This window comes from Carassius carassius, chromosome 33, assembly GCF_963082965.1.
Source record: "Carassius carassius chromosome 33, fCarCar2.1, whole genome shotgun sequence".
NCBI classification, from domain to species: Eukaryota; Metazoa; Chordata; class Actinopteri; order Cypriniformes; family Cyprinidae; genus Carassius; species Carassius carassius.
The window spans coordinates 7,822,869-7,967,047 of record NC_081787.1 but is presented as its reverse complement, the minus strand read 5'-3'; the positions used below and the strand labels follow the sequence as shown (position 1 = coordinate 7,967,047).

Here is a 144,179-nt window from a genome sequence, read left to right as displayed (position 1 = left end):
CAATACTCTTGGAGTGACTTGAAATTAAATGTTTTGCTCAAGGGTACAATGGGTTTATTGCCCCATGAGGGCCTTTTTGTTGGAAAATTTCTTTACTAGTTCAACTGCATAGTGATACTGGACATACAATAATCAATAATAAAACATTATAATAACTGATAAAAAGAACAATATAAAGGATTTCATTTACAGAAACTTTTAAATGCTTATGTCAAATAGTCCTAAAAATTGTTTCTACAAAATATGAAGCAGCAAAACTATTTTCATCATTGAAACTAAGAAATGTTTCTTATCAGCATATTGGAATGATTTCTGAAGGATCATGTGACACTGAAGAATGGAGTAATGATGCTGAAAATTCAGCTTTGCCATCACAGAAATACATGACTTTTTAAAATACATTAAATAGAAAACAGTTGTTAAATTTCACTATTACTCCGAAACACTGTGCATTAATATTAATAATTATGAATAAATATATTTTCCAAAAAGAGGCACAAAATTACTCTCACAGACATTTTCCTGGACTGTTCCCAGCACCTGACCAATTAATACTAGCACTTACCTATTCTATTCTATTCGGGGGGGGGGGGTCCATTTATTTATTTTTTTATTTATAAATATTATTCTCATTTGTAAGTCTAAAACATAAATGTTAATCCATAAAGTGAGAATAAGACATTTTTTTGCAAAAACCTTTAAAAGATCTTACAGAATTTTTTTTAAGGGCAATGCACATGTATGCAGACTGTGTGTGACAGAGATTCAAACGCTTTTTTTATTTGGTTGAGTTGTATATTGGCACCAAGTTTAGATCGGGATCTCGATTGGGTGCGAGGCTTTAGGTAAGAGCTCAGGGTGCCAGTTGGAGACATTCACTGCATCTGAGCAGAAACACTCGGGCTAACTCTCAGATTGGCACTGAGAGCAATGATCAAGACAGCTTTATTAATCACATCAATCATCCTCTGCACCATGGTGACCGCTGGGAACCCTAATCGCCTTTCACAGTGCCACCCATTTCTCTGCTTCAGCTGTCTCACTCATCCACATTACTGTAGCTGTAAGTGCTGTGAGCCAGTATGTGCTCCGTTCCAGTGAGTAAGGATGGACAAATTGTGCCCAAATAAGATTTGTTGGCCTTAGACCGTGTTAAATATCAAATAGTTTTTTGCAGTTCTAAGTTCTGCAACTTTCAGTGCACTGAAGAGTAAAAACCAGAAGCACTTAATGCAGTTTTTCAGCTAACATCTACACAGCAATTTTTTTTTGTCATGAAGATATAGATAATGTATTTATTCTACATAATTAATACAATTTAAAGATTTTTTGTTTTCACTATGCTTTTGTCTAATCATCATACAGTATTTTGACATTTTGAACTTAACACAACACGTCTGTCACAAACACGCCAGGTTCCTCCTCCACACAATCACGACGCACACCCTCACCTGAGTACTAATCACCACCACCTGATCCGCATAACCTTCATCCACCTCAGCACCACAAAAGCCACACACACACGCACTCAGTCATTGTCCGGTCACGTTCGCGACAAGATCATTCCTGCGCTAACTATTAGGACTAACTCCTCTTTACCTTCTCTCCAAGGATAACCTCCGAAGTCTCTTCTTCCGTCTTCTCTCCAAGGATTACCTCCAAGATCCTCCCAAAGACCCCACGGTGCGTGTGTGTGGTACCCTCCTTCCCGGCACGGATCCCAGCACTCCTTACTTCCCGCTCCTCTGCTTGTGTCCATTTAATAAACTACATCTTTCATCTGTTACTCCTCTGTCTCCGAGTGATCCGTAACAGATGACCGGACCAGCACCGAGAGACACAAGCATGAGCCTCACGGATCCCTTCCAGGAATTAGTAGATGCACTCCGCCGTACACTTATGTCAGCACCTGCATCACCACCACCAGCGAGCACTTCCACGGATCCTATCATCCCTCCTTCACCTGCCGTGCATGCCAGTCCCATGGCACGGCCAGTGCCCTACTCTGGTTCGGCGGAGGAATGCAGCGGATTCTTGCTTCAGTGTTCACTGGTCCTGGAGATGCAACCGCTCTCGTACCCTACGGATCGAGCCAAGGTAGCTTTCATTATCTCCCAGTTACAAGGCAAGGCTTTACAATGGGCAGACTCTCTCTGGACCCAGAATAATCCTGTAACCCAGTCATATTCTAGCTAGCATATTCGGCGGAGGTGAACTACGACATTGGCAACAGGGAGCTACTTGCCATCAAGCTTGCCCTGGAGGAGTGGAGACATTGGCTGGAGGGAGCCAAACACCCCTTTCAAGTTCTCACTGACCATAAAAACCTGGAATACCTTAGGGCAGCCAAGAGACTCAACCCCAGACAAGCCCGCTGGGCGCTATTCTTCACCCGCTTCCAGTTCTCCATCACGTACCGCCCTGGGGCAAAGAATGTCAAGGCCGATGCTCTGTCCAGATGTTACTCACCCGAAGAGAGGTCTGAGAACCCCGAACCCACCCTCCAGACAAAGTTATTGTTGCCCCTATCACTTGGTCTGCCGAAACCCTACCTCCAGCCGAAACTACTGCCAACGCTCCGCCGGGTTGCCCACCAGGGCACCAGTACATCTCCAGGACACGTCGCACTCCTCTCATCCACGCCACCCATACATCACTTGGCACTGGTCACCGGGGGTCAATGAAACCCTCTCGTTGCTACGGGAACGCTTCTGGTGGCCCAACATGGCCTCGGATGTCAGAAGGTACGTGAGTGGATGTAACAGCTGCGCCATGTCCAAGAGTCCTCGCCATCTACCATCTGGCAAACTCCATCCTCTGCCCGTCCCCAACCGCCCGTGGTCACACCTGGGAGTAGATTTCATGACCGACCTTCCTCCCTCTGACAATAACACATGTATTCTGATTGTTGTGGATAGATTTTCTAAAGCATGTCGTCTTCTTCCTCTGAAGGGTCTCCCCACTGCCATGGAAACGGCAGAACTGATGTTTAACCATGTCTTCAGGTACTTCGGCATCCCAGAGGACATAGTGTCGGATCGGGGCCCCCAATTCATCTCCCGGGTATGGAAAGCATTTCACTCCCTCCTAGGTGTGGCCATCAGCCTGTCCTCCGGCTACCACCCGCAGTCCAACGGGCAGACGGAAAGGAAGGTTCAGGAGATCGGACGCTTCCTCCGTACCTTCTGTCACGGCCACCAGAACTCCTGGAACCAATTCCTGGGGTGGGCCGAGTACGCACAGAACTCCCTCCGCCAACCCACCACCGGACTCACACCCTTCCAGTGCGTACTCGGCTACCAGCCACCCCTGTTTCCCTGGTCTGGAGAGCCCTCTGACGTTCCCGCGGTCGACTATTGGTTCCGGGAGAGCGAGAGGGTCTGGGACGCGGCCCATCACCAACTTCTACGGGCGCTCCGTAGACGCAGGACGGCAGCCGACCTTCGCCGTTCTGAGGCCCCCCAGTACCAACCCGGTCAGAAGGTCTGGCTGTCTACCCGGGACATCCGCCTGCGTCTACCCTGCCGCAAGCTTAGTCCCAGATTCATTGGCCCGTTCACTATCACTCAGCAGATCAATCCGGTCACCTACAAACTGCAACTTCCTCCCGAGTACCGGATTCACCCCACATTCCATGTCTCACTCCTGAAACCTCACCATCCTTCTGTTCTTCCCTCCACAGAACCTGGCGAGACGGAAAACCCCCCTCCTCTCCTGCTAGATGATGGCGCAGCCTACTCGGTCAAGGACATCCTGGACTCCCGGCGGCGTGGTGGGCAGCTTGAGTATCTAGTGGACTGGGAAGGCTACGGTCCAGAGGAACGCTCCTGGGTCCCACGCAACGACATCTTGGACCCCTCCTTGCTGGATACCTTCCACTCAAGACACCCCAACCGACCAGCTCCCAGGGGTAGAGGACGCCCACCATGACGTCGGGGTCCCCGGCCCTCAGGAGCGGGCCCTGGGGAGGGGGGTACTTTCACAAACACGCCAGGTTCCTCCTCCACACAATCACGACGCACACCCTCACCTGAGTACTAATCACCACCACCTGATCAGCATCACCTTCATCCACCTCAGCACCACAAAAGCCACACACACGCACTCAGTCATTGTCCGGTCACGTTCGCGACAAGATAATTCCTGCGCTAACTATTAGGACTAACTCCTCTTTACCTTCTCTCCAAGGATAACCTCCGAAGTCTCTTCTTCCGTCTTCTCTCCAAGGATTACCTCCAAGATCCTCCCAAAGACCCCACGGTGCGTGTGTGTGGTACCCTCCTTCCCGGCACGGATCCCAGCACTCCTTACTTCCCGCTCCTCTGCTTGTGTCCATTTAATAAACTACATCTTTCATCTGTTACTCCTCTGTCTCCGAGTGATCCGTAACAACGTCCAAAGTATTTTATTTTTATTGATTAAACTGCAACAAATGTGTAGTTGTGTGAAAAGCCAAGATGTTTTGATCCGTCCTGTTAAAATCATGGTGCAGCATATCATTAGCCTGATATTTGTGGGAAATAAAGCAAATTAATTACACATTACAGAGCAGGGATTTCTTACAGTGCTTTTTTTTCTTTCAAAAAGTTTGGTAGTTCATGCGCATTGACATATGAATATATATTTATAAAAAACATGAATCAAAGGATTTTTATTTATTTATTTTGTCATTATTTGGAAAGAGAGACAGGAAGCAGTGGGAAAGTAGAAAAATATAACTCCTGTTTAGTCCAATAATGTTTGCTAATGAATTTTGATAAGTTAAGAAATTTTATCTTTTGAGGTTGTCATTTTGAAGTTAGCCAGCTTTTCAAGACCCCAATATACTTCAAGTGAAACTGAAGAACAAATGGGTGTGACATCATTGTGAACAATATATGGCCAAAACTTTGTGGGTGTGTAGGTTTTTCTTCTTTTAGTCTGTCACACAAGTACAAATATTTATACACTGGACAGCTGCTTTATGAAACTGAAGTTGTAATTGTAATAGAAATACTGATTTTTGAAGAAAGTAAGAAATACTGAAAAAACTCAGTCTGCATGAGGGTGATTAAATTACGGCAACATTTCATTTTTGGTCACAACGGCTCTTTTCTTACCACTATCATATTTGTTGTCATATTTGGGAGGCATAGTTTGCAGCACATATTTACATATCCATCTAAACACTGCTTCCAGCTGCTTAAGCGCTGCTGTAATGTTCGCAGACAGAATACCTTTGCTCAGCTATTTCAAACGTCTGCTTAACAACGAGGAAAGAATGAGAAAAACTTTGCAGAGAGTATATCAGGGCCTTCAGTCTTAAACTCTCAGTCGACACAGAACTTTTAAAAAGCTCTAAAACTGCATAAAAATCAGCTATAAAGTATGCTTTGATGGATTTATTGCTTTGTCCTGCAGGAACAGCTGTGAAGTAGTGTATAGTGAGTGGAAATGAGAGTCTGAATCACAGAACAGATCTATATGTTTTGGCTGAACGGTAATTACCTCTCAGCATTATGGACTATTATGATAATGCATCTCAAACAGGATGATTTTCTTCTGTGCAGCTGAACAGAAAAATCAATTTGAGAACACCCAACATTTCAGTGCACTTATAATGAAAGAAAAGTTTTAAGAGGCCTAAAAAATGCTTTTATTTCCCAGCAGATCATTGGTCAAGCTCTTATCTTGCCTTTGTGTGTGTGTGTGTGTGTTCAGTGGGACAGTATGGGGTGCACTGGAAACATCTGCCTGTCTCAGGGGATGGACAGAAAACTGTCCCCTGTATCCGAATGTGAATGGTTTGGTGTGAAATGGAGTATAATTAGGGGAAAAAAGATAGTTAGGGAGTTTTGAATGAAACATTTATTCGATTTCTGTCTGAAAAAGCTAAACTTCCCCAAATGTTTCCAGAGACTTTATTAAAACATCGCTTGTTTCAGGCAAACAGCCTCAGTCTCACAATAACAGCGCCTTGCATCAGCCCTGTGGGTTTGCAACAACATCTGGCTAATCTCAGTCCCAAAAACAAACAAACATGTGCAAATCGAAGCCGGTTGTGCAAATTTATTGATGGATGGAATGCTGTGGTCCAAACTGCCTCATCTGGTTGTCTGGATCACAGCATATGTAACACTAGACAGTCAGCGCACAGGAGCATAAACGTCTGTGTAGTGATTTAAATCCAGCTGTGGTGAGCATCCACAGACATGAGGCTCTTTTTCCCTTTTCCCTTAAATTGTTGTTTGGCCATATGTTCATTCTCTGTCTGAGCATGCTTCCTCTTCTGTTAACGGTCCATCTGTGATCATGAAATGTCACTCTAAATAGTGTTATTTGCTGGCTCTGGTCAACATCTCACCCATATGTCACTGTACTCGAATACAAGTATCGTTTTCAGTTTGCTGAAACCCGAAAATCACTATTTCACTACACAAGCTTAATATGTCATCACATAGTAGTCGTCTGACTTCTATAGAAGAAGAAATGCACCATTATGACAGCATTGTATGGAGAGGGGATGTCATGTACTCTTCAGGCTGGTTTTTAATGGGGTGCTCTCTCCTCATTTGTTGGAGATAGGAAGGATTCTAATAACGGCCTTATCTCTTTGTGGCGGCAATTTGTCTTCGTCCCTTTCCCTGCAGGCTCTTGGCCGATATCTGTCGACAAGCTTTGTCCAATTTGACACAGGCAACTGACAGTGGCTAATGAAGGTTAGGGGGCCAGTCTCTCCTTCTCCTCTAGCTAATTCACACAAGACCACAGTTCCCACCAGTCACTCTGTTTAATAGAGGAGCAAACTCTTCTTCTCATTCTTATTTCCTCCTTAATTCTACCAGCGAGTTACTTAAATTTGGCATCTAAGCTGAAAGTAATTGGAGCTGACATGACTTTCCACCTATTGACTCAATTCACTTAAGACACTCTTATTTACCTAAAACAAAGAATAAACATGTTAAAAAAGTTCTGTCTTCAGCATAATTGCTTAAAGAGTCGTTTCAGACAAGAATGAAAATTGTCATTATTTATTCACCATCATATTTTTTGTTTTATTTTCTGTAGAAAACAAATGTAGAATGTTTTCAAGAACAATTTTTTTTTTTTCACACAATGGCAATTATTCATTGACAGACAAGCACATATGACATGATAACTAAAACAGCACCATGAAAAAGGCTTATGACCAGTCCATAATGCTCATGTGACATAAAGCCATACATATAAAATTAACTTATAAAAAAAAGCTAACTTATAAAACTCCTAAACACAACAACTTGTTGCAAAAAAAGAAATAACTGTTTATTTTTAGTAAAATTTAATAACTGTAAATTTTCTTGAGCACTAAATCAGCATAATTCAAATGATTTCTGAACGATCATGTGACACTTAAGACTGCAGTAATGGTTGCTAAAAATGCAGCTTTGCATCACAGGAATAAAGTACATTTCAAAATATATTAGGATGGAAAATAGTGATTTTAAATTGTAATAATATGTAATAGTATTACTGTTTTTACTGTATTTTAATCAAATAAATGCAGTCGTTGACATTTAGAAACATTACAAAATCCTGACCTCAACCTTTGAATAGTGATGTAGCTTAAGGTTTTCCCTTCAACCACAGTTTTTAATTGTCCACCATGTCACAGCATCCATAATGAACATGCTATAAAGATATATACACATAAATGGCATAGCAATGGAAAGGTTTATAAATAATGTGTAGTCAAAGTCAAACCTTAAGTGCCTCCCTCACAGTCCTAACCTTTATAGCAAGACTTCTGGCGTTTTTGTTCATTTCACTTGAGAGCTGGAGGCCAAACCATTAGCTTTTTGGTTACAGCAATGTATTTTCATTTGCAGTGTTTCTGTTGCCCCTTTGTAGGGCAATAGTGGCGGTTAGAGTTGGCTGGCTCAGTGAGCAGGAACTACTAGTTCAGAATCCTCAAGGGCCACTTCTTCTGTGCTTTGAGCAAAACACTTAACCCCAGGCTATGAACCTTCCCTTCAGCAGTTTATCACAAGAATCATGCAAGGATGAGATGTTTTCAGGTATGTAAGGCTGTGCATTATCTTAAACTATTCATTAGTGGTTCTATGTCTGCCAGCTCCAGCGTTTAAAACTCTGACATGCTCTTTTAAAATTCAGTAGCCTGACAAAGCATACACACTCTATTTCCATATATTCATAACTGATTAAGTTTATTTTAGATTTGCTGCAAGGGAGTTATTCAGATTGCTTTTCCATCTCATTAAAGGCTCTCCTTCACAGTGCATTTATAACCACTTTTGCTGGGTTAATGTGATCTGATTGCTAATAATTAATTCTTCACGGTGAAGATGTAGCATAGCCTTCCAGTTCTATTAATTGTTGTAATAAAGATGAAACTGCTGATTAACAATGCTAATTATGCTTTGTTGCGGTAATGACATGTCAAGAGCGCTGCAGAACAGGCTGTTATGTCTACAGGATGTTTTACATTTATCATTTTGATCAAAATCGGATTTCCTATTAACATTTGTTTGACCTTTTCCTTCCATGGTGGATGACAGAGCTTTTTGACAGGAGAAGAAGCCAGAAGGTCTGTATGGTCCAATTGCAGATGTATCTCCAAGTATCATTTTATTTCCAAATATATTTTGAGACAAAGAGAAAAATGTGAGCCAAGCTCTTAGGTGAAAACTCAATGGCTTCGCTGCCCCTGAGATTTGATTACTTTTTCAAAGCAGTTTCCATTTCCCAAAGAATAATAATACAAAATAAAAAACAGATTCTTTTTCAAAAGTCAGGAAAGCTGTTTAAATCCAGAACCCAGTGATTTCAATGCCAGTTTTTTAAGCTTCACACTTAGAATGATACATGCATGGGTCAATATATATGCCTCAATGTGATGCAGCGAAATTATGTTTATTACTTCGCTGTGTCTAAAGAAGAAAGTGAATTTTAGTCCTTTCATAAACACTCTCCTGTGTGAGACATCAAAGACTGACAGTATATGAACCCTCTGCTGTGGAAAGAGAAAAAAATATATTAGCTAAACAAATCAATAGTGCATTAAGGCCCGAGGAAGCTCCCTGAGGAAGAGCAATGCTGAGACCGAGCCTGAAGCGCTGGCCAGCACCAGCCTCCCCTCGCCCTCTCAATCAGATGAAGTCTGGAGGTGATCCATTACAGCACTGATGGGAAATGTTATTACCACAGAGATGAGGAAGATAGGCTACACTCACCTGCTGTATGAGGCTCCACACTGACAGGCTTCTGTACTCACATACAGCAAGAGGGAAAAGATCTCAAATCCACTGAGCCCAGATACTACACAAAACCCTTTGTAAGCAATATTGTACATGAGATGCTATTCGCAGGATGTGTACTTTGAGATGGCTGTCAAAGAAATGGTTCAAACACAAATGTCAGTCATTATTTATTCACCGTCATGTTTCAAACCTGTATACAGTTATATTTTTGTGGAACACAAATGTTGACCTTTTTGAAGAATCTTTGGTAATTTTTTCCACACGATGACAGTGTATTTTGAGATGTGGTTTTTTTTTCGCCTCACTTAGTAGCACTTGAAATACAGAAGTCTCTTCAATTATTTGTACTTGTAGGCCAACTGTAAATGAACAATAACAAGCCTGAGTCATTTTTTAGGAATTTCTCACAAACACATTTGATGCTAAGGCTTTCAAGATTTGTAGGTTGATTCTTTTTTCTTTCTTTCTTTCTACAAAAAAAACAGTTCACCTATAGTCTAAATATGTAATAATAATAAAAATAATACTACTACTAATAATAATAATGCATATACCTTACAATAGCCCTAATAGTTTAAACATATAAACATTTACCATACATTTGTGTATTTCCTGATCAGCAAAAATTTACCATAAATTAAACAAAAAATCTGAAGCTTTTTAAAATCAAAATAATTGATTTACTGATTTACAGAAGTGATTATACATTTTGTCAAATATATTCTTGTATTCTGCTCAGTTCCTTCAAATGACAGCTTATAGCAATATACTGTAATAAAAATAGAAAATACTTTAATATTACTGAATCAAACTATTGTTTGACCAACAAAAGAAACCTCTTTAATGTAACAAGGCAATTTTTTTCATCTACTGTAACTGTAATAAGGCTAGAGCAAGTCCCCTGCCATTTCCTTGACCTCCCATCAGAAGAGATCTCACTCCATTAACTCATGACTCAGATTTAAAAAACTAATAGAAATCATTAGTTAAATAACACAGAGTAAAATAATGTCAATGATGCAAGAAAATAGAGGCGTGTGAATAACCCTGCTGCTGGACTTTCTGAAGTAATCTCTCTTGAAATCAAGAAGAAGGGCTTTAGACAGAGACAAAATCAATCAAGTGAGCTTCACTTTTCAGTGGTTTTAAAGGTTTACCTTTATAAACCGCTTCGGCCGGGGAGTTTGATGGATTTTATCTTTTACTTCTTAGTACAAATGCATGACTGTGGCATATATTAAATGGAATTACATAGTAAATAAATTAAATAAGTAAATTAAATAAGGGTGAATAATTATACCAAGAATTCAGAAAAGATGAAAATAAAAACCTTTTCAGTTCTGCAGTGGTAGGTCATTGAATATACAGTAAATGCACTGCGTGTGTGTGTGTGTGTGTGTGTGTGTGTGTTTGTGTGTGTGTGTGTGTGTGTGTGTGTGTGTGTGTGGCAACACCTCATCTACGTTTTCATTATGATCTCATTTGTCCTCAGTTTTCTAGTTTACTATGAAAAAGTTTTCTAGTTTACTATGGAGAGCACTTTTTCTAGTGTAAAAGGAACAATTAATTTTGGGTCGTTGCTTTGGGGCATAATGAAATTAAAACTGTCTCTCATAGATTATTCCAGTGACAGGTTTTTGAGAGAAAATGGGAAAATTATTATTCCAACTACAATCACAGATAAATAAGTCATTTTCTTGACCTTTTATTATAACTGATACATATATTGTTTAATGCTGTTACCATAAAAGGGAGGATTAAGGCTAGTTGAAATTCTTTATACTTTATTTATTTTTATTATATTTATTTTTGTCTTACTATATATATTTTTCATATATTTATATTGTTATTTACCCTAAAGTAAAATAATAATTATTATTTTATCAAACCGATATTATCAAAAATACAGTAAATTAATATGTTAATCTTTTGCAACAGTTTGCCCCTAAAGCATTTTGTCACACTTTTATTAACATTTTATTAAAGCAATTATGAAGTGAAAAAGATAATGAAACTTGAAGCAAAATGGTAATGTGCAATTGTAAATATTAAATCAGTGTTTTAGACAACTTGACCTTATAATATATATATTAGTGGTGGGCCGTTATCGGCGTTAACGTGCTGCGTTAACGTGAGACTCTTATCGGGCGATAAAATAAATATTGCTGTTAATCTATTCCCAAAATTAGGTTGGGAGCTGGGTCTATACTAAGCAAGCTATGATGACTTTCACCTTGAAATTTTATATAACCGACTGGCTGAGGCCAGCCTAAAAAGATGCTCAGGACAGTTGACCGGCCACTGCTGCCGATCGTCATGAAAGCTTATCTTTTTCACGTGTTTTTAAGTCTTACCGCTTATCGATTTAAACATTAAAGCATCCAAAAACAAGATGCGGAAAAGCTGAACAGAGTAGCTGGTTACTCACACGCTGTGTTCGGTGCTCACGAGAGAGATCGAGAGCCGCGTATCACGGACAGCGACACTGAACCGAGCTCTCTTCTGCGAAGTTCTCCTCGAAGTCCCTCCTGCACTTGAACGAACAAATACAAATCGCAGTTTGAACAAACAAAAAGATGTGAAAGAGCCCATTTCAGTATTCGTGGTGTTCTGGTGTTCAGGCTCACGCGGAGAAAGACGTCTCAAAACACTTGAACACCGAATTTGCTTATTTTTGCTCTTGTGCCGACAAATACATACAAAAAATGTCAAAATATCCACCTTGGAAATTATGCTCGAAAAAACTGTCAGTTATTTCTTAAGTGAAAGTAAACAATTGAGGAAAAAAATGGGATGTGTATTATATTGGATGCGTTCATCGTCTCTTAAAGTGACCGCGCCTAATTTAGCTACTGGCTGCTGTAATTTTAATCTAAGAAAATGAAAATGAAAATCACTCTCTGCTCTTGACTGAATTACTTTGTAGTTTTAACAGTCAAACCAAAAATTATTCAGACACCAGATATCATTTTTTATATATATAGCAAAACTGTAATAATGTGAGAAATGTGGAAGGTGTCTGAATAAATGTAGGTTTGATTGTATATTTCATTTTTACATTGAAGACTATCCAGTGCTATTTTACATTTAATTATTTGGTTTCTGTACCTTGACACCTACAAACTGGAAAAAACTTAAACATTGTGTAAATAGCACAAATAAATAAAAACGAACAAACATACAAATTAAACAATTTCAAACAGGGCCCACTGGTACAACCTTCACCGGGTCCCCGCTGACCCCAGCTACGGCCCTGCTCACGCCTGTTTCACACATACTCCGTCTGCAGTGCGTATGCAGTCCGTGTGCGTTACGTATGTGGTGCAGCACAGACTCGATGTGCTTTCACACAGGACGCGTTTGCAGTTCGCTACTCGGTACGTAAACGATCGCTGCACTGCTGCAGACGCAACGCTCCTGGAACGCAACTGGGATCCGTTAACATGGGTGCGTAAAAAAAATATGCAATGCATAAAGCACTGCAGACGGAGTATGTGTGAAACAGGTGTAAAGTTGTTTGCACCTCGTGCAATGTGGAATTAGTTTACAGCTTTTCAAAGCACTTTGTGATGCATTTTGGAAACAGGAGATGAGCCCCTTTTCTAATGCACCACCTAGCTTGATAAACCCCTTCGCAAAGACTTACTGTTTGTCAATTTTATTTGGGTAACACACATATTCTGAATGCCTTCAGCAGAATTCGAATGAGCCATTTTAATCTAGATCAATCTAGATTAATCTAGATTAATTTCAAGATCACAGTCAGATTAATCTAGATTAAAAAAATTAATCTATGCCCACCACTAATATATATATATAGTACAGACCAAAAGTTTGGACACACCTTCTCATTCAAAGAGTTTTCTTTATTTTCATGACTATGAAAATTGTAGATTTGACCAAGAAGGAGAGTGATGGGGTGCTGCGCCAGATGAACTGGCCTCCACAGTCACCGGACCTGAACCCAATCGAGATGGTTTAGGGGTGAGCTGGACCGCAGACAGAAGGCAAAAGGGCCAACAAGTGCTAAGCATCTCTCGGGGAACTCCTTCAAGACTGTTGGAAGACCATTTCAGGTGACTACCTCTTGAAGCTCATCAAGATATATATATATTAGCTTGTGTCTGTTTCTCTCTCTCTCTCTCTCTCTATCTCTCATTTTGGGAGTGGCCATTGATCTCTGCTGTTATTATAACTTAATCTATAAATCACCCTGTACACAGTCTCATGGGTAGCATGAATTACATGGTTCTCTGTAAGGTCAAGTATGTTTTGACACTTTTATTAATTGAGCACTGACAAGCCTTTATTTCTTTTCCTTTAATGAAACATGGTGTGAACTTAATATAATGTTTTAGCATTCCTTTGCCTCGTTCAGAGGGACAAAAGCTGCAGAACCTTAATGAATTCAGATCTCCAGTGCTGATGGTTTGCTAAGCTGCAGAATATCCCCTGATGTAATTACATTCATGTGAGAAGAACAGCATGCACGGTATTCTATTAGCTTGTGCGAGGCAGGGGAAACCCACTCGACCTTTCATGAAATATTTACCTGTATGATTTACATTCATAGCAGGCTAGATGTATCTAAGAGAGAGTGAAACCAAACACCTCTAAACCAACCCTTAAGTCTGTGTAATATTTTTATCCTTTCATGAATATTATATAAAGACAAAGTGTAAAACCATATATAGCTGTCTCCCTCACCAAACACATGCACACACAGACTGCAAATAAAGGGCAAGCAATAAATAGAATGATAATATATACATATATACTGTATTTGAGCACAAGTTCAAGTTAGTTTTGGCTGTCATGTGCATAAAACACATCTGAGGCATTTTTCTGACTGTAATTTCCTGTAGAGCAACGGAGTAATCATAAATGTAGCTTCTTTTTGTTTTTTAAAATTTATTTATTATTATAATTATTTACTTATTATTATTTTTATTTATTTTTTTGCATTTAGTCACTGCTTTTCTTTTGGACACACATCATATTAAAAATTACTGTGCTAGACTAGTACTACTGTACTAAGTGTTGATGTTGGATGATAATATACTGTACCAATGATAATACAGATGATGAGATGGTATTTAAATAGCACTCCATTGTACTTAAAATAATTTAAAAGTATGATTCATTCAACTGTATGTTTTAAAATATAATTTGTTCCTTGTGATGGCAAAGTCATTACTCCAGTCTTCAGTGACACATGATCCTTCAGAAATCATTTTAATATGCTGAATTGGTGCTCAGGAAACAACGAAAAACAGTTGTGGTGCTTACATTTATTTGTGGCAACCATAATGCATTTTTACAAGATTCTTTGTATAATAGAAAGTTTAAAAAACAGCATTTATTTGACATATATTTTTGTAGTATTAATTATAATTTCAATTTTAAGTATTAATTTAATTGTTTAAAAAAAAATCTGACCGTAAACATTTGAACGGTGGCGTCAATAAATAAAAACATGCATATTGACATTCATTCGTCTTCATATTTTTCTTGTATTCAGTTTAATAGTTAATCAGGTTTGCCACCTCCCAATGATTCATCTTGATTTTATGTGCGAAATGAAATATCAAACTTGTTTATTTTAGTATTAGAGATCTTATTATGCAGAACACAGTATTTTTACTCATGTTTAGTATGTCTCTGTTCTTAGTTTTCCCCCCTGAATCTTAACGATTTTCTGGGGAAGTGGAAACCTGGGATGATCAAAAGGATGCTAATTTCTGTCTGTTACCAATTTCTGCTTACCAGTGTATCTGATTAACTTGCCTCCTGCTTAATGGGGATGGTGGAGTACATAATTACGCCAACAGGCTCCAATAAGAGGCCTATGTTAATGATGAGTTGTTTGAATGAAGACCAGGTCTCTGGTCTCACAGATCAACACCTGTGCAGGTACCTCTCTCCGTAATTGAAAGGAATTAAAATAATGTGGAGCGTTTTAATGAGCAAACTGTCCATCTCTCCCTGTTCTCCCACCCCTCTGGAGTGCATGGAGATGCAGACTTTCATCCCAAATCAATACACCTGCCAAGACTTGCGAAAATATTCGAGCATCTGTTTGTAGCCATAAAACCGTGCTTGTATTACAGCTGATTTAACATTATCAAATTTTGATCCTTTGATTAATTTAAAATATGCTTTAAGGTTTCTACTAATAATATGTATTCTTTTGTCATTCAAAAAATAGAGTTGTGTATGCTGGGATCTGTATTTTGGGGAATGGCCATTTGTTCTTGCTCCTGAATAATGAATTAATCAGGGAATAGATGCTTAAAGGGTCTTTAAATCGCTGTTGTTGGAAGTTATTAGATGTTGTATTTACAGTTCTGTTTTGAGCTTATGCTGTTGTATTTGATGTCACTATCGTGCTCTTTATAACTACTGTATGATAAAACTTATTGACACTGAGACATTGTCTCTGTTATTAAGCAAATGTGCTGGAGCACATTTATTAGCTCTGCCATTTACTCTGAGGAGGCAGCTCAACAAAGACTATTTTTGCATCTAATCAGTCTTCTACATCCTATTATTAAGTACAAGAACATTAAATATGAAAAATCAGAAATGTTCAATTGCTGCCTCATTTCACCTATGTAGAATGAATATGATTAGATGGCTGAATCTGCTTATTATAACTGAGCTGATTTAATTAGAAATAATTAATATGTTATGTAATATATAAATGTGAAATGTAGATGAATCATAGTTAAAATGTTTAGCAGACATTTTATTTTATAATTGTATTTTATAATTTTATAATTATTTTGCTTGATTTAATTCAGTGTGGTTTAGTATTGAATAATTCAAATCTGGGTTTTTGCATATGGCAAATGTTGAATCAAGAAATATCGCTGTACTTCTCGGCTTTGATGTTTAGCTATGTCTTTGTTTACTGCCTTGTTATTTCAGTTTGCTATGCACAAATAGCTTTCTCCATTATTTCGACTTGAAGCGGGCAAGTTTCAGTGGTCAGAGACCATAAAGCCCTGACCCCTATAAAACATTCACACACATCGAGCACAAGACTGTATATTTCATTAATGCTTCTGCATCTGTGCACTATACAATTGTACTGCTTGGCATCTGACCTGGTATTTCCACCAGCTGCTGACTGGGTTAAAGAGGTTATGATGTTCACTACACAGAGCTATGATTCACGTTGTTGTGGACACATGTCCGAAGCTTGTACTTCATTTCATTGGTGCTTCTGTGGTTTGTTACTGATGTCAGGCTGTGGTCTATTCAGTGGTTCAGAACCAACTTTAGACCACTGCAAACACACTTTAAAACAGCTTTAATTTGTGAGGACATTTCAGACAAGTCGATTAGCTGACCAGATTTCATAGGTCTCATTGAATGCTTAGGATAATAGCACAATGATAATCACCATAAGCCCTGGCTTAATTAAGAGGGTGCCCTAATTAAAAAGGTGTTCATGGGAAAAATTCTATTTATATTGGCTGTTCAATGAATATCAGTGACAAATAAGGAGGAAAGAAATGTGCCCATTCATTTTGAGTGGCTTTAAATATATATTATTTATTATATTATATATACTGTATTAGCCACTATTTTTTATTTTCTTTGGAAGTGCTAATCAGACGTTCAATCTCATTACCAGAATGTGTGGACAAAATCAAGGTAGACAGAACAATTCCCCAGGCTTCTCAGAGCTGCTGAATATCTGACAGCTCAGGATAGTTTGTGAAATGATCTAGTAAAGCAGCGAATCGCAGATAGCAGTCAGTCCCACATAAATCAAGGGTCTAGTGTCGATATTTTTAATCCGGAGAGGGTTTCAACTCTTTTGACTTTATTTGATGCTCATCTTTCTTTACAAGTCTTTAGGCAAACAATTGCTTTCATCTGTTCACACAAACCTGTTTAATATATATATATATATATATATATATATATATATATATATATATATATATATATATATATATATATAAACACACTTGCTTGCCTCATATACGTTGATAACAGAGCAGAAGATGGAGTGATTGCAATGGTCAGAGGTCAGAGGTCATTTTTTTACTGACATTATGAGTTGAAATATGAGAAAATAACTCATTATAGAGGGTTATAGAGGAAGAGGAAGACTAGGGGACAGAAATGGAAAATGAGAAATAGACATCATTTTCGAATACTTAAACAGCCAGGCTGGACAGAGGATTATATGACTCATCCCTCACTCTAGAAATAAAAAAGACACAGCTCAAAACATACACAAACAATATCTGACTGTTTGACTGTCTATTCATGGTTATGGAGTGTAGAAAAAGCTATAGAACAACAACAAAAAATCCTGAAAAACATTGTCTTCTACAGTTCAAAATGTTGAGGTTGGTAGAAAGTCTGTTATGTTCATCAAGGCTGCATTTATTTAATCATAATTAAAGTAAAAAGAGTAACAGTATGAAATACTGTTACAGTTTAACATACAGTAACTGCTTTCCATTTTAATATGCATTTTATCTCCAGTCTTCAGTGTCACGTGATCCTTCAGAAATAATTCTAATATGCTGATTTAAAACATTTTTTATAATTATGTTGTTGTTATTGTTGTTGTTGTTTTCTTTTTTGTGGAAACCATGAAACATTTTCAGCATTCTTCGACAAATAGGAAGGTCAATAAAACAGTATAAACTTGAAATAAAATGTAAATGTCTTAACTGTAACTTTTAATCAATTTAATGTATCAGTGCTGAATTTTTTTTTTCTAACCAGAGTTACACCCCTGCTCTTTTCCAGGCATACCCTGCCATTTTAATGCCTCAGTATAAGGTCAGATTAATTTAATCCTAAATACAGTGCATTTTATAGTAACACCTTTTCCAACTGCAGCCCAAGTAAGAGGTATCGCATCCAGGAGGTGATCTGAGCAGTCCTGCTTAATTTCAGTAAGCAGTGGGATTGATAGACCACTGGCTATTTTAGAACAGAATTGTCTATTCCTCAACTAAAGCTTGTGTTGGGTAAAATGTTTGATATTCTGGCTAAAACAAACAAGAGGGACCATCTTATTTCCATAATTCCACTGAGGAGGATTTTGCTAAAAGGCCTCAAGTTCAAGCTGAAAAAAATAGTGGTTCGGTTATCATGGTCTTCAGTATGTAGGACAAGAGTCCCGAGAGTTTTTCCTTGTTGACACATACGCTGAGCTAAGGGTTTTGCATATGGCATGGGGTTTTGCAGAGCTGCTGACCCATGGCAGACACCCCTGGAACAAACAGCAATGGTTACCAGATGCAGCGCCCCAGGCAGCTGATGGGACCAGACCCCTGCTCGTCGTTCCCAGCCAAAACCAGGGGAACATGATCCATCATGCTTATGTGATTATCATAACAAATACTCTAATTCCCTCTACGTTCTCTAGTAGTGTCTCTCACTCTCCTTCACACTTTGTTGGCTCCTCACAGCAAGCTAGAGCTTAAAATGTAAAGAAAATAAAAGAGTGGGACACAATGAGACATTCCAGGCAAAGTGGCTCTCCAGAGGGTTAAATATGAGATATTAGTAGTTTTGATTGCTGTTGAAAACTAATCTTTCAGGAAAATACAAAACGAGTTTCTGCAGCTATTGGGACTCACATATGGGATTTGGATTTGAATTTACATAAATCCAACTTTAGGGTAAATGTGATGTCATCAAACCTGACAAACTTGACGTGACAAATTGTGACACAATGTTCTTCAGTCAGATGTAGTGTGTCTGGGTGATTAGACTGTCATTGCTGTGAGGTTAGCTTGAGTTCATGTCAGCCATGTTGGTCGAACTGAAGATGATTGTGATGATTTGGTGGTTTGAAAAAGTGCTTTTTCAAAACTTTTATTATTATTTTAGGCCATATTCCAGTTTGTCAATAAACAGTTTTGTGTGAGAAAAAGACCAAACGTTTTGGTCGTTATTTACTGATGAGCTTCCCTTTCAGTGAGTTGACTCAAGAATTGAGACAGTCTGATTATTGAACAAATAATTTAGGTTCTGTGAATTAATCAAATGATTCATTGACAAGCTTCTGACACTTTAAAAGAATGATTGCTTGTTGCTACTTCTGATTGCATTCTCAGTGCATATTTATGCTTCAAGGAGGATGTCAAGATTTTTAGTAAGTAATTTGGATCTGTTATTATCACAAAGCTGCTGTATAACAAGTGTATTATTATAATACATTTCAGTCCTCGTTCAGGGTGGACATTGTTACATTCATGGATTTCTGTTCCCTTATTTGGTCACCTTCCTTTTCTTGTTTTGGTTAATTGATTATTCCCCACCTCTCTCCAGTTCCCTCATTACCTCCTGTGTGTTTAAATACCCGGTCTGTTCAGTTCCTCCTCGTCCGTGATTGTCAAAGTTATGTCTATGTTAAAGCTGTTATTAGTATATTAACGAGATATTGTATTGTGAGTGTAGTATATTGTCTGTATTCTCCTTCTATCGTCAGTAAACTCCTCGTTTGATCCCGATCCTCTCTCCAGTTCCCTCATTACCTCCTGTGTGTTTAAATACCCGGTCTGTTCAGTTCCTCCTCGTCCGTGATTGTCAAAGTTATGTCTATGTTAAAGCTGTTATTAGTATATTAACGAGATATTGTATTGTGAGTGTAGTATATTGTCTGTATTCTCCTTCTATCGTCAGTAAACTCCTCGTTTGATCCCGATCCTCTCTCCAGTTCCCTCATTACCTCCTGTGTGTTTAAATACCCGGTCTGTTCAGTTCCTCCTCGTCTGTGATTGTCAAAGTTATGTCTATGTTAATCGTCAGTCTATGTTATCGTCAGTAAACTCCTCGTTTGATCCCGATCCTACCATACACCCCTTATTTGTAACAGAATCACGGACCAAAACAAAATAGTTTATTTAGCGGCATTTTTTCTTTCTTTTGATTTTTTTTTCCTCCCTCTCCCGTAATGGCCATTCCAGCAGTCCGTCTCCTGTGCCTGGAGCAACTGGACCGTTCGCTGGAGGACCATACCAGGGACTTTCTAGATCTGGCGTGCCTTACCCACTTCCCCGACCGCTCGCTCTCAAATTTCTTCTACACCGGCCTGAGCGAGCGGTGTAAGGCACGCCTACCAGCGAACGGTCCCTGAGAGGATTTCGCTGCTTTCTAGGAGTGGGTGCTGGAGAAAAATGGATCTTCATGGACCATCTGCACCGCCGAAGAGGATATCTCCAGCCCCACTCCCGACCCAGAGACCAGCCAGCCGCCATCATGCCGCACGGAGCCAGAGCCCATCGCAGCAGCAGAGCCCGAGCCTATCACCGACAGGGAGCAGGACCTCGAGAGCGCGACTGACCAGGTGTGTGCCCACTCTTCTGCGACTGAGGGTGAGCTGTTTTCGGTCTTATGGACTGGTCTATGGAGGTAATCCCTGAATCTTCTGTTACTCCGCTGGTTCCGTCCAGCCCTGTTCCCCCTGTATGCCCTCTCTGTCTCCCACTCCCACCTCCTCCAGTCAGTTCCTCTGCTCCATTTCCGCTGGTTCTGCTCAGCCCTGAATTTTCTGTTTCTCCGCTGGTTCCGCCCAGCTCTGAATTTTCTGTTTCTCCGCTGGTTCCACCCAGCCCTGAAATTTCTGTGTCTCCGCTGGTTCCGCCCAGCTCTGAATTTTCTTTTTCTCCGCTGGTTCCGCCCAGCCCTGAATTTTCTGTTTCTCCGCTGGTTCCGCCCAGCCCTAAACTTTCTGTTTCAACGCTGGTTCTGTCCAGCCCTGAATTTTCTGTTTCTCCGCTGGTTCTGTCCAGCCCTGAATTTTCTTTTTCTCCGCTGGTTCCGCCCAGCCCTGAACTTTCTGTTTCTCCGCTGGTTCTGTCCAGCCCTAAATTTTCGGTTTCTCCGCTGGTTCCGCCCAGCCCTGAACTTTCTGTTTCTCCGCTGGTTCCGCCCAGCCCTGACCTTTCTGTTTCTCCGCTGGTTCTGTCCAGCCCTAAATTTTCTGTTTCTCCGCTGGTTCCGCCCAGCCCTGAATTTTTTAGTTTCTTCGCTGGTTCCGCCCAGCCCTGAACTTTCTTTTTCTCCGCTGGTTCCGCCCAGCCCTGAATTTTCTGTTTCTCCGCTGGTTCTGTCCAGCCCTGAATTTTCTGTTTCTCCGCTGGTTCCGCCCAGCCCTGAATTTTCTGTTTCTCCGCTGGTTCTGCCCAGCCCTGAACTTTCTGTTTCTCCGCTGGTTCCGCCCAGCCCTGAATTTTCTGTTTCTCCGCTGGTTCCGCCCCGGGCCTGAACTTTCTGTTTCTCCGCTGGTTCTGTCCAGCCCTGAATTTTCTTTTTCTCCGCTGGTTCCGCCCAGCCCTGATTTTTCTGTGTCTCCGCTGGTTCCGCCCAGCCCTGAATTTTCTTTTTCTCCGCTGGTTCCGCCCAGCCCTGAATTTTCTTTTTCTCCGCTGGTTCCGCCCAGCCCTGAATTTTCTGTTTCTCCGCTGGTTCCGCCCAGCCCTGAACTTTCTGTTTCTCCGCTGGTTCTGTCCAGCCCTGAATTTTCTTTTTCTCCGCTGGTTCCGTCCAGCCCTGAACTTTCTGTTTCTCCGCTGGTTCTGTCCAGCCCTAAATTTTCTGTTTCTCCGCTGGTTCCGCCCAGCCCTGAACTTTCTGTTTCTCTGCTGGTTCCGCCCAGCCCTGAATCTTCTTTTTCTCCGCTGGTTCCGCCCAGCCTTGAATTTTCTTTTTCTCCGCTGGTTCCGCCCAGCCCTGAACTTTCTGTTTCTCCGCTGGTTCCGCCCAGCCCTGAACTTTCTGTTTCAACGCTGGTTCTGTCCAGCCCTGAATTTTCTGTTTCTCCGCTGGTTCCGCCCAGCCCTGAATTTTCTGTGTCTCCGCTGGTTCCGCCCAGCCCTGAACTTTCTGTTCCTCCGCTGGTTCCGCCCAGCCCTGACCTTTCTGTTTCTCCGCTGGTTCCGCCCAGCCCTGAACTTTCTGTTTCAACGCTGGTTCTGTCCAGCCCTGAATTTTCTGTTTCTCCGCTGGTTCTGTCCAGCCCTGAATTTTCTTTTTCTCCGCTGGTTCCGCCCAGCCCTGAACTTTCTGTTTCTCCGCTGGTTCTGTCCAGCCCTAAATTTTCTGTTTCTCCGCTGGTTCCGCCCAGCCCTGAACTTTCTGTTTCTCCGCTGGTTCCGCCCAGCCCTGAACTTTCTGTTTCTCCGCTGGTTCTGTCCAGCCCTGAACTTTCTGTTTCTCCGCTGGTTCCGCCCAGCCCAGAACTTTCTGTTTCTCCACTGGTTCCGCCCAGCCCTGAATATTCTTTTTCTCCGCTGGTTCTGCCCAGCCTTGAATTTTCTGTTTCTCTGCTGGTTCCGCCCAGCCCTGAACTTTCTTTTTCTCCGCTGGTTCTGTCCAGCCCTGAATTTTCTGTTTCTCCGCTGGTTCCGCCCAGCCCTGAATTTTCTGTGTCTCCACTGGTTCCGCCCAGCCCTGAACTTTCTGTTCCTCCGCTGGTTCCATCCAGCCCTGAATTTTCTGTTTCTCCGCTGGTTCCACCCAGCCCTGAATTTTCCGTGTCTCCGCTGGTTCCGCCCAGCTATAAATTTTTCGTGTCTCCGCTGGTTCCGCCCAGCCCTGAATTTCCTGTGTCTCTGCTGGTTCCGCCCAGCCCTGAATTTCCTGTGTCTCTGCTGGTTCCGCCCAGCCTTGAATTTCCTGTGTCTCCTGTATTCCCTCCCAGCCTCCCTCTCCCACCTCCTCCTAGACCTGCTAGTTCATCTGCTCCACTTCCGCTGGTTCCGTCCAGCCCTGATCCTCCTGTGTTTCCTCCCATCCTCCCTCTCTCTTCTCCTCCTAGACCAGCCAGTTTCTTGACGTCATCGCTGCTGGTGCCAGTCTGTCCCGCAGCTCACCCTCAGTCCGCGCCATCTGGGCGCGATGGTTTGCCGCTGGACTGCCAGTCTCCAGCTCCGCCTTGGCGTGTTAAGGCCCTGTCTCCGCCTCCAGCCTCCGAGCCCAGGACTCCTCCTCGGTCCTTCGACCCAGCGGCTCCGCCTTGGCTCTTAGCTCCCTCGTCTCCACCGTGGCCTGGCATCCCACCTGCTCCACCGGGCTCCTTCGTCCCTCCGGCTCCACCTTGGTCAGTCATCGACCATCCGCCGCCTCGGGACTCCATTCCTCTGGCTTCACCTCATCACTCCATCCCCTCCGGCTCTGTCAGGCTCCTCCTTCCCTCTGGTTCCACCTCCATCCTCAGTCACTCCGGCTCCACAGCGGTCTTCCAGGACCCCGCCTCCGCCTTGGTCGCCTGAGCCTTCTGCTCCACCTAAGCCCTCCGGATCCTCGACGTCACCCTGGCTCTGCGGCTGCGCTGCTCCATCTTGGGCTCCTCACCCACCGGTGCAGTCTCCGCCTGTCGGCCCCCTGGTGTCGTCGGCTCATGCTCCACCATGGCTCGTCCCGCCGTAGAGTCCACCGTGGATCTCCGTCCTGGCTGGTCTCTGGAGGACCATCTGGCTCCTCCTGCTCCGGGCTCCTCCCTGGCTCCTCCCTCCATCCACTCCGCCCTGGTTTCATCCTCATTGCTCCCTCTTCGCCTGCTCCTTGCCTGCTCCTCGCCCACTTCCAGAACCCCCACCCTCCCTCCGCTGGTCTTCCTCTTGCGGTGCGAGGACGCACCTTTCCGGGAGGGGGCGAACTGTTACGTTCATGGATTTCTGTTCCCTTATTTGGTCACCTTCCTTTTCTTGTTTTGGTTAATTGATTATTCCCCACCTGTCTCCAGTTCCCTCATTACCTCCTGTGTGTTTAAATACCCGGTCTGTTCAGTTCCTCCTCGTCCGTGATTGTCAAAGTTATGTCTATGTTAATGCTGTTATTAGTATGTTAACGAGATATTGTATTGTGAGTGTAGTATATTGTCTGTATTCTCCTTCTATCGTCAGTAAACTCCTCGTTTGATCCTGATCCTCCTCAAGCTCTTTGTCTTTCGTTTAGCATACACCCCTTATTTGTAACAGACAATCTTAATAATTTTTTTTTTTTTTTTTGCTTTCAAATAATAATAATAAAAACCAGTACTACGCTACACTGAATGTGATGGTAAGAGAGGGAGGCTTGTCAGGGGTTTGTAGAGATTTTCTAAACCAGCTGGCTCAGGCTTTTAATGTGCTCACTGTTGGAGCCTTTCTCTGCTATTATTTTTCCTGCCGATTTAAGGAGATGGAGTAGTCTCATCTTGGACCATTTGATTTTTATACCATGCTGTGATTCTGCTATGGATGATACTTTGGTGGTAAAGAAAAGGCAAGACTACAATATGTGACATCTGACTTCAGTAATTTCCAATAGTGTGGTAAATTACATGAAATTGCTCATTTCATTGGTTTGATTTTTTTTATCAACAATAAACCGTAGACCCATCTCAGCAGATAGGATCAGATTTTGTGTAGTTCTACCTACACTCTGAGCTCTACTGCAAAGTGAGTTCCTGCTTTACTCCACTGGCCTCATTGCTTCTCTTGACGCTGATTCACTTGCTCACATTCTCACACTCTCTCACACCCTATCAGTCAGAGAAAAGATACATCAGATCTGTTCCAAAACATAGTGAGCTGCATCAGTGCCTACATAAAGAGCTATTTATACCTGATCGACGCAATGATGATAATTCATATTTTTTACAAGAAAACAGAAGTTGATTTAAATGTCACTGTATTTTTATTTTATTTTTTATATTTATATTTATTTTATTTTTTATATTTATTTTTATATAAACAACTGCACGGAACACAAATATTTGTTGTAATAATACATTTTAATGAGATTTAACTAGTTTATTAGTTGTTGTTTTTTTTATAAAATGTAGCTTTATTAATTGAACATTCTCTCACCTTGTCTGCCACTTTGGATATATTTCTCTGAGCTTGTCACAAGGTTTGCCTTCTTTGTGAAGAATATTTGCTGCTTCATTTGGCTAAAATGTGTTATCTTATGAAGTAACATAACTTCCTTTTGGAAAGGCTTTGTATCAATCTTCAATGCCTGAACATTCTGCCTCCATAGGCAGCTCAATTGGTTTATGAACAGAGCAATTGTGCCTATCAGTGCATAAGAGATAAAAAGAGATAATCTAGTTCCTCAGATGATGAAAAAGAAATCTGTGCTAGGGAATCTTTGCTGTATAGAGTGTTTATATAAAATGAGATACAGTATCTTAATTTTCTTACTGTGTAATGTTAACCTTTGTTAAATTATCTTAATGCAGATCATCAGTATTAATTTTTAGAAAAAACTAATCTGGTGAAAGAGCTGATTTGCAGGTAGGAAGCTCATTGCCATGCACAGTGTAACATCAAGCTAGATGAAGCTATTTAGGCGGACAGAGTGAAGACATTCCATCCTTTCTAGATTGCATTTATATTCGTCTGTTTTTTGTGGGTTGGACTGCAAATATGGAGTTTGAGGCTCTGCATGTCCATGATAAAATGTGTAAACATCAAGGCTTTGATAAAATTGATGAATAGAGATGTTTTCATTCAACATCTGGCAGGAAAAAAAAATATAACTGGTTTCCTAAGTTCATTAAAAATATATATATTTTCCTTCCCTTGCCTCATTATTTTTATGTTTTCTCTTTTTTATGTTTTTTCCACGTTCCACATCAAGATGAATCTGATATAATTTGCAGAGAACAGCTTAAATCAGTCAATGAAAGAGACTATTGGTGCCCCACTTGATGGTCTGCATCATTGGTGGCAGCGCATGGACAGTGTCTCTGTGAATCAATGTTCTCTAATGTCTCACTTACTACATGTCTGGGATATCAATTTGTCAATGCTGACAATCTCCAGCGGCCTCATAAATCTAGCCTTTATCCTGACCAGTCTTATAGTCTTACACCCTTTGGTAGCACTAGTCAAACCTGAGTAGTTAAGGTGATTTGCTGTGTTTTTTATGCATTTCTCTACTCTTTTTGTGTTTACTGAGAACAACAACTTCATGTATATATTTGTGTATTGCACATCTTGTAGCATGTTTTATTGTACACGAAGAAAAGAAAAGTGCAAAATAAAAAAAATTACCTTTAGGTGTACAACAGTTGTCACTGGGCAGTAACTGTAAAGGGACATCTTTGTACCTTATTCAGCCCTAAAAAGTTTATAGTAATACCTTAAAGGTGCCATCTGTCATATCTGGCAAATAAATCAAGTCATACTCCACATTCCATACCAGATGGGGGCAGTATGCCTCAATAAAGTGAATTGGTCTACTCTAGAGTAACAAACGAGAAACGGCATAGTCTCTATGCTCCGCCCCTACCTTCACAACAACCCTAGAGCATAGCCGAAGCCTATAAGACAGCGGTTCTCAATTGCAGTCCTCGCGCCCCACTGCTCTGCACATTTTGAACGTTTCTCTTAGCGCTTTAGACATTTGTTCTATTCGAACATAAGTGCCCTGCGAAGTGGACATCACAGGATATTCAGCCATGATTCCAGTTCGAAGTGAACGTAGCTATATGTTCCAATCAAAGTGCATTGAAGTGTGCAAGACGTGAATTTAAATTGTATTGATTTACAGAGGTATATGATGTCACAGTTGTCCATGTTTAAAGACGCTGCACAGCACAAATCAGTGAATGAATGTTTCGATGTGAGGTAAACTTCAACAGATTTCCCCTGCTCAGAGAGTAGGAAGCAATGAACATTTGAAAAACAGTTCATGCACGGAGTTCATTTCTAACGAGCTGATTATCTGAATCAGGTGTGTTAACAAAGAGAAACATGCAAAATATGCAGAGCAGTGGGGCGCGAGGACTGGAATTGAGAACCGCTGCTATAAGAGGACGTTTTGCCTCCAGAGGAACGTTGGGTGATGTCAAGTGATTTTGAAACATGACATCTTCAAGCTACTCCCCTTCACCTTTACCAGTGAATATGTTCATATTAGTTTTGTTCATATTACATTGAGTTGTATATACACATTATTTGAATTAAATTAATTTGACAGACAGCATTCTGTCAACATCATTGGTCAACATCAGACAGCTGATGTTGACCAAGCTAGCGCCAACCAACGTAACCAGAGCTGCCAACTCTCAAGCATTCACCGTGAGACCACGCAATTGACTCTTTTCACACGCTTTCACGCCACACATCAATTTTCTCACGTACAGAAAAACCACGAAGCAAAGAGGACACGGAGACCAACAGACTAGTTAGAGCAGGTTACTTATGATATAAAAAAATGGGTAATTTATAGCTAGCTAATTATCAAATGCAGCTACGGTTAGCCATCGCTAACATTAGCACGTTTATAGAACAGCCTTCGATACATTTCTATGTTATAACTTCCCGAAAAATAAATACACAAACATATAAAACAAACTTCTAGCGAAATACTAACAGCATCTAACTTACCAATCCAAAAGAAATGTTGCAAGTTCGGTGTCGAACCTAATTTCTTTCAGGTCCATCAGTTGTCTCCAGCGATTGAAAGCAGTGCCGATGTTTACTCTGGTTCGGCTCCTTTTCTTATCGGATTTGATTTGTGATTCCGAGCGCGGTTGTTTCCCTGTAACGTTAGCGGGTGGTGGTCTCTTGCCAAGGGCTTAAGTCATCCTTCCGCTCTCTTCCCTGAACTGAAATGAAGTAGTGGGCTGTACTTTCCACATGATTGACATCAGGTTAGATTACGCCCACAAGCGGTGCGAGTTATTTGTGTATTGCAGGTTGGCTGGTGGTTATGTTGCCCGCATACCGCCTCCCATGGCCGAAACTGGTATTACGACACCTGTCGGGCCGGGGCTAGTAATGCTAATGCTAATTAAGGTTGATATCTCTGCAGCACTATAACTTGACATTTTTTTAATGACATCATCGCCCTTATTTCTTCTCATACTTTTAATGCGTGTAGGTCATTTTTTTTATATTTTTACCTCAATTTTTGCACATGGCACCTTTAAAGGTATAATTCACCCAACATGAAAATGTACTCTCCTTCGGGTCAAAAAGGATATAGATGAGTTTGTTTCTGATTTTGAGTCATTTAGCGATACATCATTTGCACACCAGTGGATTCTCTGCAATGATTGGGTGCCATCAGAATGTGAGTCCAAACTGACGATAAAAGCATTACAATAATCCAAAAGTAAACCTCATGACCCCAGTTCATCAATTAATGTCTTGTGAAATGTAAAGCTTGCATGTTTGTAGGAAACTTCCCATTCAATGCAGATGATCCTCTGGTGAGCAAGTGATGTAATGCTACATTTCTCCAAATCTGTTCCAATGAAGAAACAATCTCATTTACATATTTAATGACCTGAGGGTGAGTAATCTTTCAGAAAAGGAATAAGTGAAGTATCCCTTTAACGTTACATAATTCTAGTGTGTTAATATGCCACTTTCAGGGATTGATAAAGTACAAAGTTGTCTCTTTAAGGATACTTTGATAAGCTGTTGTACATTTAAAAGTGCATTTTTTGCAAAAAATAAATTAAAAAAAAATTCTGACAGTGTCCAACATGTTAGATTTAGTAAATCACAATTGTTTTAAGCCAGACAGTCAGGAAGAAAGGCAAACTTTAGCTGTATATTTAACTGAATTCACTACAATTTCCTTGCTAGATATACAGAAATATATATATATATATATATATATATATATATATATATATATATATATAACCACAAACAGACACATTATTCACTGCACAGAAACATTACACAAGCTGAAAACTGAAAAATGAGCAGGATGACCCACTTCTGTGATAGCACATCAAGAGCTTTTCACAAGGTCAGGCTGTTAGAGAAATACTTCCTAATTTCCATTGCTCCTCCCTTTTAGCAGCCTTTTAGCATGAAACTGCTGATTTATGCTGGTCTGTCTGGAGTAGTTTTGTTTGTTAACCTAGAGAAGAAGCCGGGTGATGACACCAGAATCCTAAAAACAACGTTTACAGACATGAGGTGCACTGGGAAGAGCAGAGCAGGAATGCCTCCATTCGGCTGAGAGGAAGCCCTAAGAGCTTAGAAGTAAGGTGATCATGTCTGTCTGACAACGAGTAAAGCTTTGGCCTGTTCCCTGATAGAGCACTGCAGGGGAATCCAGCTTTAATAATCACACAGCAAACAGGAATCAGACGGAAAGCTGTTCTGTCCTGCAATGACTGTTAAGCCAGACCACCATGTGTTAGTACAAGACAAGCACATCCAGGTCCATCTATCTTATTTAAACACATATGGACACATTTTAGTCATGAGTTCGGTTTTCAAACATTTATGGGGCAGTTTGCTTAGATGGTATTGAGGAGACTGATAGTGTTTTGTGCATTGTTTTAACATAACATATATGTAATGTCTTCAGGGGCGCTGGACTGGGGGTAAAACCAGAACTGATTACCAGGGCCCCAAAGGAAGAGAGGGCCCTTGAAAAGTCTGGAACGTTGGGAATATATATTTTCAAGGGGAGGGGGGCCCATTAGGACAATATCTAGGGCCCGGGATCTTGTGCAGCGCCCCTGAATGTCTTTACTGTCGGCATATGGTAGAGAAGTTATGAACTTGAGAAAGAGTCATCTTAGCTGTGTTATTAGCATTTAAATACACACTAGGCATGTAGTACTATGAAGAGAAATCAATGCAAAATGGTAAATTGGTTCATTGAAAGTTGGGATTAGAGAGAATGATTTATTGTGATGAAAATTAAAGGATGCCATTTGGCCGGTAAAATGGCAGGGGAAAGGTTGGTTTTGTGGGTATTTGGTTTTTTATTTTTTTTTTTATTTTTTTTTTTTTACTCTGCTTTCTGCCCCAATGAAGAAAAACTTTTGTGAAGTGCCAAAGTTGGATTGTGAGCATTAGAGCAGTAGATATGCAGCTCTTCTGAGCTGTCAGATGTCATTTGAATTACATTTGATTACTGAATCTCATTTATTAGTTTGTCTCAGAGCTCTGCCTCTCTTTTGATGCCACTACTTCACAACGTTTTGGTTATAAAATATTGATTTTGGAAATTCAAAGGAGCGCTAGGGGTGGAGGTGTTGTTTGCACTTCATAACTCAACATGATGGACAAATGATTGAATTTTTTATCTCCTCTCCCATGAGTAGGGTGAAAAATGTCTCTTCAACGGGTGAGTTTCATTCCATACTGTAGTGTGATTTAGTTCCACTGTGCCTGAACTGTCAAAAATGGCACCTAACTATGCAAAGAGTGCCAGGCGCTGTAAATGAATGAAGGTCTCCATCAGGACAAAACTTCAGTGATATTTACAGCAGCACAGTAAGAAAGATAACTTACAGGATGACCCTTATGCATAAGTGAACTTATGGTCCTACTTGCTAAGTACTGTTAAAAAAGAAATCCTGTCATTCTGTTCATGTGACTCAAGGGTGAATTTAAATGATGAGGAATCAACTGTTAGTCTACCAAAAACATACCTATAAAATCTATACCTATAAAATTTAATCGTTTTTCTCATCTTGTCTGTCATCTTTATTTTTATATGTTTATTTTTTGCAGATCCAGTCCACAATATCTCAACCACTAGCTGTGAAGGATGTGGATAAAATGTAGCTGAAATCAGAAGAAACACAATCATACTCTCGTTGACTCTAAAGTAAGAATGCTCAACCTGGTAACACACACTGTGCAAAATATCAACACACTCTGGCATGTAATGTGTTTGCATAGTGAACTAGCAATGTGCTGTCAAATCCATCTCATGATTTTTTCAAAGTAAAGTAGCAGTAAAGTAGTGATTCAGAAAAGTGACACCCATAAATCATGCCATGTATATGCAGCAAAGTGGATCTTACATCTGCATCTGCAGTGAGCCTCAATTTAGATGGTGAACTACAGTGAACAAACAGATGTGTACTTTAGTTCAGATGGAGGAGAGCTGAAAGGGTTCATAGGAATGAAGGTTGTCTCAGTGCTTTTAAGAGTTTGGCTATCAGAGAATTTTAGATGCTATACTTCCCTGCAGTAAAGTAAAGCAGACAGATATAAAGACCCTGTCTGGCACAAGATGTGCAATTATGGTCTGTATACAAAGAGGTTTTTTACATTTTTTTTATTTTTTTTTGTTTGGTGGAATGTTTTGTAAATGGAGTCCTGCTTCTATTGCTGAAATATTACCAGTTCTGAACAATAGTTCTGAATTCTGATCTGCAGCGGGGGATGTTGTAATTTTATATAATGTTTTAATTGCAGTTGTAATTGTTTCATGAATAGTCTTGAACTTCATAATTGCTTTGTTTTTCTCTGTAAATTTTTCTAAAAATGCCTATAATAGGAATAAAAGAACAGATTTTTAATTGAGCGAGTATGTAAAAAAGTCAGCCACAGATGGCGATAGGGAGGCCAACATTCTGTATTGCAGTGTAGAGAACCGTACATCTGTTTCCGTCACATGTCCTTTCCACTCATCTGCTATTTTTATGACTATCAGCAAAGTAATGGCAGTGAATACAAAAACACATCTCTGAGACCAAGAAATGCTGTTGATTATTGAATTTGATTTGAGAAAACATTTTTACAGATCTTTAGTTAGCATAGAAACTAAAGTATCGGGCCATCTTACAATTACAGCAACAGGGCCTTTAATGACATCACATTCTAAATACATAGACATTAATATGGAATTGGTCCCACTCTTCTGGGAAGGCGTTCCACAAGATTTTGGAGTGTTTTTTTGGGAATTTTTTGCCTATTCACCCAGCATAGTATTTGTTTCTGGCTCACAGTCCTAGTTCCAGTTCATCCTAAAGGTGTTCGATGGGGTTGAGGTCAGGGCTCTGTGTGGGCCAGTCAGGTTCTTCCTCACCAAACTCATCCTACCATGTCTTTAAGGACTTTGATTTGTGAACTGGGGCATGGTCATGCTGGAATAGAAAACTTTTACCACAAGGTTGGTAGCATAGCATTGTCCAAAATGTCTGGGTATACTGATTGAGTTTTCCCTTCACTGGAAATAGATTTTTGTGCTGATATCAACGCCAGTGGAAGTTTTGAACTCTTCAGATTTGGAATCAGCAGAGCAGTGCTGACTTTTACATACCATTCGCCTCAGCAGTCTGTGACCCCACTCTTTGACTTTATGTGGCCTTCCACTTCATGGCCAAATTTCTTTTAGAATTTAGAATTTTAGTTGCTAAAATCTGTAAAAATCCAATCATCAGTGGTATTTCTTGTTGTCTTTGTTCAGTTGTGGTATTAACCTCCATTACTTTGGCAGCAGATTAGACTGTGAATGTGAGTGAAACAAATGAATTAGGGCATGTTGTCCTAAATAGTCAATTTGTGTTCAATTAAATGTACCTTTTTTCCTTGGTGGAAATTTTCAGTATCTTTTTTTGTAGCCAAGTCTTAAGGTGCCTGTAGACATTGACGCTGAAAAATATTCTGAGTGAAGGGTTCTATTGCTTTGAAAATTAGCCCTGCAGTCTCTGCTATAAAGACTTGACTCACATAGAGGCATGTATAAGTATGCACGTTCTTCTAACTGTGAAACTCAAATCATACAAGAAACACTTACTATAGTTCTACACATGCCAAAAGACCAAACTACACATTGAATTATGTAACAGTCTGCACCCCATCACACCCACTCCTCCACGCAAATATACAAAGTCAACCATCTTTGAGAAAAATGGTTGCTGCATGCAAGCCAGGATGGCTAAAGGATGACGTGTGTCATAAAACTGTCCAAAATAGTGTCTTTATTTCACCCAGTACATGTCTTCAATCAATATTTATAGCTTTGACAGTCTCCTGCAGAACATCAATAACATGTACCAGTATATTCACTCCCATTTATTTCTCCTCAGTGTGTGTTTGGATTCACTCTTATCCATATGTGCACATATCAGGATCAATCTATCTCTTTGATGCACAATGGCACGACGTCCTTGTTCTTTTCATTGGACATCAGTGAGTCCAGTAAGAGCAAGTTTTCCTCATTAGTCCTGGTAAGAGTGTTTTGTTTTGTTTGTTTCTTTGCATCTTTCATAGCTGTTTCTATCATTTTACCAGTGTGTTCTTTATCGGCATGTGTCACTGTGCTCTTATAGGTTAAGCCCAAGTGGCTTTTACACATGTAGGCACATAAAGAAATATTTTCTTTTTGTAAACAACATAACCTTCTCAGTCCTTTAGAATTTGAAGCACTGTTCATTCTGAGAACATTATGGAGTGTGTTAATCTAAGTCTTAATGTATTATTGTTGTGGTATTTCATGATAAAAACTGCTCATGCAGACTCCAGAGCCCACTGATCTTACTCTTTGAAAAGCTCATTATAATAAACCATCCAGTTTAACAGCCACATTGCAAGTAGAAAAAGTGAATGTTCCTTCATCATTTTTAAAGCCAGACTGTGTGATACTAAGGATAGAGAGAACATTTTCTCTTAACAGTAGAGTCGATAGTTGCTAGAGGGAAGTAAGAAATAAGCCATTAGCACATTGTTTTACTCATGTTTTTATTTTATTTTATTTTTATTAATTGCACTTGCATTTATTTTATTGATTATCATTCCGTTTCACAAAAGAAATGATGCAAATCTTGTATCAGCGCAAACATGTTACACTGTGAAAACAACTCATTTTTTTTGCATGATTTAACTCATCAAAATAAGTTGAGCAATTTAATCTTTTCTTTGCAAGTTATATAAAATTCAAAGTGATTTTTTTTACCTGGTTTAATGTAATTTAAGTTGAAATGACTTGTAGAACCAAGATCATTTTTGAATGAAATTTGTGCTGTACAATTCCCATTTATTTGGTTGGTTCAGAATACTAGGTCGTATATATGCCTAGTGATTCTGCAGCATTTATTATATTATATTATATTATATTATATTATATTATATTATATTATATTATATTATATTATATTATATTATATTATATTATATTATATTATATTATATTATATTATTCATATTTATAATATCTTATGTCTGTCATGTATATAACCAATGCTTGATAATTAATATGGAATATTTCCCATGCCTATTGCTTGTACTAAAAACAGAGTATTATTGGTAAAACAGAAAGGCCCATAGAATAGAGGTATGTTAAAGTTCAAGTCTATTATGCTGTTCCAAAAGCATGCTCTAATATGATGCGGAAATGCTTTACAGTCTGTCTGCTCGGTGTCTGTCTCTCTAAGTTGGATTCATGTATGAATTTGATGGAGCTTGCCGCAGAGCATGAAATTACATTAGGCATTGCACTGGCTGTGGTTTCCCACACCTGTCAGCCCAGTCAAATGATGGAAGGCTTTTAGATATAGTAATGGTAATGTTAGGGTAGACTTGTCCAGACCTACCCTTTTCAGTATTAAATGCAGAGCTGAACATTTCATGTTCAATGGGTTGAGTATTGCCTGTACCCAGGAGATCCTTCTACACTCTGCCTCTTTGAAATGGAGTAAACTGAACTTCAGATTAGTTCATCTATTTTCAGTTTATCTGTCTGAAACAAAGTAAAGTTTTTGTGGGTTTTAATTTAGATTCCTTTGGAATTTTGTTAAACATCGTCATGGAAAATTAAACAAGGAAGTGTCAATTTGCGAATTCTTTGAAAAGTTTCTACAATGCAGCTTCAATCCAAATGTAGGTGTTTGATTAATAACTAATCACTTCACTCCACTTTTTAGTTTTTTTTTTTTTCAGAAAGTCACTGAACTGCAAATAAATGACTTAGTCATTACTGAAATTGTCTCCAAGCATCATATAATAGTGGTAGAAAGCTTTTGTTGATTCATTCATAACCTGTTATATCATCTAAAGTTTATGCTGATTTTATAAGCAAACTTTAATCATTTTTAATCGCTTGTTCAAATAGAAACTGTGAATACAAAAAGAGCAGACAGGAGATGACTTATGATTAATGTAGGTGCTGTCTCAGAGTCTCTATAGACAAATTCTTAGAGGAGAAAGTCATTGATGGTCTAATTGGTCCTTCCCCCAAATTATTCAATACATTAGAAGCATTCTGGTTTTTAGATTGCACCATAGCACCGAGATTAGATTCTATCTGATATATAAAGTATAAGGATTGATTTGAAGCAACCTATATTTCATATGCCTGCTCAGGCACAGGTTTGTAAACAAGCCGCAGCTTTGACCTGCTCCATATTACATGAATGTGTCACGGTTGGTAAACCGTGATCTCTGGGTTTTGCACTTTGTGGGTGAAGTCTGTGTGTTACGCGTCAGCACTGATTAGTTTGTGGGCGTCTCCGTAAATTGTCATCAGCAACATCTGTCACATTACTTATCCCTATATATTATCTTGTCTAGCGTCTTGTGTTCGTGAGTGCGTTGTTTCATGTTTGTAACCTATGCCTTGCTTTCTTGTGTGTTTCTGCGTTGGATGTCCGTGTCTCCCCGGAACCCCGTCCACTTAGCAACCCACCACCAAGCAACACCACTTACCTTCGGCTCACTTCCCCGCTGTTCCTGTGTCACCTTCTCCTGCTGCCAACTCACCTCCGCCTTCCGGATTCGTCATTCCTCACCACCATCTTGGACTGTGCATTCCTCCCAGCGTTATTTGTGTCTCAGTTTTGTGTTGTCTCATTGTCTTCATTAAATCTCATTAATCTCGCACTTGCTTCCTGCCACTCATTCACCCAGTCGTTACAGAATGGAGCTGGGAAATGCTTTTCAAAGTGTGTGGGCTGCAGATATGAAACAGATTTTGCACTTAGCTGTTAACTCTTTGCACTGAAGTTATCAGCTTTTTAAACCCTGGGCTGAGGTCACTTTTAATGTGGTAAAAGCAATGTTTTGCACTTTCGCTAGGCTGTGTATACTTAAACAGAGATAGAAAGTTAGTTGTTGAGGTGAAATGTTTAGCAACTGATAAAAAATCATAAACTACACAGTGCTTAATATTCCATTAAATATCCATTAAAAAGGAAACTTTGATATCGCTTGTTAACTGTTGTGAAGAAGAGACTGTAATATTTGTTTTTGCTTTAGCGTGATTTAGGTCTGCGTGCCTTGAAACAACAGAAAGTACTTCTATTTTTGGAAGGTCTCTGATTTGTATAATTGAAATCATTGACCTCATTAATATGCAAATAAGAATACTAACCATGGTTTACAAATATAAAGTGTACACGGAATACAAGTATGAACAGAAACATGAAACAAGTTAACAAATCCAGATGTGATTAACCCAAATGATAATCACATATGAGATAATGTATATCCAGCTGCATTTTTTAACGCTAAATAAACCTGACAGGGTGATCGGGACGCTCATGTGTGGTCTTGTATTATACTGAAGGGGTTTATATTGAGAATGATAACAACCGACTAGATATACATTATCCTGCTTATTGTCAGACACAAGACGGGAACACAGAGGTAGGTGAATGTGTAGCAGTATTTATTGTGACAGAGGTTTCAGACACAGGTGAAGTAACAGGAATAGTCTTGACACGAAGAAGGTTGGAACTTAGCTCTGGTTGTGATGGAAGTAGATGACAGAATCGGAAGGCGGCACAGAGGAACTGACGATGAAGGAACAACGGGTATCCAGGGGAGCAACAATGATAGCGAGGGTTCAGGTAAGTACATGTGGGTCAATGCTAGATCAGACGAGGAGTGAGGGGAAGTGATGGTCCTTATATGAGAGCCTGGTGATGATGGACAGGTGTTCAGAATTCTGGTGATTGTGAACGAGTAGGCGTGGCATATGGAGAGGGTGTAGGCTGTGACTCCGTGACAGTACCCCCTCCTCCACGGGCGGCTCCCGACGGCTGGACGGGATGTTGACGACGGGGCCTGCCACGACCGCGAGGAGCTGGACGATCTGGGTGTTCCTGATGAAATTGGGTAAGTAGGGTAGGGTCCAGGATGTCGTTGCGGTTCACCCAGCATCGTTCCTCGGGGCCGTAGTCTTCCCAGTCCATGAGGTATTCCAGCTGTGGACCCCGTCGTCTGGAGTCGAGGATGGCCCGTACCCGGTAGATGTTTTGAGTCTCATCGATGGCAGGAGGAGGAGGTACCACATCATCACCAGACTCTGTGGAGGGAGGAGACAAAGGGTCAGTGTGAGGTTTTAGTAACGAGACATGGAATGAAGGTGAGATACGGTAGTGAGCAGGGAGGTTGAGTCTGTAGGTTACTTCATTCAGCTGCCTCTCGATGGTAAATGGACCAATATACCAGGGACTCAGCTTACGGCAAGGCAGCTGGAGATGGATGTCCCGAGTGGATGGCCAAACCTTCTGGCCAGGTTGGTATTGCGGAGTGGGACCCCTTCGGGCGTCGGCTTGTTCCTTGTGTCTCCGGACTGCCTGTTGGAGATGCACGTGAGCCGAGTCCCAGAGCCTCTCGCTTTGCTGGAACCAGTGGTTGACAGCTGGAACCTCGGAGGGCTCACCTGACCAGGGGAAGTCAGGTGGCTGATAGCCAAGGACACATTGAAACGGGGTGAGCCCAGTGGTAGTTTGACGGAGTGAATTTTGTGCGTATTCAGCCCAGGGTAGGTATTGGCTCCAGCTGTCCTGGTTCTGGTGGCAATACAGTCTCAGGAATCTCCCGACTTCCTGGATCTTACGCTCAGTCTGGCCATTGGTTTGAGCAGGGGCGTCGCACCCGTGGGGGATGTGAGTGTTTTAACACCCACACTTTTCCCGGTGAGAGGGTTCAACACCCGCACGTTTTCTGCAGTTTTTCCGCAGTTTTGCACAAACGCCTTACTACAGTCGTTTCTCTGGCCGCTCTGTGTCTGCGCTCGCTGCGGCTGCCTTCTCTCCCCCTCCCTCTCAAACATGACACCGGCTTTGAGTGTGACCGGCTGATGATTGGCTGTTCTGCCTTAAGTCCCGCCTCTCTTGGGGTGTTATCGGTCAGCTCGTGCTGAGGAGGCGGGAACTTATGGTTATGGTTATTTACATCTCCCTTTTCCAGGTACTTTGAATGAGTGTTTATGCTTTTGAGGTTTTTAAATAAGCTTGATATGTGTTTGGGAAGATGTTCTGTTATCGTTTTGTTGACATGTCGAGTGTTTTCGGTATTATATTTCGTTTTTTAGACTAATGCTAATTGCTATTATTGGGATATTGTTCAGCAGCTAGCTAAATTCAGTTATGTAACGTTATGTGGCATGCAATGTATAACAACTGTGTTGAAGAAGGCAGGGAATTGACGAGGAGGGGGACAAACTGCCATTGTTAAGCAGTGTATTTATGGGTTCATTGCCAGTGCAACTGATTTTGATATTTTGAGCATTGTTTGTTGATTAGCTGAATACTTTTGTGTATACTCACCTGTTGTGTTTGATTGTAACGTTACCTGTTGAGGAGAAAAAAGTGAGAAATGATGACATTGCATTCCTGTTGAAGAAATATGAAAGAAAAGTGTATATTATTTGAATGTTTAAAAACAGTAAATTGTTACATTATTTATATCATCAGAGAAAAAGCTTTGTGTGGGCGTTTTTTTTCTCCCCTTTTCTGATTTTTTTTTTTTTTAATGTAGGCCAAGCCAAATGCTGCAAGCCGGAAATCCGGCACAGTGCCGGAGAACTTTAAGCCCTGCATTTCGTACCCCTCTGTCACTGTATTCATCATTTTTATTGTTTATAAACAAACCACATCCATCCCCCGCACTTTTGAAAAGCTTGCTACACCCCCCCCTGGGTTTGAGGATGGTATCCGGAGGAGAGACTGATGGACACCCCTAGGAGATGGAAGAAGGCGTTCCAGACGCGTGAGATGAATTGGGGACCTCTATCCGAGACAATGTCCTCTGGGAGTCCGAAGTGGCGGAAAACTTGATGGAAGAGTGCTTCTGCCATCTGTAGAGCAGTAGGTAGACCCTTGAGGGGAATGAGTTTGCAAGATTTAGAGAATCGATCAACCACGACCAGGACGCTAGTGTAACCTTGGGATGGAGGAAGATCGGTCATAAAGTCTACTCCAATGTGCGTCCAGGGTCGCTCGGGGATGGGCAGAGGCATGAGTTTCCCTTCTGGTAGCTTCCTAGGGGTGTCAGCAATGGCACAGACTGAGCACCCTTGCACATATCGAGAGACGTCCCGAGCCATGGAGGGCCACCAGTAGCGTTGTTTCTGGAGCGAGAGGGTCCTTCTCCGTCCTGGGTGTCCTGAGCCCGGGGATGTATGAGTTAAGTCCAAGAGGGGCTGGAGATGGGTTGGGGGAACGTAGAGACGCCCCTCTGGACCTCCCGGCGGAGCTGGATTTTGTAGATTCTCATTAGTAATCTGTTGGTTGATAGTCCACTGAATCGGGTTAACAAGCACGGCTGGAGGGAGAATGGGTTCAGGAACGGATGGTTCAGGATCGGCTGGTAAAGGCGAGAAAGGGCATCTGCTCTACTGTTCTTGTCACTTGATCTATAGGTGACCTGGAAATTAAATCGGGTGAAGAACTTTTTTTAATAGAAGGCACATGGATGGAGCTGTGGGAGGTCACCCTGCCGCTGAGAGAGGACCGCTCCGCTCTGAGGCATCTACCTCCACTATGATGGGTAGATCTGGATTGGGGTGAACCAGGACCGGAGCCGATAGGAAGGCCTGTTGCAGTAGGGAGAAGGCTTCTCAGGCAGGTGTTGTCCATGAGAGTGACTTGGGCCGATTCTTTAGCATAGAAGTGAGAGGAGCACTAAGCATACTGTACTGGTTAATGAAGCGTCGGTAGAAATTGGCAAATCCCAAGAAGCGTTGAAGTTCTTTCACGGTGTTGGGTAATGGCCACTGCTGGATGGTTTCCACCTTCCTCTGGTCCATCTTGATACCATGTTGGTTGATGATGTAGCCTAAGAATTGGACGGTGGAGGCATGGAACTCAAACTTCTCTAATTTTAGAAACAGTTGATGTTCTCGTAGTTTTTGAAGGATTTGGAGTACATGCTTCTCATGTTCTTTCATGTTACTGGAGTATATCAGGATATCGTCTATATAGATGATGACAAAGCGATTCAGGTACTCACGGAAGATCTCATTCATATAGTTCTGGAAGACGGATGGAGAGTTGGACAGGCCATACGGCATAACCCGATATTCGTAGTGTCCTGACGGGGTTATGAAGGCAGTCTTCCATTCATTGCCTCTTCTAATGCGGATGAGATTGTAGGCGCTTCGGAGATCGAGCTTAATGGCGGACACAACCTCTACCCAGCGGCTTTCCTTGGATGGTGAGTATTCTCAGGTCGACTGGGCATTTCTTCTGACGAACATTTAATTCTTGGAGGATTTGGGTGCTAATGAAGTTCCCAGCTGACCCAGAGTCGATGAGGGCTTGCGCTGAAACACAGGAATGAAAATTACCGACATGGACCAGAGTCTTAATGAGTTGAGCGATTTGAGGTGGAAATTGGAGGGTACTCATCGCTGGGTGCATCATAAAGACACAGGCGATTATTCATCCATCGAAGACGCTCCGCGTTGGTCAGATGGTTTGAATTAACCTGCATTGGTTCAGGTACTGGGGCGGCGACAGATGTTGAAGCAGGCAGAGGATTGACAGTGGGAGTATTCATGTGGGAGGCGTATAAACGTTGTGACACTCTGATAGTCTTCTGAATAAGATTCTCAAGTCCCATGGTATCGTCATAGACGACTATTAGCTGCTGAACCTCCCTTCACAGACCATGACGAAAAGCAGTTATCAAAGCAGTTTCGTTCCAACCACTCGTTGAAGCCAGAGTGCGAAATCGGAGAGCATACATGCTGACGGACTCCTCTCTAGATGAAAATGATATAACTGATCATGGACGGACAGTTCAGCGGTATGATGACCAAAAAACATCTTTCATGTGAGCAAAGAAGGTGGAGAGTGAAGTTGTTACCGGAGCATTTGTTTCCCAGAGGGGTTGAGCCCATTGTAGTGCTCGTCCAGAGAGAAGCGAGATGACGAATGCAACGCGACCGCGTTCATTCTGGAACAGGTGAGTGTTGGCCTTGATGTAGAGCGAGCACTGAAGCAAAAACCCGCTGCAATCCTCCGCCGCGCTGCTGTATGTCGCTGGTCGGGCCATGGGACTGGCAGAGGCAGCTGACAAAGTAGTCGTTGATGCAGGTGGCTGCTGGAGTGCTTGCTGTACGGCCGTGATGATCTCGGGAGAAACATGGGTTAGGTTCGTCGTGGGTTCTGGTAGTGAAGACCGTACAGCGTGAACCAGTGCAGCAAATGGATCCGCGGTGCGGTCCCCGCCTGTGTCCGGAGAGCTCTGCATATGGTCTGATCTTCTGTCAGACACAAGACGGGAACACAGAGGCAGGTGAACATGTAGCAGTATTTATTGTGACAGAGGTTTCAGACACAGGTGAAGTAACAGGAATAGTCATGACACAAAGAAGGTTGGAACTTAGCTCTGGTTGTGATGGAAGTAGATGACAGAATCGGAAGGCGGCACGGACGATGAAGGAACAACGGGTATCCAGGGGAGCAACAATGATAGCGAGGGTTCAGGTAAGTACATGTGGGTCAATGCTAGATCAGACGAGGAGTGAGGGGAAGTGATGGTTCCTTATATGAGAGCCTGGTGATGATGGACAGGTATTCAGAATTCTGGTGATTGTGAACGAGTAGGCGTGGCATGTGGAGAGGGTGTAGGCTGTGACTCCGTGACACTTATTACACGACTACTTGGTGCATAAGTAAATATTGAGACACAAAATATTGATTCGATTTGAATTTTTTTTTTTTTTTTTTTTAGTTCATTAAACACAAAACTTCTGCAAAGAAAAAACTGTTCCTAACAAGAAGCTTTGAGCCCATACAAACAAACTTATAAGGCATATCACTTATTAAATGTCTTTACACCACATAAATGATGACAGGGACATAAAATATTGATTTTAGAAGAAACCGTTTTAAACTCATACCCTTATTATCTTATAATCCATTACAGAGTTCAGTTGTTCTAGCAACAAGACGAATACTTCATCAGTGTTGCCGTCGGGCTGCAAATAATACTAAAGTCCTTCATTTTCATTTTATAGCTAATACAGTCGATTACTGAGGCACCAGCTGGGTTTAAATTAAATGATACCGTGTGTCTGTGGTGTGATGCGAGAGACATGAAAAAAGCTCCGTTCTCAAATACCTGGATAAACAGTGGAGCCAGAGTGGGTTACTGACGATGGTCATTATCAGGGTGTCATGACTGACCAATTAGAATTAAGCATTTCAGAGAACTGTCTCAAGAAAATGCACTCTATTGTAAAAAAAAATATATATACATAAAAGAACTCAGACTCACTCCAAAGACAAAGACTGCAAGGGGTTAATGAGCGGAGGACGGTGACAGGAGAGAGCCTATTATCACATAGCTGAGATGGATATTAAATTGAGTCATTTCTTTCTGGTCCAGCTGGCAGGCTGCGATAAGACCCATTCCACTGAACCTGTGAACCCTCCAGAATCCATCAAACTACAGAGCACAGGCCTTTAAACACCGCACGCCTTTGTGTCTGAGCCTCGTTTACACTCCACAGAGTGCTGAATGATTGTGATGCCAGGCTAAATGATTATTATTTGGTGAGTATAAGATATCTATTAAAATGAAAGTTTGTGCTGACTTGCGTGGTTTTCAATAGCATTTCCGCCTAACACACATAGAGTTGTCATCCATTAAAAATTTATTTTAACAATAACAACAACAACAAAAGATTTTTACATTGAAATTCATTTCCTGCATTTAAATTTAATTTGAACTAGTGTAGCAAACAGCTAACTGCATTTTGGATGGATGGATGGATGGATGGATGTTTCAAATGTCATCTATAAATTTTAACTACAAAAAAACTTTGTTTGAAAGTAAAAAATGAAAGCATAAAAGGTTATAGAGAGGTGTTATGTTTATTTATTAATTAATTTGTTATTTGCAGTTTGATAAATTTCCTCTTCTAGTAATTTAAATTCAACTTCCTGTGAAGTGTAGCCAATTAAATTTTGCACAACTCTGTATGCTTTGCTGTGTTTTCCAGTCATGATTTGAAGCAGTTTATTCTATCAGAACAAATCTGCTGGAAAAGATCTCATCTTTATCACCTCAGCAGCATCGAGAACTAAGTGTTTAGCTGCTCGGGGACAGCAGCATAATCAGTACAACATCGTAAAAAGCAATTTAGAGTCTAATTAAAAGAAACATCCCAAATCATCACTGGCCTCTGCTCATTACTGCATCACTGTGCTGGGTCAACAGTCTAAACATTTGGTTAATCATAACACAGTGAAAGCTGCCACGCAAGTCCTGCCAACATGGTAATTACTATAACTGGCACCCAGAGAAGCAGTGAGCTACAGAGCCAGAGAGAAAAAAACTATTAGTCATCTTCATCTGTGAAATTCAAGAACAACACACTTTAGTTGATCTCTTTTGGTTCTGTATTTCTTATTGATTTTCTTTTTACAACCTGAGAGAATGGTGAAGACAAATTTTTAATGTTAGTAGGTGTCCTCAAAACCTTCTTTTTTATTATTATTATCTAGCTTGTGTGCCTCCGTGATTATTCATCAACTGTAAAAATGCTTCAGGCTCTGGAGACATTGAGTTTTAGGCCATCCAGGGAGACACATCCATTACCTATCCCCCTCGTGGCAGCACAGGGCCAGACAAGCAGTCACACACCGGCCTGATTTATTGGAGCATTTAAAGCCTCGTCATCAGCAGCCTGTTTGATTTACACAGTGCTGTCCTGACAGCTGTCGACACTTGGCAATACAACAGCTTACTGTAAACTAGCCACTCAGGACAATGGTTTTTATCATAGCATGACTTACAGTCTGCTGTGTCTATAGCTCTTTAGTCACTCTGAAATTCATACAGGGGAATCTGCGCAATATATACAGTGTGTGTGTGTGTGTGTGTGAGACATGAAAAAATGTGTTGTTTAATAATGATAGTTTTTCTATTTCACGCATTGTAATTTATTATAGTGCAGTCAGGACCACTTTTGTCACATATAAACATATTAATAAGAATTTGAAGCAGTTTTGTTGGTGTTTGCAGTGCAGTTCTGTTCTGGCCAAACTCTAGCCATGCTTGGACAGAGCACTGATTAAACCCCTCATGGGTGACGGACCAGATCCAGCAGAATGACATGTTACAAAATGACTGATATTTTTGCATAGTGGATACTTAATATTCTGAGAAAAATTATTTTTTCTCAGACTTATAAAAATCACGTTATAAGTTAAGTTTGTGAGTCAACCAGAACTTATCTGGAATTCATAGATGTTTTTACATTTTAAATCATTAAGATTAATCAGCATATATCTGATTTCTGAAGGATCATACCTGTATGTCACTGAAGACTGGAGTAATGGCTGCTGTTAAATGTGTATTAGCGTAGAGATCTGTTTTCAATAGAAGCGAAGATGGCTGCTAATTGATAATTTGTTGAAAAAGAAGTCTGTAGTTCCCCTTCCTAGTATTAATTGGCTGACCATGGCATTTAGCATTTAGAGAATGATTAAATTCAAATTGAAAATTTAAATTAAAAAGTAGTATTTGAAAGGATTAAAAAAATCTATCATGTTGACTTCATTTTAATTTCTCAGTATGTCTAAATATTTCTTTACATTTATTTTAAATATTTTTAGTGTAAATATATCATACTATGTTTTGAAAGTGAAAGTGAAGTGACATTCAGCCAAGTATGGTGACCCATACTCAGAATTTGTGCTCTGCATTTAACCCATCCGAAATGCACACACACAGAGCAGTGAACACACACACAGTGAGCACACACCCGGAGCAGTGGGCAGCCATTTATGCTGCGGCGCCCAGGGAGCAGTTGGGGGTTCAATGCCTTGCTCAAGGGCACCTAAGTCGTGGTATTGAGGGTGGAGAGAGAACTGTACATGCACTCCCCCCACCCACAATTCCTGCCGGCCTGGGACTCGAACTCACACCCTTTCGATTGGGAGTCCGACTCTCTAACCATTAGGCCACGACTTCCCAGGGTGTGTGTGTAGGTATATTTTCTGTATAGTTTAAAAAATCTCATATCCTGTCATATGCAAATAAACTGACAGTCACCACTGATAAGCTACTACTAAATATTGTAGAACTTCATTTTCTGTAAAGTTGCTTTGCAATGATTTGTATCGTAAAAAGCGCTATACAAAATAAACTAGAATTGAATTGAATTGAAAGATAACAAAATATAAAATGAAATATGTAACAAATATTTAACAAAGTATATATAATGTATAGAATAGAATAGAATAGAATAGAATAGAATAGAATAGAATAGAACAGAATAGAATAGAATAGAATAGAATAGAATAGAATAGAATAGAACCAGGTTTTTCCAAGTTTTGCACTGAATACTAAATCATTTTGAAATATATGTACATTTTCAACTCCCTTTGTTATTCAAATTATTTTGCTGAAAATATCATAAAAGTATGAAATTATAAAGCATTTTCTGCTGGTGTTCACTCTGACTTTTGCACCCACACTGTATGTTTTTATAAAAACTAAATGGCATCCAGGGGCATGTGAAATCAATTGCAGCAGTGATTCACTGATTGCTTTTGAAACAAACCAAGGAGCTCTGCAGCAGTGAGTGCATTTGTAAGTGAGACAACATAGCTGCAGTTTTCAGCCCCCGTGTATGTGATAAAACACTGATGAAAGCTTGTAAGTGTTGCCCCATGCACTCCTGACCTTGATAAGCCATTGAGCTGCAGCCACTCAATGGGAAATTTAAACAGGGTCTTATCAAAGTCTGCAATTCACAGACTGACTGAGTGCTGAAATAGACAGAACTTACTGAGGAGGAAAAAATGTATCATCATCTGCATCTACACATAAAAGGCTTGATGGAGAAGACATATTGAGCTATGGCACTCATACAAGAGACTTGAGTTCAAACCCAGCATGTGATGTGCCACAATCCAATTTCCCCTCTTCTCTCTCCCATATACTTTCCTGTTGCTCTCTTCTATAACCAATAAACTGACAAAAGCCTCAAAATACACCTTTTTTAAAAAGCCACGCCTCATTCGCTGAAAATTCTTTCCTCTGGAAATCTTACACAATCCACATCAGGAGTCAAATTAATAACCTGTCTACAGTCCTCCTTGAGAATATAAAAGTCATACTGCATAATTTGCCGACCCAAATTACCTTATTCATAACTTCAGTAAGCACTGGTAGCTAATTTAAATATATAACACTTTTCAAAAGCAAAAATGGCTGATATGGGCCTCAGGATAGCAGAAGCATTTTGAAGCACGGTGATAAGTGATAAGTTATAGACGTATATGTGTCATGATGTTTTATATGGGTTTTCTGCTCAGCTGTGCTTGAAATGGAACAAACGGTTACAGTGGCAGTCACACCATGTCCCTCTCTCTGCATCACTGCCACAGAGGTGTCAGGTGAGGAGCACTGACCTGCTTTGCACTCCAACATGTGTGGATATGTGAACATGTTGACATCTCCTGGTAGCATAAAACTCAGGTGCGGTGTGTTGTGAGCACTGGAAATCATCTTGAAGCTGAAGTGTATTGAAGTGTACTAATCATCCCAGAGTTGAAATGTAATCTACTGTATTACCTGCTTTGATCACAGTTTCATTGTCAGTAGCACACAATGAACTTTTAGCTGGTATAAATGGAGTGCACAGAATTGAAGTCCGCACAAAATGGAAATTGAGGTCATCTTCCCTATTGTGACTTATGTCCAAGTGAAACGACCTCTCAAACGAGAAATTTGATTTTACCCATCGTGAATTGATTGGATATTGGTAATTGCTGTGATAGGGGAAGTTCTTGACATTTTTAGGTAGGCTTCAGCACCCCTATCAGTAATTGCCTGATTAAAGGGAAAGTTCACCCAAGAATGAAAATTCTGTCATCATTTACAAACTCATGCCACTCCAAACATGTTTGACTTTTTCATCTGTGGAACATAAAAGAAGATTTATGAAGAATATTGGTAAACCAGCACTGTTTTTAGTTCCTAAAAACTACATACAAATAATATAGTGGACTCAATTGGAGCCAAAACGGGTTGGTTGTAAACATTGTTGAAAATATCTTTGTGTTCTACAGAATAAAATAAATAAATAATAATAATTCAGGTTTAGACATGAGGGTGAGTAAATTACACTATTATAACAAGTTTTAAAGTTGTTAATTTCCTCTTTATTTACATTTTAATTATTCAGTAGTATGTGCTTCTTCTCATGTTTTCTATGAGAAACATTCATAAACTTTCATTATATACATTTTAAACTGCTGACATCATCACACTCATAATTTGCCTTTAAAAGCCACATGCTGCCCTCAACAGCTGGTACGTGAAACATGACAAGAATAACAATCTGTACATGTAACTGTTCATATTATTGGAGGAACGAATGCATTCTGATATCACAAAACAGTAGATTACCAGACGTAACAAAATCAATGACAACAACAGAATTAATAAAACTGGCATATTCAAACAATGTAAACATATGAAATATTCATATGGGTGAATGCACCTGAAACCCTTTTAACATTCTTATTCAAAAACAGCAAATGCATTAACTTAACACTCCACTCCTCTATAAAATAAAGGCAAAAAGAACTGATTGCATGGTGTTGTTTATCTGTGTTTGCTACAGACTACAGACTGTGGTTAAAAATGAAAATGCCTAAGAAAGCACAAAAAGCATTGTTTTAAGACAGAACGGTGGTTCTTGCATTTTTTCTTGCATTTTGGGAAATGAGATCCTTTTGCATAATTTCTCTTCAGAATCCTTCTGTCTTTAATATGTGTGCTCCATACAGATGATCACATTTTACTGATATTTGTCTAAAGTCTGGCTTTAGACTGATCATCACAGCACAGCAAAAGGCCATTAGAAAAATCACTTGGAAGAAATTATATTAAAAACATATCTTAAGAATGGCCTATGTTCCATCAGACAATTTCCAGCACATTACTCACTGTCATATCGCAAATGATTCCACGTGCCATGCATAATGCATCAGTGTGAATCTTTAGAGGCTCCCTGCAGATTGCCAATGTCTCTGACTGCAGGTTTATCTATCCTATATTCACTGAAGAAAATACAAAACTGTTGTTACCTTCTGCTGTGCAGATTTCACTTTTACACAGGTGTTGTGTCCCCTGTCATCTTTCTGTCACTTCAGTCAAGCCACTGATTAATTAATAAAGCCTGATTGGGGTGTTTTTAACGCATACGGTTCTGGATCTCATTACCACGGCATTGTTCTTTCAGGTGCTATGTAATGCTTCTATTAAACCAACCAAGCTAAGAGAGAGATGGAGATGGAACTGCTCTGATCTTTAGGGGGTAATTGAAGAAACGATCACCTTGCTTCTGTCATTATCATGGGAATCTGAGAATGACTGTGCCATCATCATATGTCAGTGCTACCATTTCTTCTCGTTCTTCTCTCGACATCCGCTCCAATATGTCCTCCTGAATAGCTATCTTTCACTTTTATTCTTTTCCCCCAGCCTTTGTAATGACTGAGAGATGAAGCAGAGGATGCCAAGATTCTAGGCAATAACAATAAAACGCTTCTGGTGAGAAAGAGGGAAAGCAATAAGAGTGGAGTGTACTCCTAGCGTGCCAGCAAGCAGCCCTGAGACGCCTGAGAATCATTCCATCTGCTTCAACTCCATTTTCACTGTTGTGGATTACACAAAATATTGATGGAATTAGAGAATTAAAAAGGAAGTGGTGGTTTAGCATCTGCAGATATTTGGCTATTTGACTCTAATTTTCTGTCAGGGGTCTGAGAGAGCTACTGATTCGATAACTCACTTCAGAGGTTCTGCATGACACTGTTCAACGCAGTGATTTTAGCATTTAAACTAAAATCACTGGAAGAAGTCTATGATAGGAAGAAAACAGCCAATTACACAGATGAGAACAACTTTTTTGGAAACTTCATTCATCAAGGATGCATTAATTTTAACAAATGCAACAGTAAAGACTTTTACTTTGTTTGAAAAAAAATAAATTATGTTCTTTTGAACTTTATGTACATCAAAGAATTCTGGAAAAATGTATCATGGATTCCAAGCAGTTTCAACTCTGATAATAATAAAGAATTTCCTGAGCGGCTGAGCGGATGATTTTCTGAAGGATCACGTGACACTGACACTTCCAAAGAAAGAAGGTGTAACTTTTATTTCCACTTTAGTATTGCTGCCGTAACCATATTGTGGAGATGCTGTGTGTTTTGTTGCGAGTCAAACTACTTTGTTTGGTCTTCCCAAAAAAGACACACAACTAGAAATCACTGTTCCAGAACAGTACAAACCACATATTGGGGTGATCATGTTCATATGAGAGTACCGGGTTCCATGTATTTTTGTGATTGTGTAATCCACTTGTTATCAAGCTTATTAGTTGTTTCTGTCATATCTATATTGCTTCGAGACTTCTCTGAGGCTTGGAACCCAAAGGTTTGTATGTTTACACGTGCAGCATTTATAGTTTATTAACCTCAGTGGCATGACATCAGTTCCTCCCCTACTGAGGGCTGCAGGGAAATCTTTAATGGCTTCAAAGTGTTCTGCTGTTTCCATAGAAACAGCAATAAAAGCAATTAAATGTGATGTGCAAAAAAGTGTACGTAGATCCATCATTTTGAATAGCCCTTGAAATTCCATCAGTCTTTGCCTCAGATTGACTTGCTCTCTGTGTGAATCTCTGAAATGTTCACATGCTTTGTACATTTGATTTTGCTCTCCAGTTATCCCATCATGGTATCTATGGCATCAGGGGGAGGGTGGCAGAGAGAGAGAGGCTCCACTCTGATGCATGGCACATTAGTGGGTATTTGCATAATGTCTCCAGGCCTTATTAGAGCCCTGCAGAAATGCTTTAGGGAGGATCTCATGGGCCTGATCCTGCACTGATGTGTTTCGCACCCTACACTACTTCCAGTGCAAATGAGTCACACATGTGAACAAATTAGCTTCAAATCAGTTCCCAGTCCAGTCCTTCATCACAACCAATCGGCATACAACAGAACCCAACCTCCACCATATATGCACATGATTTTACTAAAGTATATTTTTATAAAAGTATTTTTTTTTTGTCAGAATAGTTAAAATAGATATCACAGTGCATTAATGCATTGTACAACCTATAGCCTATTTGTTTTGGGCAGCACTTTGGCTCAGCTTCTGTTTCTTTTCTGTGTGCTTTTTGCGATAAGTACATTTTAACTTGACACAACATACTTTTGGCTTTGTGGTTTATGTTTAACAGCTTTTAGACCTTCAGGTGCCCACGTAGAGGTCACTGGAGATCTCCATTAGCTCCAGAACAATAATGAATAAGCAGTCGTGTAAGAATGAGGGGTTAATCAAAACAAGCCTGCAGTGAGCCATAAAAGAGAAAGCATAATTTCTTTGTACACCTCTTCTCACAAATATTCACAAAATACTGTGTACAAAACACAGTACTGTCTCTAAATATCTTCTTTTGTGTCCTTTGTCTTTTGTGAACAGCACAACATGACTTCAGGCTCTGATTGAGCCAGCAACGGAGACCGAAAGGTAGTGAAACAAAAATCTTCAATAGGAATGAGCTGTATCTGTGTATATTGTACAGCATGGATGCTTGGGGTTAAAAGAAGATGTAACAATCAGTATCTTCCTCTGCACGTCTTTTGCCTTCAGCTGTGTCTTTCTCTCCTACTCAATCTCACATAGAGCGTGAATGAAAGCGCATGAAGTCGGCGCTCTAACAGATCACTTCATTGTTCTACTTTTTTTTTGCCCACGCCTGATCAGAGAATTAATTCATTTTGCAGCAATTAGTAGGCCATCCCTGATCCAGAAATGTTGTGGCCCTTCACATTTTTTAATTGTTATCAACAACCATAGCTCACACATGAGGAGTACTAATGAGAAAGGGACCAATGTTGTTGATACCATGTTGACAAATAAAATCACATTTAATGTAACTGCATATACTGTAGGAAGGTTAATTAAGCATTTTATATTTTTATATATATATATATATATATATATATATATATATATATAAAGAAAAAAATATATCTCTCTAGATCTCTACAAAGCATCTGTAATCTGATCACTGCCCCTTTTCTGATACAGGCCTGAATATGACAGTTATGACAGTATTAGTGCTAAGCTGTTTAGTCTAGGTCACCAGTATATGTAGTTGCTGATTGACCAGCATGGGTTGCTTGTGTTTCCATCAGGCTTCTTAATTAATTCATTCATTTATGTGACTCACAAAAAAAAAAAAAAAAAAACCTGGCTGATGAGGGATCGATTTAAATAAGAAATAAAATGTCTGTTTACATCTTGATTTTTACTTCTAATTTTAACGCTTGTTTCATCTTATCTTAAATAATTTGGGCAATTAAGTACTGGCTTAAGGTAACAGTTTAACTTTTTTACAGTGCACCTGTTGATATTGCAGCATGGAGAATGCATAGTTTTGTTTTTTCCTGTCTGACTCAAATATCTTATTACGTTGGCCATAAAAAAAATCCCTAATTCCTTTCCTTGGTTGTCCATGGATACTGAGTGGAGATGCATCTTCAAAGGACTTCTCGCACATTCATTTGCATTTCCTGTGCTAATAAAAAGCACTATCAGCACTCTCCACCCCTCAGCTACACCCACAGCCCTGCTTTGTCTCGCCCTTTCCTGGGGTCTGACCACCAGACACCGAGCTTGAGCTCAGCCATTACAAGGCAATGAAAAACAAGAGAGGTTTTTTCACCTTCGGTCACTTGGGAGCAAGAGCCACTGGGAGCCTCACTAATTGGGCTAGCAACAAAGGACTGAAGCAACCCCATGGCCTTAGTGCTCCAGATGTGAGCTGAAAGCACAGCTATTGATGGAATGAGTGAATGGTGGGATGTGCCTGCTACTGTCTAATGGGAGACCGTATTTGTGGTATGAACTGAGAAGGGTTTGCTTCTTCAGTCAAACAGCTGCCCTTATTCTCTGGTGACAGTTGAGACGGAAAAGGCTTTTGAATTCCCTCTTCCCTCATCTCTGTTACCATAGTTGCATCTATGCTCTTATCTTTGCCTGGGCAGCACAATCCCGTGTGAACTCAGAAGGAGAAGGGAGAAAAGAAAGCAGTATGATGGCAAAAGTGCTAATCAGTGGGAAAATGTGCTGTGCTTTTCCCACTGCACAACACTGAGGCTCACAGAAAATGTAGGTTGGTGTTGCATCAATATTTAAAAGCCATATATGCATACAGATATACAGTCCACATAATTCGGGTTCAGTATGACCCAGACTCCATTTCATGATCTGAGACAATCTGAGAGATTGGTCAAGCTAAACCAGATCAGGCTCTGCTGCTGTGCTGAAAAAAAAAGAACTTTCAGAGCAACTCTTAAGGGGATTTTGCATGGTATATAACAAGAGTCAAGCTTTGATTGCCGTCTTGCTTCCTCTAATTTTATACAGGCTATTTCCATGCACAAGATGATGTAGAAAGATGACCACTACTACGTCAGCTCAATGCATATTTGAGGCAATTATCGTAAATATTGTTTTCTGTGTTGCTCATAAAATTGAAATATTTACGTAATTTGCCATTTAGTCCTCTATAAAATGGGTTATATTTCCATATTTAATTATGTATAGAACCCAGCCTAAAGGTGTGTTCACATTAGTGAAATGTTGGCATAATTTCAGTCAAAAAAAGGTCTGTTGTGAATATATTCTTCTGCAAGGGTGGTTTTGTAGCATGCTGTTCCTAATGTAAGGAGCATTCACACCACAATTATGAGATTCTGACATCAACATCCTGTCCTCATTGAACTCATATTTTCAACTTAACTCTTAATTTTCTGAAAGTTTTGACTTTTAACACCTGCAGATATACTCAAAAATGGCATATTAAAATGCAGTAGTAGTTATCTTGCAATCTTTATGTGTAATAATTTCTATAATTGACTCTTGTTAATGTCTTAATGCAAGACTGATCTGAAAATAAATTGAATACATAATACTGAAGCACAGCTCACTCACGTCACTTTAAAACCAAACATCTTTCTGCTGGTCAACTTTGTGTGACCAGCTTGGTCCTGTTCTAAAATCTGCATGTGGAAATCTTTCATCCTCACACAAAATTCACTATTGCATGGATTTCTATTGAAATTATTAGACTTTACTAGTAAAAATTCACAGAATTTCTCAATTTTAATTTCTCACTTATTTATTTACTCACTGTTCCTTACATGGTCAATGTTACATAGAACATTTTATAAAGCGATTTCAGACACATCAGATCTGAAGGGTATATGAATTAAAGTTAAATGCCATATGTTTGGTTGTGACTAAAATCATCTCTGATTGGCTAGTGACGTGGCAGCCTTGAAAAGTATATACTGTATACTGCCTCTTATTATATATTTTTTTAAACAATAAGCTAAACAGATGTTATTCCACAATAAAAAATAGCAAACTAAATTTTGGTTAATGATTTGTAAAGTGTAATTGTTTGATGGGGTGGTGAAATACTCCTGAATCAATGATATGTGTACAATGAGGTAATTCTTTGTTTCTTTCTGTGTTTATTCAGCAGGGATCTGAGTGTGTGCCAGGAATCTGTGTCTTGCTCTCTCTGTGGAGTGACATTGACGACTCTCTCTTCTGACACTCCTCTGGGGTGGCCCGATTCCTCTCATCCATCCATGCACTTGTCTGCCGTGTTGACAAAGCTTTGCAGGTCTCTCTCCATCAACACCACCACCTGACAGCACTGCGTTTTACGCCACATGGAAGACTGTTGCAGAGTCGGGTAATAGGTTTGCTGACACAAACTATGCAGGTCAATAAAACTCAAAGATGTTTCTGGCTCTGGGAAATGTCTTTCCTGTAATTTCTGCACCGTGATGTAGCTCTTTGAGGGAATGGGGTCTTTAATATTGACCTTTGGCTATACACAGACACCGAACTCTGGTTATTTCAAGCCATTATAAAGTCTGACACCCACAAGAAATTTTGAAAGGCTCACTTTGAAATAGTCACAGCAGTCACTACCTCCCATTAAGACATTTCATAAGTTTCCTTTAAAAAAAAAAAAAATGTCCCACTAGGATTTTTTTTTTCAATCTGACAAATATCAGATTGAAAGATCTTGTATAGTTTTTTCATGCAGTGCTGTAAGTTTTTATTTATTTACTTATAATCAGTAAATAAGTCAGTAGTGCTGAAACCCTATTGAAATTGTTAGAATGGCCAAGGATCAGCAATCTCCATGTAAAACTGATCGGGCAGACCAAACCGTACACCTTAGAGACTTGAAACTTGGAGGGATGGTAGTACTCACAGTGTGTACAACTTCACCAAGGCTCGCCCTAATCGGTCTGACAGGGGTGCTACGGTGATCAAAAGTTCAAGTAGAACTCCTAAACCATTATTCGCAGGCTCAATTGCCTTATGTCGTTGGAATCCTTGGCTCATGTCGGACAAAATGCCTTAGATTCAACCATCACCCTGGCAAAATTTTCAGATACTTTGGATGTTTTGAAAAACCTACTTTACTAGTCCTAAGTTTTTCGCTCAATTGGTACCAAACCATTGAAGAAAGATTCTCTGGATAGTGAATATAAATAACTATAAAAACAAAACAAAAAAAAACTTTCACTATCGCAAAACCTTCAAAAGGGGCAGGGCTGCTTTTAATAAAATGTCTATAACTATTGCATGGAATGAGATATCTTCGCTGAACCCAGAACACTTATGTAAGAGCTCAATCTGAGGTCACATGAAAAAGATGGCGGAGCTTAACCACTTGGTGGCACTATAAGAGGGGGAAAAAAACATAAAAATGGCTATAATAACGCAACCATTTGTTCAATCAACTTAATCAACAAATTGGTATGCACTGTCTTGGTCCAAAGTGCCACAAGTGTCTATAAGGATATTTGCTTATCTCAAAAAACATGGCAGCCATTGGCCAATGACGTTTGAGCTTGGGCCTGTTTGACTCATGGTCCTAAAGGCCTGTGAGAAATTTAAAAGAAATTGGCCACTGGGGGTAGATATCACATTTTTCAAGGGCGTAAACCATTGTATATTGCACGGTTTTTCCACATAAAAAAAACTAATCGCTTGTTAAATAATAATAAATAAAAAAAACTTTTGTGAACTAGTCCTCAGTCTTGAAAAAACACTACAGTATAATTATCTGGACTCTCTAGGTCAATAATTATCAAAATTGCATGTCCAAAATATACCCTAAAGCCTAAACAAAACCTAAAAACTTCACAAATCTAGGTGAGAGGTGACAAGTGATTCTAAACAAGCATGCGAAGTTTTATGGCACCATAACAGTCATACATTTAAATATCATAATTTTTCTCTGAAAAAAAACCTGGATTTACCAAGCATGCCTTATTTAATAAATGATTTAGGTGGTTACAGGCTTGCTAAATAATATGTAATGTCTTTTTTCATGTGCTTAAACACATTAAAGAGATTGAACCCCAATAATTGCTGCTTGCAGCTATTATATATATATATATATATATATATATATATATATATATATACTTTTTTTAGTTTCCAACAGTTGAACCCCTCCGGGTGATTTGTGGTTTAAAAATGAACATGATAGTCAGTCATTATCTCTCTGACATGTTTTTTTCCTATCAGTATTTCATATAATATTTTCCCTTTATAGAAAATGCCCATTGTAATTAGGTCTTTCAAAGGTCTTTTGTTCAAGTAGGGTGCTATAAACCACATCATGGTAATTAACCCCAATAATTGACATGAGACCTTTACAAGATCCGAGAGCTTTAATCTCATGTAAATACAGGACAAGAATAGTTGAATCCTTTTATACATAACTTTAGGTGCAGGAAATGCATATGTCACACTTAAAGGTCATCTAGGCCATCTACAAACATACAGCACACTCTAATTACAAAAAAACGCAGCATCTCTTAGGCATGAGCTCTTGTTCATATATAATTATTTTAATGAATTCCAATGTAATGTAATGTGCACTGCAAACTATTTCAGGACACTCTGGTGCCTTTTTTTTAACATCCCAACCTCAGGATGAATGTAGGCCATGCTGTTTGAGGACAAGTAAAACATTGGACTGAAACTATGCTGATGATGATACATCTAGATTTTGCTTTGGCACATTATCTTTATTATAAGATATGTGTAAACATTGTTGTCTTAAAAGTTGCTGCTTGTGATCAGGGAAAGCCCTATGTGGAGTAAGTTCAGACTATAACTCTGTAACTCTGGCTGCAACATAGGCCGTGTTACACATTATGATGGTCTCACAGGGAAAGAAAAAGACAAATTCTTCAGTGAATTCCATGTGTAATTACAAAAAAAACCTACATAATGTAGGTTTCCAGAAAACACCTACACAGCGACCATATATTAAAGATTTCAGACTTTCTTCCAAAACTGAATTTCCAAGCATAGAGTATTTATGATTAGTCAGAGCCTTTTCTCTTTCTGTCATTCGCTTCATTCATTCATCCTGTCGCTCACTTTTTGTATGGCATGCAGTCGATTGCATCAGACAGCCAAGCGATTGAGATCATTAGGTGAACTGATTTAATGAACAGGAAGCGTCCTGCTTGGCCATGGCAGGTGTGCAATACTCACACAGACAGGCACTAATTGATTTCTCAGCTAGTAATTTGCCTGGATAAATATATGAGGGTCCAACACCTCAAGAGAGCGAGCCGTCAACTCAGGTGGCTGCGAAGGTGCTAGCACAGTGCATGAGGCATGATACGCGAATCCATCAACACTAAAAGAGCGTCTTTGTTTACCTCGTATGGCCTCACAGCATTCTCGCCTGTTGCCACGGAGACTCTTATATCACAGTCTGGGTCTAAAAAAATAGCAACGTATGATGGCTGAAATCAAGAGTGGCTACTCTATTGTATACAACATGACATGGTTTTGCCTCTTTGGTTTTGATCTTGTCCATCTCCTGCCTGTTTTTTGTGACCTTCACAATACCATTTTATTATTATTATTATTATTATTATTATTATTATTATTATCAGGAGATATGCTAAAAAAGATTATTGGCTAAGAAATACAGACAATTGTTTTCCAGATTTTTTGGCCCAGTTTGAAGTTTGGATGAATTGGCTCCAGTTAGCAATTTCAATCAATAGGAAATTAAAGATTTTTTAGAAAATCACACGTACAGTACAATGATTTTTAGCTGCAGATTATTCCATCCAGTCAGAGTAAATCAAACACGTTTTGTAAGGTTTTTTTTCTTTTCTCATAGCAACAAGGTACATGTTTCTGCTTGAGTTTGTTGTGTGAAAGGCTGGTAGTGTGTTATCCTCAGTCATTTATTGTTTAATGCCCAGTGTTTCTCTGTAACCATTTACAAAGTCAGCAAATGATGCCTAGTGTTTAAAAATCTTTTCTGATTTTAAAAGTCATGTAGTGTATTTCAGCCTTTAGTGACACATTCGAAACATGAAAAATGTAATTCAGTGTCTTTCTCTAGGTATTTGGCAGGATAAAGAAATCCTGTGCAGCTAGTGGTTCGTTCATGTCATATTAGAATCATTATATTCACAAGTTGAGCAAACATGAACACAACCGTAAAAAAGTAGTTCACTCAAAAATGAAAATTTGCTGAAAATGTTTCTTCATCGCATTTTACAAATTTGGCATTACATCAGTCTCTCGCAAATAGATCCTCTGCATGCTTCATATCATAATGATATAATTCTCAAACTTTTTAAAGTAGAACCTTTATGGGAGTAGTTGCAAGAATTGAATTCAAATGTTATTTCCTTTTAAAGTCATTATTAATTTATTTAGTTTTCAAATCTTCACTTTTCTTGAATTTTGTTCTATATAATTATACCTGATATTATGGTTCCTCGGGAGGTACCTCTTTCCAAAAGACCCTATGTGAATTAAGTGATTGGTGCGTTAGTTTTCCTAAACAGCCCCAATTTTCATTGTGATGTCACAGGTGTCCAGTATTTTTCTTTTGATATCTTAGCCCCATCAATTGCCTTCTCCCTTCTGCTCTCTGTGGGTGATGGAGAGAGGAAATGATTGACAGTCATGGTGATTGGCACTCATTATCGTAACTGCTTTGCAACCAGGTTCAATTCCATTTCACAAACACAGCTATTGCTGTCAACCGTTAATTTGTTTTGATTGATTTTTAATGCTTGTCTGCTAGTCACACTTGGACTGAAGCAACCCTGACATGTCTTGCTGCTTTACTTTAACCCACACATCTCTGTAGCAGATCACATTAATTTCCTTGTTTCCTTGCTCCTTTTATTAGTGAGAGCAAATGTTTCTCTGTTACATAACTGTTTTACTAGATGTATTTCAGCAGCTTTTTAAATGTAGATCAAAGACTAGACGTAGTTCAGAAGTAATAGCCACTTGTATATATCCGCCCATCAAATACCCTGCATCTCTTGTCTTTTATCCATCCTCGTCAATGAGAATTTCTGCGTATTAACCTTGTCTTTCTTTTCTTCCCAATGAGTGTACTAAATGATTGGCCATGTGGCAGGCAAAGTTCATAAGTATTCACAATATTTCTATTTTCCCAGAGGGAATTCATCATGAGTCGAGCGATTATAACTTGTTCCCCAAAATTTGTCATGTCTGTGTGCAGGGGTGTTCGATGTTCTGGAACCTGGTGAGGTATCGACTCCATCAATCAGTATTACCGTGGTAACGTTCTGAAAGCCCTACATCCAGCGGCAGGCAGCGGATTGGAAAGACAATTATAAATGGAACACAGAATGAGTGAGAGGAACAGATGAGGGACTTAGGCCCTTAAAAAATGCCAAGCGCACATTTCTTTGACTCACTTGTTTTCTGTCTTTCAAACAGTTTGTGTCTATTGCAGTTCTTTACAGCATAATTTGCTCCTATAGACCTGCTGTGGTTTAGAATATTCAAAAATGGGGAAATATGTTGCGTGCCACATACAAACTGAGGGATCCGGAGACAATTAAAACAAAATAATCAGCCTGATAAGGTTATTATCTACAGTCAAACTAATCTGATAATTAATTCAATCATAATACCATTACCATAACAATTTATGCAAACTTGCTTTAAATAATAAATCTTTGCCTGTCTATATCTATATGTTCTGTAGAATCCACAGACTTGTTGAACTTCATCAAGAAAACCCCCCACCGCAATCAATCACAAAGACTAAAGAAATTGCACATCAATAATCCCATTTAAGACAGAGTTAAAGTTATACTGTACATGCTTCCCAGATTCATATTGATTTTTAGCATTGACATAAGACAAAAATATGACGGATGAATTGTTTACAGTAAGGTCTATAATATGCATTTAGAAAATGGATAGGATGAATTTTCATTTTATGCCAACTTCATATTAAATATTTCAAAAAGGCTGACATGAACCGTCCCAAAAATGTTGTTTCTTGTACTCAAAATAGCATTAAAACAAATAGTCCAATGCACATGTGCAGTCCCAAGCGCATATTTCAGTTTCTATGGGAACTGGAGCTTCTAACGGCAGCTGCAGTGATACGATGACGTTACCACTTGCTCTTTTATTTATTTTTCAGAAAGTGGGACTTTTGTTTGTCTAAAAGTTTATCTAAGAAATTCACAGTCAATTCTGCTTCAAATTCGAATTCGAATTTCAATTCTATATTCTTTTCAATACCTCAATTGAAATTTAGAAACTGAAATTGAACATGGTAGATGAGAAAACCTGGTGTAAAAACCTGAACTCGTCAAAGTTCTTTTACGTAGCCTGCTGTGAGGTGTTATGTAATTAGTGGTGTTGACATGATGCTTATTCTAAGCTTATGCCAATGTTTGTGTCTTCTGGAGGAAAATATGTAAATTAAAGATATATGTACATGGAAGAATCATATGCTGCCTTTAACCGAGTTCTTTGACAGCATATGCCATCCTGCAAAAAAGATCATGTTAATTATGTAGGCCCCAGAAAAGAGTGCGTCCTTTACAGAGAGAACAAGCTGTGTGTACAACTATCAAAAAATATTACGTAATGTGTGCAACTCATTTCCCAACCCTCTAACTACTTGCTCTTTTTGCCTTGATGTCTAATAGAGGTCTTTTGGGTTGAATATGATACAGGCTTAATGAGAAAGGCTTCTTCACCTTCTCACTTTCCAATAAGTAATTGAGCTGCATGCAAGAAGCTGGTGTGGCTGACTGCAGCCCATATGTATGTGTGCCTTCCTCTTGAACTCAGATCCTAAGAAATGATACCTTCTCTTTCACACTTTGCATTTGATGGTAAGTTCTCAGATGTTCTCTTTCATTTTCTGCAGTCTCACCAGATTTTCTCGAGTCTCGTTGAGCATTCCTCGAGAGCATTGGTGCACTCTGCATGTTAATTTGAAGCACTCTTGTTTCTCGCCCCACACCAGTTTAATTGCTTAAATTTCTTTTGTCAATGACAATATGTTAATTGGGCCTGTTTGTGTGAGACAATATTAAAAAGAAAAACAATTTTTTTCCTTTAAAGAGAAATTGCTTTGGTCTGATAAATGAGTTTATCCTTAATCCTAATTAAGTCAAAGGCAGGATTTACAACCTTTTTCATAAAAAAAAGGAAAATCAAATTGACCTGACAAATTAACTAAAGTAGCATTTAAGCCGACCTTGCATTCAAAACTCCTGATGCTTAACCAGAAACTTTGTTGAGCTGAACCCTGGTAGGTTTGCTCGTAACAAAATATGACAAATAACAAAATATTTTTATTGCAGCCTCGGCCATGTTATAGTTTAACCTAAAGGTATGATGCATAATACATGGATCCATGAGAACATGATCTTGAATGGTTTGAAAATTATTTTAGTGATGCTGCAACAGTGACTGGCATATTTTTCCGGCAGTGTTTGCCAGCAGGTAATCTCTATCACACTGAAAGTGCAGTGGATTATAAATAACCCATTGTTGTTCTGAAACAGCCCGAGAGCTCTAATCTTGGCATTGCTCTCTCAAGCTCAAAGTGGCTGCGAAGCCGGCTCTGCAGCTCTAAGTAGAGATTGCCCAGCAACATTATAAAGGATGGTTTCAGTGCTTGAGCCTGCTTGTACAAACTATCACAATTTTAACTCCACATGTTGTGCCTATACCAAGGAAGATAAGAGATTTCATGATAAAGAGCATTAAAACATTTTATGATTGTTGATTTTATTGCAGTTACAACATATTTAGTTGCTCAAATTCACACGGTCTGTATGCACTGTTCACTGTTTCCTACATTGAACACACTGTTTTCAGGCTGTTACCTTGCAATCCCCTGCAACGCTATCAAACACAGACATTTACATTTATTCATTTAGCTGACGCTTTTATCCAAAGCAACTTACAATTGCTATATATATGTCAGAGGTCGCACGCCTCTGGAGCAACTAGGGGTTAAGGTTAAATGCTCAAATAATTCTACATATAATATCAGTTATACCTTTAATATATCAAATCTATACATTCACCTGGATTGGCATGTTATGGAATATTGTAAGCCTGTCTGAAACCTTAATTTCCTTATGAGGAAACTGGACAGCAGCTGTCTTCGGCTTGGGGTGCAGCAGCTGGCCTCTGTTTATGTCAGCTAGTAAAGTTTATCTACCATGTTCTAAATCAGTGGTTGTCAACCAGGAGGCCTCTGCAAACTTGAAGGCAAGATGACTTTAAATTATATGTTAAAATAGTATGCCTTAGTTAATATGATAAAAACATGTAAACTAGCATCATAGTTCCTATTTAAATTTTTCCCCACAACGACTGTTGTTTTTACTGAAGAAAATATATAGTTCTTGAAACTGCTGGTATTCATCACAGTTAATTATTTTAATCACTCCTAGGTTTTGTTGGGAAAAAAAAACAGATTTGTCATCATTACAGGAGAGGCGACCTAATGAAATATTAGAGCCCTGCGATTATTGTCTTTGACAGGGGAGGATCTTGAAGTCAAGAAGCTCTGAAATATAATTTCAAAGCATTCACTCGTGTTTGTTGACGCGTTATTCGCTATCGACTATTTGTGCGTAACAAGACGCACAGTTAGAGGGCGAGAAAGACCTCTTTGTAATTCAGTCATACAGTTTAATTGTGAACGTGAGAAGAAAGTCCACACATGGTGTTGCGCTGGAGTAGAATACGGTTATCGGAGTCCCCCCCCCCCCTCTCTCTCTCACACACACACACACACACACACTCACTCTCTCTCTGAAGGAACGGCTTGGAGAGCAACACACAAGGACGCGGCGCGAGTGCGAGCGAGGGCAGCACGCGCAGAGAGGTGCACCTGTAAACCACGCTGCTCACTCGCCGATGTGCGGATAGTGTGAGAGCATCCAGAAAACGTATAATACACCACGCGCATACCCATGCTTGGGATTTGGCTTTCTTTTTCTTCGCTAATGCAAAAGGAAATATGCAGCGAAGCCTCACACTGCTCTGCACCAGTTTTCTGGGATTGTGCTTCGGTTCCAGTTTCCCAAGTAATATCAACATAGGTGAGTGAATGACAAAAGTGAATGATGGAGAGTAGAATGATGCGTTATGAATCAAAAAATGGAAAAGGATTCATAATTATGGACTTTAACTTGTTTTACCAGAAAACTCATTAGGTTGCTTTAATGTATCGTGGGATTTAATGTATTTCTTCCCCCACAGGAGGGTTATTCCCAACCGAATCACACGAATATGAAGTGTTTCGGTTTGCGCTCTCGCATCACCAGGATATCCCTAAACTGGTACCTCAAGTGGATATGGTCAAAATGGGCAATAGCTTCTCCATGACATATGCTTGTGAGTACAACCTGTTTTACAGTGTATAGATATATATCTGTGCTGAATATCAACGCACTGCAGCTGCTGTTCGTATCTATTTGTTGCTTTGATTGCAGAATGATAAAAAAGAAAAGAAAAAGAAGTCTGTATGTGAAAGTTTTTGTCTCCCTGTTGCGCATACCTCGCGGAGATAAAAATCGATCTTATTTCTATTACAGCCTAATATATTTGATATCAAATGGGGCGCGTTTTGAATGTAGGCTACTAGCGATATGGGGTTCACAAGTGCAGAAAGTGCAGGGTTCAGACGCAAAAATGCGTATTACGCTGAATGCGCGTTACGCCTGGAATATGTCGTTGTGCAATAACCTAATTATCAAGTTAAACACATTTGTGTACGTTAGTTTTTGTTAATTTCGTTGCACCGCGCGTGCAATTAGTCTCGATGCGTCATGATGGACGCGCGCTCTTTGTCGGTGATGCATCACGAAATCGTTCTATTTAGCTCAAAATACTGATTATTTTTAATTAGTAACCATTTTTGCGTAATAGTTTTGGGGTTGTCGGTCAATTATTTTGGGTCACATGTAATTTTATGATTTAGTAGCCTGTAAGATACAGTATTTGTGTTTCTAGTCTCAAAGCGCACAACGTGTGGTAGCTTCCGATGTACAGAACAGGATCAAAGCGCTGAGAAAACAAGCATTAATAGCATATTAATTAATTAACCAATGACTTTAAGCTCTTTAGGCTCATGTCTAACAGCAACAATATAGTGAAGTTATATTTAGTTATATTCACTTTATTTAGTGTTTGTGTTAATTCCCAACAAGGGGTACTTTTGCTTTGATAAATATATAAAACAGAACTTTGAATCTTCATAAATACATTCAGTGCTAGGTGTTTTTTGATTAAAAAATTTTTTTTCATATTTGCACTTAGAAATGTTTCCAATACTTCCATTATTAATTATGTTTCTAGTTTAGTATGATGATGGGATACTTGTGCCTTACTTGTGGGAGAAAAAATGTTGGGAAACACTGCTCTATCAGACTCATTCTCTGTTTATGTTTGTTATGAAAGCATCAAAGAATATAGAGAGTGAATAGTTTTTTGTTTGTTTGTTTTGTTTTATTTTCGAATTATGACGCAAACTAGACACTTGAGTATGAAAATCAGTGTGAAAATGTCTTTCAGTTCTATAGCATGTTTTAAATATTCTTTGTTATCTAATACTCCTGAGATGCACATCAAAGAAATGCACATTCAATCTAAGCATTCATCTCCACCGAGCTACCAATATTTATTTTCTTGATAAAAATTTTGAGCTATGCATAGACCCTCCCACCTTATCCTCCTTTCAAGCATTCAGCGTGTGTCAAGACAGACCTATCATTCATCAGCACTTCATGCCTTCTCTCTGATCCTGAGAAAAACCAATTAGATTAAATGAAAACAATTGCGAAATGGCCTTATGAACAGATATTATGATGCACTTCCAAATACTAATGCGGAGGTTTCCCAACAGTGTAAACAAACTCCATTCACTGATTCTGTCTGAGCTAGAGGTGTGGTGGGATTTTAAATGGCGCGAAGAGATAAATCAGTCCCTCTATGAATTTCATTGTTCTCTCAGGTGGAAAATTCAACATGCTCATTAGTCAATGATGTTCTTGAACTTTTTCCACACCATCTTCCTTTTTTCCTCAAGATAAGACCTGTGTTATTCACTGACCCATTATGAAGCTCAGTCATATTTAAACACAGCAGCAGTTTGTCCAGAATAATTGAAGGTCTCTTTTATTGCTCTATGCTCCCGTCCTGATCTGTTGCATAGTGAATGGGCAGCCTTCGCGCAGTGTGCTGTGAGAGAAGTGCTGTGAAGGCCCCGACTCTGTGTAATGCTGAATGGCCTCTTGTGCCAGGAACTGAATGTGTGTCTGGAGACGCCTGAGGAAACTTACCCTCAGCGGTTCCCCTTCTGTGTGGGGCTCAAACCTTCCCCATCAGCTCCTGCCACCTTTACCAGAGGGGGTTGAGTACACAGAAAAAGAGGAAAGGATTGTTCTAGATTGTTTGGTTACCAACATTCTCCAAAATTTCTGAAAAGCACTCATTTACTTTGTTGTAAAACAGCGGGATAAAGTTACAATGTTTGCCTACTGGGATTTGATCTTGTAAGAGGAACTTTGAAATATTTTAATGCTAAATAATTTAGGTTTCTGGATAGAATCAGAATCAATCTCAACAGAACCTGAGGGCTAAGACTAACTTTTGTGGTTTAAAGTCAGACATATTGTGTGTGGTACTATTGTTCATTAATATATGAAATACAGTGTCAGTTAAATACAATAACTATTGATTTCCCAAAGCCACGTTTGATTTCATTTCTGCTGCTGTCTGTGTTTTCCCCGGTTGGATGGTGAGTCTTATTACTTTAAGACGAAGTAAATTTAGATATCCTCTATATATAGAGAGTAATATTAACCAGATGCTTGATGGTAAACAAATAATTAAAATAGATAATAAACCAGACAGATTTTTTTTTACGTTCACTCTCCCACTTTCCTGGAATAGACACATTTTCGCTTTCAGTTTCCAAAGAATGTGTCTGTATAAAGGTGGAATGCAATTTATTCGCTGATCTCCAACCATCTCACTGACATTTGAAGTCCTCAAAGCTAATAGTACATTCCTTTATTTGATCCGTGAGCAGAATTAGAGCTGATCAATAGCCGGACCCCATGCAAAGACTCAATCAATATGAGATGTTCACTTATTCCTACATGCAAAGCCTAAAGAGCCCACTTAAAAATCTATGGGAGAGTATGCATTCATAGACCTCCAAGAGAAAAAGCCTTCAGGCCTGAAGAATATTCGCACACTTCAAGACAAAGAACTGAATCGAGTGTATTTACTGGTGCTATATTTTGATCTGCACTGATTTGATATGCACTGAGTGAAGTCTCATAATATAATGATCTAAATGAAGCAACTCTTTGTTTGTTTTTTTGCTGCTGTTGAAGAGTAGTATGTGTGTGTGTTTTTTCTTTTATTAGGTGTTTCACAATATGTAGTTTACAGCTTTGCATCTGATGTGATAGCTCTTGGGAGACGCTGTAAACATGCATCAGAGTATCTCAGAAAGCAGCAGCGGTTTCTGTCATAAGCCTGAAATGTCTTTTAGTGTTTTGCACTGAGAAGAAAATAATAACCCTATGCAGCGAGTCTTTCTGCATGTTGTACAGTCACGGAGACATGCGTACAGCAGCAAGGTAGTGGATTTCTAGGATTGTGTGTGTTATGGGAATTTGCTCTGGGGTGTTGTGTTATTGTGTAACAAGAGGCCTGAAGGGGTGGGAAGGATCACCCTCAATAACCAAATCTCCCGGAACAACAAGACCTCCAGATCCTGAATGAGTAAATGATCTGGATGGGATTCGCTAAAGCAAGAAATTCAATTAAAGTGCCAAGAGCTTCAGTCCATAAATTTCCTTAGCAGAAAAAGTTCTGAACAATCGATAAAAAAATCAACATTATAAATTTGAATTGGATGAGCCACACTCAAAGCCGCTGTGCACCTGTGACCACACATCAGTTGAATTCAGTATTACATGTTGTGCTGTTACTTTGCAACCGTAAACAACCTACAGTTAGCCTCTTAATCACTTCCATTATAATCAATGTGCTGTCTACCCCGTTACAGAAGAATCTCTAGCAGCTGACACATTTCTTCCGTCGCATGGCAGTGAAATTGTGTAAAATAAAAAAAAATGTCAGCTTTAATGTTGCCTATGGAGTTTGTATCTTAACAGTCCCATATGGAGAAAAAAAGTGAGCAGTTCAACTGTTTGAAATAATAAGAAATGTTTCTTGAACAGCGAATCAGCATATTATAAATGATTTCTGAAGGATCATGTGTCACTAAAGACTGGAGAAATGTTGCTGAAAAATCAGCTTTGCTATCACAGGAATAAATTACTATACACTTTAAAATATATTACTATAGAAAACAGTGATTTTAAACTGTGATGATAATGCTTCACAATATTAATAATAATGTCGTTACTGTATTTTCAGTCAAATACATGCAACCTTGGTGAGCATAAGGGAATTCTTACAAAAACATAAAAAAAAAAAAAATTGTACCAACCTCAAACGTTTGAACGTAGTGTCTATTGATTTATGAGAAATTATTTGTGATTTAGATGGTACCTATGCTTGTCCGGATCTCAATCTCAAACTGTAATTTGTGACTTGCCCTGAAACAAACATGAATAAAAACACCAGTCTTTCATGACATCCCATGGCAGCTCTGCACAGCAGCTTGAGAAAATCCAATGCAGCATCATACATTTTGGTCATTCACAACAATAATAGGGATGTGACTGTGTTCAATGCATGGTGGATTTAAATATGTGGTGGCTTTGTATCTCTGGTTCACTGTAGCTGTTTTTTGTTTTTTTTGGAGAGCTGTAAGAAAGGATCCAGCGAGGGATGTACTTCTCAACGAGGCAAAGAGAAGAGCTGTCATGTTCAGTCTGAGAGATGAACAGAGACTCTTTTTTTTCCCGCACAGTCCTTTACATTAATGAGAGACAAAGAGAGCATCACGTCTGCTCACATCTGTCTAGTCTTCCTCAAAAACATGACAACTGTTACTGTGCTTTTTTAAAATAAATAAATAAAACTACAACAAAGAATTTGGAGTTGAAAATAACAAATTCAAGAATCGGTATAACAGACTGAAGAATAAAATCAGTATGGGACAATGTTAACTTGACATTGTTATCTAGTGCAAGAGACTCCGCTGTCCCCATACCTTCATATAGTACCATGTTAATAGTGAATAGTGAAAGCAGTCCAATTATGCTTCATTAGGAGGATGCCCCATATAGCCTGAGCTTCCTGTCTTAATGAGGACACATGTGTCTGTCTTGGCTGACAGGGCCGTAGAGAATTTGAGAAGGGTTTTTTTCATTTTAAGCACTGTAGGTTTAAGTATTTGTGGAGGTGTAATCATAGGCTGTATTATCCATGTTAGAAAAATGTTTTGTGATGATGAAAAATCTGGCTCAGGTGTAGAGTTGAAAATAAAAATAAAAAATTAAACTGTTAATTGAACCTAATTAATCTGATGAAAGGTTTTCTATGCAATCAAATAAAAAAAGTTTGATGAACAAATTTATTGTAGCCTTTTTGTATGCTCATTTAGTTATACTGTACTCACTAGATAAAAAGCCTGCTGTCTCTTAAGATGCCTTGTGAATGGTCTGGTTTTCTCAATTATCTGCTTAATTAGGCATTAAGATGTCATTGTTCATTTACGCTGGTGAAACAAAGAAGAGAAAGAAAGAGTGTGGAAGAGAAAGAAAGAGACTAGCCCTATCTCTGATTTAAGCTGACATCTGCCTCTTTTATGCTTTGCAACTTTGCAAAGCACAAGAGCTAATACGTGTTACTGATGCCTGTCCAACGACTATTGTTTTGTCCTTTCCGTGATGTCGAGGACACATACTGAGCCTAGCTGCCATTGCCTCTCACAGCACTATTAGCACTTTTTGATAGTGTGACCGTTTTGTTCATCCCCTGCACACCACTGACTGAGCGTCAAGTTTTCCGGTCGACCTGCTCTAACACTCTTCAGCCCTACTTAGTGTTCTGATCCTTGACTTGAGTTTAATATCCAGCTGGATGAGAGGAAGCGCTCTCAGCTGGGAATTTATTATTGTGCTCACATGCATTAAGAGTTTTGTGTGTGTGTGTGTGTGTGTGTGTGTGTGTGTGTGTGTGTGTGCCTACTTAATCATATTTTGGGGACAAATGTGTACTCAAAAGTGAGAAAAACCTGACAAAAACCTCTGTTTGGGGACGTCTTCATTTGTAAAACTACTACTACTATAAAAATAAAGTAAACAAAGTTATTTTGAAATTGTAAAAATACTGAATGTATTAGTTACGTGAACACGTGTGCGTGTGTGTGTGTGTGTGTGTGTGTGTGAGAGAGAGAGAGAGAGAGAGAGAGAGAGAGAGAGAGAGCTTGTGGATACATCCAAACATGCTTTCTGAATGTAGAGCTTCAGAATGTGCCATAAAAACATTGAAAAAACATTTTATTAATGAATACCACTACCTGCAAAAGTAACTTCTTGGTGGAAAAGCTGAAATTTGGATGTTAAATGTGGTTTAAGTTAGCTGTGTTGCTATTTTTAATTATCATCCTCTGAGATCAACATCCTTAGTTGTTTCTGGAACAAAATGCCTGTCAACCAGACAACATGCCTGTTTTTTTAAATAGCCTTTTAAATAGTTTTTTTATTTTGCACAGCATTTGTAACATCAAGTCCTATATATCTGTAGAACACTTTTCACAATACACATTGTTTCAAAGAAGCTTTACATAGAATCATGATGTTCATGTTTATAATATAATATAATATATTAATGCCTTATCGTTGTCACACCCCTTCGGACTTTTGTTGTGTTTTTTATTCCTCATGTGTTCTGTGACCCAGTTTTCCCGCATGTTAGTTCAGGCGTGTCGGGTTAATTATCCTCATTTGCTCCACTGTATTAGTTGTGTTCTGTTCTCTGTTTGTTTTCCGGTCTACTACATACGTGTTTCTTCTGTCTGTTCTGTTCTGGATTTACCCTTGTGTGGATTTATTAAAGACTATTTGCATTCATCTTCATCTTCTCTGTGCGTTTATCTCACCGTAACAAGACTTTAGTTTCATTTAGTGCTGGGCCATAATATAGTTTATATTTTGCGATGAAACAAGCAATGAAGCAGGTAAGATTTACTATACAGTATATATTGCTTTACTTGAGTGTGCAGATTCCTTGAAGATCATATCAGCATATTAGAATGATTTCTGAAGCATCATGTGACACTGAAGACTGGAGTAATGGCTGCTGAAAGTTCAGCTTTGCTATAACATTAATAATTCAGCCACTGATTGGTTGGATATATGCAGTTGTGCCACTCAGTATGTGTGCCAACCTGTCACTTTTGCCACTGAGGTGGATTTTATTCCCTTCCATATTTATGTGATTCACACTCTCATGCTCAGTTTGTGCAGGTGACTCATTCTGAAGAAGTGAACTCTCATTTGACCAGAGCAGTGGTCTCTCTGCACCTGAGACCTTCCACTCACCCAACACTGGATCACTTTTGCTGCAGTGAGAGCTATTTGTGGCCCTCAGTATGAAGGACCTGTGACTCTATACTATTATCATTAGGCAATCACAGTGACGGGTAAAGCTCGGTTATTGTCACATTGTTTTAAAAAAAGCTCAAACTAAACCGAGATGATACATACTGGACAGACAGACTTCATAGACCTGTAAGGAGACGGTTGTTGGAAATCATTCAAATTCATCTGTGTGGCTTTTAAATAATGCTTTAGGGCCACAGCAGTAAGGCCATGTGTCCAAAAAAGCGTTTTTTTATTTTTTTCAGTTGTTTTCAATGGGAGCATTGCATTTTAAGGATGCCAGGAGCATGACGAGGCACTGAGTGTTTTGTTTTGTTTGTTTTTACACTGAACGCTGCGCACTTAGCATTTTTTTTCTCCCCACTAAGAGTTGTAGATTGTTCAACTTTGGGTAAAACGAAGTGCTCATCACTGTCATTTTCTGTCCAGTCACAGTGGAGAATGGGTGGGACATATTCCACTCCGACCAACTGCCACATCCTCAACAAGACAACAAGAACCACACAACAATGCAACAAAACTATTTACTTTATATTGTCAACCTTTTTTTCATAAATAAACTATCCACAAAATCAGATACTAGTAGTTACACTATATTCCGTATCATAGCACCCAAAATGCGTTCTCAACTGAAAAAACGCTTTGCCTTAGATGGACTCTCAAAGCGCTCACAGCTAGGTGTTTTCAGCTGGCTATAAATGCTTTGGTGGACACACGGCCTAAGTCCTAATGTCAACCACCTGGCAGGACAATTTAGTTGTTTTTATAAAATGACATAAACATCACACTGTTGCTTAAACTGTCAATATCTCATGCTCTTTTATTGCATCAGACATGATGGACAAAATGAGATGCAGTACTCAGGCAATTTTTTGTGTTTGGGTAATAGGACAAAAAAAAAATTATTTCTGAGGTTGCCGCTGGCTTTTGCTAAATTGGTTTGTTCTCCTGTTGCTGGAGTGATAACAGCTGTTTCAGCCCTGAGAGGCTGCTTAGGACATGACTACCGTTATCCACAGCAAAGAGATTTCCCAGGATCCTCTTTTGCACTTTCAGGGAAGAGCAGACATTATTCTATTGCAAGCAAAATATATGAAACTTCTGGATCATGTGAATGTGTAGGTTAAAATTATTATTAGATTTTTTTATATATTTCTTATTTTTTTATGGAATGTTGCAGTGTTTATTATAAATATTTTTTTTAATTTGTAATGTTTTTTTTTGTTTTTTGTTTTTTATGTGCCCTCATAATCCTTAACCAAAAAAAATCTCTTTTGAGAAAACGTTTCAATCAGATATGTCATAATAGAGAAGAAAAGACAATTGCAGTTTCTATTTCATGCTGACTTTAAAATAGTATATAGTTATAATTATAATTAAATATTATATCATATTTCTATTAAATAATAATAATAATAATTTATTTATAACACATATTCTACAATATATTTTAAATATAATTTAATAATAATAATTATTATTATTATTTGAATAAATACAATATGTAAACTTTATATTATTAAATACAGTAATTAAAATATTATTATACCCTGTGGATTTGTAATGTGTTTGTACAGAGGACTAGAGGCCAAAAGAGTGAGCAGAGCACCTCATTAAAGCAGTGGATGTGGATGTCCTTTACAATTCCATCTACTGCACAGTTATTCAAATACATCAACATGTTATCGGTCATCAACATACACCAAATAACAACAGATGAAAGAGTACACAGGCTCCAAATAATCCACAGGTTCTCTGCTCATGATTGGAGGGATGGAGAAAAGAGAAATAGTGAGTGAGTGAAACAGATTGAGAAGGAAATGGCTATTTAGTCTCCATGGTGCTCCTGGGGGAGTCTACCTGCGGCTGCTCTCAGACTGCAGTTTAAAGCAGGTTTACTCCATAGTGCTGCCTGGCAAGAACCTCTGAGACATGCTGTCACTTAAATAGACTGGCTTCACACATATTAGGTGGAACTGATGTAATTTAGGATGAGCAAAAACAGAAACACTGGAAAGCCAGTTCAGCAGCCCATCTACAAAGAATATAATGTTTCTTCATTGTTATCAATTGAATTTGAAATGAATAATCTCTAATTTCTTCTGTGGAACACAAGAGGAGAACATTAGTAGAATGTCCATACTGCTCTTTTTGTTACAAATACATGCAAAAACCAATGCATGTTTCAGTTTCAGATAGACTAAAGCAATCACTTTTGGAAATGTCATGACCTGGACAATGAGACTGTAGCTTGGCTTCATTCACACTGTAATGCTTAGCATGACTACACTTAGTCTCTGCATTAAGTAAAAACTATAAATTAACATGATTTACCATAAATATATATTGGTATACCATATATATATATTTGGTACTGTACAAAGGGTGTTTTATTTGCTACATATTCTGTTACTAATTTTGTTTACTGCATTATTTGAGTGTCATGTGAGTTACCTTCATGCTATTGTGTGTTTGTATGTATCACTGTCTACTGTATATATAATTATTGGCCCTGTTTTTTGGATGCAGACAAAGATTTTTCTGTTGTCCTCCGTGTATTACCTTGGTAGTTTTCAGTACATTTTAAAGTAGAAAGTTAATTTTGTTTTTCAAGTAGATTTGTATATTGACATTATACCACTTAAATAAAATATACGCTGTAAAATAAGTTGTAAAATATACAGGCATCAATATCCCATCCCATAATACCTGAATAATTGAAAGGGTTTTTTTTTTCCAGTTAATTTCTCGCAACCACAGCTGCTATTTTATTTTTTTGTGTAATTATATTTTTATAGTGTAGCTTCTAGTCTGATTGCAGCTTAGTTGATGCTCAACGAGTCTCATGACATCAGACAAGCTGAACAGTCAATACAGTCATCAGTCATCCCCGCCGAAGGTCTGGTAGGGCCGAACAGACCTGTGGAGATCTGTTTGTGAGATGGTGCCAGGACGGGCAGATGCTGCCAGGATCTTTAGCAGGGCCAGAGAGAACACAGGCTGGCCAGAGATGTTCACATCGTGTTTTACGCCTCTACTCAGGCAAACACAAACCACTGCAGGCGGCCAGTGTGTTCCTGTCATTAGAGGGTCTGATGACATTGCCATGTGCTCCCTGTCATGAGGAACTTTTCAGAACAGGGAAGCAGATGAGTGAGAGAGAGCCGCACACTTCCAATCTGCTTCCAAATTATCACACACGTGGGAAGTGTTGGCGGCCGTGCGGCAAATAGACTTTTTTTTTTTTGCAAATGTGTTACTGATTAAAAACCAAATGTTTTTGTTTTTATTCTGTATTGGAAACTTTTTACCAGAACATTTATGTTACTAATTTTGAAATGACAAATTAGAGTTAAAGAGCTCAGATGGCACTTTTCATTATATTACAGTTTTTCATCAGATCAAATAACTGCAGCCATGGTGAGCATAAGACTGGAATCCCCCCCAAAAAAATTTGTTTATCTTTTTATCAGTTTTGTTACTTTTTAATGATAGAAAAAGAACAGTAAATGATGCGTGGAAGAAGATGGAAAGGAGTGTGACTCTTACTTGCGTCGCTTTCAAGTACATCAGTGTGACTATCTCAGATAGCATTGCACATTTAAAACCCCATGAGCAAGGCACTAAAACTCTGTTCAGTCAGCCAATATATTGCTGCAATTATTGTTTAGTCATTTAGAATGAAGTCATATGCCAAGTGATATCAAATAAAAGTAATGAATATGTTCTGCTGATGCTTGTTTCCAGGAAGCCAATTCAAAATATGTTGTAGATGAATGAGCACAGGATATTAACATTGTATGAATTGACAAAAACAATGTGAAACCATTCAAGACAAGTGCATATGATATGGTGAGGATCTCGATTCAGTGTGCCATATGTCTTTGGTAATAGCTAACACAGAAGGAAGCAGCCCCCCACCTTCATTTCCCTTTTTCACTGTCTCTCTCTCTCTCTGTCTCTCTCTGTCTCTGTCTCTGTCTCTCTCTTTCTCTGTGTGTGTGTGTGTGTGTGTGTGTGTGTGTGTGTGTGTGTGTGTGTGTGTGTGTGTGTGTGTGTGTGTGTGTGTGTGTGTGTGTGTGTGTGTGTGTGTGTGTCTCCGGGTCCACAAAGCTCAGCCCAGACAGAATTAATGTGCAAGTCACAGAGGAAGCGGAGCCATGTGATAAGAACACCCCCTATATTACATCAGAGCTTCTCACTGCAGCATCTGTTATAGACATGTCACAATCATTATTGCTTAGCACCAAGTGTGTGACTTTTATATGCGGTGCAGAGAGAGCAGTTTAAATTAGTGTGCCTGTGTTAAATATCACCTACTCTTTATAATATGTAATTTGCTTGTTTATTTCATGGTATGTGACTTCTGAATGAGATGGTATCTATATATCTGACAGATGAAGTGTTTATGTTTATGCTGGATGTTAAGTGTGTCATAGTGCATGTGATGTAGGCCAGTGGTCACAGACACACACACACACACTAACACACATGCTGGAGGAGTTGGCACCCTGCACTGCTTGTGGGCTGTTGCATCGTGGGGCAGGCAGTTTGGGTGATGGCCATGCCTATCACTCCTACTCCCCCTGTGCCCCTCAGGCGGCCCCTGCTGGGATTTGGGCCTTGGGCAGCGAACAGACTGCAACTTCAATCTGTTTAGTTGCGGGACTAAAACGTGAGGCCCGGAGCTGCAGTGAAAAATAACCTCAGCCAGGGCAAAATAGCAACAAAAGAGTTTGATACAGCACTAAAATACACAGGGAAACCTGGTTCAAAACAGACTGAGGCTATTTTGCCACCAACAGGAAGAGGAAAAGTTATTCAGCGTTCAAGGCAGCAGAGATAGAAAAGCGCCCTGCTGTTTGGTAAATGTCAGCAAGAACCTTTGTGCGCATTGATTATCTGCCCCTTCAGTTACACCATCCGCGCCATTTCAAGTCCAGTGATGCATATAAAAATGTTTACTAATTGCTTCTCAGAAGTGAATAATAAAACCAGTGAGATGTTGACAATGCGACATGCTTGATGTCTGTTATTGTAAATCGTGTTCTGTTGTCATCTCCAGTCTGTTCGCAGTTCTCCAAAGGAGTGTATGCCATCATCGGCGTGTACGACAGGAAGACCGTCAACATGTTGATGTCGTTCTGCAGTGCACTACACGTCTGCTTTGTGACGCCCAGCTTCCCCATGGAAAACTCCAACCAGTTTGTTATCCAGCTGAGACCTGAACTGCAGGACGCCCTGGTGGGCGTAATCGAGCACTACAGGTGGTCAAGGTTCATCTACATGTACAGCTCAGAGTCTGGTGAGACCTGCTTTTTATGCTCTAAATCTTTGGATTTTGGGGGAATTTACAAAAAATTAATTGCACCCACTAATAGCTATGTTTATTTGCATGTTTTTATTAGATTTTTATTTGATGTATAGCTGCTTCCATGACCTAGGATTTTCCAAACTAGGCCCTCACGTTTAAAAAAATATATATATTAAAAGATTTTATTTTATAATAATACATATTTTTATTTGAATGTTATTATTAATTATTAAAATGCAATGATGCAATTTTTAAAATAATAATAGTAATAATAATAATAATTATTATCATTATTACAATAATATTAATAAATAATAATAATAATAATAAAAATAATGTTATAATTAATATTTTTGAATTTGAACTTTTTTCACACAGTGTAAGGTGATTGCAAGGGTTGTCATCATATTTTGTGGCCATGGCATCAAAGGGTTTGAAAACCCTTGACATGAACAGAAAGTTTGTCTAACTCTAATAATAATTAGATAATTATTATTAATTCTATAATTCTAATAATTCTATGACGCACTTTAAAAGAGGTATTGTATATTAAGCTTAATTGCATAGAAGGTGCGTCTGAAGCCCTTGAGAATTTAAATACTCATAGTGTAGTGCTTTTGCAACATATTTAGTACTTGGTAAAAATGGTTTTTGTGTGCTTAGTGAATAAGATTTTTGCTGAAATAGCATGCACTAAACTGTACAAAGAATTTGTCCATTAGAATTCTCTTTTGAAAGTGGCTGGTTGGTTTTCTGAGAACTAGTGTTTACCACCACATTGCTGGTGTGCACATTGAATCAGCTTTTGTTTGTGGTTTGTTTGTGAACATGTTGGTGTGTAATGACAGATATAGACATGACTCATTAGAGAGCTGCCTGCTTGTGTGTTGCTGGGATGAACAATCGTGTTCTGATCTGAGTGGAGGCATCTCTTCAGCTGCTGCGATAAATCCATGGATCGATTCTGAGATCTTCCGAATGCATCGCGATTCTCTCCGGAATCGATTCTGAGTTTAGATTTTAACAGCAGATGGTGCTCTAATCTAGTTTTTATCCAGACAATCAAATGTTCATGAAGAAGAGTGCTGAAGAGTGCTTGTGCGTTCAGCAGAGTCATGTAATTTTACCTCGGCCCAGAATGCTTTTATGACGCAAGATTAATGTTAACACAGCCCACTGTGAACACCTTTGTAATTTGCTTAAACCTTTTCAAATTTTATGAATGATTATTTTAGGTTCAAAGGATTTGGAAACAAACAGAGTATGGCTGTTTCATTCAGCGCCATCTGCTTTTCTCAGAATCAATGCTGAATCATTTATCAATTTGCGATGCATTGATTTATTTTCCCAGTCCTAAATTCTCTTCCTGCACTTAGAGCTCATTTGTGTATCTTTCTCAATGGGGATCTGCCAGAATTAACCATTGTGCCAGAGTGAAATGTATCCAGCTGAAAATACCAATTTTAAAGCACCCACACACAGTTTCATTGTCATTCCAAGAAGGGTCCAAAATTACCTCATATTTCTTACAAGCCACGTTTTGTTTTTTTAATGTTTTTTTAACACACACATGAAAAAAATGAAGAAAACAATTTGTTCATCCATTAACATCATTCTGAACGGCAGAATTATTAAGTATTGAACATTGAAGAATCAGACTCAGCCATAATAATTTTGTTCATTATATTTTTAGTTATAGTGGCTTAATTTTTTTGTGAAATATGTTTCACATACAAACCCAATTCCAAAAAAAGTTGGGACACTGTACAGTTTGTGAGTAAAAAAGGAATGGAATAATTTACAAATCTCATAAACTTATATTTTATTCCCAATAGAATATAGATAACATATCAAATGTTGAAAGTGAGACATTTTGAAATGTCATGCCAAATATTGGCTCATTTTGGATTTCATGAGAGCTACACATTCCCAAAAAGTTGGGACAGGTAGCAATAAGAAGCCGGAAAAGTTAAATGTACATATAAGGAACAACTGGAGGACCAATTTGCAACTTATTAGGACAATTGGCAACAAGATTGGATATAAAAAAAAGCCTCTTAGAGTGGCAGTGTCTCTCAGAAGTCAAGATCACCAGAGGATCACCAATTCCCCCAATGCTGCGGCGAAAAATAGTGGAGCAATATCAGAAAGGAGTTTCTCAGAGAAAATTTGCAAAGAGTTACAAGAGTTGAAGTTACAGTATCATCATCTACAGTGAGTGCATAAAATCATCCAAAGATTCAGAGAAAATGAACAATCACTGTGCGTAAGAGTCAAGGCTGGAAAACCTTACTGGATGCCCGTGATCTCCGGGGCTCTTAGACGGCACTGCATCACATATAGGAATGCTACTGTAATGGAAAACACAACATGGGCTCAGGAATACTTCCAGAAAACATTGTAGGTGAACACAATCCACCGTGCCATTTGCCGTTGCCGGCTAAAACTCTATAGGTCAAAAAAGAAGCAATATCTAAACATGATCCAGAAGCACAGGAGTTTTCTCTGGGCCAAGGCTCATTTAAAATGGACTGTGGCAAAGTGGAAAACTGTTCTGTGGTCAGACGAATCAAAATTTGAAGTTCTTTGTGGAAAACTGGGACGCCATGTCATCCGGACTAAAGAGGACAAGGACAACCCAAGTTGTTATCAGTGCTCAGTTCAGAAGCCTGCATCTTTGATGGTATGGGGTTGCATGAGTGCATGTGGCTTTGGCAGCTTACACATCAGGAAAGGCACCATCAATGCTGAAAGGTATATCCAAGATCTAGAACAACATATGCTCCTATCCAGACGTCGACTCTTTCAGGGAAGACCTTGCATTTTCCAACATGACAATGCCAGACCACATACTGCATCAATTACAACATCATGGCTGCGTAGAAGAAGGATCCGGGTACTGAAATGGCCAGCCTACAGTCCAGGTCTTTCACCCATAGAAAACATTGGGCACATCATAAAGAGGAAGATACGACAAAGGAGACCTAAGACAGTTGAGCAACTAGAAGCCTGTATTAGACAAGAATGGGACAACATTCCTATTCCTAAACTTGAGCAACTTGTCTCCTCAGTCCCCAGACGTTTGTAGACTGTTATAAAAAGAAGAGGGGATGACACACAGTGGTAAACATGGCCTTGTCCCAACTTTTTTGAGATGTGTTGATGCCATGAAATTTAAAATCATCTTATTTTTTCCCTTAAAATTATACATTTTCTCAGTTTAAACATTTGATATGTCATATGTGATACGTCATCTATCATCTATTCAGAATAAAATATTGAAATTTGAAACTTCCACATCATTGTTTTCTGCTTTCATTCACAATTTGTACAGTGTCCCAACTTTTTTGGAATCAGATTTGTATGTTCTGCCACATGTTTTCGGAAAAACAATCTGAAATATTTGACATTCTGAATAAATCCTGATGTAAAAGCCTAAATTTTGTTAAAAGTTAAGAAGACACACAGATGGTTCTTTGGTACAGTTGTCTTATTTAAAACACACATCTTTTACATCAAGGAGAGTCAAACTGTTGTTCTAATTTGATTCAAATTAGACCGTCTAACTAATTTGATTTAAAAGATTTCTTATGTTGCAGTTCCTAAGAAAGTTACCAGCCAAGTGATGACTAACCCAATTTTTTAGCTGCATTTGGCACCCGGTGAATGTTAATTTTAGACCCTGTTGCCATGTACCATCCCACGGCACAGCAATACAGGAATTTTGAATGCCTGTCTCTTCTAACTTCAAAATAAATACCTGAAATTCCCAGATCTGCTCTAGAAAAGTCACAGGCATCTGGTGCTGCTCCCTAAGCATGTAGAATCTGACACACCTGTCAGCATCAGGTGTGCTTTCCCCCCATAGCCAATCAGCTGTAGTGTCCCCATTACATGTCACCATCTGCCACAGACATTCAGCTCAGCCGACCATGATGGGAGCATGACTCGATCTGCATAATACAGGTCTTTTTTACGAAATGTAGTTCCCTACAATGATCTCACCCCCAACTCTCTCCTTTCCGGCTCTTTTTTGCCTTGTCGCTGTCAGTTCTGTCATCGCTCTACTATGCACACAATAGGTTTGATGGCTGCCTTTATGCACGCCACGAGTGTCTCTGTGATGGTTTTATCCTGTGAAAGTGCTTAGGGCTCTGGGTTAAGATTGTAAGATAATTTACTTTGTGACTGAGAGGAACCAAACCAATTCGTATCACCAGCCTATTGTTGCCTAGATACAGTGCTAAACTGTCTACAGGGTTATTTTAAGCCTTTTAAGGACGTACATGTGAGAGTGTTTGTAGCCCGTATGTGAACCAAGCCATGGCGTCATGTACTGTTTTCCTTGTAGATGTAGTACTCCATTAGTGTCACACCAGCCCAGATGAGTGAGAATGAGGCTAAGGAGAGATGTCTTCCCCCGCTGGCCCTGTTCTCTGTGTGCATCGAGAGCCATTTGTTGAGCCTGCTGGGAGTGTGAGCTCCTTAATGTCAAATCATCCTGCAATCTTAAAGTGGTCCAGCTTTACTCACACTGAGTCAAGCAGGAAGCAACACTGGCTCAGATGCAGACGAGTCAAAGGGCAAGTGCTCAAAACAGAGGCGGACAGAAGCAGAGGAGGAAATCAATATTCCTTGCTTCTGCTGTCAATTTGTGCTTTCTTTCCTTTTGGAATCCTACTATTTTTGACTTGTTTTACAAACTACACTGCAAATATGATTTGCTGTCTAGTTGGACGGCTTCAAGAACTTTCTTTGATTGCTTACTTACCGTAATGTTTTATACTTGTCGCTTAAATGTCCTCATTTCAGCTTCAAAAAGGTAACAAATGCACCATTTAGTTATCACAAGCATATCCACCTTTCCCTCTGAAACAACTAAATCTATTCTATGTCAGATTCTAACTTCCATTGACCTGTTCAAGTCTCCATTGGAACCCATGTTAATACTGGGTAAAAAGAGCAACTGAATTAATTCAACAAAACCTTTTTATATAATGCTAAAAATAAAAATGAGCTCTGGGTCAAGCTGTTCTGTTGATGGTTTCCACAATAACAGCAATGAAATAAGAAAATTCCTAGAAATTACAAATTTTAAGCACCACCAAACCTGAAAAGAATGTCTGTGTGCATTGCATTCTACAAAAAGCCTTCTGAACCTGATATCAGATTTTTATTTTGTTTTATTTTATTTCACTTTCTTATTTTATTTGTCCCTCATCTGATACATATAAATTGTTCAATTCTCTAAAAAGTGAATAAGAGGTGAATAAGAATTAATGCATTTTCATGAAATAATGCTTTATGTAAGTGTTATCTAGTCCCTGTAGTGCACAGAAAGACACAGTTCTGACACAGATGCTGCTTATGCAGATGCTGATTTATTTTGTGCTCCATCCCAGCCCATAAATTAAATAGGCCTATTTATTCTTGTTATCTCTGCTGTGGGATCCATTGGTTCCATAAATTATAAAGCGTGCATCTTTATTGTTGATCTCCTTTTAATTACAGCTCATGCAGCAGCTGTGTGGTGTTGCATTAAACAAAGACTGTAAAATTTGAGTGCATGCATTTTTACTTTGGGTGCTGTTCAAAACATAAAACAAACCTGAGTCCATTAAACATTTCATAAGCAATTTCCCATATAAATCCTTACAGGGGAGTTACTGTATTTATGTTTCTTTGTAGAGGCTGGCACAATTTACTAGATGCCATAGACTTTCAGGAGCAAGATTTAAAAAAATAAAAATAAAAGGTTGGAAAGGTTTAGATGAGTTTGGAGGAGCTGACCATGAGAACACAAGAAGCAAACTGCTCTCAATGGCAGCATAATAAGAGCAATCATGTACGCTTGTACTTTCAACTGTCATCATGTCATGGGATCATATGATCCTTGAAAACTTATCGGTTCTTATGTAAGAGATGAGGCTGGTGTTATGTGCAAAAACTGTCACTCTGTTCCAAACTCTAGTAAGCTGCCTCCATAAGCAGCATTCTAGGGCATCATAAGTGTGTTCTTGATGTGAAGACTGCTTCAAAAAGTTAGTAGTATTACTTTATAACAATATCATGCATAATATCTTTACTTTTTTAAGAAATTACTTTTACTTTGTTATAAAATATTTATATTTAAATAAATGCTGTTATTTTAAACTTGCTATTCATCATATATGTTCTTTCAAAACATTTCATCAACCCAAAACCTTTGAATGATGTGCTTATGCACATGAAAATAGTATAGTTTTGGAAGGGGGGCCCTCTCCCGAGGAGCATAGTATTTAGGGGTCCTTGGCGTTAAATAGTTTTAAAATCTCTGTTTCTGTAACTGCTGGTTGCAGAAGAGAGGAAATGGGATCTGTATCCAGCAATCTTTATTCAGAAACTAACATAAAACTCCAGAACAGGAACAACAAAACCAACTTAACAAGACGTAGAACTGACAGTGAACTGAAAGAACAGGGCATAAATAGACAGGACAAACAAAGAGAGAAACTAACTAAACACACCTGGGGCCTATACCATGAAGCTAGATTAGCTGGCTAGCCACATAAGTTTCAGGTTAGTTTGCACCAATCCTGGGTTTTAGGTAGCACGTAAGTGGCTTGGCTTTTAGTGGCATTCACTGCCATAGTAACTTACACTCCATGGCTAACCGGGGGAGTGTACTGTTCTGGGTTAGAGATCTCAAACTGAAGTTGGACCAATCAGATGTGAGAGAAGTGACACATGTCTGACACAAAGTCACTCCAGTTTATCTTGCTCCAAATTAAAGTTCACTAATGCTAAAAAAAAATTCTGGCTTTAATGATAATTACTGAGTCATTTTATGATCTATATAATTATTATGATTCATATTATTAGCATTACTTATCTATTGCACACAAGCAATTTTAGTTTAACATTTATTATAAATTGTTTATTTTAAATAAATATTAATGTATACAGATCATGTGATATAAATAAGCTGTATATATAAATTTAAAAAATAAAAATAATTCTGACCTTACATGTTCGAGTCTCTATCACGTTATATTTTCAAATGTAGAAACTAACTTTCACTTATTCTACATTAGTTTCACTTATCACTGCACTGACAGAGCAAGATAATTTATTTTTTTGTCCTCCTTCATTTTTCATATGACGTTTAAATTTGTCATATTCTTCAATCTCTTAACCTTTAGCAAAACCTTAAACCTTTAGTTTTGAATCTCGCTGGGTCTCTTGCGAGAAGTAAATCAAACTTGCTTTGTGTTGCAAGGCTTGTGATTGGCTGTTCGTCAGTGATGTCACACATTCATGTGCGCGTGCTCCACAAACTCAGGATCAAAGCCTGAGTTGACAAAGAAAGTTGATGATCAGCATCATGGTACCAAAAAAGCTGGATTGGATAGGTTTGGTTTTGTCAACTCAAAACTAATCCTGTAACTCTGAATTTGTTCAGTTACCATCATGGTACAGGCCCCAGAACTGAGGAACCTGATCAAATCAGTAACCAGAGAAACAAACAGGGAGAGAACGGAGGAGAACTGAACTAATAAACATTCAAACAAAGAACTTCATACCTGAACAGAATCGAGAAACAGAATAAAAACAGAAAAAAAAAATTCTAAACCAGAACTAACAAACTAAAATGGTGACAGTATCTGAGTATCATGCCATTAGCTGAGCAACGTTAGGAACACTTATGAAGGTGCTGTACATAGCAGACAGTGATTCATCACAAGTTTGGAAACAGATTGTGTTTTTGTGATTTGTGGTGTTGAAATATTGCCTTTAATAATTGCTACTAAGCGCTTTTTTTTTTTTTTGATCTAGAGGGATTTTTGTTGATGTTGAGGGAGAAAGCTGATTGGTCCCTTGGTGTTGCACACATGCATCCATCGTCTGTGGAACCAATGCCAAGATCAGTGTCTCCACCAATCAAACCCCATTTCCTGTCTGTGAACAGTTTGGCTCTCACTTTCCACTGTCCTGTATCTTCTTGGCTGTTTTTTCTGCATTCACAGCCAATAAAATGGCATTCAGATAGTCAGAGGTGGCTAGAGATAACAGAGTGTCGATGCTATAGTTCTCAAAGCTCCTGAGCTGCTTTAGAATGAATTCCTGATTAATTAACTTACCAGCACATCATAATTTACACATTACTAATGGTTAGGAGTCTGACTCATAACCCAAAGGTTGTGGGTTCGAGTCTAGTGCCGGTAGGGATTGTAAGTGGGGGGAGTGAATGGCACCGAACCCCCGGGCGCCGCAACAAAAAGTGGCTGCCCACTGCTCCGGGTGTGTGTTCACTGCTGTGTGTGTGCACTTTGGATGGGATAAATGCGGAGCACTAATTCCGAGTATGGGTCAGCATACTTGGCCACATGTCACATCACTTTTTATGCCCAGTTCACACTACAGGATTTTAAGTCCGATTTAAGCCCAATTTGCTAGTCAATGGATTTGCCGACAGCTCGAGCCGTGATCGGGGGGAAATCAGTGATCAGTGCTCGGCAATCTTTATGTGTTCTAGTAATATATTTACGAATTGCAGTGAGATCGAGTTGGACCATGTAAAAAGTCCACACGCTGCATTTAAATAAACACATTTTGAGTGGTAATGACAGTCATACGTCATTTCATGATGTCAGATGCAACGCGACATGTCATTATTTTTATGCCCGCTACAGGGCATTTAACTTTAAAACGTAAATATAGGTTGTAATAAGATGCTTGCACAGATGTCTTATAGGGTCATTTTTTTGTTGGAGGACAGTGTAGTTGTTTTGTATCATTCCCGTTCCACTTCTCATGTGTTTCCATGAGAAAAAGTGGTTTGGGGAGCAGAGTCATAGGGTGACAAAGTTGTTGTCAGTGCGTGTAGTGTGTGACCCCCTGTTGTGGATCATTTATGTAGTGTAGTGTAGTGTAGTGTGAACACCACAACAATTGGTGACAAGACAGACAGCAAGTCATGTAGTCTGAACAGTACAGCGATCTGTTGACATTTTAAGTTGTGTGGTGTGAACTAGGCTTAATTTGCTTGTTTAATACAAAATGAAAATCGTAATTTCTAATAAATGTCAAAAATGAATAATTTTGATAACTGATTACAGTACCTCAACTGTTTGGAGATCTGCTAACCTAATTTTGGTCATTTGTATTCTAGGACTGTCAGTTCTGCAGAAGGTTCTGGACACAGCAGCAGAGCATAACTGGCTGGTGACCTCCGTGAATGTGGAGACAATGACAGAAGCATCCTTCCTCAAAGTGTTCCAGGAGCTGGACAAAATGAAGGAGGGCCAGATCATCATCGACTGTGAGCTGGAGAGACTCACCTCCATCCTGAAGAAGGTAATTGGCTCTCACCAATCTTATTATAGTCATACTGTACATGCTGTCAGGTGCTCCAGATTAATGAGGAATCAAATTTTGGATCCAAATTGAGAATTTTTTTGCTCTTAATGTACTAAGACCACTTAAATATGTCTTTCAATCAAGACAAACAGCTAGTCATAGCTACACAAACAGTCATCTTAAATGCTGCTAATAACCATGCCATTATGTATCAGTAATCATATGAAGGCTTGGAATACTCAACTTAAAATTAGGGCTGACTCTATACCACTTTTTAGAACCGATCCCGATCCGATACCAGAAATTAGTATCGGCCGGTACCAATACCGATCTGATACCAACACAGTTTTTTTTTTTTTTAAATCAGTGTAGAATTACTTTACCTCAGTGTGTTGACCTGATCATCCCTTTTTTGTGTGTTAATCATAATCTATGATAAAAGTACTACTATAAACTAGGTTAGTGGATAATTCAGTATCCAAAAAAACAAAAAGTTACTCTAGAAAAATCATGAATGCACAATAATTTTATAAAATCTAAATATTTAGTGAAAAAAACAAAAACATTTTTGAGGGGATCAAATAAAAGTGAATAAGTGTAGGTAAATCTGATCAAATGTTAAACATTGCTCTTGTATTGTTGTAAAATACATTCATGAAAAACAAGTCTAATATATTTATATATTAATTAATATACTATAAAATTAAAAGACTTTTCTTTTAAATGTATAGCACAGTAATTTGATGTTAATGTTTTGGATATTTAATATTGAAAGGCTCCTATACGGAGCGGCACAAATCGCTTATGCACATCAACTGTGCAGAATGATGCACTTGAAGCAACACGGAGTCACAGCGTTCTGCATAGAAAAGTTTAAAGCACATAGGGAAGAGGATTTTGATGAGTAGTGTATTACATCTGTGCAATAGTCTATTGAGCGTTTTCTTTTAACAGTTTTAAATTTCAGTTACTATGCGCATGAAGAACAATTCATAGTGCTCTCTACTCCAGTGCTGTGATCTAACAGACACCTGGTAGAAATTAACATGCTTTAGAAACAACTCTAAACTCCAGCAAGATATAGTCATTTTATGCAAAACCACTGATCTTTATCTACAGATCAAGTATAATAATAGGAACAGTGAATAATCTTGGATAGATTTTCATCGTCTTGACTGTCGTAACCGAACGCGACACACAGTTGCTGAATGCTGATTGGAGGATGACTGACAGCCGCAGCAGAAAGTAGAGTTTAAGTGAACTTGAATTAAACGACTTAAATATTCATCTGTACCTCACATTAAACTATGAAACGGCTTTAAAACACTTGAAATATAGTGCAAGGAAACTTTATGGTGCTTTATAATGATTTTATGCCTTTTGTGGGGCTTAACAAAGACAATGGGCCCTATCATACACCCAGCGCAATGCGACGCAAGGCGCAGCACAAGTTTGTTTGCTCCGTTTCATCTCGGAGACGCGTTCTGTCTTTGTGCTTGCCAAATTCCGCCGTGTAAATAGTAAATCTGTCATGGCACGAGCGCAACTGGCTCTTAAACGGAATGGAAGATGAGACTCTGATTGGTTTATTCCATGTTACGCCCAAACAACACCCATTACTCATTAAGAGAATAGGGACAACCCGTTTAGACCATGCACCCGGGCCAACCGTTTTTCCGTCGTTAAAATAGCAAAAGTGGATTTGGACACGCCCTGAGTGCACCTGCGCCATGCGCTTTACACTTTTTGCGTTTAGATCATTAAAATAGGGATCAGTCTCATCTGACCGATACCTGATCCACCAGAAAATGCCAGTATCGGAGCGATGCCGATACTGAATATCAGATCGTTGCACCCCTAATTAAAATGTAATTCAGAACTGGAATACTTGGATGAAGCCTGTGGCCACTCTAATCAGATGAAGTGGCCTGTGCAACAGTACCAAGAATGCTCTCTCTCTCTCTCTCTCTCTGTCTCTCTCTCTCTATCTCTTTCTTTCTCTCAAAAAGCAGCAAGGACGGAGCAGATAAATGACACTGGGCTGACATTTGGGGTTGACAGCGGAGACATAGTGACCTGTCACTATCTCTGTCACCTCTCTCCGCTGCCTGGAGGAGGAGGAAGCATCCTGTTACTGTAATTAATAAGAGTGTGCCTTTTCTTCCCTTTCTCTCCTTTCCTTTATTTCATGATTCAAACAGAAGACCCTCGACAGGTCGTGTTGTGTTATTGATAGCACGGTGGCCACAGTTAAGGCTCTTGCATCATTTGGTGGCAATTTGCACAGAACGCCTAGACAGATTTTTCCTCTCTGAAAGCGATCATCCATCACTATGCTTCCACCAATCATACCGTAAAACTACATAGGTGGAATTCTTCCCCACTTTCATTCACATTCTTTCACTAACATCAGGGGCCAGGCGGTTTAATAAAGGAAAAAGTCTCTGTGCATGGTTTTCATCCCCTTCTTCGCATGAAAGATGTGTGGAGCTTTTTAGTTAGGAATATATTTAAAACCTCATTAAGTAGTTTGCTTAACACAATTTTATTTCTTTGTGTATTTCCCTTTGAAATAGGAAGTTACAGCATGGCATATCAAAGGGCTTGTCCTTTTTTCAGATAGCCAACATTGTTATTGTTAACTAAAACTATTAACTATTGTTTTTATTAATTGAATTAAAGCTGAAATAAAATTAAATAATAATATTAGATGAAAAACATACACTTTAAATAACAATGAAAGTCAATAGCCATTAGTTTATCACAGCCCAGGAAGACTATGATTTTCTTAATTTATTTGTAATACCATATATTCATATGGTATTACAAAGAGGGGACAGTTTCATTTCTAGAGTGCTTTTTATTGAAATACTGAGTATATACCCTTAGCAAGAGATGGAGTCATCAATATTTTTGGTCCACTTTCCAGGATGTGCTTCTGCTACAAGTTTTTGGAACATACTTTCAAAAAGCTTTTACAGAAATGGACTAAAGCCACAAAACGAATCCCTGTGGGCTTCAGTGTCATTTCTGTGTTCTGCATTAATGGGATAGTATCCAAAAATTTTGTCATAATTTACTCCCCTAGATGTTGGTTATTTCTTCTGTGGAACTGCATGAAGGTGAGTTTTATTTTTTGGGTGAACTATGCCTTTAATGTTGATCCCGCATGGAAACACAAGATGATCAAGCAGTGTCCTTGTCAGTAGTGTTCCCTGCCCTGGACTGGCCTGCCGGATTAAATCTTATTTGGGTCACCATTAATAACTAATGCCACTGTCTGTCATGGCCAGAAGCTATCACTGTCAGCTTTCACAACTTCGATTTACAGAGAAGTGTGTGAGAGAGCTAGTTACTGTACATACATACCTTTTGGTCACAGAAGTGTGCATTCATGGTCGCTCATTGTTATTTCTAAGCACATGCAGAGGATTTCCTTTAATTGAAGCCATCATAACAGTTTGATGGTGTCAAAGTCTTTGGTACTCACTGACACTGCACACTACGCGCTCGTGTACATCCACACAGGTTAAAGCTGTGACCCAAACAGAACTGAGAGCACTGCTAATGTGTTCCTCCCCCGTATGACTCATTGTTTTTCACCACTGTTGTACTCTCCATGCCTGCAGAGGCTTTGTTATCTCTATAGCCACACAAAAGAAACCCTGCATCATAAATCTTCGATCCTCTCCTCTTTGTAACTTTGAAAACATCTTGATTCTGAAACACCCTAAACTCACTGTAAAGATGAAAGCCCAAGAATGTAGTCATTTTATAGCGATTGCTGGGTGTATCCTTGTAGAAAATGTGCCATTGTTGTTATGATTATTTATTATATATGTTATAGTGTTCTTGTAGTTCAATCGGTAGAGCACTGCGATATCAAGCGCAAGGTTGGGGGTTCGATCTCCCGGGAACACATGATATGATATGTAAAAATTGATAGCCTGAATTTAGCGTCTGCTAAATGCATAAATTTAATTTAATTCATTAATTCCTTCATTCATGCATTGACACCATTTTATAAAATTTTGGTGTAGTCTGTTTGAAGTAGGAAACTTTGTATAGTAGGAAAAAAATGTATAGCATGCTTCACAATGCACTGTTGTGCAGCTTAACATAAAATCAGGATGTTAATGTTTTGGATATTTAATATCTTAATGCCTTAGTTGCATTAGGCAGATTAGGGCTGGACAATAATAAAGTTTACATTTTGCAACAATCATTATATAATAATTTTTCAGTAATCATTGTATAAATGGGTTTCCCCAAAAACAGTGCATTAATTTTTTACCTACCTCGACGCTTCTTCCTTGCCCCATATCATATCCTTACTCTCACCAATAGTCAAGAAAAAAAGTCATTTTTAAAAACTCATGCACAAATTAACTACCTACTGATTTAATTGAGGACTTATTAAAAAAGCTTATTTGGAATTATATATAATTATACAGCAAATATTACATTAGAGTGTGATTTATACAGTTTATTAATATTAACAAGGCTTTATAATGCTGTGTACACAACAATTTATACTAACTGCTGTAATTTTTCCCCTTCATTTGTTGGTCTATTTCAGATCATTGAGCTGGGGAAGAATGTGAAGAGCTACCACTACGTCCTAGCAAACCTGGTAAGCTAAAAACACACCACTCATTTCAGCACTATGAGAGATTTCATGACTAATGCTCAGCGTGCGGCTTTCAAATGTCACTGCAACTCTTGATATTACAGGTGATTTGCATATTTTCACTACTGACCAATCGCAAGAATCTGCTCACTATGACTAACTGAGATGTTATATAAACATTGCCTGGAGAACTGCTGTGAATATGAAAAACTACAAGTGGTTTCTGCAGTCCTTGTCTGTAGGTACGCTCAGAATATGAGAATGGAGGGCTAAATTGATGTAAACAGAAATGATGATAATCGCAGCATTAATATGCTGTGGTGTATGTATGCTGCATGGCACACTGCTGAGGATTTTAAATTAAACTGGTCTGGCCAGTTTGTTAGATGTAATTGTAAATGATAAATGATAAAGGTTTCAAAGCAATAAAGAAAGAACTGCCTGGTATTTCCATAATGGCCAAATTTTAATAAGTGAGCAAATTACTCCCAGTGTCCTATTTACACTGTGTTTGCATGTGTGACTGTGTGTGCGTGTACATGAAGGTTCGTATCTGAGTGGTTGTCTGTGTAAGCTTCCCCTCTGTGTCCAAGCATTTTGGGTGAAGGCTAGTTTCTATAGTAACATCATCAACTCACCACATTGACAGACACACATGCACAGAGCGAAAAAAGATACAACTCCATTCACTCAGTCAAGAGTTATGGACATCTGAGAGGAGAGACTAAGGTGGGGAACTGATGATTTTAAAATTAAACACAATCTTCATTTCAGCAATCCAGATATTGATTCTTAAAATCTAAAAGACTGATATTTTACTCCAAGCCTATTTTCAGAGGATCCTATTTTTAGAGGATTTTTGTGTACAGCACTAAAGTATGATTCACCAAAAAAAAAAAAAAAACTGGTAAGGTGTAGTGTGCAAAAAAGGTATGTTGTCAATAGAATAGAGATTTATATAGCACAGGTCACACAGAAATCCTTTTGATAACCAAGTAGCTTGATGTAACACAGACAGAGGCTGTCCAGGTTATATTACTGCATGTTTAGGAGACACATCCCTCAAATATCAAATTCTACATATACATCAACTGTTGTGATTTGCCCAAAAGCTTGCATTCCTTAAATCATTCACTTGGTTTACAGTGAGGATCAGATGGGCAAAAGCCCTGACTGTAATTCTAGAGTGGGAGGACCACCTACGCCTGAAATCGAGAATAATCAGGCTGAGCTGAGAGAACAAGACTGGAAAATACTGACGAAATCCATCAAAAAGGACATCATCACCAGGAAACATTCTCAGTTCCATGTCACTGTTGCTATGAGAGCAGATAGTCGACATGAGAGGAAATAAAAAATAAAAATGAAAACGACAAGGCCAATCATGAGAGAGCTGTAGCAGTGCTTCAGAAAGCAGCTCGACATCTGAATTGACTCCTGGCCCCATTTCTCCATCTCTGGATTTGTTATAGACTTCTAGTGTCTTCTGGTGTGTTTAACCAGGCAGACAGGTTACAAGCTGCACTGTTTACTATTTTACCTTATCTGGTACCTTAATCCCCCCCCCCCCAAAAAAAGATAGATAGATAGATAGATTTAATTTAGTATAAATACTCTTTTGTTTGGTGAATGAGCTCTTGCTTGCCTCCAAAGACTGAGGGAAGATCTTGACTGAGGGAAGAATATGCCATGTTTCAGATTTGAGAGCTTGTGATGACATGCGTCCCACTTGTGCACTCAGTAACAGCCCCACATAATATATGTGCAGTGATGCAGACAGCCTGCGTATCTCTGAAAGCCTTGTTCACTCTCACCGTAGAGAGTGATGAGTCTGTGAAACAAGGTTGCGTGATGCTTTAGCCCTGAGGCCAGCCGTGTGATAGCACTTCCCTGCAAGTAATGATTTGAGGTTACAGGAGTTTTTGAGCTGTCCCTGTGGAATGGTTGGTTTCAATAGGGAGACTTTATATTGGTTAGGGATATATATATATATATATATATATATATATATATATATATATATATATATATATATATATATATATATATACAGTAATATTTCTGTGAAATATTATTACTGTTTAAAATAACTATTTTCTATTATTTTGTTATATTTTACAATTTAACTTATTCCTGATGTCAAAGCTGAATTTTCTGAATTTTCCAGTTTTCAGTGTTACGTGGTCTTTCAGAAATATATGCTGGTTTGCTGCGCAAGAAACATAATTATTAATGTTGAAATCTGGTGTTTCTTAATTTTTTTATTATTATTGTTATTTTTAATTTGATTAATAGAAAGTTCAAAAGACCAGAATTTATTTTGAATTTATGTTTTTCCAACACTTTAAGACTTTAATATCAACTTTGATCAATTTAATGTGACCTTGCTGAATATTTTTTTTTTATTATTGAAATAATAATAAAAAGCTTACTGACTCCAGACGTTTGAATGGCTGCTCATAGTTGCCTTTATATTTTATATTTTATTTTAAGGGGATCATTATATTTTGAGGTTTTTGGCACCACAGTATTTAGGTTGACAGCCCTGCCCTCTCTCTGTTTAAATTAGTGGACAACCGATATGGATCAACACTGGCATATGGGACTTGTTTGTGGTGCCATTTCATTTTTGCCTGTCAGTGAGGATGTCAGGACGTCACATGATTGATTGCCCAGTCGACAAATGTGACAAATGTCTCAAGATTTATATCCTACAGTCTGACATAAAAAACACTGATGTTACACGATCTGCCATGTGTACTGTACAATCATGCGCTTCTGACAAGCAACAAAAGGAGAATAACTCCCTTGAGTTTAAGTATGTGAGAGAGAGGGCATTTGAGGTAAGACAAGCGTGAGGTCATGTTAGCAGCTCAGTGAATCTTGTTTGCTGCCCTATGGAGCAGATGTTCCCAGGGAACACAGGGACACGTTACTGCTCCTGGGGGACAAAGCGAGTTAAGGGATAAAAGATCAAAGATCAACACACTTATAGCCTGACGAGGACTATTACACTTAAAACTGACACACACATGCGCACATCAATATATTTTGTTGTTGAGCCGAACACAAATAACTCTTTATTACCTACACATTTGTATTGAGTTTATACAAATAAATGAACAACTTCATGAAGAATCATGAATTGAAACCTTCCCACTAATTCAGTGGGTTAGAATCAATTCTGGATGGTCTCAGGTACAGATAGTGTTGGCTGCTTTTGGGGCAGCTCATTGATTTGTGTAAAAAGGCCTTGAATTTATTAAAAAGAGCCTGTGGGATCAAAGACAGACCTCCGGCAAACTTTCAATAGGCGCCAGCACCACATCGGATAACAACCAAGCTCTTTTGGATAACCAGCCTCAGTGGATGAGAGGAATTAGCCTTTTTCATTAAGTGATTGACCCAACCATTCTTACTATTATAGTTTTAAAACCTGTATTACATTTGACGGCACTCCAAAGGCCCGGCCTCCTGCTCTCTCGCTGCACCTGAGCATTAATGCAAATGCTCCCTCTGCTGCAAATTCATCCTCCATTTCCTGTCGAGGTCTTACATTGGATTTTTTGACAATTGCAGGGGATTTTTTTTTATTTTAATTGATCTCTAATTGGTCTTCCTTTTCAGTTTAGTCAATGTCTTTTCTTTAATCATTGACATTTGGCTGAATTAGATTTTGTGGTTTTATTTTTATTTTCTTCACTATTGAGAACTTGTGATTTTAAATTTTAAATCACAGTATGTCATGCTAACATCTTCTCTGTGCTCCTGTAGGGATTCCTGGACATCGACCTGACCGAGTTTAAGAAAGGTGAGGCGAATGTAACAGGGTTCCAGCTGGTGAACTATGCAGACCCTAACATCAGTAGGATAGTACAGCAGTGGATGGACTTTGACAACAAAGATGCCAAAGTTCTCAAGCGCAGACTTAAGGTGAGCTGCAAAAACTGACTACCCGTATTTTCCGGAATATAAGTTGCACTTTTTTTCATTGTTTGGCTGGTCCTGCGACTTATCGTCAGGTGCTACTTATTTATCGAAATTAATTTGACATGAACCAAGAAAAAACATTAAACATTAAACATTACTTACGCAGCTAAGTATAAGTCGCATCAGTCCAAAAATACGTCATTACGAGGAAAAAAACATATATAAGTCGCACTGGACTATAAGTCGCATTTATTTAGAGCCAAGAACCAAGAGAAAACATTACCGTCTACAGCTGCGAGAGGGCGACCTATGTTTTCAGTGTAGACTACAGGAGCACTGAGAAGCATAGAGCGCCCTCTCGCGGCTGAGGATGGTAATGTTTTCACTTGGTTCTTGGCTCTAAATAAATGCGACCTATAGTCCAGTGCGACTTATATGTGTTTTTTTCCTCGTCATGACGTATTTTTGGACTGATGCGACTTATACTTAGCTGCGACTTATAGTCCGTAAAAAACCGTTCATTTAAATCATCCACAGTGTGAAGAACTGAATATGCCTTGACAGGAAAAAAAAACTAAAACATGTAATTAAGCTGTATAATGAATCACTGGAACATTTGCAAAAAGCACAGTTGCAGCAGCAACATCTGATGACAAAATACAAAAAGCTTTTGATTCTTCTCTCTAATACACATTTAGCTGAATAGTCAATTTATATTATATTCAAAGAATAAAACATCACATTTATTTAAATACATAGGCCTATATACAGTACTTCTCATATGTCTCTTTTTTTTTTTTTCTTTTTTTTTGTGCAGTACACTGGAGCTCTCACATATGATGGAGTCAAAGTCATGTCCACAGCCTTCCAGAACCTCCGCAGGCAGCGGATAGATATATCGCGCCGTGGAAATGCTGGAGAATGTCTGGCCAACCCACCAGCACCTTGGGGCCAAGGCATCGATATTCAGAGAGCACTTCAGCAGGTATCTCACGCTGTATGGTCTGCTCACAGAGGCAGATGTCTGGCTCTTTGCTTTGGGTGGTATATGAAGATGTAGGGACCAAGGATAGAATTTGGTAGGCGAGGTGGAGCAGAATTTGATAGAGGAAACTAAATCTGACTTAATGGAAATCTGTAGAAATGCTCTCTGTTTGAGAAGCCGTACACAAATTGGTACTTTCTTCCAGCCATATCACGTGTTTCTCCTTTACACTTAATTAAAAGTTTAAACAATGTAGCAAAGTCATTGTGTAGCATTCTTCTTGCAGAAGTCGACTCTGTCTCACACTTGCCTGTGGCTGTGTCTGTTGAGAGTCTGATGTGTGCTGGACTGAGGCAATTTGGTCCATCTGCTGAGAAGCCATGGAGATTGATGTTCAGCTCGGTCAATTAACTCCATCATGCAGCCCTTGGAGACATTCAGTACTGTACACACAGAAGAGGCACTGTGAGAGATGTACACCCCTCCGAGGAGGAGAAGAAAGAAAGAAAGAAAGAGAAAGAAAGAAAGAAAGAAAGAAAGAAAGAAAGAAAAAGAAAGAAAGAAAGAAAAAGAAAGAAAGAAAGAAAGAAAGAAGAGAAAAATATAGATTTTTTTTGTCTAAATAAAGACATCTTCTATGTGGTTTTTACTCAGGTTCGGATTGAAGGCCTAACGGGACACATTCAGTTTAACGAGAAAGGACGAAGGACAAACTACACTGTCAGTGTGATGGAGCTCAGGCCGACAGGACCGAAAAAAGTAAGTTTTTAAGTATCAGGAAAAGGATAAGGAAGCCTCTCGATATGTTTTACACTTCTTTCTTCACTTATAGTTTAGATGTAACATTCACTTTATAAGCTCCAGTATGGTCACTGTTTCAGCAATCCAGTCTATTTCTTCTGGGCTAATTAAATAAGTACTGTATTTCATGTAGTGTCTCCTCTGGGATATCTCAGAAAGGTTTCTGATGATGCTCAAGTTCCTGTCCCTGATTTGATCTTTTCTCAGGTGGGTTACTGGAATGAGGATGAGAAATTTGTGAGCACGGCGGCCTACATGCCAGGCAGTAATGACACTTATGGACTTCAGAATCGCACATATATCGTTACCACTATTCTGGTATAGTCTTCTTTAAATCATGATTTACTAGTATAAGCTTGTACTGGATTGAAAACATTAAATGTTATACTACTATTCGAAAGTTCGGATCCAGTAAGATTTATTATTCACTATTATTTTATTCAGCAAGGACACATTATATTAATCAACAGTAGCAATAAAGACATGCATAATTTTCCAAAAAATTTCAGTTCTGTTAAACTGAACTTTCTGTTCATCAAAGAATCCTGTATGACAGAAAATTCATAACAGTTTCGGTAAATGTATTAAGCTGCACAACTGTTTCCATTATTCATATAATAATAAGAAATGTTTCTTGTGCATCAAATCAACATATTATTTGATTTGTGAAGGATCATGTGTCACCGAAGATTGCAGTAATGGCTGCTAAAAATTCAGCTTTGCCATTATAAAAAGAAATTGCATTTATATATATATATATATATATATATATATAGTACAGACCAAAAGTTTGGAAACATTACTATTTGTAATGTTTTTGAAAGAAGTTTCTTCTGCCCATCAAGCCTGCATTTATTTGATCAAAAATACAGAAAAAAAATGTAATATTGTGATATATTATTACAATTTAAAATAATTGTTTTTAAATTTATTATACTTTAAATTATCATTTATTTCTGTGATGCAAAGCTGAATTTTTAGGATCATTATCACATGATCCTTTAGAAATCATTCTAATATGATGATTCATTATCAAAGTTGGAAACAGTTCTGCTGCTTAATATTTTTTCAGAACATGTGATACTTTTTTAGGATACTTTGATGAATAAAAAGTAAAAAAAAAAAAAAAAAGAAGAAGCTATGTTTTTAAAATATAATTTTTTTGATATAACAATATACACTACTGGTCAGTAATTTGGGGTCAGTAATTTTTTTTTCTTTCTTTTTTTTTAAAATAAAATCAATACTTTTATTCAGCAAGGATGTGTTAAATTGATTAAAAAAAAAGTGAGAGTAAAGAAAATATATTATTAGAATATATATTATTAGAATTTTTTTTTTATTTTGAATAAATGCAGTTCTTTTTAACCTTTTATTCATCAAATATATTAGACAGCAGAACTGTTTCCAACACTCATAATAAATCAGAATATTAGAATGATTTCTAAATGATCATGTGATAGACTGGATGTTATATGTGACAAGGCTGGAGTAATGATGCTAAAAATTCAGCTTAGCATCACAGGAATAAATTATCTTTTTTTAAGTATATTCAGATAGAAAACTATTATTTTAAGTTGTAAAAATATTTCACAATATTACTGTTTTTTCTGTATTTTTGATCAAATAAATGCAGGCTTGATGAGCAGAAGAAACTTCTTTCAAAAACATTAAAAATAGTAATGTTTCCAAACTTTTAGTCTGTACTGTATATATATATATATATATATATATATATATACTGTATATATATATATATATATATATATATATATATATATAAAACTGTTATTTTAAATTATAATATTTTTGTCTTTGCTGTATTTTGTATCGAATAATGCAGAGTTAATGAGCATGAGTCTTCTTTAAAAAACAAAAAACATGTAAAACTCTTACCATCGCCAAACTTTTGAATAGTAGTTTATATTCAGAGTTACTGTGTCATGTGTTCCACATATCCCCACACATTAACATGACATAAATTACAGTTTTCTTGTTCAGCTCAAGATAACTGTCATTGAAACATACCCTCCTCAACTGTCCTGTAGCTCAATCTGTTTAAATGGTTCATAGTTTCAGTGTAGCTTGGCTGTAGTTTAAATACGAGTTGCTTGGAAAAATATCATTCTTCCACGACCCCTACTCTGGTTGAATGACAGTACAGGAATTCAGCCTCAGCCCACCATCTCACAAGTCGTCTTCATCCTTTTGCCTTTCTTAGAATGGCTGGTGCATCACCTCCATGTTTTTATCCCTCAGTGTTAAGATGGTAATGCTGTGCCAGCAGTGGACAAAAGATTAGTTTTCCTTTTCTTTTTCCTTTCTCATTTAGCAGAGATCTTTGGGCTTAGCCTGCATTTTAGCGATTCTCTTGCAAGTTAGACTTCAGAGAGCATTTATTAACCTTGCATATATGGACTGCCCATCTTGTTCCCAGCCAGAGAAAGGGCAGAGTAAGTGGGCCAGCCTCCTGATGGAAGGATGTGAGGGAAATTTGTGACAGAACAAAAAAAAGCAGTAATGGATCATTGGTGTGGGTTAGGGGCTAAGGGCTCACAAGGGAGTGGGATGGATTGTAGGAAATAGTTTGTCCTACAGAGACTGTTTATCAAATAAGATGGGAATAGCTGCATCACCACGGGTCCTCTAAAATATGATATGTTTCTCTGAACGAGAGCGTGTTGGCCACCTTGGAGGTCTGCATTAGCAGGTAATGTGCTGGCAGTGTGAACTGTCTGTTTCTAAGATGCATTGCAGCACCGCTGGGTTCAAAAGCTTTGTTATACTGACACATTTGCAGATATGGTAATCAGGAGCTTTGTTTCTGGAAAGGGAAAATAACAATACATCTCTGTGGCTTTATTTGCTTTAAGTTGCAAAACAATGCTACACAGTGCGGGCTTCTTTTCTTTTCTTCAGCCCGCTCTATTTTTCTTTCCTTCCTTTTTACGCCCTCGTGTTATTTGTTCATTGTGAGCTCCTTAGAAAAGTCATGTTACAGAGTGAGCTGTCAGCGGGGCCTCAGGTGCCGTTTGTGCTGTAATCTCCTCATGAGGTGCAATCTTTCTGAAATAACACAACTGAACTGCCGTCTCATATTATGGACCTTCCACATATAGAATCACCCTAAACTTCCTAAACAGTTTATTGTCAGGTCTGTCACTCACGCTAAAGAATCAGCATCTGAAAATAAACATGTCAAGGTCACCATGTTTTAAGTAATATGCTTTCCATAGTGCTTACACCGTGTCTACTGGATTAGACTAAATTTTAAATTGTCCCATTAAAATCAATTGAGAGGTCTACATAGCCTGTTGTTTCACATCTAGTACAAAGTGCCTTCAATTGATTTTGTTATTATTTCCCATGTCTGTCTAAAAGTAAATATATTATACATACATCATATGTATAATATATAATATGTACAATTTTGTGTGTAACTTTTTCACAAAATTAAAATTTTTAGTTTAGAATATCAGGTCTGTTACACAAACATACTGTAAATAATTGTTGTCCACTGTATGGCTGTATGGCTGTCTACCTGTGTGTCCTGACTAGGAATCGCCATATGTCATGCTGAAGAAGAACCATGAGCAGTTTTCTGGAAATGATAAGTATGAAGGTTACAGTGTGGAACTGGCAGCTGAGATAGCCAAACACGTGGGATACCACTACATAATCAAGATAGTGGCTGATGGAAAATATGGAGCCAGAGATCCTGAGACCATGATGTGGAATGGAATGGTTGGAGAGCTTGTCTATGGTGTAAGTGCTACATCTTATTTTCCCAGGTCTGAATGACAAAGCTATAAGGACTAATGCAAGAGAGCCCAAAGAACCCAATATATTTTATCAGTTATGCCACTGATGAAGAAATCATCTGGTTTTAAAATCTGAATAATTTTAATCAACATTCCTGTACTGCGTAATCTAATCATTTGTATAGAAAACCAGACTTCAATGAAAGGAGTTTTCAGTAATTGAACCGAAAAGGTTCATATTTTCAACACAGTAATAATAACACAGAATGAGAAAATTCTTCCTGGGATATGTCTACATAGAGTTTGAGAGGTTAGAAAAAGCCCACTCTATATTTATAGTACACCTATTTCCAATAAAAACAACAAGTAAGTAAAATGACTCGAGTGGGCATGTGTCCTAACTTTTTCCTTTCCTGGTCCCATGTGTAATTTAATTACATTTTTAACAATATATATTTAGTAGTTATTGCAATAAAATTATATATTCTTCTGTAGAAAGCTGACGTAGCTGTGGCCCCACTGACCATCACTCTGGTCAGGGAGGAAGTCATTGATTTCTCCAAGCCCTTCATGAGCCTTGGCATCTCCATCATGATTAAAAAGCCCACCAAGTCCAAGCCTGGTGTGTTCTCCTTCCTGGACCCTCTGGCTTATGAGATCTGGATGTGTATTGTGTTCGCCTACATTGGCGTGAGCGTGGTGCTTTTCCTTGTCAGTCGCTTCAGTCCCTACGAGTGGCACGCAGATGACTGTGAGGAAGGAGCTGAGCAGAACCCTAATCAGCCCTCCTCTTCATCCGCCCAGCCGGGTCAGGGCCAGCAGAACCAGAACCAGCAGAGTCAGGAGCAGACCAACGAGTTTGGCATCTTCAACAGTCTCTGGTTCTCATTGGGAGCTTTCATGCAGCAGGGCTGTGATATTTCCCCCAGGTGAGATGGCAGTTTGTTTTTGTTTTGTGTTTTTGCAAATGGTTTTGTTTCAGGATTTCATATTGGACAAACTGGTGACTGAATAAAGAAACTGTGTACAATGCCAAAATGTGTGAACAACAAATTGTCTGCCAAATTTAACACATTAATTAATTGGTTTAAAAAAAAAATTATTTTCTTTTCATGGTTCATTGCATATGAGGGCATATCATGCAACCTGTCCATGCATTTGTCTAATTTGCACAGCATGGACTGTTTATTTATCTGGCTTACTCTGCTACACCATTGTATTTTTAGTGTTGCATTATGATGATTTTTTTCATCATGTCTCATTTATGTTTAGATTTCTGTTGAAAATGATGCAATTGCTCAGAGTAATCATATAGATTCCCTTTGTTGAAGATGTTCAAATCTTTCTTAAATGTTTGGAGTCTAGTGATTTCTCAGAGATACTGCTGTTGTGTCGCTCTTGGCAGATTACTGAATTGTGTTTGTAGTTTAGTCATTTCTCGTTTTCACAGCTGGTTTGTGGTACATGGCAGTATTTCTGAGGATCAGATAGAGCTGCACATCCACTTGGTGTCTAATGAGAGGACTTGGTGTCTAATGACACTTTGAAAGGCAGATTAAAGTGCTGTCAATGCTGCATTGCTTTTACTCTGTGCTCAGGCCTGGAGATGAAATGCCCCTCTCTACACAGTTACTGGACTTAAAAAGGTCACCAATTAAAATCCTAATTAATAGGGGGTGAAGCTGGCAACAGTAGGTCAAAGGCCAAAAATGGGTTTTAAAGGCAGAGCGAGGGATAGGACAGTAGGTCTCAGAGAGAGAAATGTCGTTGGCTGAGTACAGACAACACATTTAAGTCTAGTTGATGCTTAAAGCTAACATTACACACAGATACAATTAAATGTATATCTGATATACAAGCCTCTTTTAAAAGAAGTGTGGGGGGGTTATAAATGTGTGGCTGTGGTTGATATGAGATTTAAAAAAATAAAATATATATACATGGTTAACATTAAAAACAAAAACAAAAAAAAAACATGGTTACTATAGTTAAACCATGCTAAGTTTTATAGTAAAACCCTGGTTAATTTTTGTGAGGGTTGTTGGGGTCTCCTTGAAACATTTCCTCTGTGGTCTGTTACTTGAAGCAGAAGCAGAAACACACTGAAGTGTGTTTCTGTATTTGGTTGTGTTGTAAGTATTTGCAGTGTGTTTCTGTATTTGGTTGTTTTGCGAGTATTTGCAGTATATTTCATCGTGTCATGAGCATTTGCAGCGCGTTTCTCTTTTTGGTTGTTTTCCAAGTATTTGCGGCACATTTCAGTATTTGGTTGTTTTGTGAATACTTGCAGTGTATTTCTGTATTTGGTTGTTTTGGGAGTATTTGCACTGCATTTCTTTATTTGGTTGTGTCATGAATATTTGCAGTGAATTTCTGTATTTGGTTGTGTCATGAGTATTTGCAGCGCGTTTCTGTATTTGGTTGTTTTGTGAGTACTTGCAGTGTATTTCTGTATTTGGTTGTTTTGTGAGTATTTGCAGTGCATGTCTGTATTTGGTTGTGTCATGAGTATTTGCAGCGCGTTTCTGTATTTGGTTGTTTTGTGAGTATTTGCAGTGCTTTTCTCTATTTGTTTGTGTCGTGAGTATTTGCATTTTTGTTTTTGGTTGGTTTGTGCGTATTTGCAGTGCGTTTCTGTATTTGGATGTGATGTGATTATTTGCAGTGCATTTCTGTATTTGGTTGTTTTGCTAGTATTTGCAGTGCATTTCTGTATTTGGTTATGTCATGAGCATGTGCAGCGCGTTTCTGTATTTGGTTGTTTTGCAAGTATTTGCAGTGCGATTCTGTATTTGATTATGTCAAGAGCATGTGCAGCATGTTTCTGTATTTGGTTGTTTTGCAAGTATTTGCAGTGCGATTCTGTATTTGATTGTTTTGTAAGTATTTGCAGCGCTTTTCAGTATTTGTTTGTTTTGTAAGTATTTGCAGTGCATTTCTGTATTTGGTTAAGTCATGAGCATGTGCAGCGTGTTTCCGTATTTGGTTGTTTTGCAAGTATTTGGAGTGCGATTCTGTATTTGATTATGTCAAGAGCATGTGCAGCATGTTTCTGTATTTGGTTGTTTTGCAAGTATTTGCAGTGCGATTCTGTATTTGATTGTTTTGTAAGTATTTGCAGCGCTTTTCAGTATTTGTTTGTTTTGTAAGTATTTGCAGTGCATTTCTGTATTTGGTTAAGTCATGAGCATGTGCAGCGTGTTTCTGTATTTGGTTGTTTTGCAAGTATTTGCAGTGCGATTCTGTATTTGATTATGTCAAGAGCATGTGCAGCATGTTTCTGTATTTGGTTGTTTTGCAAGTATTTGCAGTGCGATTCTGTATTTGATTGTTTTGTAAGTATTTGCAGCGCTTTTCAGTATTTGTTTGTTTTGTAAGTATTTGCAGTGCATTTCTGTATTTCATTATGTCATGAGCATGTGCAGCATGTTTCTGTATTTGGTTGTTTTGCAAGTATTTGCAGTGCGATTCTGTATTTGATTGTTTTGTAAGTATTTGCAGCGCTTTTCTGTATTTGTTTGTTTTGTGAGTATTTTCAGTGCATTTCTGTATTTGTTTGTTTTGTGAGTATTTGCAGTGCATTTCTGGATTTGGTTGTTTTGTGAGTATTTGAAGTGAGTTTCTATATTTGGTTGTGTCGTGAGTATTTGCAGCGTGTTTCTGTATTTGGTTGTGTTGTGAATTTTTGCAACACATTTCTCTATTTGGTTATATCGTGAGTATTTGCAGCATGTTTCTATATTTGGTTGTGAGTTTTTGCAGTGTGTTCCTGTATTTGGTTGTATTGTTAGTATTTGTGGCACATATGTTGTCAAACTGATGAAAAGATGTTCTCTTAATTTGCTGGTGCTTTTTCTATTTGCATATGCTTTCTTAAATTTTAGCTCTCTCGGTCACCATAGATTATTAATGAACCGATTTCATTCAGTATTGAAAAGTATCAATAGAATCAGTTCAGAGTAGTTGAAAATTAATTTTCAAGAAGATTTGTCTACATATCAATGTTAGCCTAGGAACAGGCTAATGCTAAATTCTTTTGGAATCAGTTAAGTGTGCTGTGCATTTTATGTGAGGAGTCTGACATAAAGCGAGTCACTTTTGCATTTCTGTTTCAATTACAATGCTGCTTTACAAGCGATAGAAGACAGCTCATTGTGATTTTTCGAACAGAGCTCATATAATGTTTTTTTGCAGTTTTTTGAATTTCATTCCATCAACATAGCGATAATTATACCCTTTCTTTTTTGGAAGGGACAATTACTTCTTTATGTATAATTACAAATTGATACACTGGCAGGGAGTCTAAGAATCTAAGCTGTGATGAGTAAATCATGACTTCAGTTTCACAGGTAACATCTCTCACACGTTTTAGCATGGGTTTTATGTTCATCAGCGCTTGCAGCTATATTACAGTGTACACTTGTACCATTGAAACCATGAGTGCTCACGTTTAGCTGTTAGTATTGTTATGTAATTCTTGTCATTTAGTTGATACCCGATTTGTCTACAAGAGCGAAAACAAAAGCAAAGTGTTAATAAATCTTTTTGAATTCTTACATGCCGTTGAGGACAGTGACTGTCCTAAACAAGGTAGTTTGTGCTGCCTATGCTGTCACATTGGTTCCTTGTGTGCACTGCAATATTAATAAATTATACTGCAGCAGAACCACAACAGTATTGCAAGTCTCCTTCCTCCATAACTGTTTTGTTACAGTCAGTACTATTCAAAAGTTTGCAGTCAGTAAGATTTTTTAATGTTTAGAAAAGTTTATTATTCATTAAGGCAGCATCTATCTGTAAATGTATCTGTAAAATGTAAATTTTATTACAATTTAAGCAATTTAGCTGTTATTATATATTATCTGTTATATATATATGTAATTTATTCCTTTTTATTATTATTTTTGTAATAATGTAAAAGTCTTTAATTTCACTTCTGATCAAATTAATGCATCCTTGCTAAATAAAAGTATTATTTTATCAGTATAAATATACAGTATATATTACTCTCATTAATTACCACTGCCAGACTAGCTCTTTCTCATCAATTACAATGGATAAGAAAAAATAATTAAAAGTAAAAGTTACAGCCAATGAGATGGTCAATTAACATACACTCTTATCCAATAATGCAGTGCAATTTTTTTGCAAGTAATTTGCTGTTTTGGTATGGAAAATGACCTTAACCTGCACTGATTCATTGATAAATCTTGTACAATTCTGTACAGTCTGTCATCCAGCATGTCAGAACATACAGACAGTGTATGTCTCTGTGAGCTCCTGTATGAATTGATTGTTCTATCTCAGCATTGGTGTTGAAATGTGTGAAGGAGAGCAGCACGCCACTTTCCTGTGAATGTCTTCTGTGATGGGGCATGGAGAGGCTTCAGAGGATCTTAATTAGACTGTGTCATTCCTCCGTCATTTCTCGCCGTGGCTCAGACTCTGCAGAGTGGAATCACCAATGTTGTAGTGGTTATACCTTCTCTCTCTGTGTCACTGAAGTTCTATAAACAAGTGAGGACGGGCTGCGGATGGCATGGCCGCACTGCGGGTGAACATGTTTTGCCGTCTTGAACACGTCACCTCAGACACTGCTGGATGAGCACCCATGCCTGACTGGATATTCATGATTCTGTTTGTGTGATGACATTTAATTAGTAATGAGAGGAGAAAGTGGACGATGCAAACATGAAAGCTGCATTAACAACTTTCATTATGCTTCTTTAATCATGGGTAGTCAGAGCTCCTCTCGGTGTTCATGTGCATTTGAATTTACACAATAAGCCCTCCCGTTTAATGAACACTGATGGGTTGAATGGTGAGTGGTCTGGCCAATCGATGGTAACAGTCAGACTATGGTTTGCCCATTCATGTGCTATTTATTCTTTGGGAGAAAAAAATCCCTGTTCAAATGTCATATCTGTCACTCAAACCTCCCCATCAGGCCTAATTTATGCAAGCCACACAAGATAATGTTTATCTTCTCACAAAGGTGCCCACAATCTCATATCTCATGTTATACTTCCCTTCCCTTCGACTGTCCGTATATCAGTTTTAAAATTATATATATATATTTACATATATATATATATATATATAGAGAGAGAGAGAGAGAGAGAGAGAGAGTATATGTGTGTGTTCAAAAGAACCATATTTATTTGAAATAGAAATCTTTTGTAGCAAAGTTGCACAGGAACTATGATTATCAGCACTAGTTATGAAATTTAAAAGGTTACTCCACCCCAAAAGGAAAATTTTGCCATTAATCACTTACCCCCATGTTGTTCCAAACCCGTAAAAGCTCTATTCATCGTCGGAACAGAATTTAAGATATTTTGGATGAAAACTTGGAGGCTTGAGACTGCCCCATAGACTGCCAAATAAATAACAGTGTCAAGGGTTTGGAACGACATGGGGGTAAGTCATTAATGGGTGGAGTATCCCTTTAAGTGTGCCTGTTAATTATTTTAGATCAACACATCAAGATGTAAATCCCTTTAAGTGTGCCTGTTAATTATTTTAGATCAACACATCAAGATTTAAATCTTTCCAGTGACTTCATGGTTCATAGACTCTGGCAGGAATCCCTCATAGTCCCAGAATGGAATAACATGCTCCCACTCACATTGTCCCCTGTGTCATGCTTGATTTGCTCTAAGCTCTGCAGTACCTCCATCACTCCTGTCCATTTAGTCTTTGCTTGGCTCTTTTTGTCCCTCTATGTTCAAGAAGCGCACAGCAGGTCAGTTCAGGTGATCTGTACTTTGAGCAGAACACATCTAGTAGTTGAGTGCTTGATGGATACCGTTACACTGATGATGGCTCCTTTCCATACCTCCCAGCACCCTGCCAACAATGGCACATCAAAAGTAATTTTGTGTCATCACACCAACACACACAACCGCACTTTAGTGGCCCACATCACACCTGCTACAGTGATTAAGTTAGCTGAGGATAAAATATTGCTCTACTCATCATTTTGAGCTGGTTTTTGTGTATTTCTGTGCTCACTTGACATATTTACCTACATATACGAAATTTAAACATCAAAGCTGATTTTTTCAGCATCATTACTCCAGTCTTCAGTGTCACATGATCCTTAAGAATTCATTCTAATATGCTGATTTGTTGCTTGAAAACATTTTGTATAATCAATGTTGAAAACAGTTTCACTGCTTAATATTTGTGGAAACTGTGATACTTTTTATAAGGATTCTTTTATTATAATGTTCAATAGAATCACAATCGCTTAAAAAAAAACTAAATGTCTTTACATCCTTATGTCCTAAACGTCACTTTAGATGCTTCAAACAATCCAAAAAAATTAAATAATGATTTGTAAAATATTGTATGAAATACTGAAAGGATTCAGAAGTAGTTAAATATTTCCCCCCACATTATATCCATTATGACAACAATTATATTTGTTTGGCAATGCAGATTGATGTTTAAACTCAGCATGTCATTTTAGTTGTCATATTCATGCTTCTGTGGTGCTTGCTTGGTTTTTTTGATGTTTCATTTAAACTCTTAAAATTACTGTCTTTCCTTCTTAGTGTTGCTTTTAGCTAATTGTATCATAGTCAAAGACCAGTAAAGACAGAATTAAAAGATACTGTCAAGAAATGCTTTTTAGGAGAAGATAAAAGTTTGATGAGGTCTGTTTTTTCTAACTGCATTGTGCAATAGGCCCCCTTGAAGAGAGAGAATGTACATAAGAACAGGAGCAGCAACAGTTTTCTTTTTAATTATCTTCAGTGAAGCAGTCCCTAGAGGACTCCACTTAGACTTTGTTTTGCAGTTCTCTCTGTATTTCCTCTGAGGAGTTACATCCCTTATTAGTTATTTAGAGAAACTTTCCGAGTCAGTGTCCAGTGTTTTGCATATTTACTTAAGCGCTCATGATCTGCCTCACATCAGCTCATTTATTTCCAACGAAATGACCGTCTTCCTGCGCTATTATCTTCTTTCGGTTAATAAAATAACAGAAATGACATGAAAACATTCCCAAAATGTATAACTTTATGAAGCACTATACCTTCCGAAACGTATATTTTCATTATGGTTGATCCTGCACTCTTGCTCATATGATACTGTCTTAAAGGGATACTCCATCAAAAAATGATTTACTCAACCTCATGCTGTACCAAACCTGTATGACTTTTTTTTAATAAACCGAACAAACTGAATTTAGTAACAATAAAACAGGACGTGAGAAAAAATGTATAGAGACCATGGTATAATTATGAATGAGCCTACCTTTTTTATTTGTGTATTTCTTTATAAAAATAAAAAAAAATTTTTTACTTTTTTTAAATCAAAAGTTGTTAATCTAGTTATTGCACTCAACTAACATTAACAGTGAACAATTGCATTTTTAGTAGCTAACATATATATATATATATATATATATATATATATATATATATATATATATATATATATATATATATATATATAGTTGATATTTAGTTATTTAATGTTTATCATTGTATTAATAAAAATGAGAACTTATTGTAAAGTGTTACCGACATGTTATTCAGTATAATCAACTGTTTCACATTCTCACCAGTAAAAAAAAGCATTTCTGTGTGGGACTTTGGTAGAGACAGTTCAGAGATAGAGAAACAGATATTCAATTCAATGACAGAGACTGATGAAAAGAGAAAACACAGCGGACAAACAGTGAGCTTCTCCATGCTGCACAGATGCATGCTGGCCGTAGATGGCGTTCAGTCAGTTCAGTGTTGACGGAAAGCTACTTGGTGACAAATCCCATCTTAGCTGCCTGTTTGGAGAGAAGAGAATGCTGCCATGGCAACACTGAAAGACATGGGTGTTTCCTCTGGAGTGGCACAGCTCACAGTGTGATTTGTGTTTTGTAGATGCATACTGTGTCTAATGCTGGTTCTAGATGTGTACTGTGTGTGTTGTTGCAGAGAGAGTCGATATCTGTGCCACCTTATCTTGAACAGGGCATTGCAGAAAATCATGGCTATAATTTATATAGCACAGGAGGACAGTTTTACACTTACACATCTGTCTGAATACGAGACTCTGAGCTAAGCTTGTTTTATAAAGGTCTGTGAGATTTATAGAATTAAACGTGCACAAATAAACCACAGCAGCTTCATACAGAGCTTGAGAAATGAGTGTATTATGCAGACATTTGTGACACCTCTCACAGTTTTTCTCTCATTTAATTGCAGTCGTTTGCTGTAAACGCCATTTGCATAATCGTCTCATTCCATAAAGTGAAGTGACATTCAGCCAAGTATGGTGACCCATACTCAGAATTTGTGCTCTGCATTTAACCCATCCGAAGTGCACACACACAGAGCAGTGAACACACACACACACTGTGAGCACACACCCGGAGCAGTGGGCAGCCATTTATGCTGCGGCGCCCAGGGAGCAGTTGGGGGTTCAATGCCTTGCTCAAGGGCACCTAAGTCGTGGTATTGAAGGTGGAGAGAGAACTGTACATGCACTCCCCCCACCCACAATTCCTGCCGGCCCGGGACTCGAACTCACAACCTTTCGATTGGGAGTCCGACTCTCTAACCATTAGGCCATGACTTCCCACATGCAGAGCGTAAATACTGACCTTGTGAGGAAGAGGGACAGCGTTGTGGATTTAAGCAGAGATTTTGAAATGTGACCAGGAATGAGATCAGTGTGTCAGCTTCACACCGCTCAAACGGTGCCCGTTGAAAGCTGTCAAACAACATCAGAGCTGTGAGCTGCAATTCCCTCCGCCAGCTTTGAATTTCTGGTGCCCAAGCCTCTTGGACACATTTTGCCTGTGGTGTATTTTCAGAGTTTGACTTTCACAGCCCTCTGATGTTTTGCATGGGTCTAAGAATGATCTGAAAACTGGGAGGGAAACATAAACATTTTTAGCTTGGCTCATGAATATTAATTAGGTGATTAACTGGTTTGCTTTAATGCACTTTAAGTGGGCACCGGCTATATAAGGATTACCATGCATTAATTGCGTTTTAATTTATTTTCCTGATATTGCCATTTGGCAAAGGCTTCTGCCTGAGCTTAAAGCTGTTTTTGTTTTTTTACACTGTCGGTTACATTTTCTTATTTGCATTATGGCCAAGCAAACAAAGCTTTTCTCTGTATAAATGTGCTTCTGTAATCAAGAAAATTTTATATTTGCATTAAAATAGGAATACTTAAATATATAAATTTTAGTTCTAATCTTTTAATCATTGTGTAACATGTAACGGGTTTTAACATGAGTTTATAGTTACCAATGTTATTTTAGTATCATTTATTTACTATTGTAGTATTTATTAAGATTATGAATTAGCTTTTATTTTTATATTTTTAGTTTTCATTCCGATTTAACATTAAGTTTTAATAATTATAATGTCATTTTTATTAGTTTTTTTTTTTGTTAAATATTAAAATTTAGCTTTAATTGCCTTAGCTTAAAACTGTTTTTTTTAGTTACAAAATCTAAATGTCTAATATTTGAACGTTTTTCATCTCTAATAAAATAGTTAAACTATTTTTTTTAAATAGCTTTTCCATCTATTTTATTTCATCTTTTGTCAGTGTAAAGCTAGTTTAAGATGTGTCACATTTAGCCTACTATGTGCAGCATTCTCCAGTGTTTCAAATATCTAGTAATTAAATCATAATACTGAAATAACTAATCAAAGACATCATTTAGTATTGAATCGTACATATTATATTCTAAAAACAAATGTACTTCAGTATCTTTTCTCTTTTGATTATTTTGTTATTTGGCGGTTGTAAATATTGCACACTGTATTTGTTAGAATATGTATGGGTAATTAGCTCATATGAATTATGAGGCTGAATAAACAGCAGACACAACACATCAGCATCTTCATCAGACCAATTTTGCTGGTGAAGGCACTTCGGCACGTCCTGTCATGAATCTTTTTTATGGTGTAGCTTGGTCACGCTGAATATTGATTTACCAGCGTCATTACATTATAATACTGCTGTGTACTAAACCATTCAGAGAATAAATTACGTGCTTGCATAGCTTTCTGTGTACAGCTATATTTGTAAACACATTTCACACAATGAGAGGGAATGGAAATGAAAAATAGACATGAATGAGAGTCTCAGGTTTTGAAATCAATCTCAATAGACCTGTTGACTATCCTGGACACCCTCTGTCAAGGTAGATTCACCATGGTTAACCCTGGTCTTTACTCCAGCAGAGATTGAGGATTATGCCGCACGGCTGCCAGGAACTCAGGGGAGAGCGGCCTTGGTTTTGTTTATGCCTTCTAATCCTGCAGGTAGACCTTCTAGAGCTCCCTCGGAGATGTTAAACTGATCTCGTATGCTTGCCTGAGCTTCATTCAGGTCATAGGATTAGAGCACATCCCAAAGGTCTGGCAGAAACTGAGAGATGTTTAAAAAGTATTCTTGTTTCCTGGTGTTCTGGATTCAGGATTTGGCCAGGGGTGAAATTGTGCTTCCTTTTTTGAACCTTGTGAAATTGGAATTTGTGACCGGAGATATCTCGATCCAGCTCTTGAAGAATAAAATAAAATTTTCGTTATGCTATTTCTCTTAAATACACATTTATTCACTCTTTTGACAATCACTGCACATTCACAGGGTTCACAGGTTTATCGCAATCTAGTTCTGCCTCCCTCACAACCTAAATTATTAAACTGTGCATTTGTTTTTGTTTTTATGTGTTTTATCTGAGCAGCTTTTCCTGTTCCACCACACACATCGAACCACTACTTTCCCTGGAACCTTTTCCACACACCATTGTTGTGTGCTGCTTATAGGCTCACTTGAGCAAGAGAGAGAGAGACTCATCCTTGGGGATTTGGACAAATTTTTTTTTTTTTCATTATTGGTTAAAGTGCAGTTACAGTGGCAGCAGAGTGCTTCTCATCACCATTAGTCCCTGGCAATTAATATGCATATATTCATTTAACATACTGGCAACTTTTTAAAAGTGATATTAATGCGCTGCTGGTGAGTTGCATTGTGATGGGCCTTATCTCGTTTCAGCACATTTCTCTAAGAGTTTATAGCTGAGTGGAGGCAGAGAGCAGTGTATCAAACAGACTAGACCTCCAACTACTGTAAGCATCAACGTGTGCATGGAGAAGCTACACAAACACGCAGGCCAGGGTTTGTTATACAGTTAGAATGTAGAAAATTTTCAGTGCTCCACAGAATGGGATTAGATTTTTTGAATGAGTTCACCTGATAAACTCATAATGGATCTCCATTTGAGCATGAGATTTCGATTAGTTTCTCTGAATTATTGTAGCAGAACAGATACAAAATATTCAGTTCATCCTGAATAAAATTCTGGCTGATAAACTGATAATTATGTTCATGTTATGGCTGATAACCAATAAATGATTGAAATGGCTGATTTCTGAAGGATCAAGTGACTGTGAAGACTGGAGTAGCCTAATGGCTTTTTTTTTTTCTTCTTTTTTTTCTTTTGTTTTGATAAAAAAAAATGCAGACTCTCAGAAACTACTTAAAAATTGTACCAACCCTAAACTTTTCATAAAACACTAAAAATGAAAATCTGTCATTTTAAATGCTGTTAGTGAATTTAGGCATTATACCATTAAATGTACACTTCAAAAAATGTATCTACGTTTTTACATTTGCTAAGGATTTACATATTTCATTTTGCACTGTACATCTTCTATACTATATTTCTTTGAAATAAATGCGGTTTGGTTTGAGGTTTGGTTTTATAATATAAACGCTTGTGTTTTAGGTGTACTTAGTGAGGCCGCTGTATATGTGTATAATTGCATTCACGTACACTTGCATGTTTCCACAGGTCTCTCTCTGGCCGTATCGTGGGCGGTGTGTGGTGGTTCTTCACTCTGATCATCATCTCCTCATACACAGCCAACCTAGCTGCTTTTCTCACAGTAGAGAGGATGGTGTCACCCATCGAGAGTGCAGAGGATCTAGCCAAACAGACTGAGATTGCTTATGGGACTCTAGATGCCGGCTCCACCAAAGAGTTCTTCAGAGTAAGAGGAACCATGAAATGTTATCTTAAAAAAAAAGTATATTTGTAAATATGATATTTCACTTCCTTTCCTCATTTAGAGGTCAAAGATCGCAGTCTTTGAGAAGATGTGGTCCTATATGAAGTCTGCAGACCCCTCAGTGTTTGTGAAAACCACAGATGAAGGAGTTATACGGGTGAGGAAATCCAAAGGGAAGTACGCCTACCTTCTGGAGTCCACCATGAACGAGTACATCGAGCAGCGCAAACCTTGCGACACTATGAAGGTTGGAGGAAACCTGGACTCCAAAGGTTATGGCATCGCCACCCCCAAAGGATCCCCTCTCAGGTAAAGCCAGCTGTCCAATATATGCTAACTGTATGGATTTAACTATTATGAAAAGAACATCTGTTGGTGGTTCAGTTGTGGTAGAGGCTGGATACAGTACTAAAGGGGTTATGCTCACCTTGGCTAACTGGGTAATCTATTTTCATCTTGCATTTTGCAATCTTGCAAGCCAGTTCTGAGTACTAGGTTATGAAGTACTAGGTTACTGCACAGCAGTAAGCACCTGGATTGTGGATGGTTTATTAATATGCAGGTTTTTGCCAAAGTGGTGCCGCTGTTCAGTGAACTCGCCCGGTTTCTCTTTTTTGAAGAACTTTTTAATGGTTATACGTGTCGTCATTAAATAAGTCATCATTGGATCGAAGGGGGCGAGGGTAGAAGTACTGTACTAAGCAGCCTCTGCTATAACAGACCATGCTGTTGTGTGGGAGTACATACTTGTGTGTGGAGCTGTTCAAAATCCCACTCGTACCTCATGTTGCTTGAAGGGGTTTTCAGCACACTCCACCAGAAGTGCTTTCATAAGAAACGGCAGGAAAATGATGCACCCTCTTCAGAAGCTCTTTAGGAAACACGTGTGTTCACGTCCTTTCATTAAACAGCAGCGCCGCTCAGCAGAGCCCATTGAGACGGCTCAGACATTATTCATGACAGGCTCTTTGAAGCTATAGGTTTACCAAATGCTAATTTCACTTTCTCTCCTCCTTCATTACAAATTACAAAAGCTTTCTCCTCACAGAGTGACTTGCACATGTGAGAAATTGGGCAGTCAGTTGTTATTCTTATGCAAACCACTTCTGAAGATGAATGTCGACATTAACGCGCTTCTTTTATATTCTCTGCAATACAAGGTGAACAGTTGTTATTTCAATTGTACGCCGTCATCCTTAACGTCACATTTATTGTGCTTGAACATACCCATCTGACTAATACACAATGGCCCACATGATATTACATTCATTGCCGTGCAAAGGGCCTCGCAAGGGCAATTTGGAGCTGTTGAAATAACCTCAATAACTCCATCTCTCTCTAATAAGATAAGCTCCTTGGGGAAACGACCTCATAGCAATTGTACAGTGATTTTTTGGGTCACCTTATGGCAAAGCGAACTGGGGGAGAACGTGGATTGAGTGGGAGAGAGACATCGGATACAAGATGTAAATGACTGACTTCCATCTTGCCACCTAGGGCAGGACTCAAATTAAATTCAGTACTAGCTAGCCATTACTGTGACAGCAAGAGTGAAAGAGGCTTGGAAATGAATTCATAAATGTGTTTCTCTGTCTGGTGAGTCACCAGCTGTGCAGTGTATATTTGATTTTGAGAGAGAGCGACTCCCGTACTGATGCATACATGTACCAGTATATGCTATATGGGCATCTACTGCGTGATTTAATCACACAGAAGACAGTGGGAGAATTTACTCTTTCTATCAAAATTGGTAGACATTGAGATATGTCATATATTAACATTTAGATTGAGTTATGATTTGCTGGACTAACCATGTGGTGCAGTTGTCAAAATATACTATAATTCTCTATGTACATTCACTGAATGTTTGACTGTATTTACACTGTCAACCAACCTTAACATATATTATTATTTAATTAAACAGCATGACAAAAAATTGGATGTAAGATCTATGCATTAAACATTGCAATGTAAATGTAGCTTTAACAGAGATCATTTTTACACTTCACTATCTAATATGTTACGGTCTGCTAGCCTCATTACACTTTAATGAACAATTTCTTAACCAAGATGATGTTAATTAAGCTTTTGAACTTGTTTTACTTTTTACTTCACTTTGTTTTATAGGTTAATTTAGTGACTGAAGTAATAATCAGTTGTTTTGGTGCATTTCGACAGCTGTTCCACATTTTCATTGTCTTATCTCTGACTGATACCTTAAATCGGTAAAGATTGATGTGTGTGCCCTTTTATCTCTTTCCATCTGTGCCCATTCTCTGAGTTTAGTTAATAAAAAACATCTCACCCAAAGCACTGCCACCTCCTGAAGCAAATGCTCATCAAACTTAATGTTGCTGTTTTGTCTTCATTCCTGAGACACTCTCTGATTTCTTTCTGTCTGGTTCTTCTGGGATAAGAAAGAATTCTTGGGTTTTATCAAGCCAGAGAATCACTTTCCTACACATGCAGAGCTGCAGATGACATTTGCTCACGACGCAGATCGGCCAGCAGACGGTTACATGGGTCGTGAGGAGATGTACGTTTGTGCCTGTGAACTGTATGTGGTGTTCAAGGCCCGAGGATGAAGAAGAAGTTGAAAAGAGATGAAAAGAGAGATGCTTTAGATGTCGTTCCTCAGATTAGTAATTTGGAGCAGGGGAATTAAAATCAAAAATAAAACTTTTGGGATCATCTAGTATAATGTTCATTCTGCTTTTTTCAAAACAATGAAAGTAAATGGTAACTAAGCTCCAAAAAAGACAAAAATCTCTATAAATGTAGTCCATATGTTAAGTTAACTTGTTTATTAACTTCCACATTTTACACAAATAAAAAACTGTAGTTCAAACCATTTGAACAAATAAGATTTGTGACAATGCAAGACTTCTGAAGACTTGGAAAATACTGCAGAGTCATTCAGTATGAACGGCTGTTGTGTTACTTTTTTGACAGTCCTTGGTCACCATTCACTTTCACTGTGTGCATGAACATTCTGCTTCCTTCTGTATTTGACAGAACAAGGAAAGAAAAGAAAGAAAGAATTTGATTTAAGGGTGCGTTTTTATTTTGGGGTGAACTATCTCTTTAACATCTCCAGGCTGTTGTTTTCGATTCACATTGTTACAATCACCAAAAGGGAAGAGCCAAAAGCAGACAGTAAACACTAAGGATATCTAAGGACATCTTTTTTCTCCTTCTCTATCCAAAGAAGTCTTGTTCCTGGCTTTATAAAACCTGTCTTTCACAAAGGCCAGTAACAAAAGCATTGTTTTCCATTAATACACGTTAACATACTAGATATACAGACTCAGGACAAAACCACTGCAAATGCCATACATTTAACATTCCAACCTACATAGAGCAGTGGCTGTTGTGTTCAAACCAGTCTGAGTCTGCTTTCCCATCACACTGTCTCTGAAATGGTTTATCTGGGCTGACACTGACCAAGATATTATTTCGTTATCGTTTCAAGAAACCCAGTAAACCTGGCAGTGTTAAAACTGAATGAACAAGGCCTGTTGGACAAATTGAAAAACAAATGGTGGTACGACAAGGGAGAGTGTGGCAGCGGAGGAGGTGATTCCAAGGTCAGCCCCAATGTGACAAACCCAGCGGGTAACACCACCACTACCATGGGGGGGGTAACCGGCAACTCACACCGACGTAACACTCTAGACCAAAACAATCTGGACTAATCTGAGCATACTACTTACACATTTTGGTTGATTAATAAATAGCAAAGACATTTTGATCAAATTAAGGCATATCATGGCAACTGGTCAGTAATAGCTGACCATGTTCACATTATTCTAGGTGGAGTGTCTGCGGTCTGCCGGTTACCCAAAGTGATATTATAATACACATCTTGCAGCAGGGAGCAAGGAAGCATCGCTAGATGGAGTATTAACCCATATCACTTTTACAATGAACTACCAACATGTTTCTGATATGTGTGCAGTCAATTAAAAAAGAAAAAGAAACAGAACAGTTGAGTTGATATATTTATGGGCATGTGTTTAATGTGTGCTGAATAACATAAAATAACATGGATAATGTTATTTATGTTATTTTCCTGGTTGAAGAATCCCAGTTAACCTAGCGGTGTTGAAACTCAGTGAGCAAGCCGTCTTAGACAAACTGAAAAACAAATGGTGGTACGATAAGGGGGAGTGTGGAAACAAGGACTCCGGAAGAAAGGTCAGTTCACATATTTGGTCCTGCTGTGTTCCCTTCAGTTTAGCCCTCTCAGTAACCTTCCAGAAGGTTCAGTTAGGAATCTGGACATGGGCGGCTCTTACTCTCTCTCCAGTGTTGTATTCTTTCATTTTGGATGTTAGAGGACACATTTTAGTAGTAGAAGCTTGCATTTTGCTTTATTAAAATTTTGTTATTTTATAAAAAAAAAAAAGAAAGAAAATTGTGTAAACGTTATGCAGATTTGGTGCTCAAGAAACCTTTCTTATTATCAATGTTGAAAACAGTTGTGCTGGTGTAATGGTTATTATTTATTTATAATTTTTTGTTTTACAAAGCATTAACAAAGAGCTTCAAACAATTGCAAAAATGTCCATTTATTCTCTCACATTACCCGTTTCCTCTATATAGAAATATAATTGCAAATACAATACAAAATAAGAAAATAGATAAACTGTAGCATATGGGAATATTTCCATAATAACCAGTCAATAAATACAATTATAATCCTAATCTCTGATACATTCATGGACTGTGCATATAATATCATGACTATATCATTGTTTTTTCAAAATAGAAAGTTCAAAATAACTTTTTAAAATAAAAATCTTTAGTATTATTATACTGTAAAGGTATTAGCTGTCACTTTTCTGATAAATTTAATCCATCCTTGACATAAATAAAGTTTAAAATTCTTTAAAAAAACGTTTATAAATGACTTAATATTTGTAGTGTACATGTATATTATGCACTAAACTGGTATTATGTTAGTATACTATTCAGAACATTTCTGACCATTATTGTTTTACTGTCATAAATTACAGATTTTATATGTATGTTTATAATAGATTCATACATTCCATACAATTTAATAACAATTTTTAATTCAAGTGTAAATAATAGTATGTCTAGCTCCAGGAGCTGTGAAGAGAAAGGCCATTATTATAGACTGGATGAGTCACTGCATGATACACTCACTTTGTTTAAAATAGCCTGGTGTTCTGAATGGAGCTCTGGAGAGAGACTGGTCATGTTGCTCCGATCATCCGTAAGAGTCAAGCCTCCCTTGTGGTCCTCAGCCTCTGTGTTCTCCCTCCTGTCTGCCCTTGGAGTGTGCATGTATTTGGATGCAAACCCAGTGGACAGCTGTCTGTGCTGTCATAGGCCCCGGTCACCAAGCACCCCACAGCACCAAACCCACCTGCATGGCACACACAGATGACACCAAACCTACCTTATGTGGCTATATTATAGAAGCGGTTGCACACCGATTAAGCTCCTTAGACTGTTATTATATCACCTTTGATTAAATACAAATACAAATCTCCTTAGATTCATGACCTGGGCTGCATGGGTGCCAACTATTAATATAGTCTTTTGCAGCTGTGATACTGTATGTGATTGTTTAGTAGCTTGTAAATTAGAGAAGATGCTAACTAGCAGGTTAAATAAGTGCTAAATGAGTCGAAGGTGAACACAGACTGCCCTTGTTAGTGCATGAATGCATGTTCCTCATTTTAAATGAGTCCAATTTGTGCCATATTTTAGCATGTGTTTAACCTATATTATTAACCAGTCATTTTTAGATTATTAGAATAATCTTTAGTTATTTTTATATAATATAAATTTAAATGGTATTCACAATAGATATAATTTTATGTTCTAGTTAATACTACAACAGTATTTATTATTAATATTAAATGACATTATTAATATTTAATAATAGTATTCATTCATAATATGATATTATTTATATTAGTTAAATAAGTTAACATAATTAGATGTTTCATAATAAATATTGCATTATGAATATCATTAAGCAATAATGCAAGTTCAGGAGTCAAAAAAAAAAAGGTTGTTTCAGCAAAAACTAAATATTTATAGTCATCTATATTCATGATGTATTCATGTAGGTCATGTAGGAGCAGGAAACATTTTAAGCAAATGATTATAGTGCTACTTTTGGAGCCACAGTATTTTTTTACATTTGCAACATTGCTCAAGATAGTTCTCCTTTTAGCTTTATTTGATGTAAATGTTTAGATGTTTGGATGAATGCATAAATGTGTATATGTAATGTGTAGGAGTGCTTCTGTTGTTTTTGTCCCTGTGAATTTGTTAACACTTTATAAAGTTAACTCTCATCTAAGACATTTTTCCTTCTCCTGTAGGACAAGACCAGTGCTCTTAGCCTCAGCAATGTGGCTGGGGTCTTCTACATTCTGATCGGCGGTCTGGGTCTGGCCATGCTGGTGGCCTTGGTGGAGTTTTGCTACAAGTCCAGAACAGAGTCCCGCAGAATGAAGGTGTCTGCGCGGGCCGCTCAGGCCTTTCACTGCACCGCCTTAGACAGCAGCTACACTGAGCTGCAGGGTTACGGCCTGTACGGTGCCGACACTGTTAAGATATAAAGCACTCTGGGGTAGGAACCTCGAGTACTGCAGAGAACTAGGCCACATCCTGCCCACGTAGCAGCCTGACCTGCCCCCATCTAACATCTAACCGTCACCAGATTCAAAGCTTCTGCTGCCCACTTTCAGAATCATCCGTTTCTTCTCACCTCTTTTATTCTGTCTCTCTTACACTCCTATTTTAATAGCAGGACTGTCCAAAATCAAATTTAAGAAACATTTATTTATGAAAATAACAATAAATTTGTTTTATTATTATTATTATTATTATTTTGATTTGATTGATTATTTTATGTTAATCAAAATATATTTGCTGAGAAATGTCCCCAAATATAATTTCATTTCATTTCATTTAAAGACAATAAATTATTATCTTTTCAATTTATAACTAATTATTTTTATATTAATATTTTTAAAAAATAGGTTTCAGTTTTCATTTTACAATATATTTCAATTGTTAGTGTATGTAAACATGCTACTACATCTCGACAGCCCTATTTAATACTCCTAATTCAACCTCTCTTTCTTTTAGGGCTGCACGATAAATATCGTCCGATAATTAATGCGCATCTCATCAGTAAAGCCGGTTCTCTAATCAGCGGTAAATTCCATCAGGTGTGTGATTTCACATAGAGCAGCTGTTACTTCACAGAGCCGTTGTTAACTGACTAGCTGCGCAAATCCACGTTCATTATCAGCATTTATTTGCGCAGCTAGTCAGTTAACAACGGCTCCGTGAAGTAACAGCTGCTCTATGTGAAATCACACACCTGATGGAATTTACCGCTGATTAGAGAACCGGCTTTACTGACGAGATGCGCATTAATTATCGGACGATATTTATCACGCACCCCTACTTTCTCTCTTTCCCACTATTTCCTACTCCCTCAGTTTCCCGTTGTCTGCTAGCCGCTCTGTCCATAGAATAGAGCTTTGTTTATACACATCTTGTCTCTGTTCATTCATGAAACAGAGCAAGTGTTCCCCTGAGACACTGCAGGTCTCCGTTTTCCACTACGACTCCAAAAATAGTCCATCTGGACTCAAGATTATGCATCAGTCAGCTCGTGTGCATGTTTATACAATAAGATCCATGTCAGATCTGACCTAATGTACTCTTGCTAATGCATAGATGATTGAAAGTATGTATCATAAGCAAGCAACCTACGTACAGGCCTATGGAAACCTGTTTCCACCATGGAATAAAAAAAAATAATAAAGGTAACTGTGTCTTGTCAACTCACAATTCTGCCTTTTTTCTCTAAATTCTGAATTTACATCTTACCTCTATTTTTTATTCTATGGCAGAAACAGGCCAGAGGTGCATTTCCAGAAAGCATTGTTAGCAAACTATGGTTGCAAGTTCCGTCGTTACCAACATAGTTCAGCAATTCAGTGTTTCCCGAAAGCATAGTTCATTAGTAATCAGGTTCCATCTTCAACACAGCAGTATCTCAGAGATCTCGAATCAGTTAATTAGCAGAAGTTATTACTCCACCACATGCGTGTGACGTCATTAACAACGGCCCTAAATTGTTGAATTCACGACGGAGATGTGACCGTGACTGGCTAGTTAATTTCCACAACAATGCATAACCACTATGGTGGTTAATCAGTGAGTTACATTGTTGTAAGGGAAACGCACCCCTGGCTGACAAATCAAAGAAACTCCTTTGCAAAAAAAAAAAAAGGTCTCAGATGAACATAACCCATTACATTTACAGATACCTCAGTGTAATTTGTGACAGTGTATCTTTATGACAGGCAATTACCCAAATTAGGATTTGTAACAAGTTACCTGGGTATTCCACACTTGTGCAATACTATAATAGCAAAGATTAATATATATGTGCTTTGTTAATTCAATTGACAGGAGTCACATTTCACAGTTTACCATTTTTCACATTATGCAAGCAGGAATCTGAGTCATTATAGGCAAACTAATTAGTCTGCATCAGGCGTATAACTTCATCCCCTAACGCGCTGAAGTGTAGGGCAATGAAATCATTCTTAGATTGGAAAAATGCGATTTAAAGGGACACATCATTAGCCTTGGTTTCAGGCCCACTGGCTGCGACTACAATAGCGGGTTGCTCCTCACAACAGCAGCAATAAAACGATGACATTTCCCACTTCCACACCACCGTAGGAAATTAAGCTCGTTACACGCCTATCATGACTGGTTATTTTCTACCAACTTGTCAGAGATGCCTTACAGTGTCAGCTTTGGTTTTGAGGGCCTAAATATGGTGGTCCTGGGGGGCACAATGCAACAGCATTAGCCAAGCAATTAAAACTTGTCAACTCACGGCATTAGCCCACAACACATCTTTAATGCAAATAAGGGTCATTCACATAGCAAATCATTTATTTTGAACCCAAGTGCCCAGTACTGTTATGGCTGGTAAAGCATGGAATTGCAACCCAAACTCATTTGAAAAACTTGCCTTTGTTGACATTTCTGTAAAATATTTCATAGCTTCTTGTTTGTTTGACGACACTTTCAAACTGAAATGTCCAGTGAGAGCCTCTAAAAAATGTTCAGTTTTATCAGAGACAGATAAATGTGAATCTGGCTGTGTTTTATTACACTGATGTATTGCGTCAGTTCAGAAATGTCAAATGCTAAAAGATGAATGCTATATCACGTTTTAAAATAACTAACTACCTACACTAAACTAGGGATGGTAAGATTCACTGATTCGCATCGGTGCTTCAGCATAAAATTTACAATGCGATGCATCGATTTAAAAAAGTGTGCATCAGATAAAAGTTGGCATTTGTATCGCAATGTATCGTTTCTAACATATTTGCATTGGTAACAAACAATTTATTCATATATAATTATTAGTAGATGTGACCAACATTTTATATGTAGATGGATTTCACCTCTCTAAACTGTTTCTCAAGCACGTTCGAAAACGGATTACATTGCATCATAATAGGTGTGAATCATGTCATGTCGCATCGCAACAGTAGCTGTTTCATATATCTTTAATATATTGCATCATTGGCTATGCATCAAGAGCCGTATCACATCGACCTCAGTTATGGAGATGCACTTCCCTACACTAAATCTAACCAATAATGTCAACTAAAGCAAACGTCAAATAACAGTGCATTTGTTGAAGGAATTACATTTTAGTTTGCTTCTATACTGAAAAAAAATTATGTAGGTTGTACATTGAGACAAGGTAATAATTGCTTGTAAATTTTGGAAATAATTACTAAGAAACTGAAATTTTACCAAAGTAGTATATTCTTGTAAAACGTACTCCAATAATACAAAAAAAAAAACAACTCATCATCCATAGTATAACACTTTAATAGGTGAGTTACCAAGCAAGTTCACTACATGAAAGCCATACATATGGAGCTGGTTCTGTGATGCAAATGTTAAAATGTATTAGTTTTCAAATCATGCACTAGGGCAAAGTGTTTTGAGGTAATAACAGTATTGTGCAAGGAACACAAAAATAAGTCTTTACTAATTGATAATGTGTAAAAGTCATATTTGTTAGTGTTTTACTGCCACTAGTGGTCATTTCAGCTGGAAACTGCAGTGAATTGTATGTATAGGTACGTTTTTGGAGATTTGCACAAATGTTCGTAGGCAGGAACGTTTTTTCAATGAATCCATTTTATAAAATTCGAAGGTTTTCAAATAGGATAGAGAGCTATTGTTGTTATTTAATATAGCAATATGGCTAATATTGGATTATTTCCCAAAATGCATCATTATTAGAAAAGTTTTATAAGAGTTTCAACTGTTTGCTTTGCTGAAGGCATTGTGTTGTGCCCTCATCCCCCAAGCCACCATGCTGATCAATTACAGTCAGGAAACCTAAAAGATGGAAATCTGTTGGCGGAAGCCTGAAGATTAGTTCACTTCACAAATGTTGTCTAACTAATTATCCAGTCATCACATGGCAAAACGTTTTATGTGCATACTCCATTAGGCAGATGCTTAAATCATCTTTTACTGTCTCCTACTAAAATTGAGCATCTTTCAAACAGTCCTGCATGTATTTCCGTATCCCTGTCTAACGCTTTTGTGTCTCCATCCCAGCAATCAATCAATGATGCCATGCGCTGCTCCACGCTGACCAGGATGAGCGGGAACGGTAGTGGCGGGGAGAACGGGCGGATTGTCACACATGACTTCCCTAAAGTTGTGCAGACACTGCCGTGCATGAGCCACGGGGCCAGCATGGGCCTGGGAGCCTCTGGCATGTGACCATCTTGACGGAGCGGCACGCGTCATATGTAACACATGGACCTCCCGTTCACCTGCCGTCTGCCCCTATGTCTGTCTGCCCGCCCGCAACAGACGCGCCGTACTGCCAAAATGCACTTGAAGACTCTTCTCAGTGAATAGCCACCAATAAAACTCTTTTCTAAAAAATAAAATAAAATAAAAAAAAATCAATAAAAAAACTTACAAAGGGGGGGTTGGGGATATGTGCTGCAATAACAAGCCTGTGGGACTATTTTGGGGGGGGGGGGGGGGGGGGGTTTATGTCATGAATTAAAAAAAATATGTTTTGATTCGACACTCGCGCTGTGCCAATATTATAAACCTGTTTACTACTGTCTGAGTGTGCAATATTTTAGTTCATATCAGTGTTCAGCAATGTTGTCTTTAACATGAATTTCTTTACAAAGATTAGCTCACTGAGATGTTTTTTTTTTTTTGCACAAATACATTCTATGAAATGACAAAAACGAGTTAATTTTCCTATTTTCCCAGAAAAGAGTAAGCTAACAAGCAAGATCTTACAGTATATGGATCCAGTGCACCGTAAACAACATTGCTTATTTCTCTCGGTCACTCTACCTATTGAAGAAACATATCAGCTCATTTATCAACCTGTCCATAGTGTAAATACTCCGAAACTGAGTGAGGGATAAATTTGATTTGTTGTCGATCGGTAGAGCATAGCGGAACTGAACTCGTTGATTATCTTGCTCTGTAATTTCCCACTTCATGGACCTTGCATAGCTGCTATGCCTTGTTTCAGGCACCATACCTCATCGGAGACCTGGGAGCGAGCTGCCACATGTTTTGATTGCCTCTTCATTGGGAGCTCTCCTAGGACGGAGTCAAATTTGACCTCAGTTATGGGTAAATTTGCTTTAATGAGCTAGTTTGTCCCCAACACAAACCATCAGTTCTGGTTAAAGTGAAGCCATTGAGACTACATTTAGACAAGTTCATTTGAATGATGTTGCTGTAACAAAAAGTTACAAAAAAATGCCCATTATTCAGTTTCTGCACATCCCCTGCAACATTTAGCTAATTTAATAATACTAAGTGTGTAGCACTCTCAGTTTACTCCAATCCATTCAGCAGATTTCCCCCTACAATCAGTGCAAAAATTGTAAAATAAAAATACATCTGTGAGGGCTTACATGTGACATGGCTTAAAAGGACCCAAAATGAAAATTCTGTCATCATTTACTCACCACCACGTTGTTCCAAAAGTCACCCGTTTGAAATTTTCTTAGGTGTACACAATAAAATATTTTACATATTTGATGTCCATCATATGCAATGTTTGGAGCCCATTGACTTTCTGCCTATGAACAAAAACATTACTACCCATTTAGTTTTCAACAGAAGGAGGTCATACAGGTTTGGAACAACATGAGGGTAAATAAATGGCAGATTTTTAATGTTTGAGTTGACTATAAGTAATTTTCTGTTAATAGAACTAACAAAGAAAATTGTTCAGAACAGCAACAGGATCCAAGTACTGGTAAAACATAGGCTGTTCTGTCCTATATACACGCACTGCATGACAAGGCTCCTTATGAGATGATATTTGTGGAGATATCATTGATCAGCTCCTGGGGCCAATCTGACCTTTCTGAGCTCTTTGCTTCTTCACTGCAGGCTTTCAGAACATGGCTTCCAGCTCAACATAAACTCCTGTACCTATTCAGCCTTCCCCTGCACACTGCCATCGTACTGCAAAACATGACACTGTGTGGCCATCGAAACGCTTATATTTCTCTGGCTTTTTCTTTCCATTTTCTTCACGTGTTTTATTAGGCACAGAACACTGTGGTCCTTTATGGCCTCATATGAGAGCAGTATTTTATAAGCAGTAAAGATTTGTACCGTTCAACTGAGACATTTAACATTTATACCGCTGTGAGATTTTGAAGAGTTGATTGAAGTGTTTTACACTTTGCTGACGCAATGTTACTTGGATATTCTCACTGATAAAGGTGATGATTTTGATTAGTTAAGAGAGAAATGGATTCTTTGTGTTTCTGCTATAAATGTTAAAAAAAAAAACTTTTTTTATTTTGGGGGTATTTTAATGCATAATTGATTCTTCATACTCACCTACTTCTTGACGATTCCAGGGTCTTGAGCATTTAATTTGGGATGTTTTTTTGTTTGTTTTATTGTATTGTTTATTTTTCTTTTTTATCATAAAAGAGAGATGTGGCTGAATCAAATTTACTGGAAAATAAATTCAATCAATAATGAATAAAACTTTTCTAACCACAGTCACCAAGAGCTGGGTCACTGCTTTTCAACCTTGGGAAATTAATCATATTTTAGTTTTTGTAACAAATTCTTGCTTTAGGTGAGAATTATTATTATTATTTTTTTATGTATGAAATTGGAGAACAATATTTATTGCTATGAATGCTGTTTTATATGAATAATAATTGCGTAAAGTAGAGTGATTATTCATTCATTACTTTCTCTTCATTACCTGACAAGTGGCCATCTCTGAAAGATTGGTATTTAATGTATTTTCAGCTGTAGATCTCTAGAGCTTGACTCATTGTAGAGTGTTTTAATTACCTACAGGTGCATCCCACACATAATCAGTGGCGTTTAACCAGTCGGCATATGTTCTCTCAAACCCATTCATTTTAGGAATTATTAATTCTTTAATCTTTGTCAATTTAAGGTCCCCTGCAGAATCAACGGAAAGAGTTAACTGGGATGCCCCATGGCCCTAATTATGGAGATGTTAACAAAATGTAGAACAAAGAAACAGGTGTTTGTTCCCTCATCTTCATTTGGTCTGATGCCACACATTGCATTTCAAGTTTAATTGAGCCATGCATAGAAATCTAAACCATTTTACTGCCGCATTATTGAGCAGATGATTGTCACGATCGGTGTTACAGAGAACACAGGAGAGAGAACCAAGTGCAGGTATGTGACTTTATTAAAGGGCAAATCCAAAGGGTTAAACAGTCCAGGCAGGGTCAAAACCGGTAAATCCAAACATAACATAAACAAGAAGGCAAGGCAAGGCAAGGCAAGGCATTGACGGACATGAATTAACATTTAACATTAAACAAGGACTCCGTAACACAGACTCAGACAGACCGGGTATAAATACACAGAAGGATAAAGGGGAAACAGGAGACAGGTGGGGAACAATCAATTAACTAAACAAGGAGGAAGGTGACCAAATAAGGGAACAGCAAGTGATAAGGTGACAGACACCGTGAGAAAGGAGGACATCTAGTGGAAACCCAGGGACACAACCCAGACACTGTGACAGAACCCCCCCTCTACGGAGCGGCTCCCAGACGCTCCACGACAGACACAAAACAGACCAGGAGGGAGGCGGACAGGTGGAGGCTCAGGGGGAGGGACGGAGGGCCAGAAAAGAAAAACATGGGGAACAGGCACCAGAATGAAACACAACACGGAAAGACCAGGAGGGAGGAGGACCGGAGGAGGTTCAGGGGGAGGGACAGAGGGCCAGACTAACAGAAAGGGACAGGGAAAGACATTAACACAAAAACAAAAGGAAAAAACAACATGAAGCCCCCCAGGGCGGAGCAGAAGACCACCATGTCCGTGTGGTCGGAGCGGAAGCCCCCCAGGGCGGAGCAGAAGACCGCCACGTCCGTGTGGTCAGGGCAAACGCCCCCCAGGGCGGAACGGAAGACCACCACATCCGTGTGGTCAGAGCGGAAGCCCCCCAGGGCGGAGCAGAAGACCACCACGTCCGTGTGGTCAGAGCGGAAGCCCCCCAGGGCGGAGCAGAAGACCACCACACCCTTGTGGTCAAGGCCAGAGTCCTCCAGGGTGGAGCAGATGACCACCACGCCCCTGTGGTCGATGCCGGAGTCCAACAGGGCGGAGCAGCAGACCACACAGTGACTTGACTTGACTCTGGAAGGTCATCGGTGACTGGCCCTGACTCCGGAGGACCAGCGGTGACTGGCCCTGACTCCGGAGGACCAGCGGTGACTGGCCCTGACTCCGGAGGACCAGCGGTGACTGGCCCTGACTCCGGAGGACCAGCGGTGACTAGCCCTGACTCTGGAGAGGTTACTGGCACCTGACTCGCCTCTGGAGGGTCAACTGGAACCTGACTCGACTCTGGACTGCCTGTGGAGACTTGAGACGCCTCGGCTTCGGGCACCGCCTCCGGAACAGCCTCGGGCACCGCCTCGGCCTCCGGAACAGCCTCGGGCACCGCCTCGGCCTCCGGAACAGCATCGGGCACCGCCTCGGCCCCCGGAACGGCATCGGGCACCGCCTCGGCCCCCGGAACGGCATCGGGCACCGCCTCGGCCCCCGGAACGGCATCGGGCACCGCCTCGGCCCCCGGAACGGCATCGGGCACCGCCTCGGCATCGGGCACCGCCTCGGCCTCCGGAACAGCATCGGGCACCGCCTCGGCCTCCGGAACAGCATCGGGCACCGCCTCCGGAACAGCATCGGGCACCGCCTCGGCCTCCGGAACAGCATCGGGCACCGCCTCGGCCTCCGGAACAGCATCGGGCACCGCCTCGGCCTCCGGAACAGCATCGGGCACCGCCTCGGCCTCCGGAACAGCATCGGGCACCGCCTCGGCCTCCGGAACAGCATCGGGCACCGCCTCGGTCTCCGGAACAGCATCGGGCACCGCCTCGGGAACGTCCTCTGGGCTTTGAGGAACGGTAGACGCCTGTCTCCTCCTCCTCCGCCCTCTATGTTGGCGAGTCGGTGACACCTTGTCTGGAGACTCAGGCGTTGAGTCGGCCATCTTGTGCTGTGGCTCCAAGCTGGCGGCCATCTTGTGCTGTGGCGCTGGGCTGGCGGCCATCTTGTGCTGTGGCGCTGGGCTGGCGGCCATCTTGTGCTGTGGCTCTGGGCTGGCAGCCATCTTGTGCTGTGGCTCTGGGCTGGCAGCCATCTTGTGCTGTGGCGCGGGCTCAGCAGCCATGACGTTAACCGTCTTGGGAATCTCTAGGATCTTGGACAGCGTAGCGAAATAATCCAAGAATGAGTCAGCGGCCCTCTTGGGCGTTGGCGCTGAGCTGGCGGCCATCTTGCACCGTGGCGCTGGACTCGTGATCGCCTTGGGTTGTGGTGCTGTGTTGGCGTCCATCCTGCCTCGTGGCGCTGGACTAGCGGCCATCATGGGCAGTGACGCCACTGTGGCGGACGTGCGCTTCCTCTCTCCTCTCCGTCCGCCATGGTGAGACGGTGGCTCTAATCCATCCCACACGAGCCCCGGGTCGAAGGGCGTCCCTGGTTGAGAGCGGTGCTGAGTATCCTCTCGACCACTCCCTCCTCGGCGACCTCCTCTGGTTCCCCGGAAAACCACCAGGCGAGTTCCTTCAAATCCACTCCTCTCCCGCACTGTGGCTGGGGAGGAGACATAAGCCGACATACCGCTGGCTCTTGCAGTGACGGAGTCCTTCTGTCACGATCGGTGTTACAGAGAACACAGGAGAGAGAACCAAGTGCAGGTATGTGACTTTATTAAAGGGCAAATCCAAAGGGTTAAACAGTCCAGGCAGGGTCAAAACCGGTAAATCCAAACATAACATAAACAAGAAGGCAAGGCAAGGCAAGGCAAGGCAAGGCAAGGCAAGGCATTGACGGACATGAATTAACATTTAACATTAAACAAGGACTCCGTAACACAGACTCAGACAGACCGGGTATAAATACACAGAAGGATAAAGGGGAAACAGGAGACAGGTGGGGAACAATCAATTAACTAAACAAGGAGGAAGGTGACCAAATAAGGGAACAGGAAGTGATAAGGTGACAGACACCGTGAGAAAGGAGGACATCTAGTGGAAACCCAGGGACACAACCCAGACACTGTGACAATGATAAATCTAGCATAAAGTTAAAATGTTCCAGTCACAGCTGTAGCCAGTATTAATCACAACATCGCTGTGCTGAAACTTCAATGTTCACCAGTGTCTGTTTCAGTTCCTTCAGGAATCATCCTCAACCTCACGTGGAGATGCATTGTGTAATAATGCTCCAGAGACTCATTTGTGACATTCTGTCAAGATGATTTGTTAGATGTACTGTAATTCCACACATGATATAGGCAAGCCTCTGTTGTGACTGAATTTCTCTTTTTGCATATCAGGTTTGTAATCAGTTCTGTTCTGTTTCCAAGTAGGACAGTTTAGTCTGAAAGCTGGCGTACTGTGTAAAGTGGGAGATGTGGCATTTTCAGCATAGTCCTGTTATCAGCAGTGACACTGGAGAAAATGTATCGTTTGTTCATGGGAAGCTGTAGTCAGGCAGTGAAATCTGGGTTTGTCTCTTATTTCCCCAGAGGTGGGTGACATGTTAACTTCGTTGATCTTCCACTGCATCATTACTTTCTTAAGTGAAGGTTGTGCTCTTGGCCACAGACCAAAAATAAAATGTTTAAGGTATGTGTGTTCATGTTACTGGCAGGTATAGCTGTGTTTGCTGTTTTTTGCATCACACCACCAAAGAAATATAAGAAAAAAATATAAAAAAAATGATGAAATATATGAAAATTCACAAGTGTGATTTTGCTTCAATAGCAGTTCAATAAGGTTAATATTCAAGTCACATTTGCACATTTAAGTCAGAAACATAACATTGAAGATGTCTAAGCAAATAAAATATATGTATTGTAAACAATAAACCCAAATAACTATCTGAATCCAATTATACATTGCATCACCACTAAATGTTTTTGTTATTGAAAGCAAACCGTGAAAGTTGAGTGATTCCCAACAATTCGCTACAGACTTCGAGTTGTGGCATTAATGAATGAATTAGTGTTTTTGGAAGAATTGTTTGAGTGAACAATTCAATGGCTCACACGGTCTTGTTGAATTCCTAAATCAAGCAGTGTATTTGAACAAATCAGTTCAATTAATGATTGTGTCTCGCTCATAAAGATGGTCACTTGTCATGACCTAATGTAGTCACCTAAAAATTCCACCACTAATACACAGACCTGATTCGAGGACTGGAACTGACTGTTGTATAAATATTCTTTATCAAAGCCCGTGCATATTACAATAACTTACATGACATCCTCTCATCAAGTAAAAAAAAAAGCATTTTTAAGGAAGTCTAAAAGAGCAGCTTCCGGATAGCCTGAGCTGTTTGATTGCTCACACTGTGACTATGGCATTGTAATGTGTGTGACTGTGTGGGCCTGAACAGCATACATAATGAAGACAGTGTGGGTGTGTGATTCGCCATGAGAGGATCCATGACACCTGCCACTGTGCCTCAATCCCACGCTCTTTCTTTTTCTTTCTTTTCTCTTCTCTTATACACTGCTCCCTGTGAATTGTGTTATTTCCCATCGATCCATCTATCTTTCTTCCTTTTGGCTGCACAATCGTGTTGTAGCCCACTCAGTCACAACTGCTTTTATCTCAGCAGAGGGTCTCAGACCATCCGGTGTCACATCCAGATTTTCAATAAAATACATACACAAACATTCTATTACCCGCAGTCATGCACTATGAAATGTACAGGCAAAGGATATCTTAAGTGAAATGCACGCCTCAGCCTAAGCTTCTCGGCTTTGAGACTGATATAAATATGAATCGTAAGGGGGCAGAATATTGATCTGTCTGATCTGACACTATCATCCCATCATTAAGAGGCAGAATAGCTTGGGGCATTATGGTACACAGTACACAGTGGATGGATGAATGTGGTTTGAAGAATCAAACATACATGAAACATGACAGATAGTCATCTTCCTTTAAATCATACTCCATGCTCTTTTCCATGCAATTACAAGAATTATATAAAAAAGCTAAATCACTGTAAAATTATCTTCTTCTGAAATTAATACTGTATCTTTGTGTGAGGAAATAAACTTAAATTCAATTCACTGATAATAAGCCGGATAACCACTGTGACTGGATTGTTGAGTCAGCAAGCTGAACTTGAAATCTGGATGGTTTTTTTTATGAATGAATCAAAGAACAAATGTGAACATGATACAATTCTATAGAATAAAATAATTATTTGTTCACAAATCAGAGATAAATACTGCAGTTAGCGCAATTGTTAAGATCTTCTGTGTAACACAAATTTTTATTTGTTCCTCATAAAAACCTATTGTATATGGAAGCCCATTTCTGCCACATAAATATGGAGCTAATATTATGACAAAATGATTTGAATTTGAATTGTGTAAATTTGAATTATTTGCAAGTGTAATCTAACAAAATTTTATTTTAGGTGGTAGTTTAAATAGTTCTGAATTTGATTTTTTTAAACGAATATTGAACATTTGAAATTTAACAAATTGAAATGTTTTTATGGCTGAATTTTATAGACATGTATTTTCAAACAGCTAGTTTTTTTTGTATTGAATTCTTATACTGCAAACATTTTTAAAAAAAAATCAGATTCAAGTTTTCAAGATGAAGAAATTCAGAACTTCAAATTCAGTATTCTAAAATTCAATGTCAAAAATTCAAACTCAAAAATTCAGATCTTACAGAGATAAGAGTAGGAAGAGTAGATGATCTCAGAAAATTCGAACAGAGAATTTTGGCCAATTGGGGACTGCGGAAGATTTCCAGCGCGAACGTGATAGTGGTGGTTCAAGAGGTCTGACTCTGATCATGAATCGCCCGGTGTTGTGTAATATTCGGTTCCCGTGAAAAACTGTTCCCTTGGGTGGAGTTAACATGAATATTCATTAGTTCCCTTATTATGGGCGTGTCCTTGAAACAACGTGCAAACGAATGGAACTGAAAATATCAGTGCACGCTCGTCAAAACTCTATTTGATTTAATGGATTATTTTGAACAGGTAACGAAGTGTCAATGTTAAGCGTCAATTACCATTAACTGCAACAGTGCTAAAACAATGGATAGTTTGTGTAATATGATAAATTGTCTTTCATGTTTTGCTTGATTGATTACAGGCACACAGAAAAGCAATCAATAAGCTAATTTAACCTATTTTACCTAATACAGTTTTTACTGTTTGATGTATTTCGCTTTTTATATATTTCATTTGTGGGGATTTGTTTTTAATAGTTTATACATAAATATTACATTCATTAAATGTTACTATGACAAGTACAGAAGTAATTGCTTTATGAATATAACTCAAATTGAAAAGACAAGGAAAGTTGTGTGAAAGTAAGCATGGAATGAAGCAATGCAAAATTAGGTGAGTGTCTGAGATATTTATTGTCTCTCGGTGAGAACAGCCTCCATGTATGTCCAGTTCATACAATGATCAGCTACTGTGCCAGTGACTTCAGCTCTCTCATCCAGTCTGAAACAGACAGTGACTTTACATGATGATCAATATATGTGGAAACATCACCAAAGCAAATCAAAGCCATATTATAACATTGGTGATGATGAGACACATGATTTCTTATCCAAATGTAAAAATAATATTCTTGGAGTAGCTGCTGACCTATGTCCAAGAAGACTGCATCAGAACACTAAGGATTTTATGCACCGTTTTATATAACCAATTACAAATTAGATAGACTACAATATTAACATTTTCACTGCAAGAAAATTGTTTTCAGTAGCCTATGTATGGGACTTATATAGGTAACAGAAACACTGGCTACATACAAACTAAAGTTTTTATAATGACACAGGATAGCTAGCCTATAGCTATATTTATTAGGCGGCATATATATTTGTTTCAAGCATTGTCGTGAATACACTGCAGTAATAGTCACCAGTAGCCTAACTTAGCTAATCATACTATTCAAACAGCAATTAATGCCCCACAAATGAAATGTATAAAAAGCTAAACACATAAAAAAAATATGATAAAGAAACTATATATCCCAAGGTTAGCATAGGTTAGTCGCTTATTGTTTTTCTGTGTGCCTGCAATCAATCAAGCAAATCAGCTTACAGACAATTAATATTACACAAACTGCATTGTTTTGACACTGTTACAATGCTTCGGTGCTTAACATTGACAGTTCGTTACCTGTTCAAAATAATCCAAGTAGCGATTTGAGGAGCGTGCACTGATTAGGGAACAAATGTATATTCATGTAAACTCCACCCACGGGAACAGTTTTTCACGGGAACCGAATATTACACAACACCGGACGCGAACGGTGCGACGCGACCCAAGAAATCATCTAGGTTACGTATGTAACCACGGTTCCCTGAATAGGGAACGAGATGCTGCGGTGACGTCACCGTATGGGAACACCTCTCGGTGTGACGAATGTCTGAAGCCCTATACCATCCCGCCAATCCTATTGGCCAAATAGCGCTTGGCACCACCCTACGCATGTGTACGCATCGTATACCTGAGTGCCGCGCGCTATTTCGCTCAGATTTCATGAACTGAAGAAATGCTATCAAGGTACGGAACGGCTGGGACCGCAGCATCTCATTCCCTATTCAGGGAACCGTGGTTACATATGTAACCGAGATGTTCCCTTTCATAGGAGCACTTCGATTCTGCGGTGACGTCACCGTATGGGAATCCTATACCATAACGCCTGACGTACCTGATAGTTGGAATCCAAGGAAAGCATCTGCTCAAGTGGACAGAACCCGGGAGCCAAGAGCCATCCTCACATCCAGACTGTAAAACTTGACAAAAGTGCTCGGTGAGGAACATCCTGCCACAGCACAGACATCATATATAGAAGAACCACTGAGAAAGCTTGTGATGAAGCCACTGCTCTCGTGGAATGAGCTCTAACTCCTAAGGGCGAAGCGAGTCCGCGCGCCTCATAGGCTAAAGATATAGTCTCCACCAGCCAAAGAGACATGCGCTGCTTTGTGACAGCATGGCCTCTATTTTGTATCCTAACAGACAAAGCTGGTCGGACTCACGCCATGGAGCTGTTCGATCAACATAAGTCTTCAGCGCTCTGACAGGACAAAGACTCAGATCTCTTGACCCCGCCTCTGCAGGGGGTAAAGCCTCCAAGACCACTTGTTGAAAGTGAAAAGGGTTCGAAGCGACCTTAGGGACATATTAGGCCTCGGTCGCAGCAATACTTTCACAAAGCCTGGTGCAAAATCCATGCACGAGGGCGAAACAGAAGAGCCTGTAAATCCCCAACTCTCTTAAGGGAGGATAAAGCCACAAGAAATACTGTCTTTAAAGGCCATCTTTCAATATAATTTTATAACTTAATTTATACAGAATATTGTATGAAAATGTAAATTTAAAAAGACGTACATAAGAATACATATGTTTTACAACACCCACGGGCAGAAATTAAGGAAAAAAAAGTGCCTATTCTAAGCTACGCGCCAAAAAACCGCCTTTTCCCAGAGAACGCGTCATATGACGTAACGACAGGCAAACATAGGCGCTGCAGCCCTGGTTCTCAGTGTGGGTTTACGTAGTCTGAGAGGTGGAAACAGAAAATAGAGATTGTCGTTATCGTTATTATAGTTATAGTAGGTTTGAGTTGTCACAATGGTGAATTCTTGTGTTTGTTTTGGATGCAACAACTCCAACTTGTCTGGCCATCGGGTCCACCGATTTCCAAACAAGAAACACAAAGATTTCCGTGCTTGGATACGTTTCGTCCAGGCAAAGAGAAGCAATTTCGCTGCCTCCTCGTTGACTAGACACACGGTGGTATGTGAAAAACACTTCACTCCGGACAGCTACAACCAAGGAGATCTTATGGAATTTCGCATGGGCTTTCGACGAAAAGAGTGGGTTAGGCTGGCAAATGGAGCTGTGCCATCGGTGCATGCAAGTCCACCTGCAAAATCTGGCGGGAGTGAAGAGTCTAACGTTAATGTTAGCACTAGCAGAGAATCTGCGCGTCGAAAACGGGAGCTTTGCACAGTAAGTCTTATAATACCATATACAAATTGTTGCATCGAAATGTAGCTCTGCATGTAATCTCTGCAAATGTATTTTTCTTGACGTTATAATGGATTAGTCTTGGCATGGCACGAAAGCCCGCCTAGCTGCCGTCAGCTTACTCTTGTTACACCCCGTGAGGCTGCACATGAGCCTCCTGCCACTTATTTTATTGAGCTATTAAGACAGGGTTCCAGAAAATTAAATTTTTTTTAATTACAATTTTATGTGGTCGCATTCGCATATTACTACTCGGTTAAATTCACGCATGAATTTTCCTGCATTTAACTTGTTTTAGCGCCCGCCAAATTGATTTTTTTGTCCCGCCAAAGTCTTATTTGATCGGTGAGTAATGTAGATGAAACGCTGCCCTTGTGACAGGGCGCATGTTTGACTGAAAGAAAGAGCGCGCACTTTTCACCGTCTCCAAAACGCATCCAAGTAATTCTTTACAATATTAGTTTTCTTAGTTAAATCGGATTTGCCTTGGTTTTCTTTGACTAATCGAAGCTGGTATCAACAAGGCACATGCAAGGGAATGCAGCTCGGGACTAACGTACTTTTAAAAGATTTTGAAAAGATTAACAGTCTTTTAAATAATGCATGAATGGGGGATTTTCATGAAAGGACTACATTTTTTAGAGTTCAAACTTGTGATCTCGGTCTGTTTTCAGATTATGGGAGAGAGTGCTGCCAGCAAAGACGGGGCGGGTGCAACTGCCACTTCAGATCCTGATGGAGATGGAGACATCTCTACAATGGACCCTGAGCCAGAACTGGTCCATCGTGGATCACAGTGCAACATAAGATGTTTACATCGTTCATTAGGTAGTTAGCTTATATATCTAGCATTCAACATACATGCCATAAACAATCACAAATAAGGATTACGTCAAAAAATTTCATGATCTCCATGGTTACTATTTTGTCATTTCCACTTTTCAGACAGTAAACATTAAAAATTAAGAACTTCATAATGTTAGAAAAATACATTTTTACTGGGTTGCATTAGATAGTGCATGTGTTGTTACCAATGAATGTACAATCGGTGAACAATTATTAAGATGAATCTCTTTCATCTAAGGTGTTCAGGTAAAGCCTCAGATGGTGGATGTGGGGACTCAAACCGAAAGGTTTGAGCATCACAGATCAACTCCACTGGCCAGTCCTGAACAAAGTGATGATGAATGGTCATTTTCTGATATTGTCAACCATTCTGGTGATATGTCATGGAGTCCAGGGGAGGAGATGTTGAGAGAGTCCTCTGAGGAGGAACCAGAAGAGCAGGAATCTCTCAGTGACCCAAAGTAAAAACCTTTTTATTAATGGAAACTGTTTCTGATGTCATAGTCAGAATTAATGAGTGTTTTCCTTTTCTTGTTTTCAGTGCTGTTGACAAGTTCATTGTTTGCCAGAGGCAGTTGCTGTCCTTGTTCACAGTTTGCCCTGCATGCTGTGGGGAAACCCAGGGACGCATAATGCACCCGGAAGGAACTTTCATAAAAGTCAAGCAGGTAATGTCTTAATTGTCAACTGTCTATGAGGAGCTGAATTATAGTCTGTGAATGTACAGTATGTATATTCATTATTTGTGTCTTAACTATACAGGTTTTTTACTGGCTCATCTTAAAGCTGCTTGAGTATTGAATCTTCTATCATCTTTCAGGCCTGCGGAACTTGTGGCTATGAGCGTTACTGGCAAAACCAAGAGAAGGTGCATCGAAACATGCCTGCCTGCAACCTTTTACTCAGCGGTGCCATCCACTTCTCAGGTTGCATGGCTACTCAGACAATCAGGATGCTGAAGCTGTTTGGACTGCAGTGCATAAGTCCCGGCACTTTTTTCCGCCATCAGCGCTATTACACTATCCCTACCATCGTGCAGGCCTGGAGGAATGAGCAGAGTGGGATCATCAGGGAGTTGAAGGAGACTGGGGGTGGATTGATCCTGTCTGGTGACTGCAGGTAGAATGGTCCAGCTCACGTCACTGATGTAGAACAGGTCAATGTGTTTTTGCATTAACCTATAAATGTAACTGTTTTTGACGTTCTTAGATCAGATTCTCCTGGACACTGTGCCAAGTATGGTAGCTACTCCTTGATTGAGGATCGAATTAACAAAGTTTTGGATGTTCAGCTTGTCCAAGTAAGTTGATGTCACACAGAAATCTTGTGTCTGATTTAGTTACTGATTAATTACAGTTACTGTTCAGTAATAATCAGTTGGTTTTACAGAGCTCAGAAGTCCCAAGCAGCTCTTGGTGTGAGCTAGAGGGTCTAAAGCGGAGTATGCAGTTCCTGATGGACCAAGACATGCAAGTGTCTGCTCTGATAACAGACAGAAATCGGCAGGTAATGATGCTAGGAGAGATCTAAAGCTGAACAGCATTGACAGGCACAGTATCACTCAAAATCAATTCTATAAAATCAATTTGTGTTTTAGGTGGCCAAGTGGGTACGTGAGAAAATGTGTTCAGAAGGAACAAAGCATTTCTTTGACGTCTGGCATATTGGGAAAAGTATGTATTGTGATGCTGGTAGTTCTATATAACAGACTTGTTTTTGTAGTTAAATTCACTTTCCTAATAATTAATTTGCTCTGCTCTGTTTGTCTGCTCTGGAACAGGTGTACAGAAAGCACTGGATGCTGCTGCAAAAGAGAGGGACTGTGAGGATCTGAAGCTGTGGAGGCCTGCCATTATCAACCATCTCTATTGGACCGCAGCTTCCACCCCTACAGGAGATCCAGATGAGATGCAGGCAAAATGGCAGAGTATGATAAATCATGTACAGGACATACATGAACACAGCTCTCCAGCATTTACCAGCTGCGCACATCCACCGTTGGAAGGAGAGGCAAGAAACAAGGAGTGGCTGGAACCAGGTACAACATAATAGCCTATGTTAAAAGATGTCAAATGTTTTGAGGCTAAACTTTTTTCAGTGCTTGTAAATTTTAGTTTGGTTTTATCAATACATAACCCCATGTGTACTAATAATTACTTGTGTTATGAAATGCGAGAGATTATATGACAGAATACGTTTTATTCAGGATCACCAGCAGCCACTAAACTGGAGAGTGTAGCTGCCAGGAAAGCACTGGTAAAGGATATTCGACAATTGTCACCTCAGCATCAGACATTCTCCCTGGAGGCCTACCATTCCCTTATTCTGCACTTTGCTCCCAAACACACTGGCTTTTCTTTTCTTGGGATGTACAGCAGGTAGTGTTATCACTTAAAAGTATCGATACTAATAAAATTAGTTTTTTTTTTTTTTTCAATTTCAGGAAATTATGACAGAATGAATATGGCTAAAAACTAATGCAGTCTTGTATAGCAGACCAAAATGTTATAGATTGATAACAGCATTACATATTGTTTGCAAAAAAAATAATTGCAAAGATGAGTCATTGTCTTATACCCATTTGAACTGAAAACATTAATGTCATATTTCTGTTGCATTTCACTGCATTGGGTTAGCTTTGGAGACCTAATGTTTTATCTACTTATCTCGTACAGACTTCTCTTGGCAGCCCTACATTTCAATAGTAATGGCAACAGAGATGTAGCGCGTACTAGTGAGGGTGAGGTACGCTACGCTGTTCGCTACCCACGGTTTCGGAAAGGTGGCTGGGTAGTCCACCCCATCAAGGAGAAACCATCTTACGGTTAGTAGTTTCACTTAGTTTTTCAATATCTTTTTTGTGTGAATCTATCTTTATGCGAGTCATCCATGTTACTAAATGTTTTCTAAACATTTCTCTCCTCAAGGATACGCAACAAATCTTATGGTCTCTCTGGTAGAGGAATACTGCAAGTCACCACAGGCCCTACAAGAAAGCAGTGCCGTCTTGTCCTCTGCTGCACCGCCCCCCCTCACCTCTTCCGTCCAGAAGGTTGCCAAGGATGAGGCAGTCAGCCTCCATCTCGCACGACACTCACGTTTTAACATGTAATAAAAGATCAATTGTACCAGTACAGTTTGTTTCACTATGTATTTATTAATCGTCTTCCAAGCGGGGCCACAGGAAACCTTTGTATGTTTGTCCCTCCTCTGCAAACTGCCTCCTTATTGCTGACACAACACATGAAGGTATGGCTTTCCTAATGTTCCTGCCTATTATTCCGTACGCCCAGCGGACAACCTGCCTGTATGCTGTGTATCGGAACTGCCTGTGGTGTAGATTGGGACATAATTACATTTTGATCATACCATGTTTTCATAGTAAACAATTCCAATGGTAAATATTGCATGTCCTGTTGGCTGATATTCTACTGTACTACACAACACCAAAGTTGTTTTTATAGGAAGTATATGGAAACCACTGAGTTTAAAAACCTGCTTAACAGGATTTACTATTTTGGTGTAGAAAAGCTGTTTCTTTGAATTGCAGTATGAAATAATTTTTGCTCAAAACCTACTCTGGTCTGCTGGCTTGAAGAGGGCCATGCTCCTGTCTGAAGTTCATGTATGCTATCTGCAGCACAAAAGGATTCAGACAGGATGCTTCAAACCCTGGATGGAGTGTGAGGCAGGTAATGTCTTCTGGGGGATCTAGGTTTTGGACAAGGGACCAATAGGCGTCGACCTCCCTACAGCACACACTCTCCACTGCTGATGGCATAGCCTCACATCTACCACACAAGCACCTGTTAAACAAATGTGCTAAGATAAACTCACTCTCCTTCCCTCCTTGTAGCTCTAATGGTTGGTGTAAGACCTTGTAAGAAACGACATGTAGACTACTTACTTCCTAAAACTTGGGTAAATATGCACTGTAAAAAGACACACCCCCTGTACAGTATAGGCTGTCAATTAGATGCATTTATCTGCATGCCTTACAACCAGTATCCCTTCACATGACAATAAAAGATCCTTGTTACAATGACTGTATTTACATGAACAGCATATTCCCGTCCTAGCCGGAAGACTAACCGCTTTCATACACTTACTCCACAGTACATGTGAGCTCATTTACATAATGTCCGTCGGAAATACTAAGGTGAGTAGTATAACAGCCGACTAAGTTCGGAATTCCAGCTGTCCGGTTATGTTGTTTAGATATACGGCCCAAACGCTTGACATCTGCAGAAGCAGAACATGCGGACACCTAGGTCTAAAAGCAGTTACTGATTAAAAATCAGTTAGCAATTTCTACAAAATTTCACATTAAACTGTGTTGAATAGAAATGCACAGAATTTCTATCCCTATCCAGACTAGCTGACCGTCACATATGTAAGCTATAGCCTACATCCTACAACATTCATTTAAAATCTGGGATCTAAATTAATTATTTTAAGACACATGTTGCTGGCATAAATGGTGACAATCTACATGGATGCTTGAAAAACAACAAAGTCGACAGCAATATTGCTAAATATGATTTATTAAAAATACTGCAATGTGTTAAACATGGAGACGTTAGCCACAACTGGCTTTAGCCTGTGGTCACTCACCAAGACACCTGCCCAATTCTCAACCGATTCTCCTCACACCACAACTCTATCTCTCTCCTCTGTCCATTTACCCTTCCCCTTAACTCTGCCTGACCCCTCTCTCGCCTAGGCGGCTCGTAATTATACGGCAATGGCCCATCGTAAGAGTTGACATTTATCCCTACTGCAACCTCTTCACTGTCTGACTCCATTACGAAGAGACGATGTTTACCGGCCATTGCGTCACTTCCGATCAGAGCGTTTTCACAACGGAAGTAATTTTACTCACAATTTCTTTTAAAAAACTGTTTTAATGCACATTTATGATTAATTTCTTCACGCAAGTCGAATTCCTACACTATTTATCTACACGTTCATTCACAGGGATCTTCAACTTGAAAGATAGGCTTTAAAGTCAGGATTTTATCCGGTATAGTTTCAAAGGGCTCAAGCGGATGCCCTGATAAACCTTGCAACACAATGGATAAATCCCATGAAAGAACTCGCACAGGGCGGAAAGGCCTTAGCCGTCGCACACCCTGTATACGAGAGAGACCAGCGGATGAAGGCCCACTGAAGCACCATCTATATATACGTGGTTAGCTGAAATGGCTGCCACGTAAACTTTCAGAGTGGCTGGTGTTACTCCATTCAGAGAAACGGTCTTGAAGGAACTCCAGTACTGAAGCCACTGGGCAGTAAACCGGATCCATATTACGAATTCCACACCAGGTCGTAAACAGTTTCCATTTGAAAGCATATAAGTGTCTCGTAGAAGCTGCCCTAGAATTCATTATAGTCTCGGTGGTTTCAACAGAAAGACCCGGACATATTAACTCACTCCGCTCAGAGGCCACGCCCACAGCTTCCATAGATCTGGCCTTGGGTGCCAAATCATTCCCTGTGCTTGCGATAGCAGTGGTGGACAGTAACGGGGTATCTTTACTTCGTTACTGAACTTAAGTAAATTTTTCAAGTTTCTGTACTTTACTGGAGTAGTTTTATTTTGATTAACTTTTACTTTTACTTCACTACATTCCAAAGCATAAGATCGTACTTTGAACTTCACTACATTTCATACAATATATCGTTACTCCCTATAATATATCACGTGCTCCGACACCCAGAAGCGGTGTCTGATTCATCATGAACGAACTGAGTCTTTTCAAAATAAACTTTTAAATCGGATCGCAAATCGCACCAAACGATTCGTTTACGAATTAGAATTATCCGAATGCAGCTGTTCTGGAGTCGACCACTCACTGATTCAAATGAACCGTTTAGTGCGAGTCTACAGAAGTAAGAACCGGGAGATCTTGTGAGCGCGCGTGCGTCTGATGTTGCTAAAAGTAAGTTATTAATGTCGAAATTTAGGATTAATTATTGTAACTGAAAATCGTATTTAGGTCAAAATTGTCAGTTGTTTGGGAACTAAATCCGCTGTAAAGAGTGATCTATTTAAGCCCACTGAAATGCTCGAGTGCAGACGATGCGGAAACATCAATCAGCGTCTCTGTGTTTTAGGTAAAAAAAAAAAAAAATACCATTAAACTAACACAGATTAAATAAAATAACTCATGCATGTTCAAATTCCACAGCGGGCAATGCGTAGTCATGCTCGACGCGAATAAGTCCACTCTTGCTTCTCCAAATATTTGCCATAAAAGGCTCACCGTTTGGGGGTGCAACCTCCATTCCCCCTGCTCCAGAGTCTGTATGGATAGCAAATCCGCTCCGAAGTTCAAACGTCCAGGGACATGAACCGCTCGGATCGACAGAAATCTGTTCTGAGACCAAAGAAGAATATTTCTCCCCAACCTGCACAGGGGGCGAGAGCGTAATCCTCCTTGAAGATTCAGATACGACACAACCGCTATGTTGTCTGACCTGAGTAGTACATGACGGCCGATCATCAGATTCGAGAAATACTGGAGAGCTAGAAAAACCACCAGTAATTCCAACCTGTTTATATGCCAACTGCGTTGTGTCGCCGTCCATACTCCGTGAGCTGGGCGCCCTTGACAAACAGCTCCCCAACCGGTCAAAGATGCGTCCGTCGTGACAGACTCTCGGGAAGCACAAATCCCCAGTCGAACTCCAGCTAGAAGGAATTCGGTTGACATCCATAGTCTTATTGACATAACACACCTCTGTGTCACCGAAATCGTCCGATGCGGAAGACAACAGGGTGAAATGTTCCGGCTTGTCGTCCACCACTGAAAAGGGCGCATATGAAGTAATCCTAGATGGATTACAGGGGATGCCGCTGCCATTAGACCTAAAAGTCTGAGGCATAAACTTACCATCACTGTGCGACCCACTTTGAAGTGACGCACGCATGACGCGAGAGACTGAGCGCGCAGGAGCAATAGTCTTGCTGTCATCGCGCAAGAGTCCAAGTCTATTCCCAGAAGGTTATCCACTGAGAGGGAATTAAAACTTAAATTCAAAATTCGTGCATAAGCCCAGGCTGTTTAGATGATTAGCACAAGATCCCGATGGGAGTGTGCTTGAGTCTGCGATTGTGCTAACACCAGCCAATCGTCCAGGCAATTCAATACACGAATGCCCTGGAGCCGCAACGGGGCCAGAACTGCATCCATGCGTTTCGAAAATACTCGATGAGCCAAGGCTAAGCCGAAAGAAGAACACAGTATTGATACGCTTTGCCCTCTAAAGCGAATCTGAGGAACTTCCTGTGTCTCTTGATGATCTGAATATGAAAATATGCATCCTTCAGATTGATCGTGACAAACCAACTGTTTGGTTGAATCTGAGACAGAATAGACTTTACCGTTAACATCTAGATTTTGCTCATCTTGAGTGCAAGATTCAAACGGCGTAAATCGTCACTTTTATTTATTTTACCAAAATAGCGGCTGTAAAACCTGACTCCATCTGAGAGGGGTCTACTTTTATAGCCCCTATTCCCCGCAGAGATGCTCCTGCCACAGCACCACGATTGGTTAACAACCATGGGAAGATTTCCACTGCAAAAAGGTGGGCCTTTTTGAACTCAATGGTGTATCCGTGACAAATTTTGCATAACACCCATAGTGAAAATGCCGGGAAAGCGCTGCCCTGCGGCCCATAAAACGTAGTGGTTTCCAAGCCTCCGCCTGCAACGTTCCCACATTCATTAACGTCCGAGCACGGAAAGCTCACAGCATCCGTAAGCAAGGAAATCACATGTGTCAAAGTCACTACGTTTCGTTGTGTCTAATCCTGAAGCGTATCCACGGCAGAATTAAATCCAACAAATGAACATCGGGTCACGCCACTAGCGTGATTACAGCAGCTGTGTGAGCCGTCATAAACAGGCCGTCTTAGTCAGCCTCTTGTGCCGCCCCTCAAACTCTGAAGGCTGGATTGTGTAGAGTGTCTGAGGGGGCGCTCAAGTGATAGCTCGTTCCAATGATGCTCGAGGTGCCTTTGCTGCGAGACAGTCAGTGTTAGAGCATGGGGACTGCAGCGAGAGGGTTGGATGTGCATTAGCGGTCCAACAGCGCTCTCTAATGGAGGGCACAGTCCCTGCCGAACAGGAAGGGAAGCGCATGCGTCAAAGTCGCTGCGTTTCGTTGTGTATAATCCTGAAGCGTATCCACGGCAGGATTTAATCCAACAAGATAAACATCGGGCCACGCCGCTAGCGAGAACGCGGCAGCTGTGTGAGCCGTCATAAACTGGCCGTCTTTGTCAGCCTCTTGTGCCGTCCCTCAAACTCTGAAGGCTGGATTGTGCAGAGTGTCTGAGGGGGCGCTCAAGTGATAGCTCAATCCAATGATGCTCGAGGTGCCTTTGCTGCGAGACAGTCAATGTTAGAGCATGGGGACTGCAGTGAGAGGGCTGGATGTGCGTTAGCCGTCCAACAGCACTCTCTAGTGGAGGGCACAGTCCCTGACGAACAGCCGAAGTATAGGAAATGCTGTAATGGGATAGAGGACGAGAGGCTTTTGCCGTCCAACTCAGGTTTTTGTAATGTCAGCGAGATTAGCCAAGGTGGCGCTCGACCGTTAACATCCCCGTCATAGAACGGTTCACTGCTCGGGCAGTATGTTTGGTAGCACTT

At 39.2% G+C, this 144,179-nt stretch overlaps 2 protein-coding genes across 6 annotated transcripts; both read left to right on the top strand.

Moving 5' to 3' along the window:
- Nucleotides 1-62,226: 62,226 nt before the first annotated feature.
- Nucleotides 62,227-123,078, top strand: LOC132113667 (glutamate receptor 1-like). 5 transcript variants are annotated; one of them, XM_059521551.1, is made up of 16 exons: nucleotides 62,227-62,697; nucleotides 62,858-62,992; nucleotides 75,257-75,496; nucleotides 84,657-84,841; nucleotides 89,424-89,477; nucleotides 93,249-93,407; nucleotides 94,222-94,389; nucleotides 95,044-95,148; nucleotides 95,398-95,508; nucleotides 98,749-98,955; nucleotides 99,447-99,880; nucleotides 111,781-111,979; nucleotides 112,059-112,306; nucleotides 116,080-116,194; nucleotides 118,363-118,613; nucleotides 122,672-122,809. In XM_059521551.1, the coding sequence occupies exons 1-15, from the start codon at nucleotides 62,616-62,618 to the stop codon at nucleotides 118,600-118,602; spliced, it is 2,682 nt and encodes an 893-aa protein (XP_059377534.1). In that variant the 5' UTR covers nucleotides 62,227-62,615; the 3' UTR covers nucleotides 118,603-118,613; nucleotides 122,672-122,809. The 5 variants fall into 5 exon arrangements, with proteins under 5 accessions (XP_059377534.1, XP_059377533.1, XP_059377535.1 ...); XM_059521550.1 differs by lacking the exon at nucleotides 116,080-116,194 and adding an exon at nucleotides 115,470-115,584 and having other exon boundaries at nucleotides 62,233-62,697; XM_059521549.1 differs by having other exon boundaries at nucleotides 62,235-62,697; nucleotides 118,363-118,497; nucleotides 122,672-123,078.
- An 11,448-nt stretch (nucleotides 123,079-134,526) lies between these two features.
- Nucleotides 134,527-138,634, top strand: LOC132114087 (uncharacterized). Its single transcript, XM_059522231.1, has 11 exons — nucleotides 134,527-134,653; nucleotides 135,346-135,499; nucleotides 136,059-136,185; nucleotides 136,338-136,636; nucleotides 136,727-136,817; nucleotides 136,907-137,023; nucleotides 137,115-137,190; nucleotides 137,298-137,555; nucleotides 137,724-137,895; nucleotides 138,193-138,341; nucleotides 138,445-138,634. Exons 2-11 carry the CDS (start codon nucleotides 135,480-135,482, stop codon nucleotides 138,627-138,629), a joined length of 1,494 nt encoding a protein of 497 aa, XP_059378214.1. The 5' UTR covers nucleotides 134,527-134,653; nucleotides 135,346-135,479; the 3' UTR covers nucleotides 138,630-138,634.
- Nucleotides 138,635-144,179: the final 5,545 nt, after the last annotated feature.

Coding starts and splice junctions, on each gene's coding strand:
- LOC132114087 (XM_059522231.1), top strand. CDS start 135,480: ATGTTTACATCGTTCATTAG. Junction 136,186..136,337: donor CTTTCATAAAAGTCAAGCAG/GTAATGTCTTAA, acceptor ATCATCTTTCAG/GCCTGCGGAACTTGTGGCTA. Junction 137,191..137,297: donor CGTCTGGCATATTGGGAAAA/GTATGTATTGTG, acceptor GCTCTGGAACAG/GTGTACAGAAAGCACTGGAT.
- LOC132113667 (XM_059521549.1), top strand. CDS start 62,616: ATGCAGCGAAGCCTCACACTGCTCTGCACCAGTTTTCTGGGATTGTGC. Junction 84,842..89,423: donor TCACCTCCATCCTGAAGAAG/GTAATTGGCTCT, acceptor GGTCTATTTCAG/ATCATTGAGCTGGGGAAGAA. Junction 112,307..116,079: donor CCCAAAGGATCCCCTCTCAG/GTAAAGCCAGCT, acceptor TCCTGGTTGAAG/AATCCCAGTTAACCTAGCGG.